We start from the raw sequence: 144,179 nt of genomic DNA, 5'->3' as shown, positions 1-144,179 counted from the left end.
TGAGAAAAATCTGTTTTGTTTTCTTTCTAAACAAACTTTGCTGAAGCCAATCCTTAATGTTTCCAGTCTTGCAGAAGAGTTGCTAAGATTAGGAGATCAGAGTAAGGAAGGCCAAAATGATGAAATAAAGATGAAATAGCACAATCTCTGGATTCAGATCTGATCAGAATGCTGATACTGCCAATTACCTTACTGGTGGGTTTAAACAAGTCACTTGGCTTCCCTGATCTTCAGTTTCATCTTTGGTAAAATGGAGATCACCTGGTCTACCTCACAAGGTTGCTGTGAAGATAAATTAGATAATATGTGCACTTGGTCTCTAAAAACTATAATGTGCTACATGAATGTTAGACATTTTTATTAATACAGTCTCAAGGTAGAAGGAAACAGCTTCCCAGTTCTCTTACATATTTATCACTGGATGTGTGCTTAATAATTATTAGAAAAGCTTCCCTTGATAGATCAATAACAAGATGGAAGCAACTTTTGGTCTATTCATTTTGGAATTGAAGCTAACTGTGTTCTAGAATAAGTGATCTAGGAAAACACTTCATAGTTAAATACTGAAGAATTCAATTCAATTTTCATTGCCAGGGTGGAAGAACAATTTTGTCCAACTATAAATTTAGGATGAAGGATCATAAGCAGGACTCATAATACAAATAAATAGAATATGTTGCTATGCACATACTATGATATACTAGGAGAGCTCTCTGGTTCCAAACTATCCCATTCTTTTTTTAAACTTTATTTTTAAAGCAGTTTTGGATTACAGAAAAATTACATTAAAAATATAGGGGCTTCCCATATACCCCACCTCCTCTCCCTCTTGCATTTTCCCCTATTAATAACGTCTTACATGAGTATGGTACTTTTGTTGCAATTGATGTGCAAATATTGAAGCGGTGCTACTAACCACAGTCAATGGTTTACATTATGGTTTACATTTTGCATGGTACAATTTTATAGGTTTTGACGAAATGTATAGTGGTCTGTATCCACCATTGCAATATCATGCAGAACAGTTCAAATGTCCTAAAAATGCCCTATGTTCCACCTATTCTTCCCCCTCCACCCCTCAGAACCTCCAGTAAGCACTGTCTCAAAGTGTCTCTCTTGCTTGCCCCTGGGGATGATAACTCTCACACGGGGACAAAGACTTTCATTCTACAACCAAAGCCAGGATGAATAACTTCATCTTCTCTGTACCTGCAGAGAATTTTATTTTTTTACTATCTGTATTATCATTGATGTCTTTACTTACCTTGATATTTCTAGATTTTTTTTAACATTTCAAGATCGGAAAACTACACTGTTTTCATTTTTATCTCTGATGTACTAATGCCTGTCTTAGGAGATACTCAACATTTGTTGAATGAATGAATAAATGAATGATTAAAATGCCAATAACCCAGTGGATGGAACAATTAACTTGTACTTATTCAGATTATGACACAAATGATTGACATCAGATTCTGAGCTGAGAGAGAACTTTTTAACTGCTTGGAAATGGACCAAGTGAAGGGCAAAGGGATTTTGAAGGGAGAAGAAAGTGTGTGCCATAGAGGGAATAAATAACAGAGACAGGAAATGAAAAAAGGATAAGGGAAATTTGTCTATTTACAGCTTTATCCCCTGAAGTTCCTGGCCAGAGACTTTTTTGAAAACAGTGGAAGTTATTGGGTAATAGCATAGTGATAAATTTATAATAATGGATTAAACAGTGAAGAAAATGATTGAAAATCTTTCTTCATGCACATAAAATACATTTAGAATTGAAATAAATGAGGAAGCTGTCTCTTGACAGCTTATAGGTTTATGATTTCAGAATGGGCCTGACGTAGATTGAATTATGTACCCCAGGAGGCACATTCTTAACCTTAACCTACGTTCCTATGGATATGAATCCATTATAAATAGGACCTCTCAGAAATGTTAACTTTAGTTAAGGTGTGGTTCAGCTGAATAAGGGTAGGTCTTAATCTGAATTACTGGACGCCTTATAGAGGGAAGCTGGGAGCCACATAACCTAGAAAGGAGAGGACATCACCATGGGACTGGGAGCAGGAAAGCAAGCCAAGGAGCCCAAGGATTGCTACAAGCCAGGACCAGTACCTACCAACCTTGGGAAGAAGCAAGACTCTGCCACTGAGACAATCAATTCCCGTTGTTTACACCAACCCATTGGATGGTATTTGTGATAGTGTCTCAGGCAAACCAAGATAAAACCATATCCTGAGCATTCTGGTTAGCCAAGATTTTAGGCTACCTCAAAAATATCTTTTCTGGCTGGATATTTCTGGATATTTCTGGCCTCCTAGACCTTGCTTCGTGAGAGCTCTGGGGCAGGATGATTCTATTCCATTTTACATGCCCTCTCGCACATGCTTTGCTATCCTGTGGGGTGAGGTGCCATAGGATGGTGAGCACTGTGAGGGGATGGCAAGCAGAATACCAGAATGGCTCCAAATAGTTAAATATACAGGAAAAGCATAACAGCAAATTCGCTATTGACGTATTTGTACAAATATTGGACAGGAAGCTTCTAAGTTTGAAAAGGCAGTTTCTATGGTACCTTTGTCCGAGGAAAAAATGTGAGCAATGAGAGGCATTGTTCAAGGAGCTGGGCCAGAGCTGTGATAATGACTTTGGCACTGGGCCATTTTTTCATCTGTGACATTTATCATGAAGCAATATTCAGGATCTTGATTGGAGGCTCATGCTGTGAAATACAATGAATGTAATATTTAGAAGACAAGGGAGAACAGATGTAGCTGGGTTGTATAATCCTGCGTGACACTCATTATCCTTATGAAAGGATTAACTATCAAGCTTGAAAGATGGAAAATAGATGCAGCCGAGATGGTCAGAAATCTGCCTGGTTTTTAAAAGATTCCTGTCATTTCTATACCTGGGAACAGTCATTATGAAGTAGGATGTCATTATGCCAGTTTTCATAATACACAAGCATCCTCTATTATAGACTGTGCAACCTGACTTTTTCTTCTGTGATGATGTTTAATTTTGCTCAAAATGAGATTTCATGGGCAACAGACAAAGAAAAGTTAGAGCAGAATGAGGTAGTCAGGATGTCTTTTCCACAGATACTGATTCATGTTTTCATTATCATACTTTAGAGATGATTAAAGTAATATATATAAACCTCTTATGAGAAGGGGGAAATGGAAGGCCTTTGCAAAAGAATGTGCCATTATTTTCAATGTATTTGGAGAACTGCCTTTTTTTCTTTATTTCGTTTTTTGGATGTATTTAGGCTTGGAAATTCAAATAGGCTGCTAGGTTTCACATTGACAAAATTGTTCCATTTCTACATTCTTGTGATCTTTGGTATTTGAGTTGATGAAACCTTTTTTGGTACTTTAATATAGAAGAATAATTTTTGTTTCTTTCTGAAAAATACTTTTATTATGAAAAATTATGAGTGTTTTGGCTACTGCTACCCGAGTCAGATTCCTGAAAGATGGATTACAATGGTGACTGAAGAGAAAGTACTCCACCAAATCACATATTTAGTTACAATCTTAATTAACAAAAGAATCTTTAATGCTCTACTCTCTGGAACAAATCTTGCATCTTTTGCAGATACTTGATATCTAATTCCTGAAAAGTTGTGGGAAAGGGGAATTCTTGGGATGTGCTTATGCATAAAATAAAAGACACAAAGTTATGTGTTAAAGTCTGAGGTGAGACATTTGCCTGACTTCTGACTGGTAGCTGCTCTGTTCATTTATTTCCATGTACAGATTTTTAATTAAAGGAAAAATATTTCAGGAAATTCTAGTTCTTATTTCTAAAACATATTAACTACCAGCTCTAGGGACCTAAACTGGGCTTCTGATTTAATCCCTTGTCTACTTTTCCATCTAACACTGGGTAAGACAGATACCTCAAAATCCTTTTTGCCCTTTTCTCTTCAGCTCTAGAGCCTACTTGCAAACTAGTGGCTCATAGGCTAAATCTAGGTACAGGTGAATTTTATTACCCTTCAGATTTAAAAAAGTAAATATTTGAATACCTTTAGATGGGTGTGCATTGTCCACTTCTTAAATTCCCTCATGTCCAATTGTCTATCACCAAGCCAATATTTAAATTTCTGGCCAGAATTTGGATTTACGATATTATGTCTACAACAGCTTAATGTAGCCATATCTCTGCATTCTAAGGCCTAGGCTCTTTAAATCATAGCTTACTACTTTTGTGGGGATGTTTTCTCTGATTGCCCATCTCCCTTTCTCTGTTGTTTCAGTGCCTTTTCATATATGATTCATTAAGAACCCTTTGCTTACCTTGATAGAGCAAAAGTCTTCTCCTGTGTAGTATCATTGGTTTGCCACATACCTTTCCAGAGACAAGACAATTCAAAGAAAGCATTCTCCTCCTAAATTACACTTTCTCACTTAATTATCTCTGTTAAAATGTATGCAGAAGAGGGAGTACAAATGGCAGCCAATTAGACTCTTATCCTCACTAAACCATGAAGATGATTTTGACATAATTGTAGACGTAAGTTGCAAAAAAATTTACTGTGTATCTTATCCTTCACTTAACTTTTCCTTATGCTAACAACTTCTATAATCACAATAGGAGTATCAAAATCAGGGCTTTAACATTGGTACCATAGAACTAAACTAAACTACAGACCTTACTTAAATTTCACTATTTTTTCCTTCACTAGCCCTTTTCTGTTCCAGGATCCAATCCAGAATATCATTTTGCGTTTAGCTGTTCATTAATTTCATTCTATTTGAGGAGATTCCTCATATTTTTCCCTGTCTTTTATCAGGTTGATACTTTTGAAGAGTACAGATCAGCTATTTTGAAGACTGTCTCTTAACTTGGGTTTGCCTAATATTTTCTTATGATTTGATTTTTTGGCAAGAATACCATAGAGATGATGTTGAGTCATTCACAGTGAATATCAAGAGGTACATGATGACTATATGTCTTATTATCTGAAATGTTAAACTTGATCACTTGGCTAAGGTTGTATTTTTAAGGCTCTCCAACTAAAGCTAATATTTCCCCTTAACAATGATAGTATCTTGAAGAAAATTCTTTGTGATAATGCTACTATTCTTTTTCTCCTCAAACTTTTGCCCACTTGGAGAACTGGAATTTAGATACCAAGATCTGGACTCATGCTATTGGGGTGATATTGCTCTAGGGTATATCTTTTTATTATGATAAGAAATTATCCAATTGATTCCTATTTTCTTGGATTTTTAAAATTTATTATAATAGGTGTTGAGTTTTTTGTAAGTTTTTTTCAGTTTCAATGAAGATAATCATATACTTTATTCCCTGTATTTATAGGGTATTGATAATAATGGATTTCCTTATATTGAACCAACTTTGAATTCCTCAAATAGATTTCACTTGTCAGAGTGTATAATGAGGTGCTGGAATCTCTTTGCTAATATTTTATTTAGTATTTTTGCATAGATAGTATGGCTTATATTGCTTTGCAGTTTTTTTTTAATATGCCCTCTATTTGGTTTTCAGTATTAGTGTTATACTTGCTTCATAAAATAAGATATGGAATGTTCCTTTCTTTGCAATGTCTGTATTAATTAATAGGTCATTGGAATTATCTGACACTTGAAGCTTTGGTAGAATTCTCCTACAGAATTCCCTACAAGCCTTGTGCTTTCTGTGTTGTTGTTTTTTTTATAACTTCTCTATTGGTTTTATGGAAATTATTCTGGTTCAGCTTTATAAATCAAGAAGATTCAATCTTGGTAATCTTTATTCTGCTATGGAATTATCTAGGTTTATAAATTTTTCAAACAGAGTTTGCAGAGTAGTCTCAAGATTTAAAACAATTTCTTCTGTTTCATTGGTTATTTCCCCCATCATTCCTTATTTTGTCTATTTGAGCCTTTTGTCTTTTTATCTTGATCAAGTTAGCTAGAATTGGATCTATTTGGTTATTTTTTTCATTAACAAAGGATTTTGATTTATTCATTAGATCTGCCATGTTTTCTATTTGCTACCACATTAAGTTCTTCTTTTATCTTTATTTCTTTCCTTGTACTTTCCTTTTACTTTTATTTACTTTACTGTTCTTTTATGAGGTTTTGAAATAGACATTTGTGAGAGACTGAATCATGACCCATAGAGACATATACAAATTCCTTCCACCATAGGTGTGAACTCATTTGTAAGTGGGAATTTTGAAGATCCTATTAAGAAAAGGTCAAACTGAACTAGAGTGGACCTTAATCTCATATGATTATAGTACTTACAAGCAAAGGAAATTTGGACACAGAAGTACAAATCATAGGAGGAGATAGAAAGTTACTTCACCATGCAACAGAGGATTGCCAGCAAGCCACCATCAGAACACACAGACTTTGGAGAAGGCATGGCTTATGGCTTCCAATACCTTGGCTTTGGGTTTCTACCCTCCAAACTGTGAATCAGTAAATTCCTGTTGGTCAATATAACTGATTGTGATATTTTGTTATAGCAGCCCTAGCAAATTAAGGCATTTTATTTAGTTATTGTCATACTTACATCTTCATTGATTTTAGTGTTTATTCTTTCAAATGTATCCCATAGATGTTAATAAGCAGTTTTTTTCTTGTGATTTTTTAAAAAAGTTTTATGATAGATTCTAAGTTTTAATTTCCATGTAGAAGAGTCTTTAGCATTTCTGTTTGTAATGGTAATTTTTAGTTTTATTACATTGTGAATAGAGTTTACTTATATATTTGTTTTTCTAGTATGACTACTACTTTATGGAAGTCAGTGATGTTTTCTCTATATGCTCAGTTTTTGTGCATTTCCATGTTTTAGACTTAGGTGTATATTTATATATTTTAAGAGATTATATCTTCCCAATCATCATTTGGTTGGATGAAGCTTATCCTCTAAGGGATAGTGGGTACAGAAATTTATTTGTTGAAAGCTGTCCCAGGGAGCTGCTTTGGTATCATCAGCAAACCAGGATAGTGCTACACAACTCCCAGGATGGTGAGAGACAGAGAGACGAAGACCCCGAAACAACAAACATGAGTTACCAAACCCTTTCAGTGGCTGGGAAGAGCTCCCCCCCACTCCCAAAATATTAAGCTGGAGTAAAATTGTTTTCTATAGCCTTTGTAATAAAAGGACATCTTTCTCTGGATGTAAAATCCTTGTTATACACTTTCTTTTTTGTGGTTTTTAAAAAATCTTCTTTCTTTGTTGCCTGGCTTTTATGTCAGTTTTGAAAAGTCTGATGTCAATTAATCCCTTCTTGTGTGTGAGTTTTGAAAAGCCTAATGCCAATCTAATTCCTTTGTCTTTGTAAATTATTTGCTTTTTTCCTCTGGAGGTCTTGAGGATTTAGCTTTATATTTGATATCTAATTGTTTTCTTGGCATTGATCACTCCATGTTAATTTTTCCAGGTAACTGGTGGACACTTTCAATGTGAAAGTTTGTTTTTCTTTCTTTCTTTTTTCTAATTCAAGAAAGTTTCCTTGGATTATTGTTTTAAATAATAGCGCTCTTCCATGCTTTTATTTTTCTTCTTCAGGGACTCCTTTAAAAACGTCATTCTTTCTTTGCCAGTCTTCCAGTCCTTCTACCTTTTCTCTCTGACCCTTGTTGCCTCTATTTTAGGTTATTTTTTAATCTTTTGCTTATTTCCTGTCAATCTCCTTATTAAAGTTTCATTTGAGTCTATTCTCCCTTGGGCACTGTAGTAAAATAAAGAATTTGCCTGGTGCTTGTCCCTGGCTCCTGGGAGATAACCTCTGCTTCCTTGGATTTTCCTATGATAGGAATGTCTTTTGTTATTCATGGCAGATCCCTGAGCATGCTAAGAAGATGGCAGGGTGGGGACAGACATAACTGTAGTCTTAATGTGGGAGGCTGGTTTCTCCAGAAAGACCAACCATGTGATGAAGGGCTTGGGGCTTTGGTCCTGTTGACCTTCCAGAAAGGGGATACAGTCAGACATTGAGTTCAACCAAGTGGGCATTGATTCCACCAATCATGTCTATATGTGGAAACCCAGGATAAACTCTGGGCACTTGAAGTTCAGATGAGCTTCCATGATTGAGAAGATACATCACTGTGCCGGGTGATGTGTTCTGACTCCAGGTGGAGAAGACACAGAAGCTTGCATTTGAGTGCCAGAACTTGCCCTATGCAACTCTTCTTTTCTCTTTTTCTTATTTGTATCCTTTCTGCTATAATAAACATATAATTGTAAGTATAGTACATTTAGTGAGTTTTATGACCTTGTTTCAGTAAATTATTGAACCAAGGCGTTGGTAGGAATGATTGAATTTGTAGTGAATTTTTCAGAAGAGTGGGTAACTTAGGCCTTCAAAGTTTCAGCTGGTGTTTGAAGGGCAATCATTAGAGCACTGCCCTTTATCTGTGGAGTCTGGCCAAATTCTGGTTATTTAAAAGTCAGAATTGTATTGTATTGTATGTGATGTCAGAAGTTATTACAGTCATTTAGGCAGCTTGTAATTTATTTTTTATTTCTTTATAAAATGATTTGGATTTTTTCCCCCAGTTATTTCCTGAATTCAAGCAATTCTCTTTTTGTTTCACCTTAGGTTTTCTTTTTTTGGGGGGGAGGGGTTCCATTTCTTTTCTAGGTTTAGAATTTCTAATGCAAGATCATTTTTCTTATCCTCAAATGCTTGTTTGAGCTGTTAAAATAAAACATTAGATAAGATCTTATGAATAGGAATTTGTCTGAAAAGTTTATGATTCATATTTTGGGCAGATTCCAAACCTCATATGGAATGGATTTGCACAGAGGTGCAGGGATATGGGGAAATTATATAGGGCAAATATAGAAGCAAGTGAGAAAATATTCTGATCAGGTATCTATGCTGCATTGCCTTATTTGGGCTGTTTCTGGTTGAAAACTTCATTTCCAAAGATGTCTGCTTCTTTCTTTTTTTTTTTAAGATTTATTTATTTATTTATTTTTCTCCCCTTCCCTCTGCCTACCCCGGTTGTCTGTTCTCTGTGTCCATGTGCTGCGTGTTCTTTGTCTGCTTCTGTTGTTGTCAGCAGCAAGGCAATCTGTGTCTCTTTTTGTTGCGTGGTTTTGTTGTGTTTCTTTTCCCCTCTCCTTACTACCCAATTGCCAAAGAGAACTTTTCTCTTCCTTTTTGCCAAGCTTCCCTACCCCAAAGGCTATGGATTTCAAAGAGTGATCATTTAAGTCGCTTCTATTGTTAGTCTTTTAAAATCATGGCTGCTCCTTTAAGTGGTACCTTTACCTTTACATGATGTATATTTTAAATTCTTTCCTTGTGTATGCTGTTCACTTTCCCAGTATTTAGAAATTTGGTGTGGATTTATTTTTCCTAATAGTTCTTTCCAATTTCCTCTTCTGTCTGTCTTCCACACAGAAGCCTGGGCTCACTATAGATCCTTGCAGTTGAGGAGCTGGGTGGAAGGGAAATACCATAACCATAAGCAGAAAACTGACATAAGTCTTTAGCAGAGTCCTCTGAACTAAAATAACTTTCTAATGTGGTAGATGACAAAAGAAAGTAGTTGAGACAAAAGGAAGTATCACAAACTGTATTTCCTACCCTGTTTCTTTTCATGTACAGAAGCATTTGCCATGAATGATAGCACTTTCCTAGAGTCCCCAGGGATTTGAAAAGGCACACACACATACACACACACACACACATTTAAGCAAACACATGTTGAAACTGTTAACCAAGAAAGCAATACTCCTCCTTTTCAGGCCCCTCACCATCCTATAACTCACCATCTACCCTCTCCAAGTTTGAGATTAATACTCCTTTTACCCACACTCCTAGAGGTCCTGCCTTCTGAATCTGTTCCTTCTTTAGCTAGGGAGTGAACTGAGGAATAAAAGTGCTGCTGACCCTCCGGAACCCTTAAGTAATCAGGTCCGTAGTTGTTGCTATTGTATTGAATTAACACCACATATAAAGACATTGGACACTGTATTAGTCAGCCAAAGGGTGCTGATGAAAAATACCAGAAATGGGTTGGTTTTTATAAAGGGTATTTATTTGGGGTAGGAACTTACAGACACCAGGTCATAAAGCATAAGTTACTTCCCTCACCAAGGTCTATTTCCAAGTGTTGGAACAAGATCGCTACCAATGCCTGCAAGGGTTCAGGTTTCCTGGGTTCCTCCCTTCCAGGTCTTGCTTCTCTCGGCTCAAGATTCCTTTTTTCCAGGGCTTGCTTCTTCCTGGGGCTGACTTCTCTTTCCTCTGTGAGTTTACTTCCCAGGGCTCCAGCTTAAGGCTTCAGCATCAAACTCCAATAGCAAAACTCCAACATCAAAAACCCTCAACTCTGTTCTTTCCCATGCCTTTTATCTCTGAGACACCACCCACCAAGGGTGGGGACTCAATGCCCTAATCATAACTCAATCATGCCCAGGTACAGATCAGATTACAAACATAATCCAGTATCTATTTTTGGAATTCATAACCATACCAAACTGCTACAGACACTTTTTAATTTTCCTGGTTTCCATGATGACTTATTTAAACATGACTTTATATTCTGCTTCCCTACATATTCCCTATTTTCTTAGGTGACTTTGCGGCTCATTTTTCTGCTCCCAGGTCCAATAACCTTTTTTTCCTTCTAACCCTACTGAACTTTCCCCTCCTTTATTGTGCATGAATTGAAATTCTGTGTATCTGCTGGTCTTTCTAGTGAGAGTGAGGCTACCTGCATCCATATAACTTAACTCTTAATATGGTAACAGAAGCTGCCTTCGTAACTACGCAGGAAATTATTGCCCAGGAAGACAGACTATAAACCAAAAAATAACTTTACTGTTTACTTCAGAAAATTTGTGAAAGCTAATTTGTTCAGGCAAACAATTTGCTCATCTAGATAAACAGCTCTCTTATCTGGACAATAGACTGCACACCTGCACAAACAGCTGGCCTATCAAACAGCTGCTTATTTATCAAGACCTTTCAAGACACTTTCATCACTGTGTCCATGAGTCATGAACAATTATGTCACAAATTTTGCCTAATCCTTACCAGTTTTGTTCCTTGAAAGACCTGCCTTAGCTCACTTGAGCCCAGATCCTAATTCCAATAAATATTCTTCTCAGACCACCTCTTTCTGAGGCAGTATCAAAACTCTGTCAAGGTGGTGTTACTAAAAAAGGTTCAATAAGATTAGCATTCTTTGATCAACAGATTTCTGGTGGTCTTTTAGGGAGTCAACAGGTAACATTAGATAATATCTCCTCTGATCCAGCCTGGTCATACTGATGCTACACAGTAAAGTCTTATGTGATTGAAGGAATATTTTCCCCCTTAGGTATGGAATGTGTAGAAGAAAGAAGAGGATAGAATGTTTTTAAAAAATCATAATAAGTCACATATATTCTAGTAGTTATTAACTAAGTGTGAAGGGATAAGGAAAGGGGGTCTGGCATTTCAGATTTACCCATGGGGGTTTCAAATGATATCCCCGTGAAGATTCTAATAGTCAGTCTCCTTCCTATTTCCAGTCCCCCAACTGGAAATGAGAACAGAGTCTAGATACAGCCCAATTCATTGACTTGGTCTACCCAACAAAGTAAAAGAGAATGGAGGCCATTATCTATTGATTAATGAGTAAGTACCTGTCTTGAGACATGCAAATCATTAAGGCAAATATGTCATATTGGGTTCATTACCTGCAGCAGTTTGATATTATTGATGAACTCCAAAAAGAAATATTGGGTTGTTTTTGTAAACTGATTTTTTCATCTGGGCATAATAGATTGTATTGGATTCTGCCAGTAGGGCGGTGAGTCCCCATGCCTTGGTGGGTGGGTACTCAGAGATAAAAGACATGACAAAGGACAGAGTTGGAGGGTTTCTAATGTTGGAATTTGATGCTGAAGCTGGAGCCCTGGGAAGAGAGGAAAACTGAACCCAGAGAGAAGCAAGACCCTGGAAGAGAGGAACCAGGGAGCCTGAACCCTTACAGATATCAGCAGCCATCTTGTTCCAACATGTGAAAATGGAATTTGGTGAGGGAAGTAACTTATACTTTATGGCCTGGTATCTGTAAACTCCTATCCTATAAATACCCTTTATAAAAACCAACCCATTTCTGGTATTTTGCATCTGCATTCCTTTGGCTGATTAATACATTACCCAATATTTGGTTCTTTTCCACTCAATCTAGTCTTTATGGGAAAATAGTACTTTTCCTTGACCTTCTATAGATTTATTTTTATGCAGATGGAACAAGGCAGATTTGGCTCCAGCTCCAGAAAGACTCACAATTATGCCAGAGAAATTAAAGAGTGAAATGGGGTTTATACAAAACAGTGCTCAGTTATTCTGGAAAGGTTTGTAGTAGAGCTTTAGTGTAAGGAATTTTTTGTTTTTCTTTTTAAAAATGGGAACTGATTCTTGCTTTTGATATTTAGTCTTCCCAAGGTTCATGTTCAAATCTACGTTTCATAAAATTTATAGCTGTTACCTTTTTACTTTTCTCCTCAAAACATTAAAAATTTTTAATTTTAATATTTGTTTTTATATTTTCCTCAGCCTTAAGTCATACTGGAATTGTATACAGTGTTCAGTTCAGATCATACCATGGGAGAATTCTGTTCAGGATACAATGAATTGCTGAGGGAAAAAGTTGATGCTATTCTTTTTTTTCTCAATTTTTTTTCTCTCTTTATTTTTTAAAAAATATAAGAGGTCCCCATATACTCTGCATTCCCCTCACCCCACTCCTCCTACATCAATAACCCCTTTCATCATCATGACACATTCATTGCATTTGATGAATACATTTTGGAGCACTGCTGCACCACATGGATAATGGTTTACTTTGTAGTTTACACTCTCCTCCAGTCCACCCAGTGGGCCATGGCAGGACATACAATGTCCAGCATCTGTCCCTGCAGTACCATCCAGGACAACTCCAATCCTGAAAAAGCCCCCACACCATATCTCTTCTTCCCTCTCCCTACCCTCAGCAGCTACCATGGCCACTTTCTCCACATCAATGCTACTATTTCTTCCATTGCTAATCACAATAGTTCCATAGTAGAATATCAGTAAGGCCACTCTAATCCATACTCTATTCCTCCGTATTGTGAACTCTGGGATGGTTATTTCCACTCCACCTCTATATCGAGAGGGGGTTTAGATTCCACATGGATGATGGATGCAATTCTCCTGCTTGCAGTTGTAGGCACTCTTGGCTTCCTGGTGTGGTGGTTGACCTTCTTTACCTCCCTGTTAGCTGGCCAGGAGGGAAGAAACTGTAGCAATGAGGTCTCTCTTGAAACAGGGCTCTACTGCTATGTCATCACTCAGTTCTGCCCCTGTCATATTTACACTGTTTCTCAAGACCTACTATCTAAATTACAGAAGAATTAGAAAGGAGTATTTTTAGATTCCATGTAATAATCACTTAACAGGGGTACTGCCTTAGTTCCCTGGGGCTGTTGTAACAAAGTAACACAAACTAGGGAGGTTTAACACAACAGAAATTTATTGTCTCACAGTTTTGGGCTAGAGCCTGAAATCACAGAGCTACACTGCCTCTGAAGTCTGTAGGGTTCTGGTGGTCACTTGTTGGCAATCCCTAGCAAAGACAGATCTCTGCCTCTTTCCTCTGTATGTCTCTCTTTTCTTACTGTGTCCAAATTTTCTGTTTTTATAAGCGCACCCTTTACATTGACTTAGGATCTACCCTAATCCAGTTAGGTCTCATCTTAACAAATAAGATATTCCAAGATCTCCTTTCCAAGTAAGATCACAGGGATTAGTGCTTGAACATATTTTTTGGAGAGATGCAATTCAATCCATATCAGGTACATTACTTAAACTTAGTAGGTATGAAAAGTTGTATACATTGGTTTTCTGTATTTCAGAATCCATTTTGTAACATGTAGCTCAGCCAGACAGAAATGAGTTTTGTTAAAAAATAATTCTATGTGTGATAGACTTATGCTTAGCTAATTTTTAATCACCCTTGGGCACTAGTAGTTGTTATGTAGGAGGTTGTCCAGTCTAGGTATCCATACAGAATAATAATAGAAAGGAGTTCTTAGATTCTGTACTTTACAAATAACAGCAGAATATTCTTTGACTCCTTTCTCCTACAGACCAAATCCAATCCATCAGTAAATATTTAGATATCTTCAACATTTGCATCACCTCCATCATTCTCACTGTACTCCAAGTCATCTCATCTAGACTATTGCAATAGTCTCTCAAGAGATCTGCCTACTTCTGCCCTAGATGATCTATTTTTCATAAAATAACTCTAGTAATCTATCTAAAATGAAAGGAAGATCATGTCACTTCTTTGCTCAGAACTTGCCAAAGACTTCCTTTGTACACAAAGAATAAAGTTTGAAACCCTTTGTGTCTTAAAAGACACCATAATCTTATACCTGGTTACCTCTTTGATCCCATCCTTTACCACCTTCCTCTTGCTCACTCTGCTCCAACCCCACTGACCCACTTCCTCCTCTTTGAACATGTAAATTCTGCTTCACCCTCTGGTCTTTTACAATTGCTGCCCTCTCAATCTGGAATCCTCTATTCCAGATATTTGCTTGACTTTCTCCCTCAATTCCTTTGTGTTTCTGTCTCAACATCATTTCATGTCAGAGGTCTTCCTACCAGATCAATCTTTCTAAAGGAGCTTTCCTTATCCTCCTATTCCCTCACCTGTATACTTTTTTCAAAGCATGTATCGCTCCTTATTTAGCTACTTATTGTCTCTTCTTTCCCCCACAATAGAATGTAAGTTCCAGGAGAGCAGGGAGTACAAACCATTGTGTTCATTAATCTGCACCACGATCTATAATGGTGTATAGCCTAGAATTAAGTGCACAATAAATATTTGATAAGTGAATAGACAACCAAAAAATTAACTGAGCCTGGTCATAAAGCAACATTAAGGCTCTAAAATGGTTAAAAGATAGGATTTAACATACATACATATGAAACATGGGCCACAATGGCTGTTGCATGTGTTTTCTTATTTTCTTTTTTTTTTTTAAGATTTATTTTTATTTATTTAATTCCCCTCCCCTCCCCCAGCTGTCTGTTTTCTGTGTCTTTTTGCTGTGTCTTGTTTCTTTGTCTGCTTCTGTTGTCGTCAGCGGCACGGGAAGTGTGGGCGGCGCCATTCCTGGGCAGGCTGCTCCTTCGCGCTGGGCGGCTCTCCTTATGGGTGCACTCCTTGTGCGTGGGGCTCCCCTACGCAGGGGACACCCCTGTGTGGCACGGCACTCCTTGCGCGCATCAGCACTGCGCATGGGCCAGCTCCACATGGGTCAAGGAGGCCCGGGGCTTGAACCGCGGACCTCCCATGTGGTAGACAGACGCCCTAACCACTGGGCCAAAGTCCGTTTTCCTGTTTTCTTATTTTCTGATTCTTCCTCAATTGGTGATCTCTCTCTCTCTCTCTCTCTTTTTTAACATTTGGCATGACATTTTCTTCATTATAGATCTTAGGTGTGGCTGTTCCATTCAGAAATTAGAAAACATATTTTCATTAAGTTGGGGTTCTTTCCCCTTCCTGCAGCTTAAAGATAATTTTAGAAAAGCTTAATTTATAAAAGTTATTATAAAATTAACTTTTCATTTCTACATTTCTAATTTAAGTGTTTATAGCTTTCAAAATCATAGCTTACAATGCATGTCTTAAAAAATAAAACTACATCTTTAAACATAGCCATATTTGCATAGTAAAAATATTCTATGTATCTTGCCATCAAAACCTGTCTTTTGTTTGAGAAATTGTCAATGCCTTTAAGTAAAACCACTGTCAACTAATGTAGCCATATTTTGAAAATTAAGGTAATTTTCAAAGTATCTTGAACTACTAATCTTACAAATTCAAAACTGCTATTCAAACCCATGTTCTAAAATCTGCATTATGGAATTGTTTTTTGTTTTTGTTTTTAATGAGGATGGAAATATAGGAGAATGAATTGAATGTATGAGATAGCCAAGTAAGTATAAAATATATCTGGCTGCATATATATGAAAATAACCCAATTATCTTGACTTCAAGGGACGATTACTGCCTTCCTTAAATTTTATCAAAATCACAAGAGAACAACTAAGTAACTGGCGCATGCAGATTCTGTACCGTATACATACTTATTCATACAAGGGGTCACCATAATTCAAGATGTAAGGCAAACAATTTATGTAATACATCTGTTTACTTGAAGTGATCACAACAGGAAACACAATAGGAAAGACCATTCTTTTTTTTTTTCAAACAGGAAACATTTACCTTAAATTCTGTAAAGTCAAAAGAACAAAGTGGGGAAATTGTGGGAAGACAGTGTCAGAGTGGGCAAGCAAAGCAGGGTCCAGTTCTCTCACAAAAGCAATGAGAATGAGTCAAAAACTGCCTAAGGGAGAGCTTTGGGGATCATCAGCAGACCAGGACAGTGCTATACAACTCCCAGGAAGGTGAGAGACAGAGAGAGGAAGAACCCAAAACAACAAACAAGAGTTACCAAACCCCTTAAGGGGCTGGGAAGGGTTTCCCTCCCCCACCTCCAAAATATTAAGCTTGGGTAAAATGTCTGGCTGACTGTAGTTGACTGAGAAGGGAACAGACATCTTGATCCCTCTTGGCTATTACAAAGGAAAATAGAGGGCGAGTTAGGGGCTTCTCTTCAGTGAATTCAGCCAGCAGAGCCCTCTTTGAATCTTGGCTCTGGGCAGATCAAAACACAGGAATTCTGAGATTCAAACAGTTCCACGGAAAGGTGCAATGACAAATACCATCTGCTGATTGGTCTGGAAATTCCATGGACAAAAACTGCTTTTGGTTCTCTCTGCACCCTAACTCCTGGGAGAAAATCCCTGATTTAGTGAGTCCCTGACATGATTTTGATAACTTAAGCTGGGCATTTTAAAGACTTAGGATAAGTCGAACCAAATATCAAAGAAGAGCTGTGAAAAAAATAACAATAGGCAAGAGAGAGAAATTGGCCATCAGAGTAAATTCACCAACATATTAAGATGCTTAGACATTAGCAAAACATTACAAGGCCATACTAGGAAATAGGAAGAGATGGCTCAGCCAAAGGCACAAACCAAATATCCTGAAGAGATGCAGGATTTAATAATATTAATCAATGATAATCACACAACTCTCCTACAGCAACTCAAAAGATTGAAAGAAAATATGGCTAAAGAAATAAAAGATATTAAGAAGACACTGGATGAGCATAAAGAACAATTTAAAAGTCTGCAAAGAAAAGTAACAGACCTCATAGTGAGGAAACACATGATAGATGAGATTAAAAATACATTAGAAGCACATAAAATCAGATTTTAATAGCTCAAAGACAGAATTATTGATTTTGAAGAGAGAACATCTGAACTGGAAAAGATAGGAGAACAGAAAGAGAGGAGAATGAATAAAATGGAACAGAGTCCCAGAGAATTGAATGACAATGTGAAATGCACAAACATATGCATTATTGATATCCCAAAAGGAAAAAAAGAATGGAAACGAAGCAGAAAGAATATATGAGGAAATAATGGCTGCAAACTTCCCAACACCTATGAAAGACATAAATATCAATATCCAAGAGGGACAATGTACCCTAAACAGAATAAATCCAAATAGAACTACTTTGAGATACTTACTATTCATTATAACAAAATCAGATATAAAGAGAGGATTCTAAAAGAAGCAGAGAAAAGCAAAGTATTATATACAAGGGAAACATGATAAGATTAAGTGCTGACCTCTCATTGGAAACCATGGAGGAGTGAAGAAAGTGGTATGATGTATTTATGGTAATAAATGAGAAAAACTGCTAGCTAAGAATTCTTTATCTGGCAAAACTGTCTTTCAGAAATGAAGGTGAGTTCAAAGTCTTCACATGCAAGCAAAAACTGATAAAATATGTTACCAAAAGACAAGAATTGCAAGAGATGCTAAAGGGAATGCTGCAGCCTGAAAGGGAAAAACAAGGGCAAGAGACTGAGGCAAGTGTAGAATTGAAGATTATTAGGAAGGGGAAGTTAAAGGGTAAAAAGACAGATGATACTAAGATATGACAACAGAAAACCAAAGGACATAATGAATGAAATAATGCCTTTACAGTAATAATATTGAATGTTAATGGCTTAAAATCCCCAATCAAAAGACAAAGATTGATAGAATGGATAAAAAAATGAGCCATCTGTATGTTGTCTATAAGATACTCATATCAGATATAAGGACACAACCAGGTTAAAACTGAAAGTTTGGAAAAAGATATTCCATGCAAATAGTAAACAAAAAAAGAGCTGGAGTAATGATACTAATATTGGACAAAATAGATTTTAAATGTGAAATTGTTATAAGGCATATACAATGCCACTATATACTAATAAAAGAGACATATCACCAGAAGAAATAACTATACTAAATATTTATGGGCCTAACCTGAATGCCCCAAGATACATAAGGCACATACTGGCAAAACTGAAAGGAGAAATAGATGTTTCTACAATAATAGTTGGAGAGTTCAATATACAACTCTCAGTATTGGATAGAATATATGGACAGAATATCAATAAAGAAACAGAGAGCTTGAATAATATGTTAAATTAACTAGACCCAAGAGACATCTATAGAGCACTGTACCCTAAAATATTAGGATATAACTTTTCAATTCTTTTCAAGTGCTCATAGATCTTTCTCCAAGATAGACCATATGTTGCATTACAAGACAAGTCTCAATAAATTAAAAAAGATTGAAATTATACAAAACACATCTCTGATCATAATGGAATGAAGCTGGAAATCAAAAAAGGATGAAAAGGGAAAATTCATAAATATATGGAGATTAAACAATGCACTCTTAAATAATCAGTGGATCAAGGAAGGAATTGCAAGAGAATTCAGCAAATATCTTGAGATAAATGAAAATGAGAACACAACATATCAAAACCTATGGAACTTCTCAAAGGCAGTGCTGAGAGGGAAATTTATAGCCCTTAATGCTTACATTAAAAAAGAATAAAGAACTAAAACTGAAGCTCTAACTGCACACCTGGAGGAAATAGAAAAAGAACAGAATACTAGTTCCAAAAGAAGCCAAAGGAAAGAAATAGTAAAGTTCAGAGCAGAAATAAATGAAATTGAGAACAAAAAAGTAATAGAATCAACAAAACCAGAAGTTGATAATTGGAGAAAATCAACAATACTGTCAGTCAATCCTTAGTTGGACTGACAAAGAAAAAGAGAAGATGCAAATAAATAAAATCGGAAATGAGAAGGGGAATGTTACCACTGACTGCAGAAATAAGAGAGATCATAAGAGGATGCTATGAACAAATCTTTGCCAAAAAAATAGACAATGTGGATGAGATGGACAAATCCTAGAAACACATGAACCATCTACACTGACCCTAGAAGAAATAGAAGACCTCAAAAACCAATCACAATTGAAGAGATTGAAACAGTCTACAAAACCTCCCAAAGAATAAAAACTCAAGACCAGAAGGGTTCACAGGTGGTGCAACTGGGGCATGCCACCGTGGCTTATGGATATGTTCAAGTGGTCATGGGGCATTTTCTCAGAGAACCACACAATAACCAAAAGAATACTGAATTCCCATCCTGGGAAGTCCTGCTATATTCTCTGTTACAGCAGCAACAATCCCCCAAGTACATGGACAGTGCCTAGTGAGCGAGGATGGATCATTATGCCGGGCCCTTGATATTGATAGTTGTACTTAAGAACCTTTTCATGTGAAATTGAAACTTGGCCTTGTATTATATATTTCCTAAGAGTTAACTCCAGAAATCCTCCTTGTTGCTCAAATGTGGCCTCTCTCTAAGCTAAACTCAGCATATAAACATACTACTTTCCCCCTGGCATGGGACATGACTCCTGGGGATGAGCCTCCCTTGTACCAAGGGATTATTACCAAGCACCAATAAGTGATGCATTTGGAGAAAGACCTTGACCAAAAGGGGGAAATATGAAATACAAATGCGTTTTTATGGCTAAGAGATTTCAATGTGAGTCAGTAGGTCATTCCAGAGGTTATGAGTATGCACATCTCAGCAGGATCTCTTTGACTGCCACAGTAAACAATCCCTCAAACAGGGGGGCTACTGAAGTCTCTAGAGACTTCTAGACACTACAGGCAGGACAGACAGTCACATGAATTCATCACCCTGTCACTGGGCCTTACTTTGGAATTCATGCTCCCTAATATAACAGAGTTCGATGCATTTATAATTTCTTTACTCATGGCCCTTCTGCCCCTTTTATTTGAACCTATAATTAGCACTATACTTGTTAAATATATGACCCAGAAACTTAAATCTTCAGTCAGTTCATATGCTGGTTGAGCCCTGAATCTTAACAGAGTTGTAACACCTACTCTCTAGTTCATTGGACTCACCCAAGACAACTAACAAAAGGATGATGATTGACAATGCCCATCCCAATAAATGGAGAGCAATTAAGGCAGTTCCCTCATCTGCCCCATGAGATCTAAGTTCCCTCTCATCAGAAACAGAGTGGGCATCACCATCCCCAAATCCTCAAGACTGAGGAATGAACAAACACAGGAGGGAAATGCAACTATGGCTAAAGTAAACTTTTTTTTATAGTAGTGGAAGAATTTGTAACATTTATATAAAGGTAGTGGTCACCAGAGGTTCTGGGAGTGGGAGCGGGAAGAAGAGGTGTAACTTGGGGGCATTTATGGGTATTGGAATTGTCCTGAATGCCATTGAAATGATGGATACAAGCCATTACACATTTTGTCAAAACCTATAAAATTGTGCAGGGCAGGATATAAACTATAAGTAAACTATTGACTGTGGTTAGTGGCAATGCTTCAGTATGTGTTCACCTATTGTAACAAATGTACCACACTAATAAAAGATGTTAATAGGGGAACGTAGGGGATGCAGAGGGGGTGGGATATATGGGAAACCCCCTATATTTTTTATGTAATTTTTATGCAATCTAAAGCTTCTTATAAAAATTTTAAAAATGATATTAAAAAATGGGAAAAGTCTTGAAAAGACAATTGTCCAAAGAAGAGATACAAATGTCAAAGAAACACATGAAAAAATGTTCAACATCATCAGCAATTAGGGAAATGCAAATCAAAACAATGAGATATCATTTCATACCTATTAGTATGGCCATTATCAAAAAGTCAGTACAACCAATCCAGTGTCCACATAGAAGAGGTGGCATTGGGTTGGGAAAAGTGGACATAATGGACAAAGGGTATGGGGAAAGGCAGGAAGAGATGAGAGGTGGAGGCGTCTTCGGGACATGGAGCTGCCCTGGATGGTGCTTCAGAGGTAATCACCGGACACTGTAAATCCTCACAGGGCCTACATGATGGAATAGAGGAGAGTATGGGCCATGATGTGAACCAATGTATATGAGGTGCAGAGGTGCCCAAAGATGTACTTACCAAATCCAATGGATGTGTCATGATGATGGGAACGAGTGTTGTTGGGGGGGCGGAGAGGGGGGGTGGGGGGGTGGGGTTGAATGGGACCTCACATATATATTTTTAATGTAATATTATTACAAAGTCAATAAAAAATAAAAAAATTAAAAAAAAAAAAAGTCAGAAAACTGTAAATGTTGGAGAGGATGTGGAGAGATAGAAACACACTTATTCACTGTTGGTGGGAATGTAGACTGGCACAGTCACTGTGGAGGACTGTTTGGAAGTTCCTAAAGAAGTTGAATATAGATTTGCCATGTGACCCAGCAAGACCATTACTAGGTATATACCCAGAAGAACTGACAGCAGTGACATGAGTAGACATTTGCACACTGATGTCCATATCAGGTGTCATTTTTGATAGCCAAAAGTTAGAAATAATCCAGGTGCCCATCAACTGATGAATGGATAAACAATTTGTGGTGTATACACACAATGGAATAGTATGCAGCAGTAAGAAATGAAGTTGTGAAGCATATGACAACATGGATGAACCTGGAGGACATTATGTTGAGTGAAGCAAGCCAGACACAAAGGACAAATACTGTATGATTGCCCTATTATGAGTTAAATATATTATGTAAACTCATGGAATTACTAATTAGAATCTAAGTCATCATAAAATAGAATGAGGGTAGCAAGTGGAAAGAGTTAGGGCTAAAAGGTTGTCTGTAAATCTTTGGAAATGAATGGAATGGTGAGAGCACGATTTCCATGGTGTTTGTGATTAGCAGAGCTATTATATAGGTATGACAGTGGTGGATTGGGAAAGTTAAGAACATGTATATTACTAGAAAGAAAGCTAAAAAATGTGACATGGAACTGTATAACACAGTAAAACCCCATTTAAAATACAGATATGGGTGATATTGCAAATATAAGACAGTTTTTACAACATATAAATGCAAATGTAATAGAGAGGAGGAAATAGAATAACAGCTATGTCTGGCAGGGTTAGCAGAGAGAGACTGAGAGGTAATGAATTTTTATACTGAATACTATTAAATTGTACACTTTGGATGGATTTATGCTTTATTAATAGGTATCAATAAAATTGATTCATTAAAAAAGGAAAAAAAGAACCAAGTGGATTAACATTTCACTTAAAGTTACGTCAACGGTCACTAGTTTTTAAAGAAATAAAATAAATACTTTAAACCAATCTCTGAATTGCCTTAACAAACTACATTTATGCTAAATGAAGGTGTAGTTTTCTTAACAGGTGATAGTCAAAATTCAAACTGTAGAGCAATCGTCAGAAACTATAAACTAAAATGTTGAATTCAATTTGAGCATCATCAATGTCTTATCAACATCTCCAGTGTCATCCAACTGGATTTCATCATCATTTCCAGGTCCAAATGTATCTGTTTCATTGATTTTATCATGCTCTGGAAGCTAGTTATATGCCTTTACACTTCTAGCTTCATTTGTATTATATATATTTTTAAATATTTATTTTTATTTTTCTCCTCTCTCCCCCCCACCCCACCCCAGTTGTCTATTCTCTGTGTTGTGTCTGCTTCTATTCTTGTCAGCGGCACTGTGAATCTGTGTCTCTTTTTGTTGCATCATCTTGCTGCGTCAGCTCTCCGTGTGTGTAGCCACCACTCCTGGGCGGGCTGTGCATTCTTTCACACTGGGTGGCTCTCCTTATGGGGCGCACTCCTTGCACGTGGGGCATGCGGGGGACACCCCTACGTGGCACAGCACTCCTTGTGCTCATCAGCACTGCGTGTGGGCCAGCTCCACAGTGGTCAAGGAGGCCCTGGGTTTGAACTGTGGACCTCCCATGAGGTAGGTGGATGCTCTATCTGTTGAGCCAAGGTTGCTTTCTGCATTGTATTTTAAAATTACATCAGCTTTGTTCTCCTGATAGTTCCACAGATCAATCAATATAAAGTATTTATCCAAATCTTTTTCCTCAATTTCCCTCTGATATGAAATAACTTCTTTATACCATCAAAACACATGGCTTTTAAATTGTTCAGCTCCTGTTTTAATTATCTGAGCATACCCTTGTCCATCTACTTTATTTTTTATTTTTTTTTAAGATTTATTTATTTATTTAATCCCCCCCTCCCCCGGTTGTCTGTTCTCTGTGTCTATTTGCTGCGTCTTGTTTCTTTGTCTGCTTCTGTTGTCGTCAGTGGCACGGGAAGTGTGGGCGGTGCCATTCCTGGGCAGGCTGCACTTTCTTTCGCGCTGGGTCGCTCTCCTTAGGGGGTGCACTCCTTGCGCGTGGGGCTCCCCTACGTGGGGGACACCCCTGCGTGGCAGGGCACTCCTTGAGCGCATCAGCACTGCACATGGGCCAGCTCCACACGGGTCAAGGAGGCCCGGGGTTTGAACCGCGGACCTCCCATGTGGTAGACGGATGCCCTAACCACTGGGCCAAGTCCGTTTCCCGTTGTCCATCTACTTTAAACATAAACTCTTTTTTTTTGATTCATTCTTCTTTTTATCTCTGTGCTTGCTTTATTTTTATTTATTCATTTATTTATTTAGGTACCAGGACCAGGGTTTGAACCAGGGATCTCATATGTGCTTGAGCCACATGTGCTCCCTATGCCTGTTTTTACCTCCCCTACCTTTATGGGAGGGTAACAGGGAACTTGTGGCTTTACCAACTCCCCCTTGGATTAGGCAATGGCAATAACTCTTCCGAAGCTGTGTAAGGGTGATGACTGAGATCTCACAGAATGAAGCAAATGCTGGTAATACCTCTTAATCAGTGGTTTTCTCAACTGACAGGGCTTCTTTTGTCAGGGCCAGTGTCACTAAATCCTAGCCCTTGCTTATATTTTTGTATTAAGATTCTGTGCTTCTAACTCTAGGAACACTAACATAATGTTGAACCTTATTTTCTCTTTCATTGAAGTTTATTTTATGTTGTGAGTGTTAGCATTAATACTAGAATATGTATTTTTTTCTGCATATTGTGATGATGAGTTTTTTATTTTTAAGAATAATATTTGTCGTGAATATTTTAGGGACATTACAAAAGTACATATTTTAGAAAATTTGGAAAATCCAATTAGATCATTTTAAAAGTCACTTATTTTCCTTGTGATTTGCTATCCTTCTAGGATCTTAATCAGATTTCCTGGATATATAGCAGAATTGCATTTGTCTGCCCTCTTTGAAGTTAGGTTGGTCATGTAAAACTTCCTTTCCCAATGAAATGTGAGTGGTAATGGCACGTGCTACTTTCAGGTAGACGTTTTAAGAGCTGTGCACAATTTGCCTCCTTTTGGTGTAAGTGATCGTGGAAGTATGGACAGAGATAAAGCCTCTGTCAGTCTGGGTCTCCAGCTGACTTGTCAGCAGAACTTTTCTGCCCACCTGCGTAAAGAAGAAATCAACTTTTCTTGGGTAAATTCACTGAGACTATGGAGTTGCTTGTTACTATTGCTTAATGTAGCCTGTGCTGACTGATAAAGGGGCTCTGAAAGAAAGATATGGTCATTTTAAAAAATGGAAAATTATATAAAATGAAATTATATAAAATTATATAAAAATGAAAAAAAATAACTATTTTCCTAGTATCTTAGCATATATCTTTCTGGGGCTTTATGAGTTTGTATAAATGCTTGTTTATATAATTTTACAATATAGGCTTTATAGTGTAAATATCTTTTGTATGTTTATTTTTACTCACTAGTAGTAAAGACTTTCTGTGTTATTTGATATTCTTCTAAAACCTTATTTTTTAATGGCTACATAGCAACATGTCATTTTGCCTTCCTTGTGAATCCATTTTGTATGCCATCATTATGGGGAGATTTCTATGGCTGTTTGGTAAGTAAACAGCTTGGAGTCCTTACTGAAATAGAATCTCTCATTTTTGCTGCATTTTGACACTTTATAACCAACCCCAATGAATGTCTTCCAAGTGCTGGTAGATCAGAGATCATTATTTAAAAATCATTTACTGCTTAATTTTAAATAGGTAACATAATACAATCTAAAATATTCTGCAGTAAATCCTTTATTGTTAAGGCAAATACTTCTTTGATATATTCACATTGTTAGTTTTTTATAAATAAATTTTTATATGTTAGACTTACTTTCAGTTGATCACAACTGCTATAACCATTATGCATACATTACTTAAACTTTTGTAGCCATGCTGTTATTAATAATAATACTTAGCCATTTAAAGCAATAAATAGAATATGCCAAGTTAAATGTAAAAGTAACTTCTACTTCACTCCTTGGGAATTCATTTCAAGAGCTTCAGTGTTGTAAAGTAATTTCATCTATGCAAACTATAATACTTATTATTTTTATTTTTAAAATCAATATTGTTGAAAGGTTTATTATAAACTTTTAGAAGAAAATCCATAGTTTTGCAAAAGATGATCTATTGACATGCAAGACTTTGACCTAATTTCAGTTTGTTAAAATATTAAGAGGACAGTAGTTCTATGCTATATTTTATAGAACCATGTTTTCATATTTCATGTGTTGACATTCTTTTGCTACACTACAATATTTACATTCTAATTCTAAAAATTTTACTTTCAGCATAAAATTCAGAATAAAACTCCTGCAAACAACTTATATTTCAGATTTGAGCTATTTATTTAATTGTCTTTTCTTTGAGATGTAAAATTTAAAGATATAATCAAATAAAAACAGTGGATTCAGAATTAAGAGTCTGATTCCTTTAAATTCTTCTACTAGCTCTCTGTTTGCAGGGCATCTGGTAGGCAGTATATAAGACTCCTAATTTTTAAAGTGGGTGCCCCTGTCCTCTGTTAATCTCATAAAGAACTCTTGGGTTTATATAGGTTAGTTTAAGTTGTTTCCATACTTCCTTTTCTCTATGCTCTTATAATTGGCCTTTGAAATATCAAATTCATTAATTTTTTTTTTTTACTTTTTAAAAGATACTTAGATTACCTAAATGTTACATAAAATGTGTAGGGGATTCCCATGTGCCCCACTCCCTACCCCTCCCTCTCTTTCCCACATTAGCAACATCTTTCATTGGTGTGGTACATTTGTTACAAAAGATGAACACATATTGGAGCATTGTCACTAGGTGTGGATTATAGTTTACATTATAATATAAACTCTCTCCCACACAGTTTTGTAGTTTATGACAAGATATATAATGGCCTGTATCTGTCACTGCAACATCGTTTAGGAATATTCCAATGTCCCAAAAATGCCACCATATTACACTTAGTTTTTAAAAACATATTTAGGTTACATAAATGTTACATCAAAAATAAGGGGATTCCCATATGCCCCACCCCTCACACCTCCCACATTTTCCCACATTAACAACATGCTTCATTAGTGTGGTACATTCATTGCAATTGATAAACACATTTTGGAGCATTGCCACTAATCATGGATTAAGGTTTACATTGTAGTTTACACTCTCTCCCATCCAATTCTGTAGGTTATGACAAGATATATAATGGCCTATATCTGTCATTGCAAGTTATTCAAGACAATTCCCGAGTCCTGAAAAGGCCCCTGCATTACACCTGTTTTTCCCTCTCCTTTTCCTCAGAACCTCCAGTGGCCAGTGGCCACTGCCTCCTCATCAGTGATATAATTTCTTCCATTGCTAGAATCACAATAAGTCTATAGTAGTATAACAGTAAGTTCACTTTAGTCCATAGTTCATTCCCCAATCCTGAGGATTCTGACATGGTAATGTCCACTCCACCTCTAATTGAGAGGGAGCTGTGATCCATTAGGGTGTCAGTGAAGTTTCCATTTCAAGTCATAAGCACAGTCATCAATATCAAGGGCCCATCAATGGTCCACCTTCCTTCTCTAGTTATTGTCCCTTACTCAGGGGAATCTTGCTGTTCCATTAGAGAATGTGGCAGAGGGTCAGGATGAAAATCTGATATTCCTCCACCCACCGAGACAATGCCCCATGAACATTTGAACACATTTATATGCTTTATATATATGCCCAGGCGAGCTTCCTCCTGTGTATCCTCCATCACTGACACCCCAAACCAATAATCCTCTCCTGCCGTAGTTGTAACCCTTCTGTGATCCAAAACCTCATCAAAAATGAAGCCAATAAAATAGCCAAATATAATTAATGAGAAAATGAAATAATAACTATAGTTTTAAAAATAGGAAATAAAGTACAAGCTTTTTTTAAAAATTCGAATACTAGAAACTAATGAAAAAATATTAAAAAAAAATTTCTGTTGACATTTTGCCTTTTATCACTGTAAGATCTGTTGTCTTATATGTATAGAAACATTTGCATCTTTTATTTCCCTATGCCTTATTTTTCTTATTTCGTCTTCAAAGAAGTTTTATTTATTTTATTTTTATAGATTTTTTTTATTTTTATATTTATTTATCTATCTGTCTATCTGTCTGTCTATCTATCTATCTATCTATCTATCTATCTATCTATCTATCTATCTATTTATTTACTTTTATTTCTCTCCCCCCAAACCTGTTGTCTGCTCTCTGTGTCCAATTTGTTGTGTGGGTGTTCTTCTTTGTCCGCTTCTGTTGTTGTCAGCGGCACTGCAGTCTGTGTTTCTTTTTGTTGCGTCATTTTGTTGTGTCAGCTCTCCATGTGGGTGGCGCCATTCTTGGGGAAGCTGCACTTTCTTTTGTGCTGGGCGGCTCTCCTTATGGGGCGCACTCCTTGCCCTTGGGGCTCCCCTACGTGGGGGACAGCCCTGTGTGGCACAGCACTCCTTGTGCGCATCAGCATTGCACCTGGGCCAGCTCCACACGGGTCAAGGAGGCCCGGGGTTTGAACTGCAGACCTCCCATGTGGTAGATGGACACCCTAACCACTGGGGCAAGTCTGTTTCCCCAAAGAAGTTTTAGGTTACAGAAAAGACACATACCAAATACAGGGGAACTCCATATACCCAACATCCTCTCTCCTTTCCCCCCTTCCCCTAATAATAACATTTCATATATGGATGGTACATTTGTTACAGCTGATGTACAAATATTGAGACACAGCTACCAACCACGGTCAATGGTTTACATTGTGGTTTACATTTTGGACCATATGCTTTTATAAATCAAACTGGGTTTTGAAAGACGGAGAATGACTCACTGTCCACTACCATTTTTGGTTAGACATTGATATCTGCACCTCAATCCTGTGCTACTTGTAATGAAACTGGTCAGGAAAGAAGACAGTTCTGCTTATTAAGAGTCATCAGATTAAATAAGGAGGTTGCATAGTGGTTAGTGCCTGGAGCCTTGCTGGGTAGATGCCAGCAAGGAAGAATGGGGCATGTTGGATGAAATAGAATGTGTCTTATGATACCCTTTTCTGGAAGAGGTTAATTTTTGAGGGGATGATGGAAGAACTTTTTACGTGGTGGGGGAGATGCTAATTAGGAGGCCATTATAACTCTTAAAGATATGTTCAGTACATCTGATTTGCTTAAAACTAGGTAAAGAAGAGTTTCTAAATTTTAGTCCATGACCTTTCTGTGATTACTGTTTACAGTTTTGATTCTGAATAATTATAACATAGAGGTATGGAAATGTCAGTCATGTGTTTATTTCATTTTCATGCCTAGGAAATTACTTATGGTGTGTTTATGTAACTTATAAACAAAATGCTATGAAAACAGTGAATTCCCTGGTAATTATCAATAGACAGAACACTGACATGCTGTTCTTCCCTTTCCCCAGCTTATGATACATTTGATCTTCTAAGTGGTGAGAATGTGTGAATTAGACATTGTTGCTAACAGAAGAAATTTGCAACCTAGTAGAGGGACAGGCTGAGAGAAAGTTTGTGTTCTGAAGTGGGCTGGTATAGAATCATGAATGTCTCATGATGATGGAGGAGGTTGTTGTTGTCATAGGCGGAGGAGTGGGGTGAGGGGGATGCGGGGTATATGGGGACCTCATATTTTTTGAATGTAACATTAAAAAAATAAAGAGAAAAAAAAAAAGACTCATATGTCTGTGACAATACCTTCTTCTTCTCAGAGATGTTGAAATAAGCCAGAATCTTTTGAAGGAATTTAGGCATGACAGTGGTATTCTAAAAGGGCATAGATTTTTGGAATCACCTCCTAAGCATTCATTTTCATTCTAAAGCTCAGAACTGAACTGACTTGAATAAACGATGTCCTCTCTATCTTTTCCAGAGCCTAACTCACCCCAAGCAGATTTTCAGGTGACTTCAAATTTAATTGGAACTGCAGTTTCCTAGTGGGGAGCACACAATCTTCTGGCGGTTTTGATTAACCATTAAAATAGTTACCCCTAGGTGCTAGTTTAGAACTTTATGATCTATCATATTTTTTACTGGAAGTTATAGTGAGTGTGCTGAGAAAGTACATACATCCATAGCATATCTTATTTAGGCTGCAAACTTAATGTGAAAGTCTGGATCTGCCCAAGACGATATTATATCTGTGAATGTGCATTTGAGTCAGTTTAGGTGCTCGGAGGCACAAACACCAAGATGGGATTATACCTGCAAGATGTTTATGTTGAAATGCTTGTAAGGGATAAAGGTGAAGGAGCAGACTGCAATGGAGGTCTGACACTTATGAAAAGAAATGGAAAGAAGGATTAGGTAAAAGCCTCAGACCCCAGCAAATTTCCGAGAATGTTTCAGCCAGGTCAATGGGGAGTCCCTGGGTCACAGTTGTCCATTAGAGGAATCTCATGTTGGCAGGGATTGCCTGGTACACATTATGCTGCTTTCAGTCATTGGGTGAGATCAACCAGGGGGATGTATAGTGTGTAAGTGTGAACCTTCTGGTGGATCCAGAAATGTGGTAGATGGAGGTTGTCAATAGGTATGCTCCCTACAGGAGGTTCTCCTGAAGGGACAATGGGTTACCTCCATGGCCCCCTGAACATTTTAGAAGAAACACATTGGGGTGTTCACGGTAGAGTCTAGAATCAAGGAGGCAGCTTGGTGTGGGGCCACTGTCCTCAGTTGAAAATCTGGCTCTATCTAGTTAGTTGTCAATAAGTAACCTATCCCCCTTTAGTCTTGGCTTTCTCATATAGGGAATGAAGTTACTAATAAACACATAACACTTACTGTGCCGATAAGATGAATTGGTGTATGAGAAAGTTCCTAGTAGGCAATATTTGTTGCCTTACCATTTTTCTTATTCCTTCTCCTCTTCTTTCAACCTTCTCTGCTTCTTTCTTGCATGCCTACCTTCCCATTGTAGGCCCCTTCCCTCTCTACCTCTTTTTCTCCTATTTCCCCTTCTTTCCTTTCCATAGTGAAAGGCTGATTTAGGTGAGTTAATTTAGCACAGGGGAAAATTCACCATAGTTCCAAAATATACTTTGTAGCCTTCTTGCAAAAGTCTCATAAGGAACTAGTTGAGCAGGTTGATAATCTTTTCTTTACCACTATAACACCGGTCAAAACCTTGTTTCCATTTATTAATGTCTCATTAATTAGACATACATATACAATATACTATATAATCATACATATATTTCATAGATTTTTATGTTATATTTACAAATAATGTTTCCATATTAATAATATACTTTAAAAAATTATAAACTCAAAGGAAATGTCCAATGACTGGTTACACAGTGGTCCTATGCACACGTAAGACTTTAGCAAATACTTTTTGAAGGTGATAATAGTGAAATGGCATTTTTTCCGTATTTCAACAGTTCCATTGACTTAGAATAACTTGAATTATTATTTTAAATGGGTGTCACCTAATCCATTCTGTTTCTGCCTTTCCTCATAGATTAAGTATTTAAATGGGATTTGTTTAAAAATCGTTGTTTTCAAAAAATTTTTTTGTATCAGATTCAATTTCCTTATTCTGAGTTTATGGCTACCTATAGATACAATTCCACTGCCATTTTTTTTTTTTCTTCTCTTCTACCAACCTTATTTGTGCTAATCAAACAGATCATTTTAACAACCAGTGCCTGTTTTCACTGAATTAGATATTCTATTACTTCCAAAATCTTGACACTCATCTACAAATGAGATACATTTCCAATTAAAAAAAAAATCTTATTCAATGCCTGTGGTGGTTTAAACTGCATATATTCCAGAAAAAAATTTCTTAAATCTAATCCATTCCTGTGGGTGTAAATCCATTGTAAGTAGGTTCTTTTTATGGGGTTATTTCAGTTAAGGTGTGACTCCCGTCATTCAGGATGGAACTTAATACTATTACTGGAGTCCTTTATAAATGGAATGAATACAGACAGCAAAAAAAGAATGCCGTGGGAGCTAGAAGCTGAAATCAGTGGAACCCAGAAGATAAGAGAGACACCAGCAGATTGCCGCCGTGTGCCTTGTCATGTGTCAGAGGAGCCAAGGATCACCAGTAGTTGGTTTTTGGGAAGAAAGCATCCCTTGATGATGCTTTGATTTGGACACTTTTTCGGCCTCGAACTGTAAGCTAATAAATTCCCATTGTTTAAAGCCAACACATTTCATGGTAACTTCTTTGAGCAGCCTAGCAAGCTAAAACAATGTCCTGTCATACAAAGTGTTTTTCTAACTTTTAAGGCCTAGTGTGGGGGAAAAGATTCCTCTTTTCCTTTCATCTATTCTCAGAAATGTTTTCAGCCCAGCTGTCTTGTTCACTGCAGGAAAAACATTGAAGAGGAAAGAAAATTAATATTAATGTGATAAAGATTATGGAGGCTTGATATTAACAGAGAATGAGTAAATTACTGTGGAATAAACTGCTAGGGACGAAAGAAAAAATGATAATTTCTGCCTTCCATTTTGGATGGAATTTGTTATTTTTCCTACCTAATTATTTTAGAATGACCTTTATCACCCTTTATATATCATATGTATTGTATGTTTTATGTATATATATATAGTGTGTGTATATATATATATAGTGTGTGTGTGTGTGAATGTGTGTGTGTGTTTTACCGCAGCCAGAATATGGAGGTTCTTAAAGGTATGAGGGATGGAAGACATCTTTACTTCTTGCTCTTGATCCTGGTATAGTCCTAGTTATATATACCATGGGTCTGAGGTATACTTTTGGTATCCCTTCTATCCTGACTGTTTTTGAACTAGTCTGATGTTCAGGAAATTGTTCACATGGTACCAGAAAAGGGGTGCCTGAAAAGCTGATCTTTGAATAAATATGGTATAAAATATAAAATAAATATGGTATAAATATGGTATAAAATATAAAATAATCTTCAACTTGTGTTCAGAAGACCCAAGCTTCAAATTGAGGACGTTTTTGCAAATTATGTGTTAGAGTCACCTCACCTCTCTAGGTTTTTATTCCTTATTGATAAAATGGTTACCACATTATTGGGAGGAAGGCACTTCTCTTGGGGATCATTAGTCAATCAACCAAATAATCACTCAACCAATCAACAAACAAATCAGCTTTCCTACAGACATTTACAGGGCATCTAACTGTGCGTCTAATTTATAAATCAGGGGCAATACTCTTATTCTCTGCTTATCTTAATGGGGCTATAAGGATTTCACATATGTAAAGTATTGTGTAGACAGTAAAATCCTCTAGAAATATAAATGTCTTGCTTTGTCAGTTTAGCTTAAGTAAGAGGAACTTACTGTCTCATGGTTATAGAGGCTAGAAATTAAAAATCTGGGGTCTGTAGTGTTCTGCTACTGGCTTGCTACAATCCTTGGGACTTTTTGGCTTTCATCTTTGCCTCAGTTTGATGATATGAGGACAGTAATGGGAAATAGAGATGGGCTGTGTTGGGGAAACCATAGAAGCTTGCACTTAGTTTAGTAGGTGTATTAGTCAGCCAAAGGGGTACTGATGCAAAATACCAGAAATTGGTTGTTTTTTATAAAGGGTATTTATTTGGGGTAGGAGCTTACAGATACCAGGCCATAAGTATAAGTTACTTCCATCACCAAAGTCTATTTTTCATGTGTTGGAGCAAGATGGGTACAGACGGCTGCAAGGGTTCAGGCTTCCTGAGCTCCTCTGGCCTCAGCTCCTCTGTTTTCTCCACAAGGTCAGGTGTAGACTATGAGGCTCTCTAGGCTTTGCCTCTCTCCGCAAGATCATCTGTAGACTCTCAGGTGAATGGCTCTGTCTCTCTCCTTAGGGTTCCAGCATCAAATTCCAACATCAAAACTCCAACATTAAAAGCCCTTAGCTCTGTCCTTTGCCAAGCCTTTTATCTGTGAATCCCCACCCACCAAAGGGCAGGAACTCAACACCCTACTGACATAAGAGTTTTACTTGATTGAGTAATCAATCCAATATAATCTCATATGCCCAGAGGAAAAGATCAGTTTACAAATATCCAATAATTCTTTTTAGAATTCATCAATAATATCAAACTCCTACAGTAGGTAATAATTCACAAATTGTTTTTTTACAAAGAAGTGACAATACATGGAATGTAATTTAGAAATATTAATGTGGCATCAATTTGGAAGCTGAAATGGACTCACGCCAGTTGTAAAAATGGTCTGAACTAAGGCAAAAGAATCAAAGAATGTAAAGAAAGCTAGAAACGTGAGATGCTTTATGTATGGGATTGAAAACTATTTAAAATGAGAAACAAGAGAAAGACAAGTAATCAAAATGTCTTCGTGGTCTAATGATACTAATAGCAACAGAGAAATCAGTAGCAAGGCTGTTTAGGGGAGGAAGTTTCCTTGGCATAGAAAGAAGCAGGGTGGTCTCAGAGAAAGAAGATGATGGGCTGTGAACTGGGCATCCTTGGTTTGAATTCCTGCTTTAACCTTGGTCAAGTTACCTCTCAGCTTCTACTATTGTTACTCCCAAGAAATGAGGATTTTGGGCCGGAAGAGCTTTAAAGTCCTCTCTGGCTCATCACCATGGATTCTAGGTCCATTTTTTCTCCATTATTTGGGCCCTGGAAAGAAGCCAAATATGACAAACATGAAATGACCCCTAAATTGAGTATAAGAAGCTGGTGATTGATGGCTGTTTCCAATCACAACGGAAAGCAGGGCACAATATCTTTGTGTTTGGGCTGCCTTCTCTGGGACTCAGTCTCCTGCTAATGATCATCCTGTGTCCTGAGTCCCTTTCTTTATCAATAGACTTATTGACCCGCATGGTTTTCTGCTCAATTATGACATGGCTCCCAGCATGACATTTAATAATGGAGGATAGCTTTATACACTGAGAGAGTGCAGGGCTTCTGAAGGAGAGGTAGACAGAGGAGGTGTGTCAGGATCTGGCTGGGTACAGTCAGAATATCCAGAATAAGGAGGACCATGGCAGCAGATGAGAATGAGAATATGCTTTAAAAAGGAAATGAAGAGATGGGAGAATGGAGAACATAAATGAGTTGTAAGGCACTTTCTTTCTGGTGTCTGTCTAGGAGGAAAAAACAGAAGGCAGAGTGAGTTGATCAGAAGGCAGGAGCAAGATTGATTAGGAAGCCAGGACAGTAGAGTATGTCATGCAGAAAGGCTGATTTATTTACTGAAAAATACTGCAAAGAGAAACAGAAGCACTGGGTTGGTCACAGAGATACTACATTTGGACTCCAGTCTTCGAAAGAGGGACACTATCTGGAGTGAGGGTCACAATAGAAGCAGTAAATTGAACACCCTCAATTCCAATATGGTGCTGACATTAACCTAATTTCCTAGAAAGGTCACATCTCTCAAGTTTATGAACTTGGGCTGTATGTAGGCAAGTGGGAAGCTTTGCTCTTACCTTCTCTTAGGGAGTGAGCTTTGCTGCAACTGTTTTTTATTTTCATCACTAAGTAAAATACTTCAGTGTTTCTGACTTCCTATCAGTGCGTGAAGCTTTCATATGGACAATTTCTGTTAATTCTAATCAATAGGAGAATAAACCCTGAAGAGTATATTTAAGGTTTTGAACTGATTGCATCCCTAAATCAAGCAGAGTTTCAGGATGCTGCAATGCGCTGCATAAATTCAATAAAAATTGCTCCGCACATTAGCATCACTGCCTATTGTTATGGGCATGAACAAATTCTGTATTTCACTGCCCATTTCGCTTCAGTTCTTTGACTTAATGATCCCCATCCCAGAAGGAAACTCCATTAGCATTTGCAGATGTCAATGTAAATGTAGGAGGAAAAATGCTTAAACACATGAAATAATCAGGCAAGACACTAAATATCTTGCTGCTTGTAAAAAATTCAGAATAAAAAAAGTCAGTTTCCATTGGATGGATTTAAAATTCTAAAAAATAACCAGTTAATATTTTAGTTACTCATAATATTTTATTTGTCTATTATCTATCTATCTATCTATCTATCTATCAATCATCTACCAAATGTTATAGATATTCTGGATGATAGAATTCTGTCTCATTCTTGAAAGGACTGCAGATAAAACAATAAAAAAGTAGAAGGGAGAATAGAACATTAGAGGCAGGGAAAATGTAATAATATAAATATGGCAATTATGATAAAGCTCCTATTTATCTTTGAGCATCCTGACAGCCAGGAAAAGGTGAAGAATACAATTGCTAATAGAATTGTTATGTTGGAAAGCTGTAAACATTTCAGTCTCTTAAGGGAAACATAATTTTCCTAATATAACATTAATTAAATTTAAAAAATCTCACTTGGAACTTTGTAAACAATCATTAAGTAATAATGTAATGTGAAATGACCTCAACATTTTTAGACTGGTTGTAGTTACAAATATCATATGTATGTTCTGGCAGTAACCTCTGATAGAAATTAAGGGACTATTCTTAACAGTAATGTGGCATAAAAGACATTATGGGGCTCACCTTTATGGCAATGAATTTCAGACTTTTGAAGGTTCAAATTTATTCAAGCATATAGAACAAGACTATTTGTCAAGTTTGAGGAATGTATCAGGCCCTAAACTGAGAATAATTTAAAATTTAAGAATAAGATTGTGAAACATAAATAGTATTTTAAGATTAGGATTGAGGAAGAATACTAGATTCAAAATACTACCAATCTTTCAGTAGATTTGCCATTTATTTTCGTTCAGTATTACTTAGGCTGAACTCAATACAGTCAGAAATCTGGAAGTGGGCATTAGCATAGACAGAAAGAGCGTCAGAACCCTTTAGTTCTGGCTTAATGAGCAGTAAAAGGGTTACCAAAAGCTAAGAAAGAGTGCAAAAATTTCTCATTTTAGTTTATTCATTTTACTGTTCTCCATTTTCTTCCCCTTCAGCTCCTGAGCAATACTGTGGGAGTGGCAATGCAAAGTCAATAGGCGTCTGCAGGAACCAAAACTCTAAGTTAGGAAACCTTCCTCTCAGATTAGAGAAATTGTGATTACAAGAAGAAGGGGTGGACTATGGCTTTTATGCTCTTTCTGACCTTCTGCAACTTGACTCCAGGTGTGGGCACAGTTATGAAAAATCTGAGGTAGAGCAGGGTAACTAAAGACCCAATATTCTAAACAGGACCAAAAAAGGGAAGTGCAGTGAACCAGAGAGTACTGAGTCCAGTATTCAGTACGCTCCCAGAAGGAGCTTGGGAAAATTTACCTTAAACGAATTCTTACCCCAACCCAATGAATTATACAGGTATGGATCCAATCCTAAAAATCACACATAGATTTTGAGAACTGAAGTATGGGATATAGCAGTGCCCAAGCTGTAAACTGACTATTAAGGGGCTGCAAAGTCTTTGAAAACTGAATTGACCCTGGAACCATAACCCATAGAAAGCTGGTTATGACTTGCAGTCTGGACCAAAGAGGACAATTCCCATATAAAATTAAAAACAAACAAACAAACAAAACAAAAAAACCCAAAATATTCTCTGAAGGATTTAAGCAGGACCTGGGATTGCATAAAATAATATTTAAATTGTACAGAACATAATTCAATATTATTCCTTATCCCTAGTTTGGAAAAAGACAGAAACAGGCTTACCAAGCTGAGAAAACCCCAAATAGTATACATCAAAGAAATCCCTGTCCAAACACACTGTAATCAAACTGTTAAAAACTAAATGCAAAGGAAAAATGTCTTGAAAGCAACCAGAAAAAAAATGATGCATTAATAGGGACACAGCAGTTCAAATGAATACAGATTTCACATTAGAAACCATGAAGCCAGGAGGGACACAGCATTTTTCAAGTGTCAAAAAAAATTAACTGCCACCTATAATTTTATATCTAGTAAAAGTATCCTTCAGTAATAAAGGTGAAAAATGACATCCTTAGATGAAAACAATAGATTTTGTTGCAGTAGACCTTTAAGATAATTCCTAAAGAAAATTCTTCAGACAAAATGACAGTGATATAAGAAGAAAACTTGGAAGATCTGAAATGAAGGAAGAGCACCATAAATGGTATATATCTCTTACTGCATGCTTTAAAATATGTTTGGTTTAAACCAAAAATTACAACATTGTCTCATGGGGTTTTCTATGTATGTAGATGTAATATATAAGACAACTACAACAAAAAAGTGGGAGGGTAAAGGAACCAATATGGTGGTAAGATTTCTACATGCCACTCCAAGTAGTAAAATACTGATTTGTAAGTAGACTGTGAAAAGTTAGGTGTGCATTTTGTATACCCTGGAGAAAACACTAACAAAAACAAAATAAAAGAGAATACTTTAAAAGTTCAAAAATAACCCAAAAGAAGGCAGGCAGAAAAGGGGGAGAAATTAGAATGAATAGCAGAAGGAAGAAATAGAGAAGTAGTATTAAAGTGGCTTACCTAAATCTGAACATATCAATATTTATGCTAAATGTAAATATTCTAAACATACCAATTAAAAGAGACTGCCAGGGTGGTTAAAAAATGATCCAATTACATGCTTTCTTCAAGAATTCATTTCTAGTATAAGGATATAGGTAGGTCAAAGTAAAAGAATGGGAAAAGATATACCATGTAAAGAAAGCTGAAGTGGCTATATGATTATTAGTCAAGGTAGAATTAAGAGAAAAGAAAGTCACAAGGATAAAGAAGAACATTACATAATAATAAAAGGGTCAATTTACCAAGAACACATAACAGTGTTAATGTATTTGCACCTAATAGATCTTCAAAATACCTGATGGAGGAATGTAAAGAACTGAAAGAAGTAAAGAAATCCACAATTGCAGTTGGAGATTTGCACATTCTTCTCTCATAATTGATAGAACTAGTAGATAGAAATTTTCAGTGATGTGGAACAACAAAATAATTCCATCAACTAACTGAATCTAACTGACACTTGTATACCAGTTTGCCCTATAACAGATGAACATTGGACATTAACTCCTCATTCCCCCTACCACTCATCACTAGACTGGCCCTACAAGAGATGATAAAAAGAGTTCTGTAGATTGAAAGTAAAGGACACTAGACAGCAGATCCAGATCAAAGGTGCATGAAGAAATGGCACTGGTAAATATAAATGCCAATTTTATTGAATTTTTGGTTTGTTACTCCACTTTTTACTTCCTACAGGATCTAAAAGGCAATTGTAGGCAGTGGACTTGGCCCAGTGGTTCAAACCCCGGGCCTCCTTGACCTGTGTGGAGCTGGCCCAGGCGCAGTGCTCATGCACACAAGGAGTGCTGTGCCACGCAGCAGCGGTGTCCCCCGCGTAGGGGAGCCTCACATGCAAGGAGTGAGCCCCATAAGGAGAGCCGCCCAGCACGAAAGAAAGTGCAACCTGCCCAGGAATGGTGCTGCACACACAGAGAGCTGACACAAGAAGATGACGCAACAAAAAGAAACACAGATTCCTGTGTTGCTGACAACAACAGAAGCGGACAAAGAAGAAGCAGCAAATAGACACAGACAACAGACAACTGGGGTGGGGGGAAAGGGGAGAGGAATAAATAAATAAATAAATCTTAAAAAAAAAGAAATTAAAAGGCAATTGCATAAAATACAATGAAAAATCAGTGGTGTGGGACTCATATAAATATATAATTTATGACAGGAACTACATAAAAGTGGGGGGATGGAGGTTGATAGGAATATAATTTGTATATACTATTGAATCTAATTGGTATTAAAGCAAACAAGATTGTTGTATTTTTAGGATGTTAAATTTTAACCCCATGGTAAACTACGGCATTTTGGAAATTCTTTTATGAACCCCCAAAAGAAAAAGATAATACTTGTGAATTAAAATCATTCCTGTGCGTGTGAGACCCTTTCAATTGGACTAGTCAGTGAGGTGTGACTCAAGTTGAGTCTCTCACTTCTTGCTGGGTCCTATAAAAATGAAGACACTGAAAAAGGGTGCTACCATGCTTGATTCTGCCATATGAGAGAAGGGACTCCAGTTTCACCCACAGCTGAGCTGCAAGGAAAGAAGTCCCTGAGAGGCTCTAAGGGCAGAGGTCCAGAGAAAGGTGAGCCACATCCCTCTTAACTTGTAGCTGAACTCAGGATATTCGACACTGATAGAGGAGGTCTGGAAAGAGACAAGCCCTATGCCTAGTTGCCCACAGCTGAGCTCCAGAAGATGATGGTAGATTCTGGAAGGGAAGGCAGAGATCTTGGCAGAGATTGGTGCCCTCTTGTTTGTTTCACTGTGAGAAATCACCTGTAATGGTGTCTCAATTTGGAGTTTTAACAGCCTTGAAATTGTAAGCTTTTACTGCAGATAAATACCCTTTATAAAAGCCAGCCATTCCTGGTACTTTGCATAGGCAGCCCTTTGGCAAACGAAAACAATAATTACAAAGAAAATAGTTGAGAATATGCAATCTTTTATATATATATATATATATATAGTACATATATAAAGTAGAGTACAGGTTGCTAGGGGTCGGTGGCAGGGAGAATGAGAAGTTAATCCATAATGTGTATAGGATTTCCATTTGGGAGAAGAGAAAGATTTAATAATGGAAGGTGGCAAAGGTACCACAATATAGTAAATGTGATTAATTCCACAAATAGTATCCTTGGGGTTGGTTGAGATGGGCAATTTTGTATAGTATATAAGTTTCCACAATTTGAAAAAAGATATTAAAGAGGTAATGATAATTAAATGCAAAATGTGATCCTGGATGGGCTTTCATAAGGAGGAGAAAAGGCTCAAAAGGACATTCTTGGAACATATGAAAAAACTGGAATATTGACTGTAAACTTCATATCATTATTAAATTTCTTAAACTTGTTAACTTTACTTAAGATGGTTACATCAGTGATTATCCTTGTTCTTAGGAAATGTATGTCAGTATTAAGTGCTCAAGTTGCACGACGTATACGGGTGTCCAGAAAATGGATTGATAAATAGACAGATGGATAGATTGATGGATTGATAGATGAATAGATAGAATCATATAGTAAATGTGGCAAAATGCTAATATTGGTGAAACTGGGTACTGGGGGTGGATAAGGATATGTTAGGAGTTCTCTGCATGGAATTTAAATAATTTTTGTAATTGCCCTGTAAGTTTGAAAATATTTCAAAGTAAAAAGCTAAAAAATTTTAAAAATGGTGTTACAACAATCCAACGTCCATGCACAAAATAATTAAAGTTTGACTCAAATCTTATACCTTATACAAAAATGAATTCAAAGTAACTCATAAATCCAAGTATAAAACTTAAGATAATAAAAAAATAGTAGTCTGTGTAGGCAACTAGGAAAGGATTCTTGGGTAAGATACCAGAAGCACAAAAAATAATTGAAAAAAAAAAAGAGATAAATTGGACTCCATAAGAATTAAAACACTTAATCTGTGAAAGATAGTGCTAAGAGACTGAAAAGATAATATAAACTGGAAGAAATATTTGCATATCACATATATGAGAAAGGACTTGTAATGAGAGTACATAAGAACTCTCAACACTGAACAGCAAGAAAATTAATAATCCAATTAAAAATGGCAAATGACTTGAACAAATGCTTCAGTAAAGAGAACATATGGGTTACAAATCAACTCATAAAAAGATGTTTATCGTTATTAGCCAGTAGGGAAATGCAAATTAAAACAACAATGAGATACCATTACTAAGCCTATTAGAATGGCTAAAATAAAAATGTCAAATACTGCTAAAGATGCAATCAATTGGAATTCCCATACCTTCTGGTGGGACTATAAAATGTTACACTCTGGAAAACAATTTGGTAGATTTTTAAAATAAATTTAAACATATATTTACCATATGACCCAACCATGCCACTCCTAGTTACTTACTTATGAAAACTTACTTTCACATAAAGACCTGTACATCTACTCATAATCCCCAAGAAGTGGGAATAACCCAAATTTGAATGAAGAGATAAAATGTAGGATAACTATACAATGGAAAATTGCACAGCAATTAATAGACTGTTGACACATGTAAGGCTTGGTATTTTTCTGAGAGAAAGAAGTCTTACAGTGTAAAAAAAGTTAAGTACAGTATCATTCCATTAATATGACATTCCAAGAACTCAAGACTATAGTTATGGAAAACAGAGCTGTGATTGGCAGGTAGGGGAGAGTATGACTACAAAACGATAACATGAGAGTTTTTTTGGGCAATGGAACAGTTGTATCCTAATTGTGGTGGTTAGGCAAACTTAAACATGTGTTAAACGTACAGAACTATACACAAAACAAGTCAATATTAATGTATGTTAGTTGAGAATTTAAAATAATGTTAAAAAATAATTTTGGGTCCCCCCCACCAGAGTGGATTTAAATTTCATATAATTTTATTTAAATACACAGGAGCATAAAACTAAAAGTGCAATTCTTATGTCTATAACTCCTATACCTATTTAAAAAAAAAATTTAAAATTTTTAAATAAATTTTAAACCAATTTTAAAAATAAATAAACCAATTTTAAAAATAAATAAAAATTACAAAACTGAAAAATTTCAAAGCACCATTAAATTAATGTGACAAATAATGTGACAAATAATGTGACAAATAATGATTGAACTAAATCTTCTTTCATAATATGAGTACAGTGATGACAATTCTAGCAGAGTTTTTTTTGAGGTATGCATGTTTATATTATTTGTGAGTCATTTCTTTTACATTTCTATTCTAAATATAGTGAAGCCTTTGTTAATAGGGTGCATTGTTTAGTCATTTGACTTTCACTTGACAAATTACTTTACTGATTTGCTTCATATTTGAATAAGGCAATTAAAGTAGGTTACTTCACATCAATGCATTTGTTAACATGAATGCAAATGTGCATAGTGAGGCAAAAAGATGTGCATTTAGATGATCCAGATTACATGCATGCATGTGTCTGTGTATTTATATTTAATAATTTATTTAAAAATTAAACTTTATATATAAAAGTTTATATTTAACAGTTGCTGAGCAAATGAAATTACTGTTATGTAGAACTCATGGTCACTAGTAATATTTGATATTCAGGTAATTGTAAAATCACTCAAATGAAGCATATGGGGCTTGGATAATGGAAGGTGACAATCTCCCTCCATATTTTTAAGGTTTGAAGTTGTAATTACCCATCTAATGTACGTAAGAGTTGATGTTCAAGAGACAAGCTTTTGAAATAAGGGAGTTTTGCTCTGAGGCCTTTCTGGGGCCTCCGCAATCACCTTCTTTTGGTTTCTCGTTTACCCATGTTCTCGATGACTCCATGCTGACCTTCATGTTCTCTGCTGGGATTATTTCTCTCTCATGAGACTCTTGTACAAAAATTATATTTTCTTACCTTTGTTCATCTCTATCTTTTTTTATTTTATTCTTTAAAGATTTCTTTCCTAGAGTTCTTACAAATGGATTTATAGTTTTATTATTTTATGTCTGCTTCTTTTGCTCAGCATAATGTTTTTAGGATTATTGTTTCTCTGCATGCATCAGTAGTCTATTACTTAATATTGCTGAGTGGTATTATATTCAATGACCATACCATAATTCATTTATCTATTCACCTTTGGTTTGTTTCTACTTTTTGACTGTTAGGAATAAAGGTTTGAACATTCACATGCATTTGTTTGTGTAGACATGTTTTTGTTTTTCTCGGGTGAATACCCATGAGTGCAATTTCTGGGTCATATGGTAAGTTTATGTTTAACATTATAAGAAATAGCCAGTCTCATTCCCAAAGTACTATGCTATTTTACATTCCCAGCATTAATGTTTGAGTTCCAGTTGCTCCACATCTTTGCCAAAACTAGGTATTGTCAGTCTTATTATTTTAGCCATTTTAGCGGGTGTGGCTATTGGTTTTCATTTTGGCTTTAAATTGTACTTCCCTTATAAGTAATGATTTGTCAATTATGTGCTCAATTCTTTTGCCAATTTTTAAAACAGGCAGTTTGTCTTGTTATTATTGAATCATTAAGTTCTTTTTATGTTCTTGATACAAATCCTTTGTCAGATATTTGAATTTTGTATGATTTTTCGAAGTTTTTAGCTCCCTCATATTGAGGAAATTTATATCTACTCTTAGATTGCAAAGAATTTATTTTTTACTTTTCAGCCTTTTTATTATTTATTTATAATTTTAAAGAATATATTTTTAAAATTAGAGTGGTTGTAGTTTTATGGAATTATCATTCTGAAAGTATCAGAAAGTACAGATTTCCCATTACACCTTTCTACCCTCCCACCCAGTTTAAACATACATATATGTATGTGTATATATATGTGTGTGTGTGTGTATATATATATATATATAACATATAGTTAGTCATTTTAGTTACTTTCAAGTATACAATATAGTAGTGTGAAATACATTCACAATGGTGGGCTACTATCATGATCATTCATTATCAAAATTTTCCATCATCCCAAACAGAAACTCCTTAGCAATCAAGCATTAACATCCATTTGCTACCTCCATCCCAGCCCTGGTAACTTGTGCGGTATTCTAATAATCTGATTCTGTACTTGCATTTTCTAATTATTTCATCTAAGTGAGATCATACAATATTTTTCCTTTTGTGTCTAGCTTATTTTGCTCAACAGGATGTCTTTAAGGTTTGTCCATGTCACATTTATTAGAATTTCATTCCTTTACATGGCTGAACAATATTATACTGTTCATATATGCCATATTTTATTTATCCATTTACTTGTTGGTAGACATTTGGGCTGCTTCTACTTTTTGGCAATTCTGAATAATGGCTCTATGAACATTGGTGTACAAATATCTATGTGAGTCTCTGCTTTCAATTCTTTTGGGTATTCTTGGAAGTGGGATTGCCAGATCACATGGTAGTTCTGTACTTAACTTTCTGAAAAACACCCAAACTATTTTATTTATTTATTAATTTTTTTTTAATTTTAGCATTTTCCTAGGCCAATCCTTGCTTTATTTCTTTTTTCCCTATTTATTTATTTATTTATTTATTTATTTATTTATTCATTCATTCATTCATTCATTCATTTTAAAGAAATGTTTGATTACATAAATGTTACATAAAAAATAGAGGGAATTCCCATATGCCCCACTCTGTCTCCTTTCCACACTTTCCCACATTAACAGCATCCTTCATTAGTGTAGTACATTTGTTACAGTTGATGAACACATATTGAAGCATTGCCACTAACCATGGATTATAGTTTACATTATAGTTTACACTCTGTCCCATGCAATTTGTAAGTTATGACAAAATATATAATGGCTTATATCCATCATTGCAATGTAATGCAGGACAATTCCAATGTCCCCAAAATGCCCCATATTACACTTCTTTTCACTCTCCCTCTCTTCAGAGCCTCTGGTAGCCACTGCTCTTATGTCAATAGTACAAGTTCTTCCATTGCTAGAATAACAATAAGTCTATAGCAGAATAATAGTAAGTCTACTTTAGTCCATTGTTCGTTCCTCAATCCTGAGGGTTTGGGGATGGTGATGCCCACTCTGCTTCTAATTGAAAGGGGGTTTAGATCCCATGGGGCAGATGGATGGAACTATCTTGCTTGCAGTTACAGATTCTCTCTGTTCCTTGTAATGGCTGTTGTCCATCATCATCAACTTGTTAGTTGTCCTGGGTGAGTCCAATGAACTGGAGAGTAGGTGTTGCAACTCTGTTGAGATTCAGGGTCCAACTGGCAAATGGATGTCCCAAAGATTTAAGTCTCTTGGACATACATTTATCAACTCTAGTACTAACTATAGGTTCAAATAGAAGGAGACCACAACTGAGTTCAACTTTTTCACAACGAGGAGCATAAATTCCAAGGTAAGGGCAACTGACAGGGCACCAAACTCCCTAGCTATCTGCCCTGTCTATAGGGTCTGAATGTCTCTAGAGCCCTCAGGAGCCCTGCTATTTGAGGCATAATTTATTGTGTCAGTCAATGAGATCCTGCTGAGACATGCATAAACTTAACCTCTGGAATGAACTCCTGATGCACTTTGAAATCTCTTAGGCATAAAAACTCATTTGTATTTACCCTTTCCCCCTTATGATCAAGGTCTTTTTCCAGGTGTATAGTTAGTTGGCTTTTGGTAATAATCCCTCTATGCCAGGGAGGCTTATTCCCAGAAGTCATGTTCCATGCTGGGGGAAGGTACTGCATTTATATGTTGAGTTTGGTTTAGAAAGACGACACAGTTGAGCAACAAGGAGGCCCTCAGGAGGTAACTCTTAGGCAACATATAATACTAAGCTAAGTTTCAATTTCAAAAGAAAAGATTCACTGTGGTTGGTGTATGCCAAGGAGACTTGAATCTCAGGGCTGTTCATGTGTCAGCTGGGCCCTGAGCCACAGCAGAGTTGCAACACTTACTCTCCAGTTCATTGGATTTACCCAGGTCAGCCAACATGGAGGTGAGGATGGACAACCACCACACCAAGGAACTGAGAAGGTATACAGCTGCAGGCACATCCACCAGCCATGTGGGATTGAAGCCCCCTCTCAATTGAGAGATGGAGTGGACATCACCATCCCAGGGTCCTCAGGATGGAGGAATAAAATATGAATTAGAGTGGATTTACGGGTATTCTACTATAGAATTATTGTGACTCTGGCAATGGAGGAAGTTGTATCATTGGTGTGTAGACAATGGCCATGGGAGTTGCTGAGGGCAGGGAGAGGGAAAGGGAGGTGTGATATGGGGGTATTTTTGGGACTTGAAGTTGTCCTGAATGATATTGCAGGGCCAGATTCAGGACATTATATATTCTGTCATAACCCACTGAATGGACTGAGAGAGAGTGTAAACTACAATGTAAACTATAATCCATGCTGTGTGGTGGTGCTCCAAAGTTGTGTTTGTCCATTGCACTGAATGTACCACACCAATGAGGGACGTTGTTGATGTGGAAAAAGTAGGGGTTGTGGGGAGTGGGGCACATGGGAACCTCCTATATTTTTTAATGTGACATTTTGTGTGATCTTTTTATCTTTAAAAAAAAATAATATATATATATATATATTTATATATGAAAAGGTTCATAAGTACAATCATCAATACCAAAGGCCAGGTGCAATAGTCTGTCCACCTTCACTAGGCACTACCCCTGTACTCGGGGATTCTTGCTGTCCCATTAGAGAGTGTAGCAGAGCTCCCCAGTATGGGAATTCAATTTTCTTTCAGTTATTGTGTGAATCTCCACCCATTGTGAGGTTGCACCATTTTACATTCCTATCAACAATTGTCCAGGGTTCCTATTCCTCCACATCCTTGCCAGTGCTTGTTTTTTCCATTTTTTAATAGTTTTTGAGAATTTTCATCACAAATGGGTGTTGGATTTTGCCAAATGCATCGATTGAAATGATCTTAGATTTTTTCCTCTTTTTTCTGTTAATATGATGAATTGCATTGATTCATTTCCAGAAGTAAAACTAACCTATTATTCTATATAAAAGTCCTATTATATATAAAAGTCATTTGGTCATGGTGTATTCTATCATATTTTAATCTTGGATTTTGATTTACTAAATTTCGTTAGTTTTTTTTTTTCCCTATGTTTTTGAGGGATAGCGGGCAGTAGTTGTCTTTTTTGGTAATGATTTAGTCTAGTTTGGGTATGGTTAACCCAGCCCTTGTAAAATGGGAAGCATTCTCTTCATCTTTATTTTCTCTGCAGATTTGTGAAGCTTATTATTATTTCATCCTTAAATATTTGATAGAATTTACCAGTGAATCCATCTGGATTTGCACTTTTGTTTGTGGGCAAGTTTTGATTAAGGATTCCATTACTTTAATTAATATTGTGATATTTCCATTTTCTATTTATTTTTTAGTAAGTTTTGTAAGTTCCATCATTCAAGGAATTTGTTCATTTTACCTCAGCTTTTAGATTTATTAGCACAAAGTTGTTAACAATGTTCTCTTATTATTTTTTAATACCTCCATCATCTTTGGAAAGATTCATTCTTTTGTGGTATTGTTAGTTTGATTCTTCTCTCTTTCAATCTTGATTATTCAAGATCAGTGTTTATCAATCTTACTAATTATTTTCAAAAAACTTTTAGTTTCATTTATTTCCTCTCTTTATTCAGTTCTATTTCATTGATTTCAATCATGTATTATTTCTTTCCTTCTATTGTCTCAGAGTTTAATTCACCCGTTATTTTCTAGCTCCTTAAGGTAGCAACTTTGATTTTAGGTATTTCTTCTTTCCTAATATAAGCTTTTAATGCTAGAAACTTCCCTCTTAAGCACTGCTTTAGCCACATATCATGAATTTTGATACATTGTATTTTCATTTTTATCCAATTAAAATATATTCTAATTTCTCTAATTTCCTTTTCAATCCATGGATTATTTGCAAGTGTTTCATTTCATTTTTTAATAACAGAAATATTGAGGGATTTTCCAGATACATTTCTATTTTTAAATTATAATTTAATTCCATTGTGGTCAGTCAGATAATACATGCTGTTATTATAACAATACTTTAAAATTTACTCATTTTATGTTCCAGCATATGTTTTATCTTGGTGTATTTTCTAAGTGCATTTGAAAAGAAAGTGGATTCTGCTGTTATTGAGTGGAGTGTTCTATAAATGTCAATTAAGTGCAGTTGGTTGATAGTGATATTCAGGTCATTTGTGTGTCCTTAGTGATTTATTGCTCTCTTGTTCTATCAATTCCTGACAAAGAAATGTTGACATCTCCAATTAATTCTAATTTTCCCCCACTCATTTGTCAGTTTTGCTTCATGTATTTTGAGGCCTTTCTTTTTAGCTGTGTACATATTTAGGGTTTTTTTATATATTTTTTAAATTGACTCCTTAGTACAATAAAATATCCTTTATCTCATGTAATAGTTCGTAATTTATTTGGAATTCTGTGCTTGGGAGATTTGCCTCTCCCGTTTATTTACTCATCCAATCATTGATTTATATATGGATATTTATTTTATAATTTAGATTACAGTATATATATATGTTTGCTGACACTTAACTTGTTCAAGCTTTGGTCACTATGAGCTCTTTTAATTGGTTTCGCTGCCCCTTTGACATAACTTCATCAATATGGGTTTTGTTTTGTTGTGTATTGTCTTTCCTGGTACTGCAAGATACTTTAGGTTTATTGTATATTTCCCACCCCAGTCCTAGAATCAGTCATTTCTTCAAGGAATCCTGGTTCCTTTTAATGGAGGATGGTATTAGATATCAAGATATGGGGACCACATCTGCTCATTGGTGTCATTATTTTTAGGTTCTCTCAGTTATCAGAGCATGCATATATACATTTCTATGACTATTTTATATACAGCTGTCTATATAGTAAGTTCACCATGAGTTCTTACTGATGTTTCCAACTCTTATCAATTACCAATGGATTATTCCTTTTGCTTCTCTGTAATCTCCCACTGTAACAGTGAGAAAAAAAGTTAAGTTTTCAATGTGTACCTTTATTAGCATTATCCTAAATTCACATACAAGATTTCTGGAGGGGAGCAGAGCAGATTATTTTTTGCCTTACAGCAAATAATGATGATGTGGTTCTTTTGTGTTCACATTCTACACCTTGGAGCAACACGATGAGAGCTGGATGGATAAAGGTACACATATAGAGTCTGTATTAAAGGTGAGGAATCCTGGAAAAAATAAAAATAATTCTGGGTGCTTATGTGCAAGTTGTATTCCTGCCCCTTCTGAAAAGAGGAAAACAAACAAACAAACAAAAAACCAAACGCTGTGCTCTTTGAGGAGGAGTCCATGTCTTACTCTAACTCTTTGGGATGTAAATAAATCTCTCTAAGCAAATGATGACCGTTATTTCCATCTTTACAACCCAGGGATGCCTGAGTGGTCCTAGATCTCAGCCTTCCTGGAAATGTAAACACAGGGCTCTGAGAAGTAAATTTCTCTGAAGTTCTCTATCTGATCAATAACAAATTATTTTCTGATGCTTGCTTTTAGCCCAGGCCCCAAGTTTCAGTAAAATTTGCTCTGAAGCCCTAACTCAGCAGAAACAGAAAAACTATTTTCTAAAGACCCATGTACAGTTTAAGAAAGTGAGGTTCAGACAGTTAAAACTTGCAAAAGTTAAATGATTGCTAAAGGTGGGATTCAAAGTGGTTTATATATGAATACAAAGCATGTGTTTCTTTCATCAATGACTTAGTTCTAGGAAAAGTGTTCTTGGTTTCCAAAACATTTGTAACTTACTCCTTCTCTGATCTTGCTTGTTCATATCCCTTTCTTGGCCTAAGCACCTCATATTCCTTTTATAGTTAGCTCTGCAGAAATCTATGACTTCTCTTTAATTCCAAATAATTTCTGTGGTGACTTTGCACTTTTAGTGTTTTGCTGCATCTCAAATATTTTAGAAATATAACTAGTTTTCTAGAGTTTGATAAGATATGGAATGCTTTTTTAAGATCCTAGACATTTTAGGGAAGATCAGGTATTGTTGGAATAATGATCTGATAAGAAAATCTGTTATTGCTGTCTTGGAGAGCATGTTTCCTTGTTTAATATGAATAAATAACTCATCTCCAGTTGTACATATACCAGCAATTTCTCACATATCTTTATTATTTGAGAATGCAATGCATTTCATGCTTATTCTAACCTCATATTTTGTTAGTCCCGTTTCCCTGAATGGTTTGTATTAATGCAACAGTGATGCTCAAGGTCAGAGTTATACTGTAAACAGTTGCTCAAAAGTGTAAAAATCCCAGTGGTATTTCTAGGTAATGAGGCACAAGACAAACTCTAGCTGACGTTTTCACTAGTGCGATCTCTTCAATCCTGCTGCCATATAGGGGACTCAGGAAAGCTCTGCAACGTCATGAAGTTTTTAACATTGCTTGGGAGAGTTTTGTGCATTTCAGTTATGACTTGTATTCAGCACCACCATTTAATTCCTAACAATTGCTTGAATTTGACAATTCCTGCTTTAGCTGTTATCAATTTTCCTGTGCTTTCAAGAATGGCCTGATAATGCAGACTCTTTTTACAGAATATAAAAGAGCTCTGGACAGTTCTTGTACTTGTTCACCTGCATGCTTAATTTCCTGCTGTCACAGCATTAGAATAAAAGCTCAAGAGGAAACAGCCCATTAGTCTGGCTAGCTAGAGCCTGGGTTAGCTAGGTCCTGGATGTGCTTTGTCAAAGGACATGCTGTAGCCCAGTATTTGGGGGAACTTCTTTCCTGCATATGAGAATATCTGACAGGCAATGGGAGAACAAGAAGTCTTTTCAAACCGTGGATTCAGGCTCGTTGAGGTAACACAATTTTCTGGTTAGCAGCAGTGGCCATGGTGCCTGCAGTTAGCACAGTTTAGCTCTTTGGGGCTCAGACATTCAGGGAGCTGCAGTCTTCATTGAACACTGCACAATGGTGTGGTTACCTTGTGGCATTTCCATAGCTGCCATGCTGTTGGACATCTGCCTGTTGTACATTCAGTATAGTTCTCACAACTCTATTTTGACAGTAATTGTCTTCTTTGTTATTCTTTTCCTATTTATGCCTTCTTTCTACTGAAAGTTCAACTATTCTTCATTGCCAGCTGACTTCATCGCCAAAGAGCTGTTTATTTCAGATACATTTCTATTTTCCTATTACCACTTTATTTGAAAATCTCACATTCGTTGAAATACATGAAACATATGAATGGCTTCTCAATTTAAGAGCATGCCTGGCGGTAAAGTAAGAAAAATGAAATTTAAAAAATCTGACAAAATTAAATGTATCCTTTGTATAGAAGAGGGTTTCCTCGGCCGAAAAGATTCTACTCCTTCCCTTTACAAGTTAAATACAGTGGCAGGAATAATCATCCATGTGTAATCTAAGCCCCTCTTGATCTAGAGGTGGAGTGGACTTCACCATCCCAGAGTCCACAGAATGGAGGAATTAAATATGGATTAGAGTGGACTTACTGATGTTCCACTATAAAACTATTGTGACTAGTAATAGAAGAAATTGTAGCATTGAGGAGGAGAAAGTGACCACAGTAGTTACTGAGGGCAGGGAGTGGGAAAAAGAAATGTGATGTGGGGCATTTTTGGGACTTGGAATTGTCCTAAATGATATTGCAGGCTCAGATTATGGACTTTATATATTCTGCCATAACCTACTGAATGTACCGGGGAAGAGTGTGAACAATAGGGTAAACTCTTATCAATGTGGTGCAGCAGTGCTCCAGAATGTGTTCACTGAGTGCAATGAGTGTGCCACAATGATGGGGGAGGTTGTTGGTGTTGGAGGAGTGGGGCACGAGGTTGGGGGCGTATATGGGAACCTCTTATTTTTTTTAATGTAACTTTTTTTAGTGATGTATTTATCTTAAAAAAATACAATTTACAAAAATGATGGGGGGGTGGGGATCAGGGAATATGGGAACCTCTTATGATTTTTATGTTTTTTTAAAAATGTTTTTTAATGTAACATTCTTTGTGATCCATTAATTTTAATTAAAAAAAAGTGTAAAAAAAATTTCTCCCTAAAAAAAAAAAGGCTATTTAGGAGTTTAAAAATAATGCCTTCCCTTATTCACATAATCAGTAACTCACTCAATTTTTATTTATTCTAACAGCCTGGGAGGACATTGCCATTATATACTTTTGATTAGGGAAAGAATAAAACCTTCTTCATGGTTTGTTTATTCATTTGTTTATACATTCATTCATTCATCGATTCTTCAATCAACAAGTTATAAGTCAAAATGCTAGGCAGAAAATATACTAGCACCATTCTACAAAAAGAAGCAGTGGTCCTTGCATTTAAGTACATCTCAACATTCATTGAATGAATAAATGAGTGAATAACTCTTTTCTCTTGTTCTCTCTGGCCACTGCATTTGCATGTTGGGAGAACAGAAATATTGGTAATTACTTTAGAGTAAGCCAATCAGAGCTTCTACCTATGATGGTAGCAGGGCTGTATCCATGTCTGACTTTATCCATCCACAGAATCAGAAATAATAATAATAATAGTAATAACAACAACAATAAATGGCAAAAACAGTTTTACAAGTCAGAGATCTGTACAAGTGAATTTTTTTTCCAGAACCAACTGCAAACTCTTAAATTCGGAAAGTTCAAGCTGTCACTTGTCCATTTGCTATAAACACTACAATTCTTACTAAGGTTATATCCTAAAAGTAAAGTATTGGTCTCCGTGTCTTTATGATTTTTATGTTCTGATATTTTTCTACCATAGTCAGGAGAAGGAAATGGTGTTTTTCAATTATCCAAATGCCTTATAATTTTATCAGGCAAGATGGCCATGTAAAATCCATTCTTATCTCATTCTTCTCAAATATTTATTGTGGACCTATTTTAGACAAGACTCTCTTCTGTGTTCTCTAGGCTATACAAAGATGGACATGGCGAAAGCACAGTCAAGTAGGAGGAATAAAGAATGTGTATAGATAACCTCAAAACAAGACAGTGTGATAAATGTTTTGAAGGAAGGACAAAACAAGATTTGTTTTTGCACAGAAGAGAAAAGATATATTCCTGGCCTTATCAGAGAAGGATTTGTAAAAAGTAATATTGACCTGGAAATTGAGAATTATTAGCATTTGGACAGTAGAACTGAAAGAGGAGGCCATTTGAAGCAGAGCTAGCCTTATCATCAAAGATTGTTCAATTTTTAATCATTTATTGAGCACCTATGTTGCATAGCTGTAGTCCATAAGCAAACAGTAGCCTGAGAAGACAGACACTTAATGAATACAATCAAATGTGATACATTTCTTAAGGGGGTATTTCACGAACCCTGGGAACACAAATAAAGATGCAATTTATTCTGACTAGAAGAGGAAGGAGATTGCATTAGACCTGGGCCTTGGGGAGTAAAGGAATTTTTGCCCAGGAATGAGTTGGAATGTCATTTCATAGCAGAAAGATCATGTGTAAGTTGTCTAGGTATGTTTCTCAAAATGTGATCCTCGCAGGATCAATTAGTATGCTTATAAATCTACAGATTCCTGGCCCCACCCAGATCTGCTGAGTTACTTTCATTGGGAATGGAATCCAGAACTTGAATTTTAAACATTTTTTCTGAACTTACTAAAGCTTGAAAAGTACTGACGCAAGGATAAATTGAGGTGGTTCATTTGGAGAATGAAGAGGAGTTTGGCATAATTCAAGCATAAGATGTATATGCAATTGAATGACAGAGTGATAGGCAGGGGAAGGGCATTTTGGGTAATAGTCAGGGACACTGGTTATTTGCAGTGTAGCAGGAATTGTTAGTGATAAAGCTAGAAGAGTCATTGGTGCCAAATCACAAAGGGCCCTGAATAATGTTTCACCTTTGTTCCTTACACAGTGGGGAGCTGTGGTGGCTTAGAGCTATGCATCCCAGAAAAACATGGTTAATGCATCCCTATGGGTGTACACTCAATGTAAATAAGATCTCTTCAAGATGTTACTTCAGTTAAGTGTGGCCCAAATGAATCTGGTTGAGTTTTAATGGGGATAACTGACATCCTTAATAAGCAGAGTGAATATTAGATGGAAAAACAAACAAACAAACAAACAAATAAACAAACAAAAACACAGCCACAGGAAGGAACTAGAGTCAATGGAAACCAGAGAAGCCAGGAGAGGCCACCATGTGCATTGCCATGGACAGAAAAGCCAAGGACCAAGGATCTCCAACAGCCAGATCCAGAGTGCCACAGCCTTCTGGGATAAGGCAACCCTTGATGAAGCCTTGGTTTTGGACTTCTCCTAGCCTTAAAACAACAAGCCAATAACTTCCCATTGTTTAAGTCAATCTATGGCATGGGGTTTGGTTTAGCAGCCAGGAAATTAAAACAGGAGGCATTGAAATTTTGTAAGTAGGTGAATTAAGTATATAAAATATTGCACACATGTTAAAACTCAAGAAGTTTTAAAAGTTACCCCAATGCCTTTCAAGCAGATACTTAATACCCAGTTGTTAAACAGATTATTCTTCATTCTACAAATATGCAAGTAAATCTTTAGGAATCATTTTAAAGACATTACAAATTCAATGTCTTACTCATATTTCTCAATTTAAAAAGTCATTTGTAATTTTGCATATTATCAAGTAAATGTACTGTAGATCTTCTTTGTAGTATTTATTTAATGATTGCTGTTTTTACTATTTATAGTGCAATGTGAATATGCATGAGTTGTATTAATTTGCACATTTGATGAGGTAATTTTGAATTTCTTGGGCCTTCAGGGAGAGAGAGCAGAGAAAATTGTTGGGCCTGTAAATCTGTACAGGACTCATGCTGGCAGGACAGTGTGTATCTGTGACCCTCCACTCTGTGCCATGTAGCAGGGATTATATATGGGCTACACTGGTAGTCTCAGATTTGGGGACTTCAGATGGTTGTGGATTTGCGCTAAGGAGGATATAATTTTTGAAATGTTCTATAAACTTCCTCTTCTCTGTGTCTTTTGTGGTATTTTCCTTTTGAAGAAATGAAAACATTTCCTGACATATCTAGTTTTCTGAATGTCTGGAACTCTTACCACTGCCTCCAACTATCCCACCTGGGGCTGTCCCTCACCTTTGCTAGAGGGCCTTTGTTTCTCACTTCTTATCTATAAAGAAGTGATCCACCCACAGAGGGGGGAGGGAGGCAGTGGACTGGTGGCTTGCATACAGGGGTATCCATCCAAGAGCAGACACAGTTCTATCAGTTTTAGATCATTCTGTATTTCAAGTCAACGCAGCCTATACTCTGCACAACCTAAAGAGCAATAGCAACTCTGCAGAACTGTTACATCAGTTGGGGCACTTTTGCCTGCTGCTTTTATTCCATTCTCTGCCATTCACCCCTTTTCTCCCCTGGAACCCTCTCCCCAGCCCCCCCCCAAAAAGAGAACAAGTGTCTATTCATTCTCAGGCAGCACAAGTCATGGCCAGTTCTCAGGTTTTTCTTTGATTATTTGGGTACATACACATTCTGGGGTATGGTTGCTAAAGAGATAGTGGTCATCCACTGCTTTTTTATTAAAGCAAAGTGGACACCTTTGTGGACCTGAAGCATCATGAGTTTCTCTGCAACTATTACAGAAAGCATTGCCTTCTAATGAGGGTTGGCTGCAGAAGATATAAAACAATTGTGCACAACCCTTAGCACATACCAAGAAAAGTAGGAGGAGTTTGCCCAGAAGCTTGCCGGGAGACACAGAGTTTAAAGTTTGCTATGATAACCCACATGGACAATTGAGGTTTGACAATAATTGCAAACATTTGCTCCCTCATTACGATCCCTGATGTGGCCATGAGAGGGACAAGCAAATCAGTGGGCCTCTGGACAAGTTGCGATGTTGGGCTCTGAATGGGGCTGAGGAGCAATTCTGTCCAATCAGCACAGAGAAAAAGGGCTCATATTACATTGCCTGGAATGAAAATATATCAATTAAAAAGCAAAATACCAGACATTTGGGAGCAGATTAATCTCCAGTGATATGGCTCAAACTTTTTATTTTTTTTTTATTTTATTTTATTTTATTTTATTTTTTTTAAGATTTACTTATTTATTTCTCTCCCCTTCCCGTCGACCCCGGTTGTCTGTTCTCTGTGTCTATTTGCTGCGTCTTCTTTGTTCGCTTCTGTTGTTGTCAGCAGCACGGGAATCTGTATTTCTTTCTTTTTGTTGCGTCATTTTTTTTTTTTTAATTGACTTTGTAATAATATTACATTAAAAATATATATATATATGTGAGGTCCCATTCAACCCCACCCCCCCACCCCCCTCTCCCCCCCCCAACAACACTCGTTCCCATCATCATGACACATCCATTGGATTTGGTAAGTACATCTTTGGGCACCTCTGCACCTCATAGACAATGGTCCACATCATGGCCTATACTCTCCTCTATTCCATCCAGTGGGCCCTGTGAGGATTTACAATGTCCGGTGATTACCTCTGAGGCACCATCCAGGGCAGCTCCATGTCCCAAAGACGCCTCCACCTCTCATCTCTTCCTGCCTTTCCCCATACCCATCGTCCACCATGTCCACTTTTCCCAATCCAATGCCACCTCTTCTATGTGGACATTGGATTGGTTGTGTCCATTGCACCTCTATGTCAAGAGGAGGCTCAGATTCCACATGGATGCTGGATGCAATCCTCCCATTTTCAGTTGTAATCACTCTAGGCTCAATGGTGTGGTGATTGTCCTTCTTCAAATCCATCTTAGCTGAGTGTGGTAAGTCCAATAAATCAGATTGTAGGTGCTGGAGTCTGTTGAGGCTCAGGACCTGGCTATCACATTGTCAGTCCAGATATTCAAATCCCCTAAATATATCTTAAACCCCAACATTAACTGCACCTCCGGCACATTAGCATGAAAGTCTTATGAAGGGAGATCTCATCTGAGTAAAGATTCATCACACATAAACACCATTTCCAAAGAGGGGCCATCTGCCCTGGTAGTTAACCCCATCGGCCATGACCATAACTCTCATGGGTCTCTTTAGCCTTCAAAGGAACCAATATCTGGGGGTTGTATCTGCTTTATCTGTCTCTCTGACTCTGCTCAGTTGTGCATGAGGGCAATCCTTCTGCCAGCCTCCAGACTCTTTTTTAGAAACTCGTAGCCATATAAACTCATTTCTCCTTTCCATTTCCCCCTTACTTTAGGTCAAACAGCATTTTAAAGTCATGTTATTTTATGTAGACAGGGATATTCTGCTGATCCACATTGAACCTTCCGTATAAGGTCATTTTCCAGTTGCATCATCAGTTGGTAGTTGATAGTGGTCCCTCGGTGCCAGGGAGGCTCATCCCCGGGTGTCATGTCCCACGCTGGGGGGAAGGCATTGCATTTACATGCTGAGTTTGGCTTCGAGACTGGCCACATTTGAGTAACATGAAGGCTGACAGGAGGAAATTCCCAGGCACAATGTTGCTCTAGGCCTTGTTCTTATTTTAGGCTTATCAGCTCACAAGCATAGTCATTAGCATCAGGGGCTCACTGTTGAACCCTCACTCCCTCCCGGTCCCCGCCGCTGTACCTGGGAGACTATCGCTGCTCCCCTAGGGACCACAACAGAACACCATTGGCCAGGAACCCAGTACCCCCCCTGCTGTGGTTTTTAATTGTTGCCACTATGAGTATATCCAAACATTACCATGCACCCTGGACATATGTTCTGTACAGCTCCCTGTCAGCCATATATTACCTGTCATTGGTATCCCATACCAGTATCCCTCCATTGCCATTGTTGAAACACTCTGTGATCCAGAACTCCCCGAAATTTGAAGCCCAATATAATGTCATGGTCCCTTACTAGGGAATGGCATATAGCGATGGATTTAAAGGTTAGATAAAGAACTTGGATAAAGTTAGATAAAGAACTTAGATAAAGAATGTTGACTTGAAAAAATTCTACATCCTATCTTTTCCCCCCTCCCCCCTAATTATTCAGCTTCTCTTCACAGGAGTCCTAGACCACAGCAATGCATATATATAATACACAGCACTCCCATACATCCACCACAAAACCGTTTTCCTTCCACAGCGATACTCTTACACCCTATTCATATCATATTTACTTAACGTGATGTACAGAGTCTGAGACATTAGCTTTCTAACAAGGTGACATCTGTGCTTACATTATGGTGCATACTTTAGGATATACAGTTCTTTACATTCTTAGTTATCCTATGTTTTACATTATGGTTTACATTATCAGTCTGTCATCTCCTATATGTTATGGTGTAATATTACATGTTTTATATCCATCCTTGTGTACTCTCAAGAAACTCCTCTCTTATCCCCCATTTACCTTGGTTCCACACATTTAACGTCCATTTTCCCTTCCACCTTGGTGCCCACAGTGACAGCCAACCTCCGTTTCCTGAGGAGCCACTTCCAGAGATAGATGGAATAGTGTTCAGGGCCTAACTTGCTCAACTGCCCCAATGCCCTGGGAGCCACCCTTTCTCTCGAGGGATACAGTTCCCTCTATTTGGTGGCATTAGTCCTCCCCAGGATGTGGGTCCACCCCCACTCTCACTACTTGGGTTTCCACCCCATGGTGACACCCACTCTGGCAGACTGAGCATTTAGACATTCCCCAGGAGCCCGTCCTGCATCAGACCCTCCCCTCCGAGCATTCTAAACAGGTAACCCTCTTTATTATATTTTGATATGATTTTCTCGGCATTTTACTCTCCACCAACACCTGACCCTCTCCTGTGTTCGTATGCTACCCCTCCCTCCCCCCACTTTTGGGCAATGTTACCCATCCGTCCCTCCCCAGCCACCCTCAAACCCCCAAAGCCCCAACCAAAGGCAACCCCTTGCCCCCCTTTTATCTCTTCTTTGTGTTCATACTTACCACCATCTCGTCTTAAATTCCACCCCTGCAGACATCAGCTCATATCCTTCCTCCACCCTCCGATTTCCTGTAAGCCTATCGTTCAGTCTCTTGCTATCTAAGGCAGCTTGTTTATTTCATATCATTGAGGTCATGTAGTATTTGTCCTTCAATGTCTGGGTTGCTTCACTCAACATAAGGTTCTCAAGATTCATCCATGTTATCACATGTGTTTGTAGAGTGTTTGTTCTTACAGCCGAGTAGTATTCCATTGTGTGTATATACCACATTTTATTGATCCACTCATCTGTTGATGGGCATTTGGGTTGATTCGAACTTTTGGCAATAGTGAACAATGCTGCTATGAACATTGGTGTACATATATCTGTTTGTGTCCTTGTTTTCAGTTCTGCTGGGTATATACCAAGCAGTGGTATTGCTGGGTCATATGGCAAATCTATGGCTAGTTTTTTGAGAAACCGCCATACTGTCCTCCAGAACGGTTGGATCCTTCTGCATTCCCACCAGCAGTGGATGAGTGTTCCCCTTCCTTCACATCCTCTCCAGCACTTGTATTCTTCTGTTTTTTTCATAGCTGCCAATCTTATGGGTGTAAGATGGTATCTCATTGTAGTTTTGATTTGCATTTCCCTGATAGCTAGAGATTTGGAACATTTTTTCATGTGCTTTTTTGCCATTTGCATTTCTTCTTCAGAGAAGTGTCTGTTTAAGTCTTTTTCCCATTTTTTAAATGGGTTGTTTATCTTTTTATTTTCAAGATATAGAAGTTCTTTATATATGCACGTTATAAGTTTCTTATCAGATATATGATTGCCAAATATTTTCTCCCACTGTGTGGGCTCCCTTTTTACTTTCTTGACAAACTCCTTTGAGGTGCAGAAGGCTTTAATTTTGAGGTAGTCCCATTTATCTATTAGTTCTTTTGCTGCTCGTGCTTTTGGTGAGATATTCATAAATCCATTTCCTATTACAAGGTCCTGTAGATGTTTCCCTACACTGCTTTCTAAGGTTTTTATGGTCTTGGCTCTTATATTTAGGTCTTTGATCCATCTTGAGTTGATCTTTGTATAGGGTGTGAGATGGTAATCCTCTTTCATTCTTCTACATATGGCTATCCAGTTCTCCAGACACCATTTGTTGAATAGGCCACTCTCTCCCAGTTGAGAGGGTTTGGTGGCTTTATCGAATATTATGTGGCTGTATATGTGAGGTTCTATATCAGAGCTTTCAATTCGATTCCATTGGTCTATGTGTCTCTCCTTATGCCAATACCATGCTGTTTTCACCACCGTAGCTTTGTAGTATGTTTTGAAGTCAGGTAGTGTGATTCCTCCAATTTCATTTTTCTTTTTCAGTATGTCTTTGGCTATTCGGGGTCTCTTTCCTTTCCAAATAAATTTCATAGTTAGTTTTTCTAGTTCCTTAAAGAAGGCTGCATTGATTTTTATTGGGATTGCATTGAATGTGTAGATCAGTTTTGGTAGGATAGACATCTTAATAATATTCAGTCTTCCTATCCATGAACAAGGAATAGTCTTCCATTTATTTAGGTCTTCTTTGATTTCCTTGAACAATCTTGTATAGTTCTTGGTGTATAAGTTCTTTACCTCTTTAGTTAAATTTATTCCTAAGTATTTGATTTTTTTATTTACTATTGTGAATGGTATTTGTTTCTTGATTTCCTCCTGATCTTGCTCATTATTAGTGTACAGAAATGCTACTGATTTTTGCGCATTGATCTTATAACCTGTGACTTTACTAAACTCATTTATGAGTTCTAGAATCTTCGTTGTAGATCTCTCAGGGTTTTCTATGTATAGGATCATGTCATCTGCAAATAATGAAATTTTGACTTCTTCCTTTCCAATTTGAATGCCTTTTATTTCTGGTTCTTGCCTCAGTGCTCGAGCAAGTACTTCTAAGACAATGTTAAATAGGAGCGGAGACAGTGGGCATCCTTGTCTTGTTCCTGAGTTTAGAGGGAAGGAGTCTAGGATTTCTCCATTGTAAACAATATTGGCTTTAGGTTTTTCATATATACTCTTTATCATGTTCAAAAAATTTCCCTGTATTCCAATCTTTTGGAGTGTTTTTATCAAGAAAGGGTGCTGTATTTTGTCAAATGCTTTTTCTGCATCAATAGATATAATCATATGATTTTTTTCCTTCAATCTGTTTATATGGTGTATTACGTTGATTGATTTTCTTATGTTAAACCATCCTTGCATACCTGGGATGAATCCCACTTGGTCATGGTGTATAATACGTTTAATGTGTTGTTGAATACGATTAGCAAGTATTTTGTTAAGTATTTTTGCGTCTAGATTCATTAGAGAAATTGGTCTGCAATTTTCCTTTCTTGTGATGTCTTTGTTTGGCTTTGGTACTAGGGTAATGTTGGCATCATAGAAGGAGTTGGGTAATGTTCTTTCTGTTTCGATGTTTTGGAATAGTTTCAGCAGGATTGGTGTCAGTTCTTTCCGGAATGTTTTGTAGAATTCACCTGTGAAGCCATCTGGCCCTGGGCTCTTCTTAGTTGGGAGATTTTTAATAACTGATTCTATCTCTCTGCTTGTGATTGGTTTGTTAAGATCATCAATTTCTTCTTTTGTCAATATGGGCTGCTTATGTGTTTCTAGGAATTTGTCCATTTCCTCTAGATTGTCATTTTTGTTGGAATATAGTTTTTCAAAATATCCTCTTATGATAGTCTTTATTTCTGAGGGGTCAGTGGTGATATCGCCTTTCTCATTTCTTATTTTGTGTATTTGCATCTTCTCTCTTTTTTTCTTTGTTAGTGTTGCTAAAGGTTTGTCAATTTTGTTAATCTTCTCAAAAAACCAGCTCTTGGTCTTGTTTATCTGTTCAAGTGCTTTCTTATTTTCTATTTCATTTAGTTCTGCTCTTATCTTTGTTATTTCCTTCCTTCTTCTTCCTGTTGGGTTACTTTGTTGTTGTTTTTCTAATTCCTTCAAATGTGCAGTTAGTTCTTCAATTTTTGCTCTTTCTTCTTTTTTGATATATGAATTTATGGCTATAAACTTCCCTCTCAGTACTGCTTTTGCTGCTTCCCATAAATTTTGGTATGTTGTGTTATCATTATCATTTGTTTCAAGGTAGTCATTGATTTCTTTTGAGATTTCCTCTTTGACCCACTGTTTTTCTAAGAGTGTGCTGTTTAATTTCCAAATCGTGGTGTGAAATCTGGGCTTCTGTCCCTTGCAAATCTCCAGCTTGACTTCACTGTGGTCAGAGATAATGTTTTGTATGATTTCAATCTTTCTGAATTCATTCAGCCTTTCTTTGTGGCCTAGCATATGATCTATCTTGGAGAATGATCCATGTGTGCTTGAGAAAAATGTATATCCTGCTGTGTTTGGGTGTAGCGATCTATATATATCTATTAGATCCAGCTCCTCTAATATACTATTCAGATGTTTTGTTTCTTTGGTGATTCTCTTTTGAGATGTTCTGTCCAGAGTTGATAGTGGTGTATTAAAATCTCCCACTATAATTGTAGATGTATCTATTCTTTCACTTAGTTTTTCCAGCGCTTGCCTGACGTATTTAGAGGCACCCTTGTTAGGGGCATAGATATTTATGATTGTTCGATCTTCTTGACAGATTTTTCCTTTCACTAAAATGTAGTATCCTTCTTTGTCTCTCACAATTGTTTCACATTTAAAATCTATTTTGTCTGATATTAATATAGCTACTCCTGCCTTTTTTTGGCTATTGTTAGCTTGTATGATTGTTTTCCAGCCATTCACTTTCAATCTCCATGCATCTCTGGGTCTATGATGTGTCTCTTGTAGACAGCATATGGATGGGTCTTATTTCCTTATCCAATGTCCCAGTCTGAATCTTTTGATAGGTGAGTTTAATCCATTGACAGTCAGTGTTATTACTGTCAAGGAATTATTTGTGCTAGCCATATTTTGATTGGATTTGTGTTTGTCATATTTTGTTTGTATATATATTTTTTTGTCTTTTTTGTTATTGTTGTTGGTCTTATACTCTCCTCCAACTCTGCCTTTCCTGTTTTTTCCTTTCTTCCTGTAGAACTCCCTTTAGAATTTCTTGAAGGGGAGGTTTCTTGTTGGTATACTCTTTCAGTTTCTGTTTGTCTGCGAATATTTTGAACTCTCCATCATGTTTGAATGCTAATTTAGCTGGATAGAGTATTCTTGGTTGGAAATTTCTTTCCTTTAGTACCTTGACTATATCATACCACTGCCTTCTTGCCTCCATGGTTTCAGAAGAGAAATCAGCACTTAATCTAATTGAGCTTCCCTTGTATGTGATGGTTTTCTTTTCTCTTGCTGCTTTTAGGATTTTCTCTTTGTCTTGAGCATTGGATAATTTGACAAGTATATGTCTTGGGGTGGGCCTGTTGGGGTTTATGACTTGTGGAGTGCGCTGTGCTTCTTGTATATGTACATCTGTCTCTTTCAGTAGATTTGGGAAGTTTTCAGCCATTATTTCCTGCAGCATTCCTTCTGACCCCTTTCCCTTCTCTTCACCTTCTGGAATGCCTATAATACGTATGTTTGAGCGTTTTGCATTGTCATTCAGGTCCCTAAATCCTAATTGGATTTTTTCTATCTTCCTATTGACGCCTTCTCCTATCTGTTTGATTTCTGAAGTACTGTCTTCCACATCACTAATTCTCTGCTCTGTCTCTTCTAGTCTGCTGATATTTGCTGCAAGTGTATTTTTGATTTCTTGAACTGTGGTGTTCATTCCCATCATATCTGTTATGTTTTTTCTTATGTCTGCAATTTCCCCTCCAAGTGATGTCTTCATGTTGTTAACCTCTTTCATTACTTCGTCAAATTTGTCGGTGATAAATGTTCTGAGATCTTTCATTGCTTGTGCCAAGTTTTGCTCCCCTTCGTGATTATTGGTTTGTTGATTGGATTCAGCCATGTTTTCCTGATTACTGGTTTGGTTTGTAGATTTTTGTTGCTTTCTGGTCATCTCTTTATCTTGACGGATTTAATCAGTTCCTTAGCTTCTTTGTCTGCTCTTGGAGGTTAATTAGCTGTTATTTTTGCATAGGTGTTATATCTTCTCTTTGTCACTTTTTTCTTCTTATTCTAGTTTCTTGTTGTTGGTTAAGTTCACTTTAAAGGAAAGTATTAGTGTTGGGGGAAGGCAATTGTGTAAGCAAGGGAAAAGTGTAAAGTAATATTGGTGATATATGTTATCAAAGCAAGAATATGAGATCTGGGAGGATGGAGGTTAGATTTATGTAAATTGTGTAGAGTTATAGCAGTAGGTAGAGTACCTATTATGAGGTAGGTGATTGAATATGGGAGGATTATGTTATGAGCTAAAAAGCTATTGATTTCGTGAGAGAGGGAAAGAGGAAAAAAATGGTAATAGTTTCAAGAGTGGATAACAGACAGAAAACAAAACATAGGTATTAGAAGTTAAGACTTAGACCCTTCGTGGATCGAAGAAAGGGAGGTGGGAGGTGGAATATGGGAGAGCCAGTAGATGGTGGCAGGTATCAAGATGTAGGGGGAAGAGGATAGTGCAGGTAGGCTAAATCAGTTCACACAGAAATGAGGCAGTGGAGGATGAGAAAACCCCAGCGAATGTGAGGTGTTTCCTGCCGCACCTATTTTATAATTGAGTTAAAATAAACTAAGTAGAATATGAGGGACAAGAGGGAGAGAGACAACAGAAAAAAAGAAAGAAAGAAAAAAAAAGAAAGTGGGGGGGAAGGGACGAGAGGAAGAAAGTAGAAGGGGATGGGCAAGGGGTGGGGAACAGATAGGGGAAAGAAAAAAAAAACAGATATGCACGACCCAGAATTAAAACACCCACTTCACAGCACCTACCATGAAAAAAAGCCTTAAATAACTGAGTAAAAGAAAGACTTTGGGGGATACGCTGTGAGAGAAGACTAGGGGATAATGCGGTGTTAGCAATCAGGAAATTGAAAAAAGTAAAGAATAAGTCAAAATGAAAATAAAAACAAAACAAAATGAAACGATAAGGAAAGAATGCCAACGTTGAAGGCTAGGGCATTTAAGGACCTCAGATGGACCTCAGTGCGTGATGGATTCAGGGATGGAAAGTCTGAGATATTGAGGTCTCAAGAGATGTGAGTCTCTGTGGTGTGGGCCACCAGATTTTAGGGAATTCAGACTTGGCACCCTCCAATCTGGTCTACAGGAAGCCTGGGAGCCCCGCAGTGTAATACAGCCCTCAGGGATCCCCTCAGCTGGGTGCCAGCCTTAAGGGGGAAGTCAGATCCGCAAACTTTATATTATGACTGAACCCTGCAATTCATTTACTTAGCTGGGCTCATTAGTATATTTCACTTCAGCTTTTAGACAGCTCCCGTCCTGTGATTCCAAACCTCTGCCACTAGAGGGCGCCTCTACACCGCAGCCACTTTGCTAGTACAGATCTGAAGCCCGGCCTGTGACGCCGAAAACAGATTCTAAAATCGGATTTCCCAAGCTTCGCAAAATATTCCCTAATCTGCTTCCAGATGTATCCCCCTCCCTTGCCGCAGCCTAATACAACTTTCCAATTACGTCTCTTTATTGCCTACAGCCTATTTGGGTCGGAGACCGGCTGCCGGGCTTTTGGGGGCGGGGCTTCAGGCGGAAGCACTATTGTTTATTTTCGCAATCACAAGTTTCTCCCGCTTCACATCAAAGCACCGTCTATCTTCCCAAATCCCACTGCAAAGGCGACCCGTCGCATCAACCCGTGCACAGCTCGCCCAGAGCTCGTGAACTCCTCGACAGCTCAGAGCCGTGTAAAAGCGGTGCCGCTGGGCTGAACCGCGACTCCCCCCACCCGCAGCAGGGAGGAGCCCGCGCGGGTCTCACCCACAGGCAATAGAACCCAAACTATATCTACCAGACCAATCCTCTCCGTTACCTTTCCACCCAATCGATGTCCAGGCACTTCTGCCCTGCAAAAATCCCGAAAAAGCCCGACCTTGGAGAGCCTGCAGCCGTGCCCAACCGTCTCCTCCTGGGACCTACCGCAAAGGCAAGTTCACTCAGCGACCATCTTGCCTCCAACTTGTTCTGGCTCAAACTTTTTAGGAAATTTTCTCACATTTTCAAAATCATCAACATTGAAAGGGACTCTTTATGATGTGACCTTCCCAAATACTGTTCATGTGCAATTGAAGTAAGAAAGAAAATAACTGTTGGGATAATTTGTTCATATACCTAATGAGCATATAGTTTCTTCCAGTGCTATGCGCACAAGATGCACCCCATCTCAAGAAGACACCCCTCCCAGTCTTTGGCAAAAGGAACCTTTGTGCAGAAGGCTAGATTTGTAGGTATTGCTGAAGAAACTGAGGTTCCATCTCAAGAAGACACCCCTCCCAGTCTTTGGCAAAAGGAACCTTTGTGCAGAAGGCTAGATTTGTAGGTATTGCTGAAGAAACTGAGGTTTGCAGAAGGGGCGTTCTGCTGGGTAACCTTTGCGATAAGGGACTGAAGTAAGTAAGAGGCTGGGGTGGGGAGTGGTTGAGGACAGCTAAGTTCACATTGGTGTTTTTAGTTGAATTTCTGTGGACAAAATCCACTCTGTCAGTGGAAACATACGTGATGGGACTGACTTCTGAGTGGAAATGGTGGAGAGGGACTGGCTACATGAAAACCTGTGCCTGAGCTATTAATAGCAAGGCAAGGAGGAGCTGCCTGCCCCTGGAGTCCTGCAGGTTTGGGGGTTGGTGTTTCCAGAAGAAACTAATGCTGTCCAGATAGGACTTTCATGAATACTCCAAACTGTGGGTGATCCTTGGGATATTTGTCGAGTTCTAGAAGGAGAATTAAAGGGAGAAAGGGCTCGAATGCTGACTGGGATTGTTGAATTCCTTTTCAACCTAGTAGGTTAGGGAATTAGCGATAAATTTTATTTAATAACCTGGAGAGGTATTTATTATACCCAGATTTGTGGTATTCATACCCAGTACAAATATATATAACACAGAGCAATTTACTAAGAACGATAGCATATTTGATGCAATTGCAGCTCACAAAGAGCCAGGAAGGTAAACATCCCCATCTTAAGGGTGAACAAAGAGAAGCTCAGAAAAGTCAAGTGGCTTTTCCAGGGTCATACAGGTTATAAGAGCAAACAGAGGCCTGGGACCCAGGATATCTGACTCTAACTCTTGAGCTTTTCCTGTCACATGGGCTGATGCTAAGAATTCACTTTAAAACAAAATACCTTACTTTTCAAAGCAGGGAGAAGATAGTATTTATGTAGTAGCTACTATGATTTATCAGAGTTCAACTATGTGCAGTCATTACCCTGCAGGGGACGTTTCATCATGTCTGTGAAGGACAGAGACTGAGAATGTTAGATTGGAAAGCAACCTCATCCCATGTCAGAGATGAAAGAATTGAAGCCCATCAGTTGGATGAAGTGACTTGACCAAGCCACAAAACTGCTTTAGAGTCAGAACCAGTTGGGGAACCCATGTATCCTGTCTCCTAATTCAGGAGCCTCTCCATTTCACTGGGAAGTCTTTAACGATTGACAAGGCAGCCTCAAACTACAAAATCAAGTGTGTTATTTAACAACAAAAATAACAAAAACAAATGTTAAGTGGGTGTATTAGTCAGCCAAAGGAGTGCTGATGCAAAATACCAGAAATTGGTTGGTTTTTATAAAGGGTATTTATTTAGAGTAGGAGCTTACAGATACCTGGTCATAAAGCATAAGTTACTTCCCTCACCAAAGTCTATTCTCACATGTTGGAGCAAGATGGCTGCTCACGTCTATGAAGGTTCAGGCTTCCTGGGTTCCTCTGTGCTCAGCTCCTCTGTTTTCTCCACAAGTTCAGCTATAGGCTATCAAGTGAATGGCTCTGTCTCTCTCCTTGGGGTTTCTGCTGTGTCTAAGGAGCTGTCTCTATTCCTCTGTGTTCTTCTGGCTCAGGTCATCTCTTCCTGGGGCTTGCTTCTCTTTCCCTCTGTGAGCTTACTTACTGGGGCTCCACTTTAAGACATCAGCATCAAACTCAACATCAAAATTCCAACATCAGAAACCCTCAACTCTGTCCTTTACCATGCCTTTGCCATGCCCTAATGACCAGGCCCAATCAAAGCCCTAATCATAACTTAATCATGCCCAGGTACAAACCAGATTAGAAACATAATCCAATATCTATTTTTGGAATTCATAACCATATCAAACTGCTATTGTGTGTTTACTGGAAAGTCTCTCTTTCTTGTCAGTAATCAGAAGACTTGTACAGTGAGACATTTCATTCTGGAGTCTCATATTATTCATAAAATGGGCCACTGCATATCTACTTGCTTTGTGTCATAGACTGAATTATTTCCCTCCAAAAGATATATTCAAGTCCTAATTCCTGGTCTTGTGAATGTGGTCCTATTTGGAAATAGCATCTTTGAAGGTGCTCTGGTTAAGATGAGGACAAACTGGATCCAAGATGACTGCTGTCCTTATAAGTAAAGGAAATTGAACACAGAGAAAGAGAGAGAGAGAGAGAGAGAGAGAGAGAGAGAGAGAGAGAGAGAGAGAGAGAGAGAGAGAGAGAGAGAGAGAGAGAGAGAGAGAGAGAGAGAGACCCCATGGGATGGAGGGCAAGACTGAGTTATGCCACAAGCAAAGGAACATCATGAATTGCCGGCGAGACTCCGCCAGAACCCTTCAGACTTCAGAGAAAGCATGGCCCTGCTGACAACTTGATTTTGATCTTCTCGTCTCCAGAGCTGTGAGATAAAAAAATTTCTGTTACTCAAGCCAACTAGTCTGTGGTACTCTGTTACAGCAGCTCTAGTAAACCAAGACACTTAAGTATTAGTGGTTGTGACTTTAAGACACCCTGAAGAGAAAGTGTGGTCTTTTTTGATGGACAGGCTGAGCTGGCTAACTCTTGATTTTATTTATTTACAGTAAAATGGAATATTGATTTGGACTTTAAATACACATCACATTGGTACAGTTCAGAGAAAAGACACTAGACTGAGAGACACAGTATCTGGGGTCAAATCCTGGTTGTGTCACTTACACCTCTGTGACTTCAGGAAAAGTGTTTACCATTTTGGAGTCTCCTTCTTTATCTGTCAAATGGGGACAATGATGCCTCTGCCCTACCCATCTTACAAAGTTGCCATAAAGAGCACATACTCATGTAGTGATAGGCTTAAAGGAAATTGGGGGGTAGAGGAAGGATGTAAGTTGACACCTACATGGGTGAAATCTTTGATAAGCTGGAGGTAAGTATTTGTATAAGGAAGGGATAAAATGGGGGCATAGGGTTACCTTTGGGTGGGGCTTTGTGGGCTTGAGGGGGGTTAGGGATGGGAAATTGGTAATATTGCCCAAGGAATTGGGGGGAGGGTGGGGCAACATACGAACATAGGAAATTGTCAGGTATTTGGTTGAGAGTATAATGCTGAGAAAAGTTTTTCAAAAATATAATAAGGTTACCTGTTTAAGACGCTTAAAGGGGATAATCTGACATAGGACAGGCTTCTAGGGAGTGTGTGAGTGCTCATTTTGCCATAGTGGGTTATATCATTGGATAGAGACCCATATAATGAGAGTGAAGGTATACCCACATCCTGGGGAGGACTGATTCTCTCAAATAGAGGGAATTGTATCTCTCAAGAGAAATGGTGGCTCGCAGTGCATTAGGGCAGTTGACCATGTCAAACCCTCAACACTGTTGCAAGTATCTCTGAACATGGCCCTTCAAGCAATGAAGATTGACTGTCATGGTGGGCCCTAAGGGGAGGGGGAAAGAGGTATTGAACGGATGGAACCAATGTAACTGTGTGGGCAATAGAAGTGTTCCACAAGAGTATGCAAGGTTGGATATAAGACATGTAAAATTACACCAAAAATATATAGGGGCTGATAGGCTAAAATGTAAATCATAATGTAAAACATAAGATAACTAAAAATTTAGAAAATTGTATAGTCTAAAATATAAACCACAATGTAAACCCAAATGTTACCTTGTTTGAAAGCTATTGTCTCAATATCTGTACATCAGTTTCAGTAAATATAGTATGAATATGTAAAAAGATTATTGCTGTGGAAGGGAAAAGGGTTTATGTTGTATATGTAGGAGTACTGTATATTGTATATATGAATTACTGTGATCTAAAACTTTTGTGAAGATAAGCTTAATAACTAGAAAAAAGAAAAGAAAAAGATAGGACGTAGACACTGAGGGAAAGATGGAAGTAGTTGCCTTGCCAATTTGCATACAGGGCAACACTTATTGCAGTGATGGAAGGCAAAACATCAAAAACAAATCTTTTGCATTTTTAAATTTTTTGATACCCCAATTTATTTTTACCTTAATTTTTCTAAATTAATATGTATTCTATATCTAACCTTTAAACTCTTCACTATGTTCCATTTTACTATTAATGGACCCTGGCAATATATTGGGCTTCACTTTTCAGGAGGTTTTGGATCACAGAGAGGTTCAACAATGGCAGGGGAGGAATACTGGTGTGGGATGTTATTGACAGGGGACACATGGTTGGCAGGGAGTTCTCCAGGGCATTTATCCAGGGTATATAAAAATGTTTGGATATTTTCATAGTGGATAAAATTAAAAACAACAACTGAGGGAGTGCTGAGCTCCTAGCCAGGGGAGCTCTATCACAGTCCCTAAAGGAACAGCAACATTCCCCCAAGTGCAATGGCAAAGACCAGAAAAGAAAGAAGATCCAACAATGAGCCCTTGATATTAATGACTATGCTTGTGAGCCTGTGCACCTGAAATAAGAACAAGGCCTAGAGCTGCAGGGTCCCTAAGAGTTACCTCCTGAGAGCCTCCATGTTGCTCAAATGTGGCCAGTCTCAAAACCAAACTCAGCATGTGAATGTATTGCCTTGCCTCCAGCATGGGACATGACTGTCAGGGATGAGCCTCCCTGGCCTCAAGGGATTACCACCAAGTACCAGCTGATGATGTAACTAGAAAATGACCTTGAATAAAAGGTCAACTCGGACCAGCAGAATATCTGAGTCTACATATAATACCAGGAGTTAAAAATGCTTTTTGACCTGAATAAAAGGGGGAAATGGAAAGTACAAATGAGTTTATATGGCTATGAGTCTCCAAAAAGAGCTGGGAGGTAATCAGAGGGGTTGCCCTTATTCACACCTGAGCAGAGTCCCAGAGACAGATAAAGTAGATACAACCCCAGGAATTGGTTCTTCTGAGGGCTACAGAGACCCACAGGTTCTATGGTCAAGGTAGATGTAGTTCAGTGCCATGTCAGTTGGCCCTACTTTGGAGTTTGTGTTTCTCTGTGATGGAGCTGGACTTAGATGTGATCTTTGCCCACAAGTCAAGTCTCTCCTGTTACTTTTACCGGAACTGTAGTTGGTGCTGGGGTTTAATGTATACACAGGGGACTTGAATCTCTGGACTGACCATGTGATAACCAGGCCCTGAGCCTCAACATACTTCAGCTCCTACACTCTGGTTTATTGGACTTACCCCACTCAGCTAACATGGAGGTGAAGAAGTTCAACCACCACACCAGGGAGCCAAGAGTGCCCCCTCTTGATATAGATGTGGAGAGGACACAACCATTCCAAGGTCCACAGGATGGAGGAATAGAGTATGGCTTATAGTGGACTTACTAATCTATTCATGAACTGTTGTGATTAGTAATTGAAGAAAATGTGGCATTGGTGTGGAGAAAGTGGCCATGGTGGCTCCTGGGGGTAGGAAGTGGGAGGAAGAGATGTGATGTGGGGGTGTTTTCGGGACTTGAAGTTGTCCTGGGTGGTGCAGGAGGGACAGTTACCAGACATTGTATGTCCTCCCATAGCCCACTGGGTGGACTGTGGGAGAGTGTGGGCTATGATGTGGACCATTGACCATGAAGTACAGCAGTGCTCAGAGATGTATTCACCAAATGCAATGAATGTCTTATGATGATGGAGGAGATTGCTGTTATGGGGGAGGAGTGGATGAGGGGGATGGGGGTATATGGGGACCTCATATTTTTTGAATGTAATATTAAAAAAAAAATAAAGACAAAAAAAAAAAAGAGAGCACATACTATAATGAATAGGAAAGGTCTCTGCAATAACCTAATTGTAATAGGTTATTATTCAGAATTCCCATAATATTATTTATTAGAGTGAATGGGAAAGAAATATGCCAAATTAGCAAGGTTCTCCCACTACCCAACATCCTTTCCATGTTGTAGGCAATGGTACTAAGCTGCTTTCTACACACATTGCACACAATTCTTAACAATAATCCTGTGAAGTAGGTGTTATTACTTCAGTTTTAAAGAGAAGTAATTTGAGGACCAGATTAAGCAATTGGCCATAAATTCACCTGGTGAAAAAGATAAAAAGTTGAGATTTGAATCTGAGTTATTCTGAGTCCAAGATTCCTGCTCTTACTAGGTCCACTGTCTGCCTCTCAGAACAGCCCAGGGGTCCTGTTTCCCTTTGGCAGTCCAGTGATTATTCTACAAGGAGAAGAGCATGCGAGTGGAAGCTGACATCTGGCCCAGGCAGAGGTATGGCATTGCAGCCGCAGTGCCCTGGCCCAGCAGGGTCCTTGTGCTGGTCATTTCTACTCACCACTGAGGATCGTGCCTGTGTTTTCCTGTTGTTTTATCACAGAAGCATGGTGATAAAAGCCTCCCTTTTATATTCCCTGTGAAATAAATCGACATGCAGCGTTTTCAAAGGCACTCCACTCCATCAGTCTGCTGACGCAGCCTTTGAGTGCTCAAGCCCTGCAAAAAACACTTATTTTAATGGCCTGAAGGAAACAATCTTTTAAGGAGATCAAATAAGACACCTGAAAGGAAACCTGGCTTTTTAGTCACATGCGTAGGGAAAAGTAGCTTTTATATTTAGATTTAATTTTAAGAACTGTTTGCCTTTTCAGACTCCAGGGAAAAGAAATAGATTTATACTGGTGTCATGTCTTGGGAAAAAATTGCATACCATTGAACTAACTTACAACACTGTGGAGAGTGGGGATGCAGGATGGTGTAAAAGTTGGAAAGACTTGTGCTCCCTTTCTGGCTATGCCATGTCCAAACTGTGTGAACGTGGACAAGTGAATTAGTCTCCTTGAACCTGTTTCCTCATCAGTAAAATAGAAATTACAATGTCTTCCTTGAAGGGTGTTTTAGTTTTCTTGTTGCTAAAGCAAATACCATGTGATGGGCTGACTTAAACCACAGGAATTTATGACTCATGGTTTTGAGGCTAGACGTCCAAAATCAAGGCATCATGAAGACAATGTGAGACTGTGGTGTTCAGGGACTGGCTATTGGTGATTCTTGGTCCTCAGCTTTTCTATACCATAGCAATGCACAGGGTGACATCTCCTAGTGTCTCCCTTCTTTTCTGTGTTCGTTTGACTTTCAGCTCCGCCGGCTCCCTCTGGCTTTCTCTCACTCTTTGTGACCTCCCTATAAGGCCTTTGGTAGTAGGGCTAAGACCCATTCTGATTCTCTGGGCTACACCTTAACTGAAGTAGCTTCAACAAAAGTCTAATTCACAAGAGTCCCCACCCACAGGAATGGATTAAGTTTAAGAACATGTTTTTCGAATGGGGGAGAGTATGGGCCATGATGTGGACCATTGACCATGAGGTGCAGAGGTGCCCAAAGATGTACTTACCAAATGCAATGGATGTGTCATGATGATGGAAATGAGTGTTGCTGGGAGGGAGAGGTGGGGTGGGGGTGGTGGGGTTGAATGGGACCTCATATATATATATTTTTAATGTAATATTATTACAAAATCAATAAAAAAATTAAAAAAAATAAATAAAAAAAATAAATTAAAAAAAAAAAAGAATATGTTTTTCTAGGGTACACAGCTCCAGATCACCACAAAGTGTATTTTAAAAATTTATAAAGAAAACAAACTCTTTAACTGATCCCTAATTCCTAGTGGGCTGCCATTTCCCCTGGACCTATGGAAAGGAGATCATAATTTAGGTTCTGCAAATTGGTGCATGCTTTTGGGCAGTCACTTAATTTCTCAGATTCTTTGTTTCTTTTTTTTTAACTTTATTTTATTTATCCATTTTTTAAAAAAATATTACATTCAAAAAATATGAGGTCCCCATTCACCCCCACCGCCCCCACCCCACCACTCCCCCCACAGTAACACTCTCCCCCATCATCATGACACATCCATTGCATCTGGTGAGTACATCTCTGGGCATCGCTGCACCCCATAGCCTATGGTCCACACCATAGCCCACACTCTCCCACGTTCCATCCAGTGGGCCATGGGAGGACATAGAATGTCCGACAATTGTCCCTGCAGCACCACTCAGGACAACTCCAAGTCCCGAAAATGCCTCCAGATCTCATCTCTTCCTCCTATTCCCCGCCCCCGGCAGGCACCATGGCCACTTTTTCCACACCAATGCCACATTTTCTTCATTATTAACCACAATTGTTCATGAATAGAATATCATTAAGTCCACTCTAATCCTTACTGTATTCCTCCTTCCTGTGGGCCTTGGCTTGGTTATGTCCATTCCACATCTATGTCAAGAGGGGGCTTAGATTCCACATGGATACTGGCTGCAATCCTCCTGCTTTCAGTTGTAGGCACTCTAGGCTCCCTGGTGTGGTGGTTGACATTCTTCAACTCCATGTTAACTGAGTGGGGTAAGTTCAATAAATCAGAGTGTAGGAGCTGAAGTCTGTTGAGGCTCAGGGCCTGGCTATCATATTGTCAGTCCAGAGATTCAAATCCCCTAGATAGATCTTAAACCCCAGCACCAAATACAATTCCAGTAAAGTAGCATGAAAGGCTTGTGAAAAGAGATCATATCTGAGTCCAGCTCCATCACACAGAAACACAGCTCCAAAGAAGGGCCAACTGACATGGCAGTGAACTCCATCTGCCATGACCATAGAACCTGTGGGTCTCTTTAAAGGTTCTTTGTTTCTTAATTGGAAAGAATGAAGAACGTGGACCAGGGTTTTTCTGAAGTTCTTTCTAGCTCAACATTCTGTGCATCTACGACTGATTACTTTTCATCCTTTAACCACAAGCACTTTGGTGGTTACTATTTTGTCATACTTTAAGGAAACACTTTTCAATAATTCTGACAACGTTATATTGAGAAATAAGGATCTTATGAATTTAAAATGAGAAAAGGATACCTTTCCTCTGTCATCTGGATATTCGGTTAAGTTTGGGTTCCTCTTTACTACTATATCGAATCTAACAATCACCTGGTCTTATCAACTCTATTTTCTATATTAGACCAACCTCAATCTTTATTGCTGAGAGCTCTTTCCAATATAGTACATTTTCTGCTGTAGGCACAGTAAGAAAACTTTGGCAAAGATTTGAGAACTATTTGATTATTTTCAGTTATCATTGAGATAATATCTCAATTATCATTTCAGTTAATTGAAAGACTGCCTGAAATACGAGGTAGAGTAGGAGAAATCACAGGTATGCAATATAATATTTTTAAGAAAAGATCACTATCCAGGTAGCTTCCATTGAGGTAACACAGACAGCAGGTAGAATGATAAAGTTTTACTGTTTCATTGAAATGGGCCCTGGTTGTCTCTGTGAAACCCCCAAACTGAACACAGATGGTATCATTTTATAACCATACCAACCTTTTCATTACTAAGTATAACAAAGCACTTGGCTATCTCTGTGGTCACCATGCTATAGTGTCCAATGGGGAGATAAAAGAGTTTATAGACCATGAGCACTTGAGAAATTAAACAGATGTGTGGAGAAGAAAAATGTTGGCCAATGACACTAAGAGGAGCTCTACTTTTTTCAAAAGGAACCCAAGAGATCTCACATCAAAGAATACACTAGATTTTGATGTCAGAAATTCCAGTTTTGTTCTTTTAATGTTCTTTTCAGCATCCACTATGAACCTGACACCATTCTAGCACTGTGAGGAATATTAAGATGGATAAGTCAGAGTACTTCCTTTTGTGGTTTTGCAAGAAAAAAATACCATCCCTTTCTTCTCTCTTTATGTTTGAAACCAATTGAAAATAAGACATGAGTCATCTGGTAATCAAAATGGAAGCTTTATTACTGATGGAGCTGATAGAAGAACATGGACCTATGGACTTGTTAATGATGGATGGAGGATGACAGAATACCTGAAAGTAACTAGTTTCTCTTCCTGTTGCTAGGATACAAAGGAAACAATTATATGTAAATTAAAAAGTAATGAGATGCAACCCTCTCTTGGTGCCAAATTCTGTTTCCTGTGGTCAAGAATATCCTGTTGAAGCAATGGAGTATGAAAACCAGCTTCAACCAAGTTGGCCAGACCTGTGCAGAAGAAGCCCCTTGCTGTCCTCACTTCAACTTGCTTAATTAACATAATAAATTTCCCACTGGAGTTATCTGCCCCTTTTTTGATCATGCAATGTATGTGCAAGCATGATTTCCTGAATATATTAATCATACAATTATATAGCTATGTATATTCATCCATATGCATAAAACCTAATGCACAGTCAAAGCAAATGCTAAAACTTAGGTATTTAAGCCAGAGTAAAACTGCAGCACAGGGAGTACAGTCTGAGTAGCTTTAGACTGACCTTGACTCCTGTCTGCAAACATAATAAATGTAAGTTCTGCCTAAATATCATGTTAAAGTTTTTTTTCTCTACATCTCTGGTTATCCTCAAAGGCCCAGCTTTGGGGTCTAACACTAATAAATGCCCTCTCTAAGTCTAGACCTGGGGTTGGCTCACTCAAAGGAGAGTTTGGGTCAGCAGAAAGGACATACTTAGAATCAACCAGACTTGCCTTTTGAGTCATAATTCGTATCTTTTATTTTTATTAATTTGATCTACCTCATCAGGCTTATAGTATGTATTAATCAACACCTTACTTTTTCATAAATGAAAATAGGTCAGGAGTTGGGGAGAGTGAGACCCAAAGTGTTGCACTGGTGAGAGTAATCTCATGGAATTTTGAGGTCATAACAATAGTTAAATCCACCTAATATTTCCAGCTTTTTTATCTTAAACTATGGGCTTAATCTTTAAGTTTATGGCTAAATGACAGTGTATTTGTCTCTCTCAGAAGAAGGGAATCATTCCTATATCATGGACACCTTGTTCTTGTCTTTTGATGCCACTCCTCCAATACTATTACTGTATTTTTAGTATCTTCCTGGAACCATTGGTGGGAAGTTTAGTTTTGCCTTTTAATGGTGTTGGAAAAGGGTTAGAATAGGACCCTGGGACAAAATTTACTTCCTATTTTATATCCCTTTTTATATTGCATTCTAGCATATGGTCTAAGAAGTTGTTAAATATGCTCCAATAAGTTAAGTCAACATTATGGATATGACCCTAATTTGGATATATCTCCATTCTCACTATAAAATTCCTAGGGAGAAATAAAACTCTATATATTACCTTCTTTTTTAAATAAAGTCCAAATCCATTGAAGTTCAAAAATCTGCTTCAGAACTTGAGTAGGGAAGACCTGAAAAGTTGAAACCATGGAGAGTAAAATGTTGATTTTTTAGCAATTTGATATTATTGATGAATTCTGAAAAGAAATATTGGATTTTGTTTGTAAACTGGTCTTTTCCTCTGGCATATTACAGTATACTGGATTCAGAGGTTTTACTTTTACTTGATTAAAAAATGAGTAAGATTTTGATTGGGCCACATCAGTAGGACATTGCATCCTTGCCCCCTTGGTGAGTAGGGATTCACAGAGAAATTGCTCTGCAGAGAAGAGGGGTTGGAGTCTTAAGCTGGAGTCCTGAGAAGTAAGCACATGGAGGAGCTTGGTCGTGAGGAAATAGAGAAGGCCCTGGGAATAGAAACAAGCTATTCATCTAAGAGTCTACAGCTGGCCTTGTGGAGATAATAGAGCAGCTGATCCCTGAGATAGGCAAGTCCCAAGAAGAGAGGAACCCAGGAAGCCCAAAACCTGGCAGTTATAGGCAGCCTTCTTGCTCTAACATGTGGCAATAAACTTTGGTGAGGGAAATAATTTATGCTTTATGGCCTGGTACTGTAATCTTCCACTCCCCCAAAACACCCTTTATAAATGCCAACAGATTTCTGGTATTTTGCATCAGCGCCTCTTTGGCTGACTAATACAGAATTTGGTACTAGAGAAGGCAAGTGCTTTTTATAATTCCTAAAATGTTGGAACAGTTTTATAAATGGGTAAGGGATATTTTTTGGAGGAATTGTGAAATGCAGGATGGAAAAGGCCTAGATCACTTTGAAGAGACTGTTGATAGCAACGTAGATACCAAAGAGACTTTTTATGATGTCTTAGAAGTAAATGGTGAAAGTATTATTGGAAACTGGAGCAAAGACGATCCATGTTTTAAAGTTGCAAAGAACTTAGCTAGATTGACTCCTGATGTTTTATGGAAGTCAGAATTTGAAAATGGTGAGCCTGGGCCTACAACTGAAGAACTTTCCAAAGTAAACTTGGAGAATGCATCTTGGCTTCTCCTTGCAGCTTATAGCAAAATGCTAGATGAGCAAAATAGGCTGAGGACTGAGTTGTTGGGCACAAAAATAACAGGAACTGATTCTGGAAATTCTAAACCTCTGGAAATCAAGTCCCCAGAAGATAGTGCGCCAGTCAAGGACTTAATAATACTTGGAACTTATAAATCAGGATTAAAGATGCAGCTATCTAGGAAAAACTTGTGGAAAGTGTTACAGTTGGATGACTAGACCCCTGCTTCTTGCATGCAAAAAAAGCTTTTTGAGAGAGATGTATAAGCAAAATTACTGTCAGCTTGGACTAAATAGGACATGGAAAGGAGAGATTGAAGGAGAAACAGCTTTAAGAGGAAAACCATGGAAACTGAGATCTGGAATTAAGACATATTCTTGGGCCACGAGAGGAATCCCACCTATGTGTACAGAGAGGGTGAGTTTGCCCCAGAATTTAAAGGGGGTGGATGTTCCCATCTGATGTTCAAAGAAAGTTTGTCACCCCAGGGTACAGAGAGGGTGGAAAACATTCCTCAAAGATTAGGGCAGTTAAAGTCAGCACCCCACAGGTCTGAGAGGGGTGGACCTGTCCCCCATGGATTAGGGAAGGCCAGGTGGTCAACTTGTTGCTCTGTATGCCAAAAGTCAGGGAGAATCTTGCCTCTACCTCACTGTACTAGGGGGATTAGGATTCTAACTCAAATATTGGGTAAAGTGTGGCCATTAGGGCAGTTAAAGTCAGTACCCCACAGGTCTGAGAGGGGTGGACCTGTCCCCCATGGATTAGGGAAGGCCAGGTGGTCAACTTGTTGCTCTGAGAGGGTTGAGCCTGTATGCCAAAAGTCAGGGAGAATCTTGTCTCCATATCACTATACTAGGGAGGTTAGGACTCTAACTCAAATATTGGGTAAAGTGTGGCCATCACCCCAACAATCTTGGAAGGTGAGGTCTGGCACTTGATTGCCACCCAGATGCTTGATAACGGTGGAACCAAGAAAATGTCAATTGGAAATTTCCCGATATGGCACCAAGGAGAAGAAACCATTGTCTTAAGAATATCTCTCAGACTTTGAAATCAAATAGAGGCGGTTTACTGAACTGTAGAGGACCCATGACTCATGTTTCCTTCCCAATTTCTCCTTATAATAATGAAAATGTTTATCCTTTGTTTGTCCATTTATGTATTGGAAGCAGATACGTGATTTTGTTAAGTTTCAGAGGTCTACAGCCAGAAGGAACTTTGCCTCAAGACAAACTGTATTTCTTTGAATTGATTATGATATGATTTTGTACTTAGTATAGTTACTGATTTAAGCTTTTTAAAAAATATTGTAATGTCTTTTTGGAATTCAGAGGGTGGAGTGTAGCAGTTTGGTATTATTGATGAATTCCAAAAAGAAATATTGGATTATGTTTGTAAACTGGTCTTTTCCTCTGGGCATATTAGAGTGTACTGGATTCAGAGGTTTTACTTTTACTTGATTAAATAATGATTAAGTCTTTGATTGGGCCACATCAGTAAGACATTGCATCCTTGCCCCCTTGGAAGGTGGAGACTAACAGAGAAACTGCTATGCAGAGAAGGGAGGTTGGAGTCTTAAGCTGGAGTTCTGAGAAGTAAGCACATAGAGGAGCTTGGTTGTGAGGAAACAGAGATGGCCCCAGGAAGAGAAATAAGCCATTCATCTAAGAGTCTACAGCTGGCCTTGTGGAGATAACAGAGCAGCTGAGTCCTGAGACAGGCAAGCCCCAGGAAGAGAGGAACCCAGGAAGCCTGAACCCTGGCAGCTATTGGCAGCCATCTTGCTCTAACACATGGCATTAAATTTTGGTGAGGGAAATAACTTATGCTTTATGTCCTGGTAACTGTAAGCTTCTATCCCCCAAAATACCCCTTATAAATGCCAATAAATTTCTGGTATTTTGCATCAGTACCCCTTTGGCTGACTAATACAACTTTATAATAAAGGAGTCCTTATGTTCATCACCATGATATGTTCAATTTATGAATTTTACATTAGTGGAGTGGATGTCATTCTAGCTAACATTTATGGAGAACTTTCTATGTGCAAGGCATTATAGGAACCCAGAAATGACTGAAGACATGACTCTCATCCCTAAGAGGTTTATAATCAAGTGAACTGTGTAAGATGAAATAATAGGTTTGCACACAAGCCCTCTCTATCTGGTTCAAACTAAATCACAAACACCATTTCTCATTTTTTCTTCTGTGCCTTCAACTCCAGCCACAATATACCTTTATATGTTCTCAAAACTCCATGCTTAATAATAGCCCTGTGTATTTTCTTCCAGAAATGCCGCCTTTCCTGATTTCTCAGGGGCAGGTTTTAAGAATAGTTAAACTATGACTTCTTTGGTGAAAGCTCTGTTAATTTTCTGGCAGAAGATACGCATATCTTCCTATGAGCATTCCTGGTGCTCCTTTTCCATAGCCATCATAACACTTTTCCTCTTGTTTTAGAAATATTGGTTCATTTTCAGTGCCAGATTGTAATGACAACTTCAGTCTGTTATCTCTCCTTATAATTGGGTCCTTTACCACTTGGTTTTAAGAATCCTTCCACTTACAGGCAGAATTTGTTGTTTGAACTTGTTCTTTGACTGTGAGCTTGGCTGTGTGACTTGCTTTGGCCAATGGGATGTTAGCAGTCAGGACACAGAGCTTGGAAAAAGCACATATACTCATTGTGCTCTTCTTCTTCCACTGCCTGAGCTACTCCTTTGGAAGATGAGAAAGACATGTGGAGCACAGCCAATTAGCTCCAATTATATTAGCCAAAGCCAGCCTAGATCAACTGATAGGTAGCATGTGAGCAAGTCCAGCCAGTAAGAATAAGTGCCTTATATATATTCACACTATATCACTGACCAGCAGGCTCTTTGTTTTAATAAATACTGTCATATTGTTTTATGCCACTGATTATTTGCAGCTAGATGTTTTTATGGACATAAAAAACTATCCCTTTTTTTTCTTCCATTAGACTGTGAATTTTCTGAGAGCAGATATTGTGTAAGTCCATCCTTGTTCTTCTCCATTACCTACCTTCAGAAAAAAAAAATATATATTTTGCTGAATCAGAGATTGCCCAGATGAAGAAATGAATCTTATACTCTCAAATTAGAAGTTGATTAATTTTGGGTTTAAAATGTGCTATATAATTTTTCATGGTTATAGCTCATTTATTTTCCAAATGTTTTCTTAAACTAACAATCATGATATTTATTCACTTTTTATGAAAATTTGAAAAAGAACAAAAAATTGAAAAAGAAATAAAGACAAATCAAGAGAAAACAAATTGGGGATGAAATGCAAATTCTACTGTTAATCAGCTAGCTGACCAAATGCAATAAATGTTGATCTATTTGTCCCCACTTAATGTAGCTAAAAATCATGGTCTCTAAAAATTATTCCCAACCACCATTTCTCCTTATCTAAATGGCTCTTGTATGGCACTGAAACAGGTCAAGTTATTATTAGGGCAAACCAAAATTCTTAATCTCTGCTTATTTGCATATGTTTTAAAGGTAACACTGTTAAAGAAGCAGTATCAAGTGGTTGAATATTTATCTGATGGCCTCTTAACAATGAGGCAGCTCAAAGTGCTGAAAGTTTGGGTTCAGTCCCTGTTACCTCTATTTTTGGTTTTTGAATGAAGCTGAAACAGAAATAAGCTGCTAAGTATTGAACTATTGAAAAGCTGAGAGGGCAACATGGGCAGGAATCAGTTTTGAAGAATGATAAAGGATAGTACGCCAGTAGTCTATAATCCCTTGCAAGGGGAGGCTGCCCTTGGGTTACAGTCTTCCTTGAGCTCTCATGCACTGAATGATATGTCCATTCTGAAGAGGCTATAAAAGCATAGATACTAAAGCTTTGAGAGAAATAATCAAGAAATCTGTCCTTTTAAGTAAAGTCCATTCCATTTGGCAAAAACTGAATAAACGTTGTAAAATTAAGACATATTTAGAGTTCCTTAGAAGGGAGAAATGGGAGGAAAGCCATTTTTGATAAGGTATTAATAAATATGAATTAGAAAGTTTACCAAATAATAGTTGTTACCTACTTAATTTTCTTGTATTGGCTTGAAATCGTCCAATCGGGTAAGTATGAAATTTTTAAGGTAGAGATTGTTTTGAACATTAAGAAAGGGAGTTTTCACCACACCATGGAGCCTAGAGTGATTACAACTGAAAGTGGGAGGATTGCATCTAGCATCCATGTGGAATCTGAGCCTCCTCTTGACATAGAGGTGCAATGGACACAACCAATCCGATGTCCACATAGAAGAGGTGGCATTGGATTGGGAAAAGTGGACATGGTGGCTGATGGGCATGGGGAAAGGCAGGAAGAGATGAGAGGTGGAGGCGTCTTTGGGACATGGAGCTGCCCTGGATGGTGCTTCAGAGGCAATCACCGGACATTGTAAATCCTCACAGGGCCCACTGGATGGAATGGAGGAGAGTATGGGCCATGATGTGGACCATTGACTATGAGGTGCAGTGGTGCCCAAAGATGTACTTACCAAATCCAATGAATGTGTCATGATGATGGGAACGAGTGTTGCTTGGGGGGGGGGGGGAGAGGTGGGGTGGGGGGGGGTGGGGTTCAATGGGACCTTACATATATATTTTTAATGTAATATTATTACAAAATCAATAAAAAAAAAATCTCTGCACACACACACACACAAAAAAAAAAAAAAAAAAGAAAGGGAGTTTTGGGACACTTAGACCCTCTTCCAGGTCTTCTCTTGTTCCCCATCTGGTAGTCACTGCATCATGGTGTTGGTTGACATTTTTCAGTTTGTTTTTCACTCACTCCTATATCATTTCTGGTTTCTAACATGATTAGGCCATATAAATGGAAGTAAATCAACGAAATCACTGATTGAGAATAAAGGAATTAAGTTCTAGAGCACAGAATTAGTACAGACCTGTTAGTATAATTCTAAGCTGGACTGGGCTATCTATAAATCTTAAAAACAGTTCTAGTCTTTGACCACTGGGATAAACAGGTTGCATTAAAGTCAGTTAGGAAAGACAGCTTATCAGTAGTCTCCTGAGAGTATCAAACCTTCCAGGTCACTGTTTTTGCTTCTTTGTTAATGATATTTTTTAAAAGATGAGTTTTCAAGTGCTTGATGATTCCGACTGAGCTGGACATATAATCTATACCATGTTTGACTTCATGAAACTAGAAAATGCAAAAATGTAACAGTGCTTTAATCCCATCCGTCTAAGAGCTATTTGTTAACACACACACACATTCTCACACCTACAGTCACTCATTTTAATTATTTGCATTCAGAAAAACAATTATAATTTCAATCCTAGATAAAGGACTGCTTTAGATATAAACTTTGTTACTCATTTCATTTCTAATGAACACTGAGTTCTGGAAAAAGCATTCAAAGGTACGTGGTACAATCTGAGTGATTTGAAAGGGAAATATATTTCTGGTGAAAGATAGGGAAGAAGTCTTCACAAAAGAGTTCTTTTCCTACCAGATTTTGTAGGATGTTATACAGATAATTATTTAGCATGCATTATTTTCTCTTCCTCTTTTCCCTTTCCCAAATTACTGACCCAGAATCTGGGAAGCCATTTCTGCATGGGCCCCTCCTACCTTCTGTCTATGGTGTTCCAAGTAGTAACTTGATCATGTTGCTTTTCTCCATCTTATTGTGGAATGCCAGTATACTTAAGAATGGGGCTTGGGAGTGGACGTAGCTCAAATGGTTGAGCACCCACTTCCTATATACGAGGTCCTGGGTTCAGTCCCTGGTACCTCTTTTAAGAAAATGTAGCAGTCGGTCCCAAATGAGGACAGAAAAAGTCTGTTTATAATGATTGTTGGCCATATTTCACCATTTACATTGCAAGAGAAACAGTAAGGGGTCAGTAGAGAGCATTCAGAGAGGAGGATGGGTCTTGGTGCGTTGGCATGGTTCATTTCCAAAATGGCACAGGTATGTTAGTGAATGGACTTTTAACTCTAGTAGAAACTGAATTCTTTCACCAGAAATTCTTCTGGTACATAGCAAAAGAGTCTCAGGGAAAGGATTTAGAAATGAAGAAGAAGCCTTCATATGCCATTTATTTCTCTCTGTTTTTATAGTTATATCACATTAGCTTTAATGAGGAAAAATGTCTATCAAACTTTGGAACTATATGAGAAATTTAAGGAGAATGATTATAGATTCAATTCAGAAAAAAATACTCTGAATAATCAGTTATATTCTTTTTCCTTATTAAGGCTGACTTTTTAAAAAATAGGAGCTTTTTACATTTTGTGTTATGTGTCATAACCTAAAAAAACCCTAGAAAATGGCTGTGATAAAATTTTAAAGTAAAGTATTTTGAGAGATAGAAAGAATATGATGTGAAAAATCTTTTGACAGAAAGATGACAAGCAGGTAGATGAAAAGACTTACATATGATAGTTGGGGGGAAAAAAACAACCCAAAAAAGATACACCATGTAACAATGGCCTAAAATGAGTCATTTTCTTTTCATTTCTTGGGTGAAAATCTTTAATAATGATTTTAACATCTACCCATTAATATTTTTTTCCATTTGAAATACAATTCAAAACTCTGTATCAATCCTTTGAAGGTTAGAGCAGGCATTTATTTCAAGATGAAGGATAACAGATTTTCCACCATACAAGTCATAACATAGAAGAGATGTATTGTTGAAAACATTCTGAGAAAACATTTTTGTACCGTGCCTCCTCTTGATGAAGGCTTGCAATGGTGATAAACTGCAATTCTTATTAGGGAAGGAAAGCATTTCAGAACAAATGTAAAAATTTCCTTCCCAGGTAAAAGCAACCAGTTCTGTAATTTGATTCTATTCTAAGCCAATGCCTGGGATTCCAGTGGATGGTGAGAAAAACTCTTCATGATGTTCAGTAAATTGGTTTTAACATTTTCCTATGAGGGATGAAAGACACTTTCTTCTGAGGAAAGGTTTGAATAAGCTCCCTTACTGTCTGACCTGGCTGAGTTCGTGGTAATAGAGATTGGCATATGCAAGAAAGAGAAGGTTTCAACTGTTCATTGGCAACTCTAATGTCAGAATTGCCTATTTCTTAAAGCAATATTCTCAACAAAGGAAATATTTATTTTTCCAGCATGATATTGTTTACAAAATTATATTATTCTGTATCCAATTTCGACAAATACCTAAACAGCTTCTTTTGGTAATCCCAGGGGATGTTCAAGCTCAATCTTTGTTCAAAATGTTTTGAACAGACAAGGAATTAGGACCCAGGGATACTGATCTCACAATCTGCACTGAAACACAGTATTTCTTCCTGATTTTAAGATTAGAACAAGGAATAGGGAGAAGGAGTTTATGTTTAAGCATGACCAGGGGTCTCAGAGTATTAGGCTGATGAAATATTCAGCCCATAATGTGGTAATATGTTAGTGTCTTGAGAGCTATAAGTTATTTCAAAACAACAATAAAAACAAAATGATGTCAGGTTCTTTTCAGAATTATAACTATGTTATGCCATTTTAATAGAAACTGATAACTTCAACTACCATTTATTGACCACTTACCAATGACTAAGTACTCTAATAAGACTAATTTCTTTACATTATCTAGAGATGAGAAAATAGAGACTTAGGGATATTTAGAAATTTGCTCTTAGAAATGCAGCAGAGTCAGGATTGGACCCAAGCTTTAATTTTTTCAAAATCCCATAATGTTTCATTAAACCACATTGTCTTCAAAATGGAAATGAAACGTAACAGTTAAGGCCAGCCATTCTAAAACACCACAAACAACAGTGGCTTGAATAGGCTGGAAGCTTATTTCTCTCTCGTAACAGTCCAGATTTAAGTGGAGGATGTATATGGCAGCTCCATGGTATCGGGGACCGAGGTGTTGAATTATACACCCCCCAAAAACGTGTTCTTGGTCTTAGTCTGCATTCCTACAGGTGTGAGCCCGTTGTTAATGGGATATCTTGGAGATGTTTTAGTTAGGGTATGGTTCAACTGAATAAGGGTGAGCTTAACCTGATGACTGGAGACCTTTATAAGCAGAAGAAATTCAGATGTAAAGAAAGATGGTCATGCTGTAGAGCCAGGAACCAGAGTCTGCAGGAACTTGGAAGAGAAAGGAAAGGAGATCGCCAAGTGATGGAACAACCATGGAACTCAAGTAATGCCAGCCAGTCAGAATGCTATTGAAGGAAGCAAGCCTTCTAGCCTTCTAGCCTCTGAAGCCATGAGCCAATCAATTCCTATTTTAAGCCAATCTATCAGGTGGTAGTTGTCATAGAAGCCAAGTAACTAAGACAGAGACTCTGGCTGTTTCTATTTTTTCTATTTTCTTTTCTCTGCCATCTCTAGGGTAGTGTTGTCTTTTCTATATGGTGCAAAAGGGCTGAACACGATGTATATCTTCTAGCCCATGGAAGGGGGGAGGGGATTGGAGGAAGGAAGTGCATGCTGATTCTGTTTAAGGGCACGATCTCTTTTACTCATATCCCACTGGTTTGAACTTACCCATATGGTCATTTCTAGTTGTAAAGGAATATGGGAAATGTAGTTTTTAATCTGGGTAGTCATAAACCCGGATAAAACTGGAGGATTCTATTGTTAGGGAAAAAGGGGAGAAAGTTATTGGGAATTAATTAACAAACTCTGTCACAGGAACTTTTCATATAGTAGATTCTACTTACCACAATTTAATGAGGATCCTAATTTCAGAGAGAAGATGTAAATTTACCATGGTTGCACACAAAGTTTTAGAAACCAGTGCCATTTCTCCCATATATACTGATTCTACAGCTTCACTGCTGCTGGTAAAAAATAATTCCTGACCAAACTGGACCACTGACATCTCTGAATTATATATATATATTTGTCTTTTTTTGGTCTTTATTTATTTTTTTAATGTTACATTAAAAAAAATGAGGTACCCATATACCCCTCACCCCCCTCACCCCTCTCCTCCTCCCATAACAAGAAACTCCTCCATCATCATGAGACATTCATTGCATTTGGTGAATACATCTCTGAGCACCGCTGCACCTCATGGTCAATGGTCCACATCATACTCTCCCACAGTCCACCCAGTGGGCCATGAGAGGACATACAATGTCTGGTAATACAAATAACATTCCCAAGATTTCTAAGAAATGTTTTGTGCTCTTCTTTCGTGAGTCCCTTTGAAAAATACACAAATATTTGTATATATTTGTACTTCTTAGAATGATAATTTTTTGAAAAATGATTTTTAAAAGCCTTTCTTCATAGTTGTAGAAATGTAGTATGGAGGAATTTAGTGCAGTTTTCTAAAGAACAGAAAGAAAGAATAAGTTCTAGAATTTATTACACTGTGTATTTCTTGTGGATTGCCTGACAGATCATTGGAATTTAATTTTAATTTAAAAATGTGCTGCATCACAGCCTAATAATCTATAGGCGCTCACCATCATGCAGCTTTTGGAAAGCAGTGGAACATTGGAATGATTCTTGGTATTGAAAATATTTATGTTTTCAGCTCATAGGCTAATTTACTTCTGATTTTTGAAAGATCCATGCTTTGTGAACACAATCATTAGGGAAAAAAATTAAATTTATTGTGGCACATCATCAGCTTAGTACCTAACTTTCCCATAAAAGGAGTGTTTGAAATATTTAAACAGCAAGATGTGAAGGCACAGTGAGTGAAAACAAAACCAAAGTGTGACAGAGGACTCAACTGTTGTAGCTATGAGTTTCAGCTCTCCTCTGCCATAGGCTTCCATTCATGAAACATCATCACTTGTTTGGTTTTGACTGAATGTCTTATGTAGATGTTAATATCAACAACAATACTTTCTGTTTACATGGACTTTATGCCTTATAAGTGCTTTTCTACATGTGATGTAATTTCATCTGAAAAACAATTCAGTGAAATGGATGATGTAGGGATAATTATTTCCCTTTGTACAGATACATCAATCAGTCATAAGAGAAATTATTACAAAATATGTTGACTGTCATAAAAGTAGCAAAAGAGAGATTCAGGTTTGACTATGAGTTCAGTGTTTGCTCTTTGTGGACATGGTGATTTGCAATACAAATTTATTTCCCTAGGATAGAGTTGTAGGTAGCAGAGTTGAAGTCATCTTATGACAATGTCTATGGAAATGGAAACAATATCCAGTCAAGTACCCAAATGCTTTACACAGCTAGACTTTTAATTCTGTACATTTGGTCAATTTTTCTGAAAATATGAGAATTTTTGAGGAATTTAATTCTGGGAGGCTGGGCTATTCATGCAGGGTTTTCTCTTCCGCCCCTTCTTTCTGTCAGCATCTTTTCATGCCCAGAGTCCCTGCTGGTGCTTCTTGTAGTACCTTGTCCCTACACTCTTCATCACTGCTGCATTTTCTGCTTGGATTAAAAACCTTACCTAGTCATCCTGTCTCCTCTAGAAAGCCTGACCATTACTAAGAGACCCATTGCCTTTTAGATCAGCCAATTCCTGATGATACTTTACTTCTCTTGGAGAGCAATATTAGTATCTTATGACATTTTCTTTTCTCTGAACAAGGACTTTTGGTGAGGAGAGTTTTATGCAACCTATAAGACTGGTGAGTAAGATCCATGCAATAAAATCAAATAATCATTTATTGATAGTCTACTTTTTGTCATGTATTATGCTAATGCTTTAGGAAAGACAAAAAAGAGTAGGTTATTGTCTGCCCTTAATAGATACATGTACACATATAGTTTTCATTTTGTTTTGTTGAAGGAGTTAAAATAAGCTTTTCTCAGACTCCTCCAGCCTATGAGAAAAAACATAGCCATATAAAAAAAATAATACACAAATAGCTCTATATCTGTATCTGCTAGTCTCTAGTTGTATTATCCTTCATCATATATTTTTTGGAATTCCACAAGGGGTGTCTATTATTCATTTAGGCACATACTGAGATGTATGAGAGTCCCAGGGAGACTAAGAGAAATTAAAGTTCTTCCCACCACCCCAAACCAAACTGAATTTAAAGTCATTTAAGGATGTAATAGACAAACATGGGGGTTTAAGAAGGAGAAATGGATTTTTATATTAATAAAAAATTTTGGTTTTACTTTGTGGTAAAAATAAAGAATCTATTATATGCATTGGTAGTAGAATAACTTCCTTGGAATTATCCATAATTATCCAGGCTTTTGTTTATTTTTACAGTTTTATGAAATGATCACTTCTGAAGCATATTAAAGAGTTTAATTTTGTTTTATATTTCAATTTACTAGATTTATAATAAAGATCAATGTTCCGGGCAGTTATTCCCTTTCAGAATTTCAATCTATACTGCTATCACATTGTCTTAGGATTGGTTGTGAGACATGTAATTGCATCATGCAACTTGGAAATGCACATAACAAAAACCCTCAATATAGAAGACAGAACATGTAAAAAGTGTTTTGAGTTTCCACTCTAGAATACTGATTTCATATATTTTACTAGTTATGAATGGAAAGCTTGAGTTAGCTGATAATATACTACCAACCAGGTCTTGAGATTCTTTTGTACCCATTGTAAAGGAGTGCTCTGGTGGACTGCCTGGTAGGTCTCTACAAATGAGCCTGTAGACATTTGCAGTTGTGATTTGCTGAGCTACAGCTCTGCAGTCACTGGCCCTGGGGTCATCATCAAGAGATACTTCGTTGCCACCCTGTTGTTACTGGAGCACAATTTCCTGACAAATCAAGCAGGCAAGCAATGCTTTTTCAAAATGAGAAGGTATATGATGCTTCCTTTGGCATAAGTCTGTAGGATTTGATTGTCACAAAGCAGGATAGAAGTTAGTGAGATGCCTCTTTTCTCTGGGTCAAGATATGATGCTCCCACTGCAAAATAAGCATCCTCTAGCATGGCTGGGTTATTGGAATACCCATATTTTTAAACTCCAATTTGTGGACAAAGTTCAAGCTTTTCCCCCAGAAGAACATTCAACCCCTGTGTAAATCCATGACTGGGTTTTATCTTATTTCATTTTGCACCCGAGTATCGACCTCAGTAAATACTTACTCTTATAAATAGGCAAATAACTTAGTAGGAGATACATAGTAGGAATGTGAAAAATAGAACTGCTTTAGAGGTACAAAGAATCCTATGGGGATTCAAAAGTAGAGGAATGGGAAGGCTTCATGAAAGAGATAACATTTGGAAAATTACCTAATGATTTTATAGGGTTTTGATTTGAGTTTGAGGAGAAGGAAGAGCCAAAGCAAGGCTTCTAGTCCTTCATACATAAACACATCTCTTGATTGAAGCAAAATTGAACTATATGTTTGTTTACTTTGTTCCAAACATTTCATAGCAGAATGCAACATTAGGTTTTGATTCAGGGAAATACAGCCACAAATAAGAATCATAGACTGTACAGCTATGTGACACAAGATCAAATGTAAAACAAAAAACTGGGTTAATCTTGGGACTGTCTGAAGTGTTCAGAGTCTATCAGTGTGTGTGTATATACATACATACACATGTTTATATACAAACACACATATCTATTTATAAATGCATACATATACACACATAGATATGTACACACATATATATATATATATATATATAAGATACAGACATAGATAATGTGTAGACACAGACATATGATGCTTGGTTGACCATGACTTTTCACTGGGAGGCCACTGTCTGTATGGTCATGTGGTCAATATAGGATTTCCCCCTGCCAATATGGTAAAGAAGAGGAACTTTGCCTTTTTCTTCATGGTTGTTACTTAAACCCTTCAAGTAGTCAAACTTATCCAGATCAGTAGAATTGACCTAATTATATTTCAAAGGTTTTGAGGATTAATTTGCTATACTTTGGCTTCTCAGTACTAACCTTGACACTACCATTTTTATCTCTCATGGTATTGCAATTATAATGCTGACATGGACTTTGGCTTTGCTTTGGGTCTTCTTGGTCCTCTTTGGCATGACATCTCAAGATTCTCAAAACTTGGTTTGCTACTATATCATAAGGCCCAGGAAGTAAAGACTGCTTATTATTTCATGGTTGTAGTCATGGGCCAAATGACTAACCTTCTATGTTCTCTATCCACCCCTTCTCCACACTAACTTCTTTTCAAACAAGGATTAGAAGGCAAAACCATTTTTATTCATCTCTGTATGCCAAGAACTCTCATGGTCCAGTACACAATAGGTCTTACCTTAGCTGCGAGTTATCCCCTGGCACACCTGGCAAGAACTCACCTTTAATGGAAGATACTCAGTCTCTTCAAACTCTAAGGACCAAACCAGAAATCAACCAAGTGTCTGTGCCAAGAAACTACCCAGGGATTTGGTGGTGACTTCACTCATCAGTCTCTGGTATTGCAGCCTGTGCTCTGCTTCCTGCCTTCCAAAAGAAGGAGCTTGAAGGTGTGGACTTGCCTGATTAGGAGGCTTCCAGGAACTAGCTGCATTTTTGAAATGGACGCTTCTGGCACTCCCATGGTGGAAATTTCAAAAGCCATTGTATGTGTATAGATGAAAGATCTCAGGGTAGCTGACAACTTTTATGATCTCCTTTAAGCCCCCTACCAACTAAAACTGACCTTGGACTCACTCATAGACTAAGAATGATAGTAATTTTTTAGAATTATAAATGTTTCGATTTTTTGTACATCTAACTATATCTGGATAGTTTTTAACATTCCCCCCACCCCCGAATTCAATTAAAATGCTAGCTTTGTTCTGAATTTGGCAGAGAGGGTGCCACTGTTATTCCAATGAATATAATTTGCTAATACTTTGTGAAATGAGACAGCAAATTTTGTTGGGAGTCTGCTATTTTAAAATTTTTCTTCCTTATTGTGAATAAAAAGATTTTAAGGAATTTAGAAGGGGAAAGCCTAATATTTAATCATCAAAGGAGAATCTGAGTGAGAAGTGTGACCTGAGCAATATTACACACATTAAGGGCTCCTTGCCGTGGCTTCCCCTTTCTTTAAAAAAAAAAAAAAATGAGAAGCCAAACTAAAAAACAAACAAACAAACAAAACAGTCAGGGTTTTTATGTGTCATTATTAAAACAGGAAGTAATCTCAAATAATTTGTGTTTTCTCCATTCGCACTGTAAAATTATAAATATAGGGTTTTCCAATAAAAAGCAACATAATGCAATCTTTTATTGTTTTAGCAAATTTATGGGTGGAGAGTGGAAAATCCCATAGAATTGTTACACATCTCTTTAAATATAGTGGAGTGATTCCTTTCCCTTTATTTCTCAGGCCCTGCCCTATCTGATTAGCTGGTCTCATACATTTCTCAAAATACTTTACCAAGTGCTGTCCAATAGCAGTACCCTATTTACTTCTAATGATTCTAATTAAGCCTGAGAAAAAGCTACCTTTGAGAATGAGAAGACTTGCATTTAATCTGATTTAGGGGAAATCACTTAATTTTTCTAAACCTTTGTTTCCTCACCTTCAAAGTAAGAGTCATGATAACAAATTGAGTAAGGCAAATTCTTTTCCTCAAAGTATGGATGAAGAAACATATATTGGAGATGTGAGAGCTGTCTTACCACCTGCACTTAAAAGAAAGAGACTGAACGACCTTGTGTACAAGTGAAACTGAGCTTTGAGGCTCTGAAACTTCAGTGTGTCCAAGACCTTACCCTCAGGGTAAGAAGACCCACTGGAGAGATTTTGATTCACAAGGTCTAGGGTGTGATTTAATAATCTACATATTCTGCAAGTATGTAGATGAGCCTGTACAGATGATCCTGGGACCCTTCCTTGGGAAATACTGCCTTAAAGGCTGTATAGTTTGGATGGTACAGGGAAGTTATCCACTAGCTACCAATTGATAAGAGCTAGTGTTTTCCCAGAAATGCCCAGAATCTCAGGAGTTTGGGAGCTTAGTAACTCGTTGAATTTCCACTCCGTGTGCTTTTTGGGGGAAGTTCAACTACAGGTAGCGGGTACAGCCTGAGGGGCTATTGTGTACCATATAGTTTCAGCTAAGGGTAAGTGTTCTGCTGCTTCCTTCTAGGAGAAGCCTTGTCATCGCCATTCCTTAGTATGTGCTATGGGGCAAGATACCTTCCTGTGGAAGCCTCTGTTCTTATCTCTGAAATAGGGGTGGTGTAATACATTTTTCATGGTGTCCTTACAGTGGATACATAATATGTACAAAGTATTTTAGTTTACTAGGCTGCTGAGAGCAATATACCAGAAATGGGTTGCTTTTAACAATGGAATTTATTAACTTACAAGCTGTGAAAATGTCCAAATCTAGTCATCATCAAGACAATCCTTTCTTCCCAGAGACTGGCTGCTGAGATCCTGGGCTCCACTGTTGCATGGCAAGACACAAGGCAGCATCTGTTGGCCTCTCTCTTCTCTTCTGGGTTTGTTGCTTTCAGCTTCTTGTTTTCTCTTTGTCTGAATTTCATTCTTTTATAAAGGACTGAGGTAAGAGGATTAAGACCCACCCTGGGCCATGCCTTAACTAAAGTAACCTGTAGGGGTAGCTAGAGCCCAGTAGTTAAATGGCTTAAGTGTCCTGGATACTTTTTGACTATATCCCAGATGCAGAGACACAGCATAACTGCACTCAGCTTCCAGGGGATGAACTTGATCCAATTGACCTATACACCAGCTAATCTGTATATGTAACATGATAGGTATGCCACTATAAGAGTCAGTCATCTATTCTCATAGTAGTAATATAAAAGCAGCTCCCATATGAACAGAGGAATGAACAAAGGAAGATTAAAGGAAGAGGAGCAGAGACAGAGAGCAGAGAAAGGTGGAAAAGAGCATGGAATAAACTCAATGTGCATGAACTCCCCATGGCTCCACATGCCTCCTTCTTTGCTAATGGCCCTGACTCTCCCACTCTGACTGAGGAGTCTGGCTTGGACTCCAACATTTGGTGTAGTCAGCAGGATGGTTCCAAGCATGATGAGTGGATCTTCAGCCCCAGGTGGACTCAACAGTGCATGATGGGTGTGGGATGTGGCCCCGTTCAGGTCTTTGGTGTCCGGTGGCAGTGATTCTCCTGTAATGGGCCCCTCTGGATAGCTGGAAAATGGTTCATCCCACTCCAGAGTTTATTGCAAAAGTGCTGAAATCTTTGGAAGCTGTGCTACCTCCTTTCCCAGAAAGAATGGGCTGGTAAAATGCCCTAGTTGTTCCTAACTATGCTGCAGGAACAGCACAAGGAAATTTTGGCTGCTCAAGCCTGTGTTCAAAGACTTACAGGGCAGCAGGAGGGACTGGAGGCCCACCTGAGTGCGTTGGAAGAAGAGATGGCCCTCAGAGAGGCCAATGGTGCCGTGAGTACTCGCGATGAGCCCCGGGCTGGGTCCCCACAACACCCCCACAACTCTGTGTTGGATGATATGGCACAAAGCTGGGAAGCTCCCAGAGACTCTTAGTTAATGGGCCACTTATATGGACCTGGCTCAGATTGTACATGACATAGGAATGCACCAAAAAATATTCCAGGCAAATTATGTGGGCCCAGACAGTAAACTCTTTTCCACCTGTATGAAAGACATAATTCTGGCTACAGCTCCACTACGTACTTTTGGCTCCTTAGCAGCCTTCTTAGCCCCATACATGAATAAGGTGGGGTCATGGAGTCCAAAAGATCCCTCCCCCTTCTGGAGCAGCACGAGGAGGGGGCCATATGGAGGAGCAAACAACCGGCCCAACTCGGGCCCAGGGGAGCAAGTCCTTAAGGCCTCTAAAAGTGTCTTGATTGCAAATGTCAGCAGACCTCATTGTTGCCAATGTGAATCCGGATAAGATAAAGCGCAACGTAATGAAGCGCTACTAGCTTTTTGGAAGGAGCTAATGCCAGAGCAACAGTACACAAAGTTGCATGGAAAAAGGCCCCTACTAATGAGACATCCTCTCTGTTTACCAGATGTTTTACTGGCAGAACCAGAAGACAATGTCTATGAAAATTGACAAGTGGGCCAAGAAACCATTAGGGAAGTCAGAGGACCAGAGGCCACGCATAGTCCTCATGTGGCCTGGTGGAATGTGGCGCATGATGGTAAATTACCGTGAACTGAATAAATGACTCCACCTTTACAGGGAGCAGTCCCATCAGTGACTGAGATCATGGATCAGCTATCACATGTGCTAGGATAATATCATTATGTAGTAGATTGGCTAATGCTTTTTCTCTGTAGATATTGCACCAGAGAGTTAAGAACAATTTGTCTTTATGTGGGAAGGACTCCAGTGAACCTTTTTGGTTCTTTCTCAAGGATATACTCATAGCCCAACCATCTGTTCTTGTTTGATTGCACAGGATCTCTCTACTTGGATGCACGAATCCTCTCTTCATCTATTTCATTATATTGATGATGTCATGCTAACCTCTGATTCTCTTTCAGATTTAGAAGAAGCAGTCAAGGACCTATGAGATAGGCTAACAACATGAGGTTGGGCAGTCAATGAAGCAAAGGTCCAAGGGCCTGAAGTATCTGTCAAATTCTTGGGAGTTCTTTGGTCAGGTAAGACAAAAGTTATCCCTGAGGCAGTAATAGATAAGGTACAAGTGTAACCCTGATCTACTGTTGTAAAACAGCTACAGGTATTTACTGGCTTATTAGGATATTGGAGGGTATCTATACCTCATTTGGCACAGATAATCCACCCCTTGTATACCCTCCAGAAGAAGAGAAGTGTTTGGTATTGAAATGATACTCACAAACATGCTTTTCTAGCTGTCAAGCAGACAGTTGGTCAGGCTCAGACCTTGTAAGTTATTGATCAATCTGTGCCTTTCCAACTTGATATCACTTGTCATGATGCTGTGTATGGCTGGGCCTCTAGCAGACACATGGGAAAAGCAGGGTGCTATACAGTTCTAGTCTCAACTATGGAAAGGAGCAGAACCCCATTATTCTCTCATTGAGCACTAGTTAGCACGTGTATGCTGCCCTTTAGGTATGTGAAGTGTTTATAGGAGGACCACAATGAGTCCTAGTATGAACCTCCCTCCCTGTGGCCAGATGGGTATGTTCGTGGTTGAATGCCTCCAGGACTGGGGTGGCTCAGACTCCCACATTGGCTAAGTGGGGTGCATATTTGAAACAACAGGCAATGTTGAGCACTAGCCCCCTATTTGTACAGTTGCAGGAAGTATTAGGACCAGTAGAGTTTCAAGTTGACTCCTCAACCAGAGGGCTTCCTGGTCCCTAGGCTTTAGATCCTAGCCAGTATAAAGATGGAATGGGGACTAGACCAGCTGATGCCTGATATACTGATGGGTCCAGCAAAGACAGGATGATGTCTTAGACTGCTGTAGGTATCCAAGTGGATACAGAAGCTATCTGGTTTGAAACTGGCTTTGGTCAAAGCAGCCAATGGGCTGAACTGAGAGCCATGTGGCCAGTGATAATGCATGAAACCGGCCCCCTTACTATGTGCACAGATATTTGGGCTGTGTACAAAGGACTAACTTTATGGCTTCCCCAGTGGGAACAGCAAGAATGGATGGTTGGTAAAAGACCTCTCTGGAGACAAAATTTGTGGAAGGACTTGTGGTCCAAAGGGCAAGAGTGCACTATAACTCTTTATCATATTTGGGCATAAACCTCTCATAAACCCAGGATATGACACTGCAGACAGTCTAGCACAAGTGAGAGTTTTATACCATCTGATGGATGGAAGGGCTGTGTGGCTACCTGGCACATGGGTCATGTGGGGGATTGAACCCTCCTGCAGATAGCCAGGCCATATGGTATCCCATTAACAACTACAGATGCAATGAACATGGTAACAGATTGTGAACTATGTGCTAAACAATACCCATGTAGATATTGGGTGTCCATGAAAGACATACCTACAGGTATGGCAGGTAGATTATAGTGGGCCCCTGCCCTCTGATAAAGGATAAAAGTTCCTGTTCACAGCTGTGGATACTAATAGAGGTTTAATTTTTGCCCTTCCATTCCAAATAACCACCCAAAAGAGTACTCTTGTGGCATTGAATATTTTAAGTGCCCAGTACGGGCATCCCCTTGAAGTGCGGAGTGACAGAGGCACTGATTTCACAGCTTCCAAAGTGCAAACCTGGGCAAAAATGAAGACATTGATTGGCATTTGCATGTTCCATATTGACCACAGGCTGCAGGCATGACTGAATGGTATAATAGTTTATTAAAGGACACATTACATGTGATGTCTCCAAAGGAGTCATGGGCAGTATGCCTTCTAAACGAGCAGCCACTGCAAATGGGGCAGTTGCCCCTAGACTTGGTTATGTGGGGATGTGCTTTACCCTTACATGTAATAACAAATACCTCAGACACGCTTGCATTTCCTAAAGTTTTAGATGGAATTTTGGTATTGCCTGACCCCACTGCCTTGGGGTCAGGACAAACAGTGGTGTGGACATGGCCATAGACTGTTGTAACTGACGTCCCCACTTGGAGAGCCATCCTGTTACCATTTGGAGACAATGTGAAGAGGAAATTGACCGTGACACCATGGGCTTGTAAATGGCCATTTGAGGTATGAGTTGCACTACCTGAAAACTCAGTGGGAACCTTTCTGAGGGGAACTTTTGTCTTACAAATGTGGCCCATACCCTTGCTCCCAGTGGAGCTATCCCCTTTGCAGTCATCTTTAGTGTGAGGAGACAAGGTATGGTATTCTGGACCAGGGCGGCCACCAGTGCCTGACACCATTCTGTCCCAAGATGAACAGGTTACATGTATATTGCCTGAGGGACATGATTTACCTCTCATGGTATCTTTGGCCTTACTGTCTTTGTGCCCAGGTTGATAGCAGCCAATACTGTACTGTCATGGGCTCATACCTATGCCCATGTTCACAACATAACCCAGTGCTGGGTATGCACTGACCTGCCAGCAGAAGGAGCAGAAAGCATTCTGTGGACCATCACTCCAGCAACAGAGGCCAATTGGACATGGCTTCAGATGACCGGCCAGTCCACACCAAAATGGGAGACACACGAAAACAAGTAGAAGCACTACTCCACAGAGATATGGACAATACCAGCCCTCCAGTGGGTTATGCTATCTATAATGGGTGGGGGGTGGTTTCCAGGTGAACATGCTACATTAAGGGAAATAGTACCCCAGTGTATTGAACAACGTGCCAATGATTCTTAGAGAATAGCAGGATGGATCCCCTGGTTTCTTTGTAATCATACTGTAGTCAGTAGTTGAACTGGGCATTGGTGGGAACATCTGAGATCATTGGGAAATGAGTTGTGTTAATCAACATTGGTTTTGTAATTTTCTTAGTTATATTTTGTTGTGCCTTATGTTGTTGCTGTGGCCTTTGGGCCCAGGGTGCAGCCCTGTGGCAGTGAGCCCTTAAGACGCCGGCCGCTTAAGGGGTGGAATGTAGGGGTATCCCAAGAGTTGAATGGCCTAAGTGTCCTGGATACTTCTCTGCTGTATCTGGGATACAGTGACACAGCATAACTGCATTCAGCTTTCGGGGATGAACTTGATCCTACTGACCCATGTATCAGCTAATCAGTATATGTAACATGATAGGTATGCCACTGTATGAGCCAATGTTATATTCTGATAGTAGTAACATAAAAGCAGCTCCCATGTAATCAGAGGAGTGGAGAGAATAAAGAAAGCTTAAAGGAACAGAAGCAGAGAGAGAGCACAGAGAAAGGTGGAAAAGAGCATGGAATAAACTCAATATGCATAAACTCCTCATGGCTCCCTGTACCTTCTTCTTTGCTAATGGCCCTGACTCCCCCACTCTGACTGAGGGGCCTGGCTCAGACCCCAACATAACCTGATCAGAAGGTCCTACTTATAATAGGTTTACACCCAGAGGAATGGATTAGCTTTAAGAACATGATTTTCTGGGCTTATCAGTTTCACCACCACACAAAGCAATTAGCAAAATGCCTAGAATGTAGTAATACTTAATAAACGTTACTATTTTTATTAATCAGGTTTCTCCAGAGAAACAGAAAACTGGGTATATCTTAATACACACACACACACATATATATATATACACTTATATATGTAAATATTAAGAGATTATTTTAATAGGAATTGGCTCATATGACTGGGGATTGGCAAGTCCTAAGTCTGTAGGGCAGGCTATATGTTGGAAACGTGATGAAGATGATTGGAATTCCCCAGGAGAAGCTAGCCAGCTGGAGTAAAGATAACAGAAATTCTTCCTTCTGACTGCTGAAGTCCTCAGTTCTCCCTCTAAGGCTCCCAGCTGATGCGGTGAGGAGACCTCATTGATGAAGGCAATCTCCTTTGTTGATTGTAAATGCAATCAGCTGTAGATGCAATCAGCTGACTAATGATTTAAATCCATCTAGGGATTACCCTTACAGTAATAATCAGGCTAGTGCTTGTTTGACCATGCAGTTGGACACCAAAACCTAGCAAGGATGACATATGAACTTAACCATCACCCTATTATTAAAAGCAATAGGTGAGCCTCATTTGACTTTGTGTTCTATTTGTAGTACGGTTTATTCTCAACTTTTCAATTTATTATGCAAGTAACTATGAAGTGTTTGCCATTAAAAAAACACATTCTGATGGGATGGGATGGGACAGATGAAAAGAAGAGGTAAATACAAAGATGAGTAAAGCCACCTCTAATCTCAAAGGAAACACATAGGCTAGTTATGGTAGACAGACATAAATTAAATAAAGGGCGTGGAAGTTATGGAAAAAGAGGGAAGAATTCAGTATGGTTTGGTTTTGGAGGTATCTAGTCTCAATTCCAAAGCAAGATTGATGAACCCTACCAGACCTGAATATAATCTGGCCCAGGAAAAGGGTAGACTGCTGGGGAGTTTATAGAAGATCACCTGCAAATTTCCAAGTTGTAATCCATACCAAATCTGTTATGATTTTATCAAATAGTTGAATAACCCACACAATATTATTTTTTTTTTAAGATTTATTTATTTATTTAACCCCCCCCCCCCCCCCTCCCCGCGGTTGTCTGTTCTCTGTCTATTTGTTGCGTCTTGTTTCTTTGTCCGGTTCTGTTGTAGTCAGCGGCACGGGAAGTGTGGGCGGCGCCATCCCTGGGCAGGCTGCACTTTCTTTTGTGCTGGGCGGCTCTCCTTACGGGGCACACTCCTTGCGTGTGGGGCTCCCCTACGCGGGGGACACCCCTGCGTGGCACGGCACTCCTTGCGCGCCTCAGCACTGTGCATGGGCCAGCTGCACACAGGTCAAGGAGGCCCCGGATTTGAACCATGGACCTCCTATCTGGTAGACGGACGCCCTAACCCCTGGGCCAAGTCCGTTTCCCCACACAATATTCTTAAAAATAAAATAGAATTCAGGGATGATTCTTCTTTTTTTATTTATTTGCGAAATTATTAATAAAAAATTTTAATAATCCGTGGGAATAAAAAAGCAAAACAAATTCTTAAACAAAAGTAGGTGGAATTATATATTTTCCTAACTGATGTGGAAAAGATTTCTTTGAATTTGGTGATGCTTTCTTATTCAGTTCTCCTCAGCAGGTCTTCCTAATGAGAGAACACTTGCTTTGATAGACTGTTCGATACCTTTGCAGAGCATACCTGGGTTAGAGACATAGGACTAATGTAGATAATTTTTCTTGAGAGAAAACAATCTCCTTTCTGTGTCTTTCAAAAGTCACCTGTGTAGGGAGAAAATCATTAAATAAGGTTAACTAGATCTGGGTTTTATGATGTCTGTAAAATGCTGCAACCCAGAGATAAAGAATTTTCATTTTATTTTAAAGAGACACAGCAATACTAAAGACTGGACATGATTCCTTCAGTTAGAAATGAATTCTCAGAGAGGAAAAAGAGGAATCAGAACCAACACTGTTTCTTGACACTTCAAAGCTCCTGCCTGCTTCATTAGCAATGGGCAATATAATACTTTTAATTAAGAAGTCATTTAAAATAATTTGCAAAAAGCAGGGACATGTCAAGTGTGGAAAGTTCCTCATAGAGGACCACTTCAGAGCTAAAGATGATGAAACTGACAGCAGTTGTAGACGTCAGAATCTAACTCTGGCAGCTTGAGAAAGGGTACCTAATTAGCACTGGTGTTTCGTTAAAAATAAAATAAAGGAACCAATCTTTGGTTCTGTGCTAGGTAATTTTCAGTTACAAAAAGTTTTCCATGTGTTCCAAAAGTCCTGCTGTTCTAAATAAACTAATCAATAGCAAGAGCAAGGGCAAGGTCTATTAGCACAGAAATGACTACCTCAGCTGAAATTGCAAAGATAAATAGCTCAGAAAGCAAAGGAAATTGCCAGACTGGTAGTCATTTAAACCAATAGTGGGAATACTTTAAGACCAACTTAGATATCTCTGTTTTGCCTTGTTAAAGAATTCACACCAGTGTATATACAATCTTTCATGGTTAACAAACATGGCAGGCACCTATCAAACCAGTGTGACGTCATTGAAAGGAATTGTGTCAGATGGACCTATGTTCAAATTCTGAATTTTCTGTTCATTAGTGAATCATACTGACCCTTTTTTAAAAGTTATTTTTGACTATAGCAGATGTGAGTTTACATATCAATCAAGCAAAAAGTACAGAGTTCCCATACACCACCCACCCCCTGCATTGGTGTGGATCGTTTGTTAAAATTGATAGATATTGCTTACGTATTATACTATGTATATATTTTACAGTAATTACCTTTGTTACAATTAATGAAAGATTATTAAAATAGTACTATTAACTATACCCCATTGTTTACATTAGGTGTATTTTTCCCATATACCACACTATTATTGACACCTTGTTTGACAGTTTGAGCTTATTTATGAATTCCGAAAAGAGAGATGATGTTTGTAAACTGCTCTTTTCATCTGGATGTGATACCCTTTAATTGTGTTAGATTCAGCTGAGATGTCTTTGATTAAATTACTTTAAGATTAGGGCTTGATTCAACCACATCAGTAGGGTGTAACTCAGGTTAAGTCCCCACCCCCTTGGTGGGCTGATATAAATAGGCACTCACTTAAGAAGACACAGAAGAAGGCACAGAAAGAAAGAGAGCTTGATAGACATGGCAGAGGAGAGAACTTTGATCCTGTTGCCCCAGGAAGAGAGATGAGCCATAGTTTGCAGCTGAAGAGAACAGAGCAGCTGAGTTGAGGAAGCCTGGAAAGAAACAAACCCTTTTGCTGTCTCCAGCTGAGATCAGAACCTGGACCCACAGAGTCTTAAGAAGAAGAAAGAAGGAGAGAGCAGGCCTGCCATCTTACTTCAATACATGGCAACTGACTTGGGTGAGAAAGTATCTCTAAGGGTACCTTGAGTTGTACTCTTTAGGCCTTTTAACTGTTAGTCCTTCATGAAAACCAACAGATTTCTGGTACTTTGCATCAGCATCTCTTTGGCTGACAAAGATACCTTGCATTAATGTTGTACATTTGTTGTAATTTGTGAAAAAACTTTCTTGTACTTGTACTAATAACTATAGTCCATCATCTACAATAGGATCTACTCTATTATACAGTCCTATGTTTTGTCTTTTAATTTTTGTTATAACATATAGGACCCAAAGTCTCTCTTGTTAACCACATTAACTTATATAATTCAGGGATGTTAATTACACTCACAATAATGAGCTACCTTCACTGCCATCCATTTACAAACCTGTACAATCAACCTAAACAGAAATTTTGTACAAATTAAGCATCAACTCCTCATTCTCCAACCCTTATCTATCACCTGGCAACCTATATTCCAGATTCCAATTTTATGAGTTTGCTTATTTGAATTAGTTCATTTCAGTGAGACAAAAAAAAAAATTGTCCTTTTGTGTCTGACTTATTTCATTAGGCATGATGTCCTTAAGTTTCATCCTTGTTGTCTTATGCATCAAGATTTCATTCTTTTTATGGCTAAAAAGCCATTGTATGTATATATCACATTTTGTTTATCCATTCATCAGTTGATGGACACTGAGTCTCTTACATATTTTTGGTAATTGTGAATAATACTTCTATGACTCTTCGTGTGCAAATAACTGTTTGAGTCCTTGTTTTAAGTTCTTCTGGATAGATACCAAGTTGTGGGATTGCTGGGTCATATGATAATTCTATACTTAGCTTCTTGAGGAACTATCAAACTTTCTTCCCCAGAGGCTGCATCATTTTACAGTCCCATCAGCAATGAATGAGCGTTCCTATTTCTCCACATCCTCTCCACCACTTGTAATTTTCTGTTTTGTTTGTTTTTTAAAATAGAAGCAATCCCAATGTGTGTAAAATGATATCTCATTGTGGTTTTGATTTGCATTTCCCTAATAGCTAGTGATGCTGACCAACTTTTCATGTGTTTTTTAGCCATTTGCATATCTTCTTTGGAGAAATGTCTATTCAATTTTTTTGCCCATTTTAAAATTGAGTGTTGTGCCTTTTTTTATTAATTATAGCTCATATCTTACATTTGGCATATATTTCCCCCAACCCACCGAATTATCGGCACCCTATATTAGTATTATATATTTGCTATCTTTCAGGAGAATACATTCTCATATTTGTCCTGTTAACCACAGTCCATCTTCTACCACTGGATTCCCTGTGTTATACAGTCCCATGCATTGTACAATCCATTCAAAGTGTACATTCAATGGCTTTCATTTTCATTACAGAGTGTGCTGTCATCACCTTAGTCAATTTTAGAATGTTTCATTCCTCCAAAAGGAAAAATTCCATTCCTCTTATACCTCCCTATTGTTGTCCCTTAGTATTGAAAAAAATATCTTCTTGCCATTGCTGTAAAATATGACAATATTCCTGTTAAGTGTTATTCATAAGTTACATTAGTTGTAATTTTCCCTTGTATCACCATATTCTTAGTACTTTGTAAATGAAGAGTCTTCTTCTATTGTTACCACAATCTTCATCCACCACTGAAATCAGTTATACATTCCCTAGATTATTCTTTAGTTCCCTTTCAATTGACATTTATGTCCACAGACCACCCCTTTCAGCCACAATCATATTTATAAATCAGCAGTGTTAGTTATACTCACTATAATGTATACTCTCAACTCTATTCATTTCCACACTCTTATAATTAATCTTACTAATATTTGCCCTTTTATGTCTGGCTTATTTTACTCAACATAATATCTTCTAGTTTCATCCATGTTGTCATATGCATGCTGATTTCATTTCTTCTTACAGCTGAATAGTAGTCTATTTTGAGTATATATCATATTTTGTTTATCCATTCACCATTAACAAATATTTTTTGAGTGCTTCTTATATTCCAAGGACTGCCTCAGTCTTGGATGGCTGTGTCATAAACATCTGTACTACACTACTTTTTTCTGTGGGTGATTATAAGTGAACATATGTGAAAATGAAGATGGCTGATAATTTGCAATCTTTAGTCCAGAAAGATATCGTTTTAAGGGATGAGTGGAATTGGCATTTTTTTTTCAAAATATGGCAAATATTACCATGTTTGGATGTGCATGTAATTCATTATTCCAAACAATTCTTGGGAAGAAAACTACTTTTATGCTTAAAGAATAAATCTTTACTAATATTGAGGATATTGACCAGAGTGTGCCATGGATTTTGAGAGTTCTCCAGGATGAATCCTCAAATTGGATTAGTCATGACCTTCTATTGAAAAAAATATTGTTTTCTACTAGCTATTTTGAGGAGAAAGTTCGTTTGGATATCTATAATCTGGGTTGTTTATTGAAAACTCATACTCAAAACTTAGCCTATACCATCAAAGAAATTATTTTTTTAAATATACTTTTTAAAATAAAAAAAAGGATACTTAGATTACATACATGTTATGTAAAAAATGTAAGGGATTCCCATGTGCCCCACTCCCTACCCTTCTCGCACTTTTCCACATTAACAACGTTCTTCATTAGTGTTGTATATTTGTTACAATTTATGAACACATATTGGAACATTGCCACTAAGTGTGGATTATAGTTTACATTACAGTTTATACTTTCTCCCACACAGTTTTGTAGGTTATGACATGATATAAAAATGGCTTGTATCTGTCATTGCAATGTCATTTGAGACAATTCCAATGTCTTGAAAATGCCCCCATATTACACCTATTTTTCCCTCTCCCTCCCCGCAGAACCTATGATGGCCCCTGCCTCCACATCAATGAATGGCTTCTGCTCTGATTTTTAGCTTGTGGAAGGAATTGAGAAGCAGGATGACTATGGACTAAATTTGAACGTGACGATTAGACTTACTGAACTTTAGCTAATTTTTTTGGCCACTTAGAAGGCTTGGTTATATTCTGCTTTAATTTCCTTATTGGTAACTGAGAATAAAGGTCTTCTTCCTACTAGGATTCAGGTTGTGTTTTATCCTTTTTATAGAGATAAGACTCAATAGTGGTTCTCAAATTTTAGTTATGTCACAATCATCTGGAGAGCTTGTCCACATGCAGATTTCTGAGTCCATAATTGCAAAGTTTCGATTCACTAGGTCTGGGATGAGGCCTGAGAATATGCATTTTGAACACATTTCCAGGTGATGCTGATACTGCTTGTTTAGAGACCACAATGTGACAATCAGTGAATGAGAGTAATTCAGTCTAATTTTTGTCAGGTGCTGTAATTATGCTAGTACTAGCTAGTACTTGTAGCAGAATGCTTCCCATATAGTCTCATTTTATTCTCCCAGTAAACCTGAGAGGTAGGCATTATTAAATCTGATTTATAGAACAAAACGGTACTGTAACTGTTCCTAGTCTTTCTCTCCTAATAGGCTGTGAATTCTTTGAGGCCAGATTCTATACTGAATTCAATTTTGTATCCTCAACACATAACAGTGTGTCTGGCAATAAATGTTTGTAGAATGAATAGAAGGATTTGCTCTAAGTCATACAGGGAGTTTGTAGTAGAGCCCACTTTTGAACATAAACTTCTTAAATCTTAGTTGAGTGCTTTCTCTACTTCTGGGTATACAAATAAAAAAGCAAATTTGATCTCCTACTTGAAAAAAGACAGAAGTAGTTTCCTGTTTTATCTTGAAATCCTGGGTTATAAAAACTAGCTAGCCTAGGTGATTAAAATTTGTTTTGACTTATACTGTTAACCACTGAAATACAATGCATCAGTCATGTCTTATATATGTTTGTTCTTTTCTCTTTCACTGTGGCTGCTTTACCAAATGCAGGCAGTCCTTGCATTGTTTGGTAGTAGAGGTCAGTAAAAATCATTGTGCAAGGTGAAACTGTGCAAAGTAGATTTTTTTTCAGGTACCAGAGTCAGGGATTGAACCTGGGACCTTGAAAATGGGAGGTTGGCACTCAACCACTGAGCCACATCAGCTCCCCTGAGTTGTTTTTGTTTGTTTGTTTGCTTGTTGTTTGTTTGTTTTTAGAATGCACTGGGAACTGAAACCTGGGTCTCCCATGTGAGAAGCAGGCACTCAACCACTTTAGTCACATCTGATTCCCACAAAGTAGTTTTTTTTAAGTTTTATTATTTATTTCTCCCTGCTCCCCCACTTCCCCCCACCTCCGGCTCCCACCCCAGTTGTCTGTTCTCTGTGTCCATTTGCTGCGTGTTCGTCTTTTGTCCGCCTTTTTTGTTGTTGTCAGCGGCACAGGAATCTGTGTTTCTTTTTGTTGTGTCATCTTGTGTCAGCTCTCCATGTGTGCGGTACCATTCCTGGGCAGGCTGCGCTTTCTTTTGCGCTGGGCGGCTCTCCTTACAGGGCGCACTCCTTGTGTGTGGGGCTCCACTACGCAGGGGATACCCCTGCGTGGCACGGCACTCCTTGCGCGCATCAGCACTGCTCGTGGGCCAGCTCCACACGGGTCAAGGAGGCTCGAGACTTGAACCTTGGACCTCCCATGTGGTAGATGGATGCCCTATCCACTGGGCCAAGTCTGCTTCCCTACACAAAGTAGTTTTTTTTAAAATTTTATTTTTTCATTTTTTAAAAAATATTACATTCAAAAATATGAGGTCCCCATTCACCCCCACCACCCCCACCCTACCACTCCCTCCACAGTAACAGTCTCTCCCATCATCATGACACACCCATTGCATCTGGTGACTACATCTGTGGGCATCGCTGCTCCCCATGGCCTGTGGTCCACACCATAGCCCACACTCTCCCACATTTCATCCAGTGGGCCATGGGAGGACATACAATGTCCCACAATTGTCCCTGCAGCACCACTCAGGACAACTCCAAGTCCCGAAAATGCCTCCACATCTCATCTCTTCCTCCCATTCCCCGCACCTAGCAGCCACCATGGCCACTTTTTCTACACCAATGCCACATTTTCTCTATTATTAACCACAATAGTTCCTGAATAGAATATCATTAAGTCCACTCTAATCCTTACTGTATTCCTCCTTCCTGTGGACCTTGGCTTGGTTGAGTCCATTCCACATCTATGTCAAGAGGGGGCTTAATTCCACATGGATACTGGATGCAACCCTCCTGCTTTCAGTTGTAGGCACTCTAGGCTCCATGGTGTGGTGGTTGACATTCTTCAACTCCATGTTAGCTGAGTGGGGTGAGTCCAATAAATCAGACTGTAGGAGCTGAAGTCTGTTGAGGCTCAGGGCCTGGCTATCATATTGTCAGTCCAGAGATTCAAATCCCCTAGATATATCTTAAACCCCAGCACCAACTACAATTCCAGTAAAGTAACATGAAGGGCTTGTGAAAAGAGATCACATCTGAGTCCAGCTCCATCACGCAGAAACACCAACTCCAAAGAAGGGCCAATTGACATGGCAGTGAACTCCATCTACCATGACCATAGAACCTGTGGGTCTCTTTAGCCCTCAAAAGAACCAATAGTTTTAATAATCAAAGAGAAATTTATGAGACCTTGAAAAAATTTTGTCAAAACATTTAAGATGCTTACTGTTGGTTATAAATGTATAAGGAAAATGAGAGAATAATAAAACTAGTATTGACTTAACACACTGCAATTTAGATCATTGGAGGCATTGAGAATGAAAGTGTTTTATTTCTTTGTAAATAACCTGTCAAGAGTAGTTTGAACAGTGTTTGCCTTCCTCTTCTCATAGTATAACATACAATATGAAGGGACTATCTTTTCTATACCTTGGAAAATTGTTATACTCCTTTCTAAGTTTGGACCAGCTTCTAGCATTTTATCTTTTGCACTTTCAATATCATAAAATATCTCTAAGTGTGCCTTTAAATGTGAATGTGTTTTTTTTGATGCCCCTCTTGCTGAGACTTCATCCATTTAATCTCAACCACTTTCCTCAACTATGTTGAGAAGTTTGCCTTTACTAAGTTTCTCTGGTAGCATTTCTAGAGTCTCTTGAATGGCAGCAATGAATGTGATTAGCTATCTTTTCTATCTCCTTGGAATCTGGGTGCAAATTTCACAGCAGCATCATTGTCTGTGCTACCAACTTTACTAGACATTTTAATGTTAATCGATTCATGCCAGCTTATGAATCAATGAAACCAGCCTTTATTGTCAGTAAAAGGCCCTTCTTTAGTCTCCTTGTATTTATCATTTTCTTTCAACATGGCAACTAACTTTAACACTTTGGCGTGAATGTTAGACAAATTGATTGGGATTTTTTTTCATACTACATTCTTCAATACAAAGTGGAAGGGAACACTGCATTTCAACTATAAACAGTTTTCTGTTTCTAGTGTAATTTAAACTAAAAGTTGTTGAAGCAATGTTACCTTGTTTTTCTATATTTATTAGAATTTTCAATATGGCTCACACTGTAGCATTTTGTAGGTCTTGTCCTATCTTCACCAAGATTTTCAAGTGCTTTAACATAAATTTCCCTTTACTTTGTTTCTTTGCAGCACTTACATATTTGTCAGCCACTTCCATTTTTGATCTTTCATTTTTGTAATATGCCATGTAGATTTATCACAATGTGTCGTGGTTTGAAGCTGTATGTACCCCAGAAAACCATGTTCTTAAATCTAATGTATTCCTGTAGGTGTAAATCCATTATAAGGAGGATCTTTTGATGAGATTATTGCAGTTAAGGTCTGAGCCACCTTATTCATGATGGGACTTACTCTTCTTACTGGAGTCCTATATAAATGAAATGAATACAGACAGTGAGAGAGAGCCATGGAAGCAAAAACGTAAAAGCAACAAAATCCAGAAGAGAAAGGAGAGACCAACAGATGCACTATATGACCCGCTATTTGGCAGAGGAGACAAAGATGGCTGGCAATAGTATTTGGGAAAAAAAGTATAGGCTTAAGAATCCCTTGATTTGGACATTTTTTTCAGTCTTAAAACTGTAAGCTAATAAATCCCCATTATTCAGGTTGAACTATTTCATTATATTTGCTTTAATCAGCCTAGGAAACTAAAACAGATTTTGGTACCAGGAGATTAGGGTGATGCTATGCAATACCAAAAATGTGAAAAGAATTTTGGAATTGGGTAATGAGTAGAGGATAGAAGGAATGTGAGGTGCTTGTTAGTAAAGGCCTAGATTGCTTGAAGAGACTGTTGGGAGAAATATGGATGCTAAAGATGCTTTCAATGGGGCCTTAGGAAAAAAATGATGAAAATGTTATTGAAAACTGGAGAAAGATGTTCCTTGTTTTAAAATGGCAGAGAATTTGGTGAAATTGAGTTCTGATATTGGATGGAAGGTAGAACTTAAAAGTGATGAGCTGGAATATTTAGCTGAGGAGACTTCCAAGATCAGTGTGATAAGTACATCCTTGTTTCTCCTTGCGGGAGATAGTAAAATGTGAGAGGAAAGGGATAGGCTGACAACTGACCTCCTGGGCAAAAAGAAACCAGAAATTGATGGTTTGGAAATTCTGAGCAGGAAAGAGAGTCCCCCAAAAATAGTGTTCCATGTGAGGTTTCAAATGAACATGGATCCAATCAGCCACTTCAGTTCAAGTCAGGGTTTGAGGTGAAGTTATCCAGGAAGGATCTGTGGAAAGTGCTACCATCTGATGGTTTGGACCCCTGTGTGCAAAACTGACAAGTGTTTTGCGAGATCTGTATAAATGGAACCACTGCCAGGTTGGACTAAAAGGAACAGAAAAAGGACAGATTGAAGGAATCAAGGCCAGAGCTATGGAAGCTGATTTCTGGAACAAAGACATGTTTTCAGGCCAAGAGAGTGTGTGGAAAGGTGAGTCTGCCTTGGAGCTTGGAGTGGGTGGCCTTCCGTCCTATTGTTCAGGAAGAGTGATGTCACCACAGTGTTCTCAGAGGTTGGAGCTTATTCTCTGGGGATTGTGGAGAGTTGGGCTGTCATCCCAGCATCCTCAGAGGGTGAAGCTTTCACCCCAGTGTTTCAGGAGAGCATGGCCACTGTGCAAGCACTTGGAAAGGGTGGGACTGCTGCTCCATCAGGCCCTGAGGACAATGCATCATTCTGTAGATGACTCTTATACCTTGGAAGCTAATGGAGTATGCCATGCAAGGTTTTGAATTATTTGGGACTGGGACCCCTGTTTACCTTCCAATTTCTCCCTATGGGAATGGAAATGTTTATCTTATGCTTGTCCTTCCTTTGTGTATTGGAAGCAGATAACTTGTTCTCAGGTTTCACAGGTTCACAGATGGAGGGGAATTGTGCCCAGTATAGACCACATCCGTAATCGATTTTGAGGAGACTGTATTTAGCAATGTTATTGAAACAACTTAAGGCTTTTGGGATGTTGTTCCAAATTTGCATTTGGAAAGAACATGACTTTTTGGGTCCAGAGTTTGGACAGTGATGTTGTAAAGAGGTACATACGCATGTTCTTAAATCAAATCCATTCCTGTCAGTTTAAACCCATTATAACTAGGATCTTTTGATGAGGCTCCTTCAGTGAAGGTGTGAGCCACTTTATTTGTGATGGGACTTAATCCACTTACTGCAGGCCTTTATAAATGGAATGAATACAATACACACACAGGCGCATACACAGAGAGAGAGAGAGAGAGAGAGAGAGAGAGAGAGAGAGAGAGAACACCATGGAAGCAAGAAGGTGAAAGCAATGAAACCCAGAAGAGAAGGAAGAGATCAGCAGATGAAGTCATATACCCTGCCATGTGGCAGAGGATCCAAGGGTGGCCAACAGCCAGTCTTTGGGAAGAAAGCATAACCTTGATAATGTCTTGATAATGGTCTCAAATTGTAATCTAATAAATTCCCATTGCTTTAAGCTAACCCATTTCATGGTATCTACTTTAAGCAGCCTAGGAAACTAAAGCAAAGTGAGACAAGGAGGCAGGACAGCTACATATTTTGCTGTCTGCATGAACTGAATAACAGATATGCAATGACCAATCACAGCAGAGTGTGAAAAAATGAAGAGGTTAGTAATAGCCCATCATGCATATTTGTTATCTACACAGTGACTGGGGACGGAGGAGTAGCAGTGAAGTTTGTATATGTAATGGCTGTACTCACAGATAATGTACTCTGAAACTTGAGTCACGTCATTGGGTGACTGGTGTTATTTAACTAAACCATGGTAACTGGAATTCACCTGTATTGGAATTATGCATAGTGAGGACTGCCTACAAGTAGAAAAGGTTGATGTGCATACCACGGTGAAAAATACTTGCATCGTTTCAAAGTCATCCACTGGCAAAATAGTACCATCAAATACTTTCTAAGTTGTTTAAAAAAACTATTTTTTTTCACTTCCAGATGAACTAATTAAATTAGGAAAACCAGGTATACAGATTCCAATATAGTTAAAATATATATTTTATATTTTATAACATATATATATAGAAAAAGAGAGAAATCCATAAACCCTGTCTTTTCATTTTTAAAAATTTCAATGCAACTGTAATGAACACATACAGATCATTTAAAAGTTGGATATAATATACAAGGACTATGTTAAGATTTGATGATTTAGGTTTTGTGCTATACAGGCATACCTCAGAGTTATTGCAGGTTTGATTCCAGACCACCACAATGGAGTGAATACTGCAATAAAATGAGTCACACACAAATTTTCTGGTTTCCTAGTGCATATAAAAGTTACATTTATGCTATGCTATAGTCTATTAAGTGTGTAGTAGCCTTATGTCTAAAAAACAATGTCCACACCTTAACATAAAAAAAATTCTTTATTGCTAAAAAACTCTAACCATCATCTGAGCCTTCAGCAAGTAGTAATCTTTTTGCTGATGGAGGGTCTTGCCTCAACATTAATGGTTACTGACTAACCAGGCTGGTGGCTATTGAAGATTGGGGTGACTAACATTTCTTAAAATAAGAGAACAATGATGTTTGCTGCATCAATTGACCCTTCCCTTCATGAAATATTTCTCTGTAGCATGCAATGCTGTTTGGTAGCATTTTACCCACAGTAGAACTTCTTTCAAAAATGGAGTCAATCCTTCCAAACTTTACTTCTGCCTTATTGTAGGAGTTTGGTATTTATGAATTCCAAAAATTGATAGTGGATTACATTTTAAACTGTTCTGTTTCTCTGGGTGTATTAGACTGTATTAACTTCAGAGGTTTCATTTTTACTTGATTAAATTATTATTAGGGCTTTGGGTCATGTCAGTAGGATGTTGTTCCCACCCCCTTGGTGAGTGGGGACTTAGAGAAAGCTACACAGTAGAGGAGTTAGTTGGAGTTTTTGAACTGGAAGCCCAGGAAGTAAACACATGGGAGAAGAGCACAGAGGAATAGAAATGGCTCCATAGACATGGCAGAGGCCCCAGGAAGAGAGAGAGCTTGAGGGTCTACAGCTGACCTTGTAGAGAGAACAGAGCAGCTGAGCCTGGAAATAAATGAACCCCAGGAGAGAGACAAGACTTATCCAGGCCTGCAGCTGATAATGGAAGAAGCTGTAATCATGGAGCCTTAAGAGAAAGAGGAAGGCTGGATCCTTGCAGATGTCAGATGTTGGCAGCCATTTGGGAAGTAACTTACACTTTATGCCTGGTAGCTGTAAGCTTCTACCCCAAATAAATACCCTTTATAAAAGCCTACAGGGAAGTGGACTTGGCCCAATGGATGGGGCATCTGCCTACCACATAGGAGGTCCGCAATTCAAACCCGGGACCTCCTTGACCTGTGTGAAGCTGGCCCATGTGCAGTACTGATGCACACAAGGAGTGCAGTGCCACGCAGGGGTGTCCCCCATGTAGGGGAGTCCCACGCACAAGGAGTGCTCCCCATAAGGAGAGCTGCCCAGTGTGAAAGAAAGTGCAGCCTGCCCACGAATGGTGCTGCACACACGGAGAGCTGACGCAACAAGATGATGCAACAAAAAAAAAAAACACAGATTCCCGGTACCACTGATAAGGATGGAAGTGGTCACAGAAGAACACACAGTGAATGGACACAGAGAGCAGACCACTTGGCGGGGGGGGCGGGGGGGGCGGATAAATAAATAAATATTTTTAAAAAATGCCTACAGATTTCTGGAGTTTTGCATCAGCACTCCTTTCGCTGACTAATACACATATCAACTAAGTTTATGTAATACTCTAAACCCTTTGCTGTCTTTTCAATATTGTTCACAGCATCTTCACCAGGAGTAGATTTCATTTCAAGAAACCACTTTCTTTGCACATCCATAAGAAGCAACTCCTTGTCTGTTCAAGTTTTATCATGAGACTGCAGAAATCAGTCACATCTTTAGGCTCCACTTCTACTTCTATTCTCATTCTCTTGCTATTTCCACCACATACACAGTCACCTTCTCCACTGAAGTCTTGAAACCTCTCAGAATCATCCATGAAGATTGGAATTAACTTCTTCTTATTAATGTTTAGACTACATAACTGTTACATAAATACAGGGATTCCCATATGCCCCTCCCCCTCCCCTTCTCCCTTCCACACTTTCTCACATTAACAACATTTTCATTAATGTGGCGCATTTGTTACAATGAACATATATTGAAGGACTGTGAGTAACTGTGGACGATAGATTACACTCTGCCTCCCACAATTTAATAGGTTATGAAAAAAATGTTTAATTGTCTGTATCCAACATAACAAAGTCAGGACAATTCCAATGTCCTAAAAATGCCCCCAAGTTATACCTACTCTTCCCTCACTCCCCTCTGAACCTCTGGCGGCTACTGCCTTTATCAATGATAAAAGTTCTTCTACTGCTAGAATAAGTTTATAATAAAATATCTACTTTAGTCCCTTGTTCATTTCCCAATCTTGAGGATTTTGGAATGGTGATGCCCACTTTGTTTATAATTGAGAGAGGTTTAGATCCCATGGGGCAAATGGATCAAACTAGCTTGCTTGCAGTTGCAGATACTCTCCATCAACATCTCCTTGTTAGTTGTCCTGGGTGAGTCCAGTGAACTGGAGAATAAGTGTTGCAACTCTTCTGAAATTCAGGGCTCACCTGGGGCATGAATAGACCAAGGATTTAAGTCTCTGGGACATATATTTAACAAGGATAGTGCTAACTATAGATTCAAGTAAAAGAGGCAGAAGAGTCATTTGTTAGGAAACTATGCGTCCAATTCTGTTACACTGAGGAGCATAAATTCCAAAGTAAGGCCCATTGACAAGTGCTGAATTCCTGAGCTTGTCTGCCCTATCTGTAGTGTCTAGAGGTCTCTAGAGCCCTCAGGAACCCTGTTGTTTGAGGCACTGTTTACTGTGGCAGACAATGAGATCCATGCATAAGTGTAACTCTGTAATGACCTCTGGACATATGGAACATACAGAAGAAATTGTCACTGTACATACAAGATAACAGATCTTACAGTGATGAAAGACACAATGTAAATTTTTTAAACTTTCATTTCAAATTTAAAAATTTTTTAAAAATTTTACTTTTGTGTCTTATTTCTTATTTTAAAATTATTATTTTGTTTTCTTATGAATTTTATTTGGCTATTTTTTTTGGCTTCATTTTTGGAGAGGTTTTGGATCACAGAAGTGTCACAATTGTGTCAGGGGAGGATCACTGGTGTGGCATGTCCATGTAGGGGCATGTATGGGGAGGGGTGCAACTGGGGCATGCCTCTAAGGCATATGAATATCTTCAGGTGTTCATGGGGTGTTGTCTCAGTGGGTGGAGACCCACACAATAACCGAAAAAGAATATTGAATTCCCATCCAAATGAGTCCTGCTGCCTTCTCTAATAGAATGACTAGAATCCCCTGAGTACATGGGCAATTCCTAGTGAAGGAAAACAGACCGTTATGTCAGGCCCTTGATACTGATGATTATATTTATGAACCTTTTCTTGTGAAATTGAAACTTAGCCTGGTATTGTATATTGCCTAAGAGTTACCTCCTGAAATCCTCCTTGCTGCTCAAACGTGGCCTATCTCTAAGTCTCAGCATGTAAATGCACTACCTTCCCCCTGGCATGGCACATGACTTTGGATATGAGCTTCCCTGGCATCATGGGATTATTACGAAGTGCCAGCTAGCAATGCATTTGAAAAAAGACCTTGACCAAAATGGGGAAATATGAAATACAAATGAGTTTTCATGGCTAAGAGACTTCAAATTGGGAGATTTAACATAACTCTTAAGGGAACTAGGATTTTCAGAATGGTAGATAAGCACTAGCTTCAACTTAAAGAAAGTTACCAGCTGCACTAACCCTTAACAAAAGAGTCAGCCTGTCCTTTGAAGCTTTCACGCTAGTCATTGACTCTTCTTCTCTAACTATAAAATTTCATCTGCATTGAAATTATGATATTAAGTGTAGTCATGTTTATCAATTATCTTAGCTGGGTCTTCTGGATAACTTGTTATAGCTTCTACATCAGCACTTGCTGCTTCACCTTGTACTTTTATTTTATGGAGCTGGCTGTTTCTTTAAACCTCATGAATCAACCTCTATTAGCTTCAAACTTTTATTCTGCAGCTTCCTCACCTCTCCCAGCCTTCATAGAATTGAATAGAGTTAGAGCGTTGCTCTGGATTATTCTTTGGCTTAAGGAAATATTGTGACTGGTTTGGTCTTCTATTTGTTTGTTTGTTTATTTATTTATTTTTATTTCTTTCTCTCCCCTTCCCCCCCATTGTCTGCTCTATTGTGTCCATTCACTGTGCATTCTTCTGTGTCCATTTGCATTCTCGGCAGCACCAGGAATCTGTGTCTCTGTTTTTGTTGTATCATCTTGCTGCATCATCTCTCCCTATGTGTGGTACCCCTCCTGGATGGGCTGTGCTTTTTTCATATGGGGCAGCTCTCCTTGCAGGGTGCACTCCTTGCACATGGGACACCCTTACACGGGGGCATCTCTGTATGGCCTGGCACTCCTTGTGCGCAGCAGCACTGTGCGTGGGCCAGCTCACCACATGGGCCAGGAGGCTTGGGGTTTGAACCCTGGACCCCCTATATGGTAGGTGGACAGTCTATCAGTTGAGCCACATCTGCTTCTCTCATCTTCTATTTAGACCACTAAAATTGTCTCCATATCAACAATAAGGCTGTTTCGCTTTCTTATCATTTATGTGTTCACTGGAGTAGCTCTTTTAATTTCCTTCAAGATCTTTTCCTTTGTATTCACACCCTGACTAAGTGTTTGCCCCAAGAGGCCTAGCTTTCAGCCTATCTTGGCTTTCAACATGCCTTTCTCAATAAGCCTAATCATTTCTAGCTTTTGATTTAAAGCAACTCTTCCTTTCACTTGAATACACAGAGATCATTGTAGGGTTGTTAGTTGGCCTATTTTCCATATTGTAGTGATTCAGGGAATTAGGGGGGCCTGAAAAGAGGGAGAGAGATGGCACAAGGGCCAAATGGTGGAGCAATCAGAACACACACAATGTTTATTCATTGTTTGCCATCTTATATGGGCACTGTTTGTGGTGCTCCAAAACAATTATAATAGTAACATCAAAGATCATGGATCACCATAACAGATATAACAATAATGAAAAAGTTTGAAATATTGTGAGAATTACCAAAATATGACATAGAGACATGAAGTGAGACCATGTCATTGGAAAAATGGCATCAAAAGAATTGCTTGACACAGGGTTACCACAAACCTTCAATATGTTAAAAACAGCAAAGTACACTAAAGCAAAGTGCAGGCACTCCCTTCTTGCTGTAGTGTTTCTTCTTCCTTAGTGTTTCAGGGGTATAATCAAAGTGGACAATGTACTCAGCCAGACTTAGTGAGCTGAACACTCTGAAGAATGGACTGGTCTTAAAAATCATTTGTCTAAGTTTCTGATTTTTTCCTTTTTTTCTATGCAATAATTTTATTTATTGTGCCATGCACTGCTATAATGGAACAGCTGAAGAGGTTTTTAGACATTTATTCATCCATTCACTTCCTGTAACATAGTTAGAACTCAATAAACATATACTTCATTGAGCCCATACTTGGCACTGGAATTCAAAGTTACTGTCCTATGTGGGCACAGTTTAGGGCCTTCTGCTACTACAAATTCCTTTGACTCTCCAATATTGTACCCTGATAGTACTAATGTTCTTCTAATTTATTTAGTGCTTGTAATGGACCAGCAACTCCTTTAGATATTTGCTGACATTATTGCTGCCGTCGTCTGAAGCCATGCCTAGAGCTGGAGGGTGCACTTTTGAGGTGGCTCACTCACATGTCTGGCAAGTGGTTGAGTTGTTGGATGAGGGCCTCTGTTACTCTCCACTTGAACTCTCCCTAGGCTGGCTTGAGTGTCTGCACAATAGGCAGCTGGCTACTGCCAGACTGGGTGAGTCAAGAGGATGAGATAGAAGCTGCAATGCTGACTATGTCTAGCTTTGAAAGTCACACATCATTACTTTCTCAGGTCACAAAAGATTAATCTTGATTTCATGTGGGAGGGTGCTATACAAGGGTATGACTACCAGACAGTAGTCACACCTATAAGATATAAATTGTCCCATTTTATAGATGGGGAAACTGAGACATGACTAGTAAGTGGTAGAACTGAGGTTTGAAAGTAAGCATTCTGGTCCCAGAGTTCATAACAGCCACCATTTTATCAGGTAGATTATACTCTAATATTGGCTGTCATTACTAGATATTGCTGTCATAAATGCTGGATGCTTATGAACTCTTTATCCAATATTTTTGGTCTATTTGCCATCCTCACACCATTTCCACATTGTTTTTATTCCTATAGCTTTCTAATAAGTTTTTGTCTGGGACCTTTCTTCCACATCATTCTTCTTTGTGGAATTCTTAGCTGTTGATATATCTCTGTACTTCTACATACATTTTAGAATAGTTTGTCATATTCCATGAAGAACTTCATAGTAATTGATTAGAATTGTACTAAATGTAGAGAGCAATTTTGGAAGAAATGACATCTTTAAGACATTTTATCTTCCTATCCTCTAATATTGAATATTTGGATATGTCATATATGTCATATATGTCCATTGACCTGTCCTATCTTTTCAATGATCTTGTAATTTTTCTGTTTGTTCACTCAGGACAATACTTGTCTTGTGTATCTTTCATTTTCTGGCAGTCACTCAGCCATGGAAGACAGTTTTTTGCTTGTCCTAATTTCCTTATCTGAAAAGAAATGCTGTCCTTTTGTATTTTGGCACATGATAACAAGTAGTTCTTGAAAACTCCTTGTCATTTTTGCTTTTCTATTTGTTACACTTATTTACTTTTAAAAATACCCTGACATCACTTGAACCTCCTGCTTACTCTATGTACCAAAGTCAAGGCCCATTCTCACCTCTCTAAACAATTGAGAATTTTAAACTGGTTTTGCCAAATCTTCTCTATTTACTTTCCAAGCATACTCTTCTTTCAGAGAAAAGATGATTAATTGACATTCTTTACTTCTGTCTTCAATCCAGTATCTTTTTTAAAGATTTCTTTATTTTTTATTTCTTTCTCTTCCCTTCCCCTCCTCACCAACCCCCCAGTTGTCTGCTGTGTCAATTCGCTGTGTGTTCTTCTGTGTCCATTTGTGTTCTTGTCAGCAGTACCAGGAATCTGTGTCACTTTTGGTTGTGTCATCTTGCTGCGTCAGCTTTCTGTGTGTGCAGCACCATTCCTGGGCAGGCTGCACTTTTTTTGTGCTGGGCGGCTCTCCTTACGGGGTACACTCCTTATGCGTGGGGCTCCCCTACGCGGGAGACACCCCTGCGTGGCACGGCACTCCTTGTGCGCATCAGCATGGGCTTCAATCCAGTACTGTCTGCACTGTACCTAGGAGATCTTGCTCAGTGTTTCCAGCTGGTAAAACTAGGTAAACATACCTAGTTTTCTAAGGTTGTAGGTTTCCCCTAGGTTGTTATTGTCAAAATATTTCCTGCCTCTTCCTTCTTGACCCTTCACTTCTAGGACAATAACATCGTGTTTGGCCATATAACTTGCCTTGAACAATTAGATATGAGTAGAAGTGATGTGTGCCACTTTTGAACAGAAACTGTAAGAGCCACATGTGGTTCACTTATCACTCTTTTCCTTTTGCCATTGTTTACTGATTTCGTTTAGGTTCTTTGACTATGCTGGAGAAATGAATTTCAAGAGCACATCGAGTGAGTTAGGCCAGTACTCTGTTCAGATAGGGAGAGAAGAGAAATGGGAGAAAATAACAGAGCAGGAGTCCCAGGTAGTGAGGAAAGGGATGAAAAGGGATGAAGAGGGCTAATTTATAAGCTACAATTCCCCCTTATAGAGTATAAGTCCCCATGGTTACTTGCGTGGCCACATGGAAAAGGAAAAATGGAGATAGAGCTGCACAGAGGGCAGGACAGGTCTGTAGGCAAAACAGCAGGGTGAGAGAGTGAGCTCATGCCTTGCTGTTTGCTTCTAAATTGCTAATTATTCTGCCCCCTTGCTCATGGAAGGCAAGGGGGCTCCAGCTGTTTCCTGTTTGGATTGATTACCCCACCTGTCAATTTCTTAGTGAGGACCCAGTGATAAAATTTCTAAAGAACATCTAGGACTTCTCCTTGTTCCCAGGAAGAAGTCTTTGTTCTAGGTAACAGAATCTCGGGGGTGGGGTTCCTCCAGCAGCCATTTGAAGGTTCCAGATGTCCACGTGGACTCTGCCAGGTCCAGATTCATCTACTAATTCCCTATCTTATTAGCCTGCTTCACCATGAGATTGAGATGAGCAAGGTCTGGAGAGGCTGCTCCTTCAGCCTGGATTAAAAATGAAGAGGATACGGAAAGAAGCCATAGTTGACCAACAATGACCATAACTTGTGTGAGAAACAAAACTTTAAAGTAATAAGCCAATTAGATTTTGGGGTTGGTCATTATTGCAGCATATATTGGCTTAAACGGACTGATAAACTTCTTATATTTAAATGATACATATGCAAAAAAGTAGTTTAAAAATGTTTTTCATTTCTCAGCAATTTCTGTGTTTTTATCATCAGAAGAGCTCGATGGTTAACTTTGTCATGGAAGGGTAGCTATGATGGCTTGGCCAGGATAAACTAGGAGTAAGTTCAAGAGAACAAAAGTGGTCAGTAAAATGAAGCAAGTGTGGGTGAGTGGAGTGGGGTTGAGAAGGCTTACAAGATGTCAAAGGCTCAGAGATTATTTGGGAGTAATTTTCTGTATCAAGGATGGCAGAACAACTATATGCTAAATTTCCCTTGTCCCCCTCCTAAATGTTAGTAAAATTTCACTGCATACAACTCTTGCCTTGCATAAGAGTTGGGGAAATCAAGAAAATAGACTATTCTAGGTAAAACATAGACAAGGAAATAGCTTCAGGAGCAATAGAAAATTCAGTGAAAAGCAGAAGAGAGGCAACGATTGACCCAAGTCCTAGAGATATGGTGGAGGCTAACCACTAGGGTAATCACCACATGACAAGTGGGATTCAAGTCATTTTTAAATTTAAATATCAGGCAAACATTAATTCCAACAGTTTGGAAAACTTGAGAATATCCAGAAGATTGACATCCCTGTTATTTGCATTTAGTTTTTATTATTTATTTCCATGGGGACATAGGAGGTGAGCAGTTAAATTTCTGTACCCCTGCCACTATTTATCTAATTCAGCAATATATCTTGAAACTTTCCATTTTAATGGTATAAACTATGAATATCTATTTAATGGTATGAGTCAAGAATTATTTTCTTGAGCGAAGCAAGCCAGACTCAAAGGACAAATACTATACGATCGCATTACCAAATATGTTGTGTAGCATATTGTATGATTCAAACAAAAACCTTTCATGTATCCAGTACATTTAATTGAGAAATGTATGTTTTTATTCAACTGTGTTTTTCTTTTCTTTTTTAATTGTTTATCTTTTCAATTATTAAATGTACAAAGTGAAAAACAGAGAATTATTTTCAAGAAAATATGTAAAAGAAGAGGTTTGGCAACTCGATACATGTGCATTTGAAAGCATGTGAGCCAGCATGCAAAGAGGCAAAAACGGTTAAATGCATGACAATTGTAGAAATGGGGTGCAGTGAATGGAGCTACTTCAGGTGGAGTTCCAGTGGTGCCACATTCAAGTGACAATGACAAAAAGGGATACAGATAACCTGTATCATGGATATCTAGACATGATTCCTTTGTGGAAAAGGTCCGTTGTTATTGACAGAAACATTTGAATATTTTGTTAGTCTTTAGATAAAAGAAGAAAAGATATCAAAGTCAGAAATCAGAAAAGAAAAAACAAATTCAGGGGAGGTGATTATGTCTGCTTTTAATCTCCTGAAGGTGAATGATTCTGTTGTTATTGAAGAGATAGCACAAGAAAAGCATCAAGTCAAATCAAATGCAATTTGGATCAGAAAAATTCTCTGCCCTGTGATTAGGCTAGGATACATTTGAACCATCTTTGAAAGGTATTTTAACTGATCATTCCACTCCCTCAGACAATTTCACTAGACGAACAGCCATTATTATACTGATGCAGGTTTAGGATTAATAGAGATCTTAGAAAGCTTACTTCTCCATTTCAAATTTTCAAGAACTCTTTATAATAAACTCCTTAACAGAGCATGGAAGTCTAGCCCCAGGCAACTTTTTTGTTTTATCCTTCAGTCTTCTACAATTCAAATTCTCCTGTACTAATTACCCCCTCCATGCCATGCAAATTCCCACTTCTGCTTTTCTCCATTTCTCCAGCCGTGTAGCATCTTTTCTCTTCTCGCCATCTGCCAGGTCCAGCCTTCCTTTGAAGAAGCCTAGATCATCCATGACAACTTTTATACTCTTCTGATGCCCTTGGGCCACTTTTCCATAGATTACCTTGAGTCCTTTCTTATTCCTGCCCTAGAGGAACATAATCTGTCTCTTGTTCACTTTTGTGCACTCAGTGTAGACTTTTTTGTGCACTCATTGTAGACTTTTAATGCATTGTTGTTCAGTGTTTATTTCTCAGGGCACAGCTCCTGGTTTACAGCAGGCCTTATAACATTTTTGTTTAATTTATTGTTTATAGTTTTATACCCAGAGGGCACAAAACCTGACATATAATAGGTTGTCACTAAGTATTTGTTGAATAAATAGTTGATTGAATGAAAAACTGAATGATTCTTATTCTGTAGACAGGTGGGCAAAGAAGGTTTCATTGAAGTCTTGGCATTGCAAGAGGATCTTAGTTTGGAGGGAGCTCCAATATAGGTCGTTGTGAAAGGAGAAACACTAGAGCAGATATTTTTTTGTTGAATGATCTGGAAAGGGAATTGAAGAATGAAGCTGTGATTCCAAATCATTCCAAGGTATGTGGAGTTGGGGAACGTTGGGCAGCAACTTCTCTAGTGGCTCCATAGGTCCAGGCCCCTTCTTCTCTGACTTGACTCTCACCATTTCCTCACCACTACTTCACAACCACACTGGCCTCCCTGACAGCATGTTTTTGAATCAGGGCCCCCATACTTGCATTTTCATCTGCCTAAAACCCTTTTATCACACTGAAATCCTCACCTCTTCAGAGTCTACTCAAATTTTCCCCAACTTCCAGGTCTGCTCTGGCAACCATGTCTAAAACAGCACACTCCCTACAAACTCAGAGCTCTGTTGTACCTATTCTCCTTTTGTTCTTTCTGCCAATTTTGTCATCTAACATATGATATATTTATTTATTTTTTTGTTCCCTTCCTACCAGAAAATAAGATCTGTGACAGCAGGGGCTAGGGAAAAGCAGGGAGCAAAGTCACAGTTTTGTCAGAAAGTTAAGTGAGGAAGATGTAGGGAAATGTGTTTAATGTAGAAGTGGGACTCCAGAGGGCATAATGGACAGTTTGGGAGAGAGATACCAACAAGGCTGGGTGAGTAGAGAGAAGTTCCAAAGAGCTTGGGGATGAACATAGAGAAAGGTAAGTGATGAGACACATTTCCATTTCTAGTGGTGATCAAGGGCATGGATTATAAAGTAAGGAAGGGATAGTCAGTCTTAGAGGTTCCAGTAGAATAGTCTCAACAATTTCCAGGGAATGGACTCAGGCCTGTTTGAATAAAATCGCTGTTCCTGTCTTGATCATGACTCAGAAAATTCTAATTCTGGTGAGTAAGTAAGTAATCAAGTTGCCAGTTTTGGACATTGTATACTAGTGTCTACAAGAGTGCCTGACACATTGTAGGCACTCAATAAATATTTGTTGAATGAGCTGCAGTGGAAGCAGTATCCTTAGGAAAGAACTAGATTTTTGTGAAGTTTGATTGCCTTTGGGCTTTTCTCTATTTCTAATCTTTGCTTCTATGTGTCAGCTTGTGTTTCTAATTTGGTCTTTAGTGATAAAAACAGATCTAAGCCCCCTCTCAACCAGAAACAGAGTAGGCATCACCATCCCCAAATCCTCAAGATTGAGGAATGAACAAACATAAGGGGGAATGCAACTATGGACTAAAGTAAACTTGTTAATATTCTAGCAATAGAAGAACTTGTATCATTGAAGTAAAGACAGTAGCCACCAGAGATTCTGAAGGGAGGGAGAGGGAAGAATAGTTATAACATGGGCATTTTTGGGACATTGGAATGTCCCACATGACACTGTAAGGATGGATACAAGACATTATACATTTTGACAAAACCTATAAAATTGTGTGGTGCAAAGTGTAGACCATAATGTAAACTCTAGTCCATGATTAGCAGCAGTGCTTCAATGTGTGTTCATCAATTGTAGCAAATGATTAGCAGCAGTGCTTCAATGTGTGTTCATCAATTGTAGCAAATGTACAACACTAATGAAGGATGTTGTTAATATGGGCAAGTGTGGGAGGCGGAGGGTGGGTATATGGGAATTCCATATATTCCCCCCCCCGCCACCGCGTCTTTTTACTTGCTGTCTGCTCTCTGTGTCCATTCGTTGAGCACTCTTCTGTGTTTTTCCTTGTCTCCCTTTTTTTGTTGCATCACCTTGCTGAGTGGGCTCTCTGCAGTGCTTGCTGGCCGTCAGCTCTCCACAGGGTGTAGGTGAGCCTGCCTTCACAAGGAAGCCCCAGGATGTGAACCCAGGGCCGCCCATATAGTAGATGGGAGCCCAGCTGATTGACCCACAGCCGCTTCACCCCCTATATTTTTTATGTAACATTTATGTAATCTAAAGTTCCTTTAAAAATAAAAAAACAACTTCCCCCCAAAAACAAAGCAAAACAAAACAAAAACATACTCACAAACAGCAACAAAAGCACTCAAAACAGACCCCTTCAGTTCCAGGACTTTACATGTCATGGCTTTAGGGATCTGGAAATAGACCAACTCAATTTTCTTGGTTCCAATACCAAAATTCCCAGGAAGATTCTTCAATGGCTTATGTTGAATCAGATACTCAACTCTGGATGAATCAAATATGGGAGGGAACTGCTGTGTATAAGTGCACATTAGGGTGCATGTTTTTGTAGGTATTTCCATGGTAGGGGTGAGGGCTTATAAGGGATCTCAACAGTAACAGTACTTTCAGTGCATACTGAGAACAAGCTGCTTAGAGGAAGAGTTGAGCAGAGGACAAGGGAGGGGAAGGGTACTGTGATGGTTAAGTCCATGTGTCAACTTTGCTGAGTTATGGTGTCAAGTTGTTTAGTCAAACAAGCACTGGCCTGATTGTTACTAAGAGGATATTTCATAGATTTAAATCATCAGTAAGTTGATTGCATCTAAGGCTGATTACATCTAAAATCAAAGAAGGAGAATCCCTTCAGCAATGAGAGAAGTTTCATTCAATCAGTTGAAGGCTGTAAAGGAAGAATTTCCATCTCTACTTCAGCCACCAGCTTCTCCCAGTGAATTCACAGAAAACCTTCATCAGAGTTCCCAGATTATAGCCTGCCCTATGGAATTCACACATGTCCATCCCTATAGCACTGTGAGCCAATTCCTGTAATAAATCTCATTTATATAATATATGTTATCCATAATTTACATAAGTACTATATCTTATCAGTTCTAGTTCTTCCCTGGAGAACCCTGACTAATATGAATACAGGTAGGTTGAGAGGTTGGGTGTACAGGTGCAGAGGAAGCAGCAGCTGTTGGTTTGACGGGCTCTAGGCAGGTGACTGCTGCCAGGAGGTTGCATCTGGCTGCACAGCCTGATGTCTTTTCTCCTCAGGTTCACACCTATCATACTTTCTGCTCCTCATCTCATCAGTCTCCTGGGTAATCCATGGAGAAACAAAGATCTAGTAACCACATAATCTATTTAATAGGAAAGCATGTTTCTCTCAGATTCTCTTAAAGTAAATGACCTAACATGGTGCCTTGACTGTGTTGACATTGGTGCCATTTCTTATTTGTTATAAGATCTAATAAATAAGAGACCCAAGCTTGTAGCATGGTGGTGGCAGTGGTAGTGGTGGTCAGTCTCTTAGGATGCCATTAATGCTGTGGGCATCTTATAGGTCCCTATTGGGTGTTTTGTAGTTAATGGCATCTCAGTGAACTGAAGAAAGCAATTATAGATTTCAGTAAAAATTTTTTGAACCCCTTAAATCTGTTTCACATTTTATCATATGAAAGAAGTTCCCAAATGAAGGGGGCTATAAACATACGAGGCTAAGGTATTTTAGTCTGAGTTAATGTCAGGGCTCTAAACTTAACACAGATACTTAAAAATACATGTTAATAATGGCATTCAGATAACCAAGGGAGAATCCTTTGGAGTTCCAGACAGGATAGTCATTATGGGCAAATTTTCTTGTGAAACTTTTATGCTGAAATAGGGAGAGCCTCTCAGTATAGTGTTGACTGAAGTCGAAAGTTCTCACTGTGTGAAGTGTATCCATTGCTGTTCAATATTTGCTGGTGTAACAGAAGCACTTGGGAACAAATATCTCCTTGTATGTGTTAAGCCTTTCTTAGAACTGAACCTTTTTTCAAAAACTCCATTTACGATCAAATTATAGGTAGAAATGCAGCAATTCTCTTAAAGGGTAAATTCAGTATATATTGAGGAGTATTTGCTGGATCAAGATCATTTTTTCAAGAGCAATTTTGTTCACTTTTCCAGTTCCCTTCCCTTGTTTCATTCATATCTTTACATATCACTCCGTAAGAGAGCAAAGATAGAACAAGGAAATGTTTTCCCCTCCTAATTTAATGGATAATTGGACTTGAAAGGAATCAAGGCCATAATGTGATATTTTAAGTGGGGCTCTGATAAATTTGCATGATTGGGAGCAAAGCTGTAGTCCATTTAGTGCAAATTGAACCCCTCTTCTTTTTTCACTTTTGGAACATAGCCCAAGAAATGAGGTCTACTGGGGATTGTTTTCAGTTTCAATTTTTTCTTTTTAACTTGGAAATCCTTCCTCCTTAGATTTTTTAAAATACTTTTAAAATTTTTAAAAAAAGATACTTAGATTACATAAATGTTACATAAAAAATATAAGGGATTCCCATATGCTCCATTCTCCCCCCCCCACATTTTCCCATATTAACACCATCCTTTATTAGTGTGGTACATTTGTTACAATTGATGAACAAATTGCAGCATTGCCACTAACCGTGGATTATAGATTACATGTAGTTTATACTACCCTGCACAAATTTGTAAATTATGACAAGATATATAATAGCATGTGTCTGTCATTGCAATGTCATTCAGGACAATTCCCAAGTACTGAAATTGCCCCCATATGACACCTGTTTTTCCCTTGCCTTCCCCTCAGAACTTAGATTTTGAGATTTTTCTTCTGAGGGCCCTAATGAGATGAGTGAGTGAGGTGCCTGATGCTGCAGTAAATATGGTCCCCTTAGATGTGATGCAGACTGAAGGGCCATTTTGTCCTTATGTGAAGATTAAGGGTTTGAATTAAGGTCCTTTCGACACCAAAAGCCTTTGGTATTTTAAATCCTTCCTGGGCCTCTGTGGCAGTTTGAAATTATTTTATGAATCCCCAAAAGAGAAAGATTGTGTTTTAAAGTAATCCATTCCTGTGGGTGTGAGACCCATTTGAGTGGATCATGTCACTGGGTGTAATTCATGCTGGGTCTCCACCCTCTTGCTGGGTTTGATATAAATGGAGTCACAGAGACCCAGACAGAGGAAAAAGGGAGCCGGCATATTTCATTCTGCACTGAGAAAGAGAGGTTCCCTGAGGCACAAAACCCACAAGAGGCCGGGCCTACGGAGCAGCTCAAGAGGAGACCAGCTCTGCTATATGCCTGTGAGTTTATAGCTGAACTTGGGATGAGCATGGAACAGCTGAGACTGATAGAGGAGGCCGGGAAAGAGACACACCCAATGCCTGGTTGCTCACTGCTGAGGTCTAAGAGATGGCAGATTCTGGAGGGGAAGGTAGAGACCTCTGCAGCGGCCATCTTGCTCCATCCACGTGGCAACATGCCAGGATCAACAGTAGTTGACTTCGGTATCTCTGATGATGCCTTGGTTTGGACTTTTCATGGCCTAGGAACCTTTTACCCCCAAATAAATACCCTTTATAAATACCAACACATTACTGGTACTTTGCATCAGCATCCATATGGCAAACTAAGACAGCCTCTCTCAAATGTCCTCTACAGCCTTGCTGCCTCAGGTATAGTCTGTGAACTGGCAGAATGGACGTCAACTTGTAGTATGTCAGAAATGTAGAAGACAGGCCCCACTCAATACCTACGGAATCAGAATTTGCATTTTAACAAGATAACTAGTTGATTCATGTGCATGTTTGGGAACTGCTGCTCTACAGAAAGTCTATAATTACATTATCTTGGGTAAAAAATAAAGAAACAAATAGAAAACCCTACTTACAGATTCAGTACCTTGGGGTCTCTTACATATTGTAGGATTTTAAACTGGAGAAAATTTTGAGTTCTCATACATATCCAATGTGTCCTACTACCCTCTGCTCTCTAAGCAGCTAGAAACCACACAGGAAGGCTGTGAGATTTAATATCCACCTAACACCTCAGCACAAGCACGAACACTCTGATCTCTTGTTACTCAGTTCATTTTGTCCTCCTGAAAGTATCACCAAGTGTGCAGTTCCAGGCTCACACTTCTCATGCCTTCCATTTACAGCGCACGAGGTTTATGAGGCACTTGTATGCCTTGTTTACCACAGACGCCCCGAGCAGGAGACACTGTTTCCCCCGCATTAAGAGTGAGGACTTCATAGGCTCAGTGAAGCTAAATGACTGCCTGCAGGTCCCTGCCCCACAGTCTGAGTCTCCCACCACCACGGAGGATACCACACCTTTTACAGAGAGCACCAACTTAAACCTAGGACCACATTTTCCTTTCAGGGACTTGTAAAAACTTCCTTGTGAGATAGGCCAGGTTTCAGGCCTATTTTGAGATGATCTGAGGCACGGAAGATAGGAAGACCAATATTGGAACACAGGATTCCTGAAAATCCTGGGTACCTGTGAAACTCTGCTGTTCATATGACTTTATATCTACTAATATACACCGGGGAGAGGGACTGCTCAGCACAGCAGGATTCCTAGCTGGTCCTCCTGAGAGTTCTCCACTCAGCTCCACCAAACCACGGCACCTGACAATCTCAGAGTTTGCAGTTAGGATGCTGCTGGATTTTCTTTCTTGACATGTTTTTCTTTTGTCTTCTTTCATTTTATCAGATATGATTCCCTCTCTCATGTGGTTCTTTCCTAAGTCCACATATTTTACTTGCTACCTGCTTCCTGGGCTGTGAATATGTTTTTATTCCCAATTCTTCCTTCCATATAGGATTCTATAGGGGGTCTAAAATTTTTGTGCCAAGAGGAGGAGTATGCAGAGCTATTTCCTAATTTACCTAAGCAGGTCTGTGGCTGAGGTTCTATTTAGCTCTTTAAAACTGCAGTGTTTGCTGGACAGAACAGCTGGAAACTGGTCAATTAAAGTTTCTTGTTGGCAAGATGTTGAGATGTGAATCATTAGCAAGTTTGCTGATCTTTTGACTTGTGCCCACTCTAAAAGCTGATTAGATGGCTATTTTTGGTCTGCTCTGCCTTCATTTAGGCTCACATTTCATGCTTTCCAAATTATGATAATTTGGCATGTCCAGCTAATGAATCTGTCGACATGTTGGAGCAGAGTTGAAGTAGGAAGGTTGCATCAAGATTTTTGGTCTATAAAAAACAATAGTATGAGTCTCTGTGAGCCCTAGGAGAGCTAGTGCTTGCTGTGAGCACACTTTCCAAGGGAAAGCACAGGTAATCCCCACCACACAACAAGGAGGCCTGTTGCAATTAGAATCACTGAATGATTATGGGGACTCGATTTTGTGGTAAGGCTCTTCTATGATCCACAGGGTGCTTCTTCTGAATGAAAAGTAGACCATGTATGGCAATTCAGTCTTATTTCCCCTCAAGACAAGTATGGGCAAAAGCAGGCGAATTCTGTTCTTTTCCTCACTGCAAGTAGGACCTTGAGTTTTGGTAAATTGTGAGCAATAGAGCTTTTTTACCTGCCTCTAAGACAAATTGAGTGCTCTATACTACAGGAGACATCCAGGAATATATTTATATATGTAAATATTATATATGTAACATGTATGATATATGTAAATATTAAGAGATTTATTATAAGAAGTGGCTCACATGACCCTAAGGATTGGCAAGACCAATTCTGTAGTGCAAGTCATAAGATAGGAACTGGAGATAGATGACACTGAATTTCCCTGGAGAAGCTAGCTGAAGTAGAGATAGAAATTCTCTTTCTGACACCTGAAATTCTCAGTTCTGGCTTTATGAACTCCAACTGATTGGGTGAACAGATTCCCCTTATTGCTGAGGGCAATCTCCTTTGTTGATTGTAGATGCTATCAGCCATAGATGCAATCAACTGATGAGTGATATAAATCCATCTAAAATATACTCTTATAGTAACAACTAGGCCAGTGTTTGCTTGCCAAACACTTGGAGACCATAACTTAGCCAAGTTGACACATGAAATTAATCATCATGTATGGTAAGTCCAAATTCTGTAATTTGAGCTACAGGATCCAGTATAAACTGATATCTTCTTTCATTGCATCCTACTCTTGTACAGTTCTGCCTGCTCACTGACTTACTCCATTCTATACTGGCCTTTTTTCTGCTCCTTGAATAACCGCAGAAACTTTGACTCTGCTGGTTCAAAGCAATACAGGACAAGTATCATTTTTCAGAAAGTAAATTCTCTAGTTCCCCAATCAGAATTAATCTCACTGTGGTATCATCTCAATTATAATTTTCCCATAGTATTTATCTGTAATCGTATATATGTACTTGTGTAGTTGTCCCTATCTGAGGTTGAGATATGAAAAAGAATTTGTGCTTGTGGTCATATTCCCTTCGGACAGTTTGAACACTGGGAGGTCACTCTTACAAGGCCTGGGAATGCATCTCAGGACACCCAGGGCACAGAATAAGGAGGGTTGTATGTGGACAGTAGTGTGTGAGGAGTGTTACCACTAACTGTCTTACTAGATTATTGGAGGAATATGATGTCTCAAGTCTCACACTTAATAAATATTCAGACAAATCCTAAATTCCTTGAGATGGTTGATTTTGCAAATTATTTCAAAGAGCTGTTTCTTAAAAGGGTAAGGCAATAAAATGTTCCTTCATTGGTGTAAATCTGACATTGTTCATGAAAATGTTACATCACACAACCTGTGTGAACAAGCAACTTGGTAATATATAAATACCTCCGTTCCTTTGGCCCCTGTGATTGTACCTCTGAGAATCTATTCTATTTTTTAATCGGAGATTTAGAAAAAAATTGTATTTGATGATACCACATTATTATCACGTTATTATAATTATTCCTTGGAAACACTTTAAATGTCCAACAGTAAGGAAAGGATTATACAATGTGTGGTGTATATTCAGAGTAGAACAGTATGCAGTTTTTAGAAATCATGCTGTCAAGGAATTGTTAATAATACGGGAAAGTGCTGATGCTAATGTTAAAAAGAAGTTTATAAAAACTATATATAGAGAAGTAGATGTGGCTCAAGCTATTGGGCTCCTGCCTACCACATGGGAGGTCCATGGTTCTGGTCCTGGTGCCTCCTAAAGAAGACAGTGAACTGGCCCAACAGGCAGGTGCAGCAAGCTGACAAAACAAGATGATGCAACAAGAGACACAAGAAGAAAAACATAATGAAAGACACAACAAAGAAGGGAGCAGAGTTTTCTGGTGCCTCCTAAAGAGGATGAACAAGATGGCGAGCTGGCCTGACAGGCAGGTACAGCAAGTAGACACAGCAAGTGCAAACAATGAGGGGGTGGGGAGAGATAAAATAAATTAAAAAAAACTGTATATATGGTAATCCCCATTTTATTGTAAAGATACAAGGTATAAACTACATATTGATAAGAAAAGCTAAGCAATTTTTGCAGACTTACTATGTCCTGAGGACTGTGTTATAGGATTTACATACACTACGTAATTAAGTCCAATCACATTTGAGGAATGCAAATTTTAGCCTTATTAGTAACTTTCCATTTATTTGTAACTACCAGAGCTGAAGCTGGAGTTTGGACTCCTATTTGATCTCTCCACAACCAAGCATACCACTTATTTACTTATTCATTCATTTTCTCTCTGCACTGTAGCAGAGAAATCATCTTGAAACATATATCTCACTATGTTTTCAAAGGTTTCTCAGTGTTGTTAGCATAAACAAGCTCTTAACAGTGACCATTCACTGTTACTTTAGATAACATTTGGGGGCATCACAGAGGATTTTTCTTTTCTTTTTTTAATTCTGTATTTCCCAAATCAACCTATGCTACTAATATATTTATAATGGGAGACAGACTGTGTGTAAAGATGATAACAAAGGATTATTATTATACTTAAGAAAGACACAGCTGAGCATCACAGCTATGCCCTAGAGGGTCCAGGAGGTTGGTGTTGAACCGTCTGGCTGCCAAGGGATGGGAGCTTATTGGGGCTCCCCTGGCAGCAGCTAATGGATTCAACAGATATTTCACTGGAGCTACCATTGAAGGTCCACCTATAAAGTAAAACCAAGCCCAATGAAAATCTCAGCCAGGCACTAGTAACTACCTAAGCTACTACTACTGCTGACAAGACCAGCAGTTCAGGAGCTTGCTTCACAAGCAGTCACTGGAAACTCTGGATGGAAAACACCATGAGGAGAACAAATTTTGTTTTGATTAAGGATATCTCATTGCTGAGTTCACTGATCTGTCTTTCTGGAAGGAGATCACTTTCCACATACCTTGTATCTATTTTACTTCCCTGGTAGTTGCATTCTCAGACATGCAGGGAGGATTTTAGTAAAGATCCCAAGTTATTTTTCCTATTCCTACCCTTCATTCATTCATTTATTCATTCAGCAAATATTTAGTGAGTGCATTCAAATCTATTACCAATACATCATTAGCTTGCCTTTTAAGTATCTCTTGAATCTGTGTGATGCTTTCCATTCCTGTGACCACCATTTTAGTTGAAGTCACCAAGACTGCAGTCTCCTAATTGATATACCATCTCTAGATTCTAGAATTTAACTCCCAGGACCTCACCTCAGCTTTGACATCACACACCATTTCAAATAAACTAGTTTTTCCTAAATTTAAAGTTTAAGAGAATTTGTCCTCTCCATTGTGCAATCTGTATAGTGGATAAAAGCATAGACTCTGGAACCAGATTTTCTGAGTTCAAAGTCTAGCCCCATTACTTATGAGCAGCAGGACCTTAGGCAAGTTGCTTAGACAATTTGTGTCACACTTCTCAGTGTCATTAAAGTGGGAACAATAATATTATCAAATAGGATCATCACAAGGATTAAATGAGTTAATGTAGGTAAATTTCTTATGAAAGACATGCACTAAATAAGCTTTATTTATATATATTTTAAGGAAGCAAAATTAAAGTGTCAAAGTTAGAAGGTTGCAGACATTCCCACATTTCCAAATTAAAGTCTATAATAAATGTCACTTATTTTGCAGCATTTGAACTGATGTTAGGTTAGGTAAACCTCTAAAGAAGTTATTAACAAAGCTCACAAGATTGAATTCAAGTGTTTCAAGGTTCGAAGAAATAGATGTGGAGGTGGAGATTGATTGGGGACTGAGAGAATAGCAACCCCTCTTGGAAAAGAAAGCAGAGGCACAGAGATTCATAAGCTACTCTCATGTAGGTGTGGTCAAAGTTCTGAGCCTTCAAGGTGTACTGCTTTTATTTGCATCCCAACATAACAGATGCACACTGTGCATCAGCTGTTTGACCTGTACCTCTGGAGACATAAAATGATTAAGGCATGGCACTTGACTTTACAGTCCATAATTTGGCAGAAGACACTTTAATACTTCCATAAATAACAATCCTAAGCTATATACATTGTGTTAAGTGCTAAACTACAATTAAAGCAATTTGCTGGAGAAATTATTTCCCAGTGATGGGAAACCTTTTTTGAGAAGGTAGTACTTGAGCTGGGTGGTGAAGGAAGGATAAGATTTCAGTAGGTGCCATGGTAACAGAGAAGGATATTATAAATAGAAGGAACGGCTGAGATATAGGACTAGTGGCGGGGGATTGATGAACAAATTCAGGGAACACAAGGTAGATAAGATAACTAGCCTGTAGGGCTGAATGAAGTTATATTCATTTGTGTATGAGGTGAGTCTGGAAATTTTTGTTTATGTTTATCCCTGGCACAGAAGAGCAACTTGTGTAAATGAAATCTTGGCTCATATATCATGTTCGTCTTATCATCTTCCCCATTCTGTTTGTCCTTTCTCTCTCCTCAAGTTTATGCTTTCCTGGCAGAAAGTCTGATTATAATTCTCCTCTAATAGGAGACAACTGGGAACTGACAAGGAGGGACTAAAAGACTGTGTAATCAAAGGCAATAAAAACATTCATTTAAATGGATGTCTAGCCTAGAATTCCCAAAGTATGCTCTTTTGCAAATACAAAATTATGTGGGACTCCTTGAACGTGCTGGGTGATGTCCATTATCCTATCTGTTTCCCTTTATCACTTAAGTTTACTCCATGGGTAACCACTATTTTAAATCCATCTTTCTTTACCAGAACCATTTTCTCTTTAACTGGGACATAGGAATTTAAGCTTACAGCCTCTCAAGAACAGCATGAAAACCTTTAAATTACACGGCATTGATGGATTTTCACCCCTTCCTCTCAATACAATGTGTAAGCTATCCCTGGGGTTCACTTAATGCATCCTTACTGATGATAAAACTGCTGTTTGGCACAGACAAGGGCCAAACACACTGCATCACTGCACACTCTTGTTCAGATTGCAGTCTAACCAGTGAAGCCGAAATGGAAAGTCTAAGCTCCTGATCCTTGCGGCACACAGCATATTAAATGTTGTGCTTGCTAATGTTTCTCCTCTTGAATATGAAATGCATTTGGTACTCTGCCTCCAGATCCCAATGTCCTAAGTGGTCGGGTGATTCTAAATTGTGTATCATGGACAAGCTGCAGAGGGCTCAGGGGAGAGGCTTTAAAAGAAAAAGCGATGTGAATGCTGAAGTGTTCTACCTCTGGGAGAGTTCTTAACAAGGAAGCCTGTCTGCTTTTGGCAAGAATGAAGCTACTGTTCTTCTCTTGCCCCTTTCTGAAAATAGTCCTAGCAAGCAGCCTGCAGTTCTTGTGCTAGTTGTACATAAAACTTTATGTATGAGAAACTCGACAAGAAATGTTTATTGAATGAACATAGAGGACCTTGGATTGAATAGCTGAAGGCCAAGCCAACCTAACAAAATGGGCTGAGAGAAGTGTATTCTTTGCCATAAACTACTACTATGTGTTCTTAACTTCATCACTTCCAGTATTATTTTCACATCCAATAGGATAGTGATTTCTAATTTGGGAAATGCTTTCTCCCAGTCTGTCTTGATTGTTCCTTGCAAACATGTCAGGGAGGGAGGTTAGGCAGAGATATCATCCTCATGCGACAAGTGGTGGAACTGCCACACAGAAATAAGTGGCCCAAGGTTACATGGCTAATAAGAGCCAATACTGGCCTTAAAACTTAGACCTTCTGATCAAAGTCCAGTATCCATTCATCACATTGCCTCATAGTTGAAACAATTCTCTCTAGATAAGACCCTTGTGGTGAGAGGGTACCTCCCTGTAGGTGTGATGGGAAAAGAAACAGTCTCCTGAGAAACCTTCCCTGAGCACGGTAAACTCCATGTCTGATTCCTATAGCATTCCATATGAGAAATACCAGGTTTGTGAAGTGTATCAGGCAGGGTTCTCTAGAAAAATACAACCAACAGGATACACACAGAGAGGTTTATTACAAGAGTTGTCTTATATAACTGTATAACTATGGTAATATACAGGTGGGAATACCAATAGGGCAGATCAGAAGCTACAAACTTTTGAAAAGATGGTTCTGAAGTCTGGCATGTCAGAACTCTGTACAGTGTAGGGCAGTCTGGTACACTCTGATGAGGATGAAGTTGTGTTCCTTAGGGGAAGTTGAATGGCTGAAGAAGAGGCAGAAATTCTTTCTGACTTTTGAAATCCTCAGTTCTGCTTAAGACCGCCAGCTGATTGGATGAGGTGACTCTCCTCATTGCTGAATGCAATCTCTTGTTGATTGTAGGGCAATCAGGCATAGATGCAATCAACTGATGAATGATATAACTCTGTCTATGCAATATACTCACTAACAATTAGGCCAGTGCTTGCCTGACCAAACGGCTGGACACCATACCCTATTCAAATTAACACATGAAATTAACCACCAGAACAATATCTCAAATTTTTGCTTCTAATTTCTTAAATAATAGTTTATGTTGACTTATCAAAATACAAGCTTTCTAAGAGCAAATATAACATTGCTGGACACATGGCAAGCATTTAATAGACACTAACTTCTTATATATTTTTGTTATTATAGTGAAAATATGTTCAAGTGTGTAAGGAATGTAAAATTTACATTATGTAAAAATGATTTGTACATTTTTCTTTCTATCACTTTACTTCTCTTAAATATCACCAACATCCTGGAAATACATCATGCTTTCCTGGCATGTCCAAATTAAAAAAAAAAAAAGTTGACAGTGACCTGTAATAATTTGGGGCTTTGAACATTCTGAGAATAAGATGATCATTATATATTTGTGTGAAAATTCAAGTGGGGACAGAAATGGATGCTTAGAAGTTCATTCTTGGGTATAATTTAGTATTCCTTGTATTAGGAAAGCAATGTTAAAACGTTGCATGACACTAGCCACTTTCAAACATGACTTAAATGCTGCAAAAGAACAAACCTCATCTTTTCTGAAACTCTGAATGATGTTCAATAAGATAAATTTTCCTTTATCTTCACTTTAATTCTTTTAAACTCCTTACAGCTCCTCCTGCCCCGTTCTTGTTAAGAACAGATAACAGCATTAATCTAAAAATTCTCCACTTTTTGGACACCTGGCAATCCTGTGTTGTATAACCACTGCATGCCCGAAACTGTGCTGGGTACATTTAAGGATGCAGATCTCAGACTGGTGTCCTCTATTCAAGTAGCTCCTAATCTAGAATATATATAAAAGATTCCCAATTCTGCCTGGGGGAAATGATTAAGATTTCCAGACTGGGTGATGTTCGATTTGGGGGACAAAAATATGTGGGTGATCTCCAGGTAGAAAAGAATTTAATGTATGGCATTCCAGCAAAACACAAGCCTTGCAAAAGCTCAAAGACACTACTGCAGAACACAGTCCTTCCAGGGCGCAGTGACTGGTGCACGTGTTTGTAGAGCTGCGCTCTATGTGAGAAGGTTGGCAGAAAGGGAATTGGGGTGCAGAAAGAGGGCCTTGTATGACACAATAATATGTACATCATTTTTATACCATTACAGATACCCAGATGGAGGGAGTTAATCCTGTTTGGAGGGCCCTTGTATTATTGCCAGATGAGAGTTACTGCCACTTGCTACCACTGGCTATACAAAGGGAATTACTGGCTTTTGTCATAAGCCAGACCTTAGACACAATCATCTGAACAAAAGACCTGATGGCCCATTGCTGGATGGGTGAATTTAAAATCTCTTCAGTGCAATGAGAACATTTCCTTGTATTCTGAGGAAGTTAAAACAGCTGTTTATAAACACTGTCAATCCACAAGTAGTAGGTGGAATCCACAGAGTGATTTATCTGGCTGCCTGAACATTTTGAAAAAAAAAAAAATGTTGGCAACACAGTAGATTGACACTCCTGCTGATATATTAAGTAGCAGCCAGAATCTGTTTCCAGCTGAATGGACATATAGTCTCTATCTCTGATTACTTATGCATCGTATAGCTCCATGCTGAATCCTTGCCACTTGCCAATTAAATTCAGTGGATGTACTGGAACTGTATTCTTTCCCTTCATTTACTTGTTCTCCAACACTGCTAGCAGGTCCATAAGGCCAATGCCTGCATATCAGAGTCTGTGGTTAAGGGGATTATGCTTCATTGGAATCATCTTCCTCAGTGCTTCTCTCTGCAACCAGCTGTAGTGTTAAGTTGCTACATGTATTCAGAAAGTGAGCTTTATTCCTTCACCATTTAGTGCCTCAGGATTTAGAGATGCTGGCTACCACTGTGCCTTCTCAGCTTTGATGGTGCAGATTATTAAACCAATTTATCAAAACTTTGTAGAGACTATGTAAAAATTTTTTTCTGCAGAAATCACATCTCCTGGTTTTTTGTATACCCTGTGGACATTGTCTCTCTACCTGTGGATTCTTTGGTTACTCAAACACTTTTGGGTGAGGGAAATGATGAAATAAGATAAATGATCTGGAAAAGTTTGAGAGTGAACCTCTAAACTAGGTTTTCTAAAGGACCCTGAAATCCTCTGTGTGGTAGACCCTAAACCCACAGGTCACTGGTAGAGGGATAGCTTTACATTATGTTTCAGGCTAGTCAGTGCAGCCAAGGTGTCCCGGGTGGTACAGCAGACAGTGGACATAACCTAGGCTAAAATGACCACTGTGATGCCTGTGCTATTCAAATGAGCTCACCGGTCAGTTTCTAGTCATCAGGTCTTGTGTTAGCTTTCTGGGTGTTGTATTGGGTGGGATTTTTGCCCTGGATATCCATTGCTGAATCATTTGCCAAACTTCATTTATACAAGTGCAAGACTTAAAGAAACCTCAAAAATCGTGTCTATTTTATCCGCCCCCCCCTCCCATTTTCCTCTTTATCTAAACTACATTAAGTAAGTGGGGCACTTTTCTCTTCTGTAACTCCAAGGTAGAAAAGCACCAACCTTGAAGCTCATTCCACTATCTCTCTAGCTCATGAAATGTGTATGTTTACTCAGAGAGTTTGTGAAATCTCTACTTGAAGTTTCTTTTTCCTATGTCCTGTCAAATGACCAAAGTCAAATTACTTTAATTTTCATCTCTTGCTGTCATTTTTGGGGGGTAGATGTTTAAAAATGTAACATTTACTGAATACTTATATGCTTTGAATTGTAGCAAATACTTTTTTTTAAAATTGATTTTGTAAAAATATTACATTAAAAAAACAATATGAGGTCCCATTCAACCCTACCACCCCCACCCCACCACTCCCCCCCCAGTAACACTCACTCTCATCATCATGATACATCCATTGCATTTGGTAAGTACATCTCTGGGCATCTCTGCACCTCATGGTCAATGGTCCACATCATGGCCCATACTCTCCCACATTCCATACAGTGGGCCCTGGGAGGATTTACAATGTCCGGTGATTGCCCCTGCATCACCATCCAGAGCAACTCTAAGTCCCAAAGGCGCCTCCACATCTCATCTCTTCCTGCCATTCCCCATACCCATATCAGCCACCATGTCCACTTTTCCCACTCCACTCCAATGCCACCTTTTCTCTGTGGACCTTGGATTGGTTATGTCCATGGCATCTCTATGTCAAGAGGAGGCTCAGATTCCACATGGATACTGGATGCAATCCTCTTGCTTTCAGTTGTAGGCACTCTAGGCTCCATGGTGTGGTGGTTGTCCTTCTTTGACTCCATCTTAGTTGAGTGAGGTGAGTCCAATAAATCAGATTGTAGGAGCTGAAGTCTGTTGAGGCTCAGGGCCTGGCTATCATATTGTCAGTCCAGAGATTCAAATCCCCTAAATATATCTTAAACCCCAACACCAACTACAATTCCAGTAAAGTAGCATGAAAGTCTAATGAAAAGAGATTCCATCTGAATCCAGTTTCATCACGCAGAAACACCAGCTCCAAAGAAGGGCCATCTGACATAGCAGTGAACCCCAACTGCCATGACCATAGAGCCCATGGGTCTCTTTAGCCCTCAAAGGAACCAATACCTGGGGTTGTATCTACTTCATCTGTCTCTTAGATTCTGCTCAGTTGTGCATAAGGGCAATCCTTCTGACAGCCTCCAGACTCTTTTTTAGAGACTCGTAGCCATATAAACTCATTTCTCCTTTCCATTTCCCCCTTACATTAGGTCAAACAGCATTTTAAAGTCATGTTATTATATGTAGACAGGGATATTCTGCTAGATCCCCATTGAACCTTCAATTCAAGGTAATTTTCCAGTTGCATCATCAGTTGGTACTTGATAGTGATCCCTCGGTGCCAGGGAGGCTCATCCCCGGGTGTCATGTCCCATGCTGGGGGGAAGGCATTGCATTTACATGTTGATTTTGGCTTCGAGACTGGCCACATTTGAGTAACATAAAGGCTGTCAGGAGGAAATTCCCAGGCACAGTGCTGCTCTAGGCCTTGTTCTTATTTCAGGCATATAGGCTCACAAGCATAGTCATTAGTGTCATACTCTCACTGTTGGACCCTCATTCCTTCCTGGTCCTTACCGTTGCACCTGGGGGACTGCTGCTGCTCCCCTAGTGACCACGACAGAGCACCCCTGGCCAGGAACCCAGTACCCCCCCCAGCTGTAGTTTTTAATTGTTGCCACTATGAGTATATCCAAACATTACCATGCACCCTGGACATATGCCCTGTATAGCTCCCTGTCAGCCATATATCACCTGTCAATAGTATCCTATACCAGTATTCCTCTGCTGCCATTGTTGAAGCACTCTGTGATCCAAAACTTCCTGAAAATTGAAGCCCAATATATTGCCAGGTTCCCTTACTAGTAAGATGGCATATAGCGATGGGTTTAAAGGTTAGATATAGAATATGTGTTGACTTGGAAAAATTCTACATCCTATCTTATTCTTTTTTTCCCCCCTAATTATTGAACTTCTCTTCACAAGAGCCATAGACCACAGTAATTCATATATACAATATGCAGTACTCCCACACATCCACCATAAAACCTTTTCCCTTCCACAGCGATATTCTTATACCTTATTCATATCATATTTACTTACAGTGATGTAGAGACTCTGTGACAATAGCTTTCAAACAAGATGACATCTGTGCTTACATTGTGGACCATACTTTAGGATATACAGTTTTCTAAATTTTTAGTTATCCTATGCTTTACATTATGGTTTACATTATTAGTCTGTCGTCCCCTATATGTTTGTGGTGTAATAGTACGTGTTTTATATCCATCCTTGTGTACTCTCGTGAAAGTCCTCTCTTATCCCACATTTACTTTGGTTCCACACATTTAACATCCATTTTCCCATCCCCTTGGTGCCCACAGTGACAGCCAACCTCCGTTTCCTGAGGAGCCACGTCCAGAGATACTTGCAACAGTGTTCAGGGCCTAACTTGCTCAACTGCCCCAATGCCCTGGGAGCCACCCTTTCTTTCGAGAGATACAGTTCCCTCTATTTGATGGCATTAGTCCTCCCCAGGATGTGGGTCCACCCCCACTCTCACTACTTGGGTCTCTATCCAATGGTACCACCCACTCTGGCAAAATGAGCATTCAGACATTCCCCAGGAGCCCATCCTGCACCAGACCATCCCCTCCGAGCATCCTAAACAGGTAACCCTCTTAATTATATTTTGATACTATTATCTCAGCATTTTACTCTCAACCAACACCCGACACTCTCCTATGTTCGTATGCTACCCCTCCCTCCCCCCACTTTTTGGGCAAGATTACCCATCCGCCCGTCCCCAGCCCCCCTCAAACCCGCAAAGCCTCCCCCAAAGGCAACCCCTTGCCCCCATTTTATCTCTCCTTTGTGCTCATACTTACCGCCAGCTCATCATAAATTCCACTCCTGCAGACGTCGGCTCACGTCCTTCCTCCACCCCCCGATTTCCTGTAAGCCTATCGTTCAGTCTCTAGCTCTCTGAGGCATCTTTCTTATTTCATATCATTGAGGTCATGTAGTGTTTGTCCTTCAATGCCTGGGTATGTAGCAAATACTTTTAACATATGTGATCTCTTCTGTTCTCTCAACAGGTACTATATTTTCTCCATTTTTGTTAATAACTTCTTTAAGGTTACATAGCCAGTAGTTGATAAAGCCTGCATTTAAACTCAAGTCTGTCTCATTTCAGAACCTGAATTCTTAATCCTCATGTTGTATCAAGTATCATTGCAAACCTAACATGTTTTTTTTTTTTGCAGGTCTTGTGAAGTAGTATTTTTTAAATGGGCTGTGGTTCATTACTGGGTGTTTCAGCCAGGGTTCGCCAAAAGAATTGACAACGTGTGTGTGTGTGTGTAAATATTAAGAGATATATTATAGGAATTGGCTTATGTGACTGTGGGGATTGGGAATATCAAATTCCATAAGGTGGGCTGCAAGTTGGGAACTTGGTGACATTGAATTCTGCAGGAGAAATGGGCTGACTGAAGGAAGTAGAGAGAGAAATTTTTCTTTCTGACTACTGAAATCCTCAGGTTTCCCTTTAAGGACTCCAACTGATAGGATGAGGAGATTTCTATCATTACTGAAGGCAGTCTCCTTTGTTGAATGTAGATGTAATCAGCCATAGATGCAATCGATTGACTGATGATTTAAATCCATGAAATACTATCACAATAATAATCAGGTCAGTGCTTGATTGACCAAACAACTGGATACTGTTACCTAACCAGGTTGACACAGGAAATTAACAATCATAGTGGGTCATAAGCAGCATTTAAAAAAAAATGGAAATGACTAGAATAAAATATTACAAAATAGAAAGCATTACTATGCATTGATATAATAGTAGGTATACTTTTGTGAAACTATTTTTATAGGTGTATATGTGTATACTGACCACAATATCAAATGTATTACTGTGAATCATGGTAAATGTGGAGACACTGCAGTATAAGAAAAATCCTTTGCAATCAAGATACTTAGATTGCAGCAAGAATAGGAAATATTTATATATTAATTAAAGTTGGCACAAAACACAACAATAGATTATTCACAGGAAAAAAACATGCATTTTTTGGATAACATTAAATTCCTAATCATCTTCTAGTACTCACTATTATGATTATTATTTTAAAATTCTGTGTGCTATCCTTGAGGACAAGAGCATGTCTTGTTGTTTAGAATGCTCAATGCATTGAGCAGAGAAGGGGTGTCACGAGTGCTTATTGAATGAATGAAAGAAGGAACGCAGGCAACTAGTCATCTATTAAGGAAGGATTATTCTAAAATAGCACAACTTGAGTTTGGAGAAATTTATAACTACCTCTCTCATTTTATGCCTCTTCCTTCCTTTTAAAAATGAATCACTTTCTTTTATGAGTGAGAGAAACTGAGTAAGCCACAGAAATTTCCTGGGAGAAGCATGTAAGATGAGAATTTGTCATGGTGGGTCCTAGTCTATCTTGACTCAGCTGGAGGCTTCTTCCATCAACTTCTCTAAGGGTGTGATAGAAAGTTTATTTTCAAATGAATTGGTCCAAGTTTACCCAAAAGAAAATGCGCTTGACATATATCCTTTGGTATCTCAGTATTTAATCTTACTGCTTTGTGTCAACTAAATCACTGCTATTAAATTAAAACCATAAGTAATACTTCATGAAAGAGAAGACATTTTTATTCCTATTTCTTTCTTCCTTAACAGCTTTTTATAAAGGTGTTCTTGTAAAATTCTTATGATCACCCAGAAATCTTAGTATTTGCTCCTTAAACTTGTGTTAAACAAATTACTTAATCAAAGACCCATCAACAAATATTTCAAACTTCAGTTTTTCAAGGTCAAAAGATTGCATTTTAAAACCTAAAGTAAAAGTAAGCAATAAGGAGAAATGAGGTGTAATGCTGGAGCTACAATATCTGGGCAGACTCAGAAATAGTCCTTAGAAAATTTAAGATTCCCAACTTTTTCTAGCAACCTAAAAATCTTTTTTACTTCATTTATTCAAATTAAGCATATTTTCTGAACAAATATTGATTGATTGCCTGCTATATACCAAACTGAGCCAGATGCTCATGGCACAGTGGTAAATGAGACGCAAACTCTGCTTTCATGATGCTGTAGGGAAAGCAGCCAAGTAACGGGTGATTCTAATACTGCCATGTACGTGTTATAAGGGGATTAATACAGAATTCCATAAA

This window comes from Dasypus novemcinctus, chromosome 4 (assembly GCF_030445035.2).
Source record: "Dasypus novemcinctus isolate mDasNov1 chromosome 4, mDasNov1.1.hap2, whole genome shotgun sequence".
Taxonomy (NCBI): Eukaryota; Metazoa; Chordata; class Mammalia; order Cingulata; family Dasypodidae; genus Dasypus; species Dasypus novemcinctus.
The sequence above is the reverse complement of the archived record's forward strand: the minus strand, read 5'-3'. Positions refer to the sequence as shown.